General features: G+C 45.2%; 9 protein-coding genes across 13 annotated transcripts; 5 read left to right on the forward strand and 4 right to left on the reverse strand.

Annotated features, from left to right (window-relative positions):
• The first annotated feature begins 16,942 nt into the window (after positions 1-16,942).
• Sephs2 (selenophosphate synthetase 2) lies at positions 16,943-19,216 on the forward strand. The gene has a single exon (XM_047533537.1). It carries the CDS (start codon positions 17,118-17,120, stop codon positions 18,468-18,470), a length of 1,353 nt encoding a protein of 450 aa, XP_047389493.1. The 5' UTR covers positions 16,943-17,117; the 3' UTR covers positions 18,471-19,216.
• A 10,541-nt stretch (positions 19,217-29,757) lies between these two features.
• Positions 29,758-33,876, forward strand: Dctpp1 (dCTP pyrophosphatase 1). The gene is made up of 3 exons (XM_047533756.1): positions 29,758-29,922; positions 30,573-30,683; positions 32,750-33,876. The coding sequence occupies exons 1-3, from the start codon at positions 29,822-29,824 to the stop codon at positions 33,048-33,050; spliced, it is 513 nt and encodes a 170-aa protein (XP_047389712.1). The 5' UTR covers positions 29,758-29,821; the 3' UTR covers positions 33,051-33,876.
• Positions 33,877-35,054: 1,178 nt separating this feature from the next.
• Znf771 (zinc finger protein 771) lies at positions 35,055-45,071 on the reverse strand. The gene is made up of 3 exons (XM_047533567.1): positions 44,995-45,071; positions 44,485-44,634; positions 35,055-36,143 (listed from the first exon to the last, which is right to left on the reverse strand). The coding sequence occupies exons 2-3, from the start codon at positions 44,623-44,625 to the stop codon at positions 35,325-35,327; spliced, it is 960 nt and encodes a 319-aa protein (XP_047389523.1). The 5' UTR covers positions 44,626-44,634; positions 44,995-45,071; the 3' UTR covers positions 35,055-35,324.
• Positions 45,072-50,055: 4,984 nt separating this feature from the next.
• On the reverse strand, positions 50,056-54,351 carry Znf48 (zinc finger protein 48). Its single transcript, XM_047533534.1, has 3 exons — positions 54,168-54,351; positions 53,868-53,961; positions 50,056-52,663 (listed from the first exon to the last, which is right to left on the reverse strand). The coding sequence occupies exons 2-3, from the start codon at positions 53,944-53,946 to the stop codon at positions 50,877-50,879; spliced, it is 1,866 nt and encodes a 621-aa protein (XP_047389490.1). The 5' UTR covers positions 53,947-53,961; positions 54,168-54,351; the 3' UTR covers positions 50,056-50,876.
• An 8,070-nt stretch (positions 54,352-62,421) lies between these two features.
• Septin1 (septin 1) lies at positions 62,422-72,366 on the forward strand. 4 transcript variants are annotated; one of them, XM_047533958.1, is made up of 11 exons: positions 62,422-62,612; positions 62,777-62,870; positions 62,966-63,052; positions 63,259-63,382; positions 63,778-63,912; positions 64,006-64,123; positions 64,775-64,876; positions 64,982-65,081; positions 65,299-65,464; positions 65,728-65,818; positions 71,908-72,366. In XM_047533958.1, the coding sequence occupies exons 1-11, from the start codon at positions 62,610-62,612 to the stop codon at positions 72,364-72,366; spliced, it is 1,479 nt and encodes a 492-aa protein (XP_047389914.1). In that variant the 5' UTR covers positions 62,422-62,609. The 4 variants fall into 4 exon arrangements, with proteins under 4 accessions (XP_047389914.1, XP_047389915.1, XP_047389916.1 ...); XM_047533959.1 differs by having other exon boundaries at positions 62,780-62,870; XM_047533960.1 differs by having other exon boundaries at positions 62,424-62,612; positions 62,718-62,870.
• Positions 66,444-68,674, reverse strand: Myl11 (myosin light chain 11). Its single transcript, XM_047533964.1, has 7 exons — positions 68,608-68,674; positions 67,776-67,871; positions 67,467-67,542; positions 67,157-67,261; positions 67,003-67,081; positions 66,728-66,776; positions 66,444-66,640 (listed from the first exon to the last, which is right to left on the reverse strand). Exons 1-7 carry the CDS (start codon positions 68,608-68,610, stop codon positions 66,536-66,538), a joined length of 513 nt encoding a protein of 170 aa, XP_047389920.1. The 5' UTR covers positions 68,611-68,674; the 3' UTR covers positions 66,444-66,535.
• A 16-nt stretch (positions 72,367-72,382) lies between the features above and the next one.
• On the forward strand, positions 72,383-83,109 carry Tbc1d10b (TBC1 domain family member 10B). Its single transcript, XM_047533957.1, has 9 exons — positions 72,383-73,296; positions 76,210-76,309; positions 76,616-76,723; positions 76,816-76,922; positions 80,330-80,444; positions 80,565-80,630; positions 80,835-81,024; positions 81,357-81,511; positions 81,600-83,109. The coding sequence occupies exons 1-9, from the start codon at positions 72,383-72,385 to the stop codon at positions 82,287-82,289; spliced, it is 2,445 nt and encodes an 814-aa protein (XP_047389913.1). The 3' UTR covers positions 82,290-83,109.
• LOC124970553 (sesquipedalian-1-like) lies at positions 81,672-84,968 on the reverse strand. 2 transcript variants are annotated; one of them, XM_047533962.1, is made up of 3 exons: positions 84,821-84,968; positions 84,309-84,447; positions 81,672-83,858 (listed from the first exon to the last, which is right to left on the reverse strand). In XM_047533962.1, exon 3 carries the CDS (start codon positions 83,833-83,835, stop codon positions 83,230-83,232), a length of 606 nt encoding a protein of 201 aa, XP_047389918.1. In that variant the 5' UTR covers positions 83,836-83,858; positions 84,309-84,447; positions 84,821-84,968; the 3' UTR covers positions 81,672-83,229. The 2 variants fall into 2 exon arrangements, with proteins under 2 accessions (XP_047389918.1, XP_047389919.1); XM_047533963.1 differs by having other exon boundaries at positions 84,309-84,968.
• Positions 84,969-84,984: 16 nt separating this feature from the next.
• Cd2bp2 (CD2 cytoplasmic tail binding protein 2) lies at positions 84,985-90,062 on the forward strand. The gene is made up of 7 exons (XM_047533965.1): positions 84,985-85,121; positions 85,662-85,765; positions 85,989-86,124; positions 86,246-86,403; positions 86,480-86,933; positions 87,036-87,142; positions 87,229-90,062. The coding sequence occupies exons 2-7, from the start codon at positions 85,688-85,690 to the stop codon at positions 87,337-87,339; spliced, it is 1,044 nt and encodes a 347-aa protein (XP_047389921.1). The 5' UTR covers positions 84,985-85,121; positions 85,662-85,687; the 3' UTR covers positions 87,340-90,062.
• The last annotated feature ends 34,733 nt before the right edge of the window (positions 90,063-124,795 follow it).

Below are 124,795 nucleotides of genomic sequence, written 5' to 3' on the forward strand. Positions count from 1 at the left end.
ATAGTATGGCCAACATCATTCTAAATGGAGAAAAACTGAAAACATTCCCCCTAAAAACTGGAACAAGACAGGGATGCCCTCTTTCACCACTTCTATTCAACATTGTCCTTGAAACCCTAGTGAGAGCAATTAGATAGACAAAAGAAATTAAAGGGATACTAATAGAAAAAGAAGAACTCCAACTATCACTATTTGCTAAGGACATGATTCTATATTTAGAAGATCCAAAAAAATTCTACCAGAAAACTTCTAGAACTCATAAATGAATTCAGCAAAGTAGCAGGATATAAAATCAATGCCCATAAATCAAATGCATAAGCAACGAATCCACTGCAAGAGAAATTAGGAAAACTACCCCATTTGTCATAGCCTCAACAAAAGTAAAATACTTGGGAATCAATCTAACAAAAGAGGTGAAAAACCTCCATAATGAAAACTACAGAGCACTAAAGAAAGAAATTGAAGTAGACCTTAGAAGATGGAAAGATCTCCCATGTTCTCGGATAGGCAGAATTAATATTGTCAAAATGGCCATACTACCAAAAGTGTTATACAGATTCAAGGCAATTCCTATTAAAATCACAATGACATTCTTCATAGAAATTGAAAAAGCAATCATGAAATTTATTTGGAAAAATAACAGACCCAGAATAGCCAGCCAAAACAATCTTTAACAAGAAGACTGAAGCAGGAGGCATCACAATACCAGACCTTAAATTATACTACAGAGCAATAGTAACAAAGTCACCAAAGTAGACGTGTAGACCAATGGTACAAAATAGAAGACACAGAGACAAACCCACAGAAATATCTCAGAAACCCACAGAAATGAGTATGAGTTATCTCATACTCATACTACTTTGTCTCATACTAGACAAAGGTGCCAAAACTATACATTGGAGAAAAGATAGCCTATTCAACAAACGGTCCTGGGAAAACTGAAAATTCATATGTAACAAAATGAAATTAAACCTCTATCTCTCATTCTGCACAAAAGTCAGCTCAAAGTGGATCAAAGACTTAGGCACTAAAACAGAGATCCTGCGCCTAATAGAAGAAAAGTAGGTCCAAATCTTCTTCATGTCAGCCTAGGACCCGACTTCTTTAACAAGACTCCTAAAGTACAAAGAATAAAATTAAGAATCAATAAACGGGATGGGTTCAAACTAAAAAGCTTCTTCTCAGCAAAGGAAACAATAATTAGAAGAGAAAGCCTACAGAATGGGAAAAAATCTTTACCACAGGAACCTGAAATAGAGCACTAATCTCCAAGATATATAAAGAACTCAAAAAACTGAACACCAGAAAATAATAATAATAATAACCCAACCAATAAATGGACTGAGGAACTGAACAGACACTTCACAGAAGAATAAATACAACTGATCAACAAAAATATGAAAAAATGTTAATCATCTCTTGCAATTAGAGAAATGCAAATTGAAACTCCTCTAATGGGCTGGGGAGATAACTCAGTCGGTAGAGTGCTTACCTTGCAAGCATAAGGCCCTGGGTTCGATCCCCAGCACTGCAAAAAAGAAAAAAACCTGCTCTAAGATTTCATCTCACTCCAGCCAGAATGGCAATTATCGAGAATACAAGCAACAATAAGTGTTGACAAGGATGTGGGGAAAAAGGTACATTCATACATTGTTGGTGGGACCGCAGATTGGTGCAACCACTTTAGAAAGCAATATGGAGATTCCTAAGAAAAGTTGGAATGGAACTACCATTTTACCCAGCTATCCCACTTCTCAGTTTATACACAAAGGACTTAAAATCAGCACATTACAGTGATGCAGCCACATCAATGTTTATATCAGCTCAATTCACAATAGCGAAACTATGGAACCAACCTAGATGCCCTTTAACAGATGAATGGATAAAGAAAATGTGGTACATATACACAACAAAAAATTACTCAGAATGAAATTATGGCAATTTCAGGTAAATGGATGGAACTTGGCTTCACGCCAAGTGAAATAAGCCAATCCCCAAAACCCAAAGGCTAAATGTTTTCTCTGATAAGCAAATGCTGATCCATAGTGTTGGGTGGGTAGGGAAGATTGAAGGAAATTTTGATAGTACAGAGGGGAGTGAGGGGAGGGGTAGGTGGGTGGGGATGGGAAGGACAGTAGATTAAAACAGACATTATTACCCTATATACATATATGAAAAGAATTAAAAAATATTTATCACTGTCAAAAAATAATAAATAAAAGTTTAAAAAAAAACCACATAGTATATAGGTTTTGTGCCTGGCCTTATTCACTTGGCAGAATGCTATTGAAATTCATCTACAGTGCTGCATGTTCAGTCTTTCATTGCTGAGTAGTCAATTGACTACCACAATTGCTTTACCTATCCACCAGCTGTTAGGCATTTGGGTTGTTTCCAGTTTTTAGTAAATAAAACTATTATATATATATTTAGGTACATGTTTTGGTTTGGAATATATGTTTATTAGTCTGTTTTTTTGTGGTACTGGAAGTTGAACCCAGAGCCTCACCATGCTAGGCAATATCCCACTACTGAGCAACTCCATAGCTCTGTTTTTACTTCTTTCAAGTAAGTACCTAGGAGTGGGATTGCTAGATCATTTGGAAATGTATGCTTATAAGAAGCTGTCTGTCTGTTTCCCTAAAAACTTTTGCATTTTGTTTTCTCACCAACAATGACTGTCCCAGGAAAGACTCTTGACGTACCCTACCAAAGGAGGAGAATGCCCAAAACATGGTTGAGATTGGATTTCCACCCAACAGGTTCATGGAGGATTCAGAATCAGATTGGATTTAGAAAAATAAAGTAATCCTTAAATGCTCAAGTGTTTTTTATACCTGTTCATATTTGCAGTGAGACTTTGATCATAAAGAACTGGAGAGATAGCCAGGCATGGTGCCACCTGATTGTAATCCCACCTACTTGGGAGGTTGAGGCAGGAGAATCACATTGGAGGCCAGCCTGGACAACTTAATGAGACCCTGTCTCAAAATGAAAGAAATAAAAAGCATGGGGATGTGGCTCATTGGTAAAACACCCCTGTTAGATATTCTTTTCTATCAAGTTCCCAGGTACTGCTGCTGCTGGGCCAAACTTTAAAAATGCCTGACCTAGCCGGGTGCAATGTCACATGCCTATAATCCCAGCTGAAGCAGGGAGGCTGAAGCAGGAGGATGGTGAATTCAAAGCCAGCCCCAGCAATGGAGTGAGGCCTAAGCAATTTAGTGAAACTTTGTCTCAAAATAAAAAATTGAAGAAAAGGGCCGGGGATGTGCGTCCTTGGCTTCAATCCCTGGTGCCAAAAAAAGGAAAAAGAAAAAAGAAAAAAAAAGCCCAATCTAGACAATGAAGTTAATTAGACCTGGGTTTAAATCCTAACCCTGAGTTGGGGCCTGGTGGCACACACCTTTAGTCCCAGTTTACAACCAGCGGCTGGAGCAGGAGGATCCCTTGAGCCCAGGAATTTGAAGCCAGCCTGAGCAACATTGACCCTGTCTCAAAACAAAAACAAATAAAACCCTCAAAACCTCACCTTGCCACTTGGTGGCTGTGTGACAATGGGTGAGTCCAATAAAGAAACCGAGTCTCACTTTATTTATCTGCAAAATGGGAACAATGCCTATCTCAAACTTCAGTTCAAAGTATTAAATGTCATCATGAACTAGAAGTACCTGATGGACAATGTTGCTCAGGGGATATTTGTGAAGAAATATTGTTCACTGACCACCTCTGTACAGTTGTTTGGGATGGCCTTTGAGTCTCAAACAATTCAAAAGTTTAATAAGAAGGTTAGAATGGATACCACTAGGTGAACATCACCCACTCAGAGAAGGGCCCTTCTGGAATTTTCGTTTTGGGGGAAATCTCCTTTGGGCTGAGGTTGTTGCTCAGTAGTACTTTGCTTGCCTAACATGTACAAGGCCCTGGGTTTGATATCCCCATCATTGAAAAAGAAAAACAAAACAGAATAACAGAAGAAAGGTCTCCTTCAGCAGAGATTTCCAGAATTTAGGCCCAGCTACTAGGAACATTGATGATGAGATTCAAGTGTCTTTTAGGGATACTTAAGGGGGGCTTGAGAGCTCATTAAGAGGAGGTGGTTATGGGGGAGCAGTTGGCACCTGGGAAGTGCCTCCTAAACCCATCCCCTCTCCCCAGCCTCACTATCCACCTTGATCCAGGTCTTCATTGATTTTCTCCTACTGTTACAACTCCCCTACTGATTGATGAACCTTCTCTGCTCCAACTCTTTTTTATCTACTGCCAGAGTCCTTTTCCCAAAGCAAGGAAGAATTATGGCAAGGCCATGACTCTGGAGTCTGACTAATTCCACCATTGCAAAGGCATCTCATGGATGACCCTGGGCAGTTCTCCATACCATTTTATTCTTTCCTTCCTTCTCTGTAAAATGGGGATCCGAATGCCTTAACCCCTTAGGTATACATACAGTTGGCACACCATCATAACCATGTCCTTTCTCCTCCATGTAAACACAGAGTAGATCATATAATTTCTCCTACTAAAACCCTTAAATAGCTCCCCACTGCCTAGTTGTCTTAGTCTGTTTTGTGTAGCTATAACAGAATACCACAGACTGGATAAATTACAACCAACAGAGGTTTATTTAGCTCATGATTCCTCACGCTGGAAAGTCCAAGATGGAAGAACTGCACCTGGTGAAGGTCTTTTTGCTGGGTTATAACATGGTGGAAAGGAATCATATAGTGAGAGAAGGTGAAAGGAGTGGGGAGGAAGGGGGCTGAGTTTCTCTTTAACCAGGAGCTCTTGGTAACTGACCTCAATAAGGTCATTAATCCATTCATGAGGGCAGAATGCTAATGGCCTAATCACCTCTTTAAAGTCCCACCTCTAAGCTAACACACACCTGTAATCCTAGCAACTTGGGAGGCCAAGGCAGGAGGATTGCAAGTCCAAGGCCAGCCTTGGCAACTTAATGAGGCCCTAAGCCTCACTTAGCGAGACCCTGTCTCAAATTAAAAAATAAAAAATAAAAAGCACTGGGGATGTGGCTCATTGGTAAAACACCCCCGGGGTTTAAAAAAAAAAAAAACGTGAGAAGAAAACAATGCAGACATGGAAATAGATGTCGAGATGTCATGAGAGCTTAATCAGGAGATCCATAAATGGGACGAGTAATAAATTGTAGAGCCTCCCCCATTCCTAATGGCCTCTCTAGTCCCAGTCTGTATGCTCATACTGAATTTTTCTGTCTTATGGTTCTTGGATGTTGAGCAAGCAAGGGCGTGGCAGAAGGGAGTTTGCTGGTTCTGCTTGGGGACCTTCAGGTCTCTGCCTAGTGTATGGCAGCAAAGATCTGTTCAGAAAAGCATGCTGGAGCCTCTCTTATCCCCCACACCACCAGGTCTGATGGCCAAAGACCAGGGACAAATCAGGGCTAATGATCTCTCCCCAGAGGCACACAGAAGACTTGCTGGGGCAGATACAGCTTGACAACAGCTGCTGTCTCCTGGCCCAGGTTCCCCACCCACCACTTCCTCCTGGGCGTGGTGACACAGACACTTTGGTCAGGATGGATCTCATAGAAGTATGTGGGTCACAACGGAGCTCCTTCCCTTTCTTCCCTCCTGCCAAGAGGTTAGAAGGAGGCTATGCCTCAGGGGAGAGGAAGTCACTAAAGGTCAGAGGACCACACTGTGGTTGGGGCTTGGAGGCCACCACCCTATTCCAAGACCCTTATGATCTCATGGTAGGTGGGCCTGAGCATTCTTAAAATCTAGAAACTCACCCTGGGCTTTCTGAGGGAGGGCTGAGCTGAGCGCACTCCAGGTAGAGATTTTCTAAGGATCGGCATCCCCTGGGCATTGTGTGGGGCCTGTTGTCATTGGGTGATCTCACTCCAGGCCTTCGTATCTAGACTCTGCTGTGAGGCCAGTCTTGTGTGTGGGTTTGGTCTAAGGAGCGGATAGTTCAGGAACCAGCGATGGGCAATACTCTTGCTGTGATGTCTTTCCCATTCTGATAGTTGTTGGCGTCCGCCACGTACAGCACAGACTTCTACAGGGCTCACCAATCTGTGTGCTCAAATAGGATCACATTAACATTTGTGCCCCTTGTTATTGCTTTATTACTCCCATCTGCCAGTACAAGATCTTTAGTTCTTTTTTGGGGGGTGGGGGATACCAGGGATTGAACTCAGGGGCACTCAACCACTGAGTCACATCCCCAACCCTATTTTGTATTTGCTTTAGGAACAGGGTCTCACTGAGTTGCTTAGTGCCTCACTTTTGCTGGGGCTGGCTTTGAACTTGGGATCCTCTTGCCTCAGCCTTCCGAGCTGCTGGGATTACAGGTGTACGGCACCAGCACCATGCGTGGCAAGATCTCTAGTTCATGCAAATCCCATGTGCTCTTGTGGAAAGTCTCCAGTGATATTTCACTTGTGCTCCACGCCCTGGTATGTGAGCTACCCCAGGTGACTGCCATTCTTTTTTTTTTTTCTTTTTCTCTTTCTTTCTTTTCCTTCCTTCCTTCCCCCCCTCTTTCTCTGTCTCTTTCTCTACCCCCTTCCTTCCTTCCTTCCTTTCTTTTTTTTTTTGTACTGGGGATTGAACCCAAGGGCACTTTACCACTGAGCTACATTATATCCCCAGCCCTTTCCATTTTTTATTTTGCAACTGAGTCTCACTAAGTGCTGAATCTATCCTTGAACTTGCCATCCTCCTGCCTCAGCCTTGAGAGTTGCTGGAATTACAGGTGTGTGCCACCTCACCTGGTTGGGGTGCAATTCTAAGCCAAGATTTAGACAGAGCCATACTTCTTGTTGGTGACCCTGAACCGTGGAAGCACCAGATTGCCGGGGGATAATGGCTCTCTCTGCTTTGATTAATTACATCATTGTAAAGTTGTCCCAAAGCTACTGCTTGAGTTTCTGCTATGGCACAGCTCTTTTGGTTTTTATTTCTCTCTCTCTCTCTCTCTCTCTCTCTCTCTCTCCCTCCCTCCCTCCCTCCCTTTCTTGAACCCAGTTTAATATTTACAGGCTGAGCCAGACACATACTTGGTTAATAGCCACCATACCATAAAAAGGATCACCACTCCCCTCTGATGACGAAGACTTTGCTCCTGGGTCAAGCTCATGATAATGTGAGTCCCCTCTTATACCCCTGGAAGTTTCCCTATTCCCTCTTAAAAAGATCTTCTGTAGGGTCACCTCATTCTTTCTTTAAACTTGCTCAGGCATCCGGAACTTTCCAAATAACCCAAATTTAAACTTGGCCTGCTCTGCACATTGGGGTATGGGAAACTCCTGCCTATTTTATCTTGTCACATCAAGCACAGTGAACTCCCCATCATCATTCTCTCTGAATGGGAAAAAAGAAATGCATTCTCCATCTTACAACCAGGTGACTTGAGCCCATCTAGAAAATAAAGGAAACCAGGTGCGGTGGTGCACACCTTTATCCCAACAGCTTGGGAGGCTGAGGCAGGAGGATTGCAAGTTCAAAGCCAACCTCAGCAACTTAGAGCCCTAAGCAATTTAGTGAGATTCGGCCTCTAAATAAAATACAAAAGGGGCTGATGATGTAGCTCAATGGTTAAGCACCTGTGAGTTCAATTCCTGGTACCAAAAAAAAAAAAGCAAAACCTAGTAGATTTGTTACTACGATGCCTTGTCACTGTCATGAGGTGGAGTGTTGTGGGGAGGCACACAGCCTCTTTCCAATAGTCAAATGATTAGGAAGACCTCCTGCGTGGTCTCGCCACCTACTGGACTCTTTCTGCCACACTGCCTCCAGCTGAACATTCCTGAAGCTCTTTTAGGAACTGTGATAGCTCCTTTCAGACTTGTATGACTTTCTATTACTTTAAAGGGTATTGGCCAAAGCTCATATTGTGGCAACTAATAGGAGCCAATTTGCACTGTCTAAAACCAAAAGAATAAATTTGTTTAAAGCATATCATGAAACCCTTAGAGGAACCCAAACACAATCTGGCCTCCCAGGTGACTGGAAGAAGGCACTGCATTTCCTCCATCCTTCTCTGTCTCTCCTCAGGCCTTCTTTCTTCATGTCCCACTTTCCTTCCTCAACATCTCTGATCATTCTATCCCCTTAACCTGCAATATGTATCCCCCCAAAACCACTTGCTAAAAAAATCCCAAAGCCTCTAAAACATCATGACAACTTCACTGTGCAATCTTGTGCAAATCCTTACCTAAGAACTTAACATCAGAGTTGAGCTGAGTGCAGTGGCACACATCTGTAATGACAGTGACTTGGGAGGCTGAGATAGGAGGACAAGCTCAAGATCAGCCTCAGCAATTTAATGAGAACCCTTGGTAACTTAGCAAGATCAAATAAAAAATAAAAAGGATTGAGTATGTAGCTCAGTGATAAATTACCCCTGGGTCCAACTTCCAGTACCAAGAAACAACACAAAACAAAAACAGAGTATAAAGTTGAAAGGACTTCCAAATATCACCTCATTCTACTCTCCTCTACCTCACACAAGTCCTACATTACTTCCAAATACATGTTCAACCAACCCCTGCTTATACACCTTCAGAGACAGGATCTCATCACTTTCCAAGCAGAACGATTGCATTTCCTGCACCTCTGCCCATAGGAAAATGATCTCATGTATTCCATGCACATTTGCCTCCTTGTGATTTCCTGGTTTTCCATTTGGAAGTGGAAATGCCCAGAGCAAGTCTGTTCCATCTATGCCTGGCACCCGCTGCAGAATTCTGGACAAGGCTGATGTCATCCCTTAGTCTTCTCTCTTCCTGGCTGATCATCCTCAGTTAATTTCCTGTAAAACCAATTCTCAAGTCCTCTGGCTACCTCAGGAAGAACAACTGTTTCATCTTCCCTCCTAAAATCTGTAGCCTCAAAATAAACGCAACAAGGAGGCTCAAGGAAATCTTTTAAGTAAAATAAACAAGGAAGAAGAGAAAATAAATTCAATATCTAGCAATAATAAGCCAGTGGGGACTGAGGGCGTAGCTTAGTGGTAGATTGGTTGCCTAACATGTGCAAGGGCCTGGGTTCTATCCCCATCACTGAAAAAAAAAGATAAAATCAATGAAATATGTCCCTTTCTAGAATACTATTCACTCTTTAACAAAATTTGTTAGACTTATATGTACTAGCATAGAAAGATTGTCATGATAATGTAAGCAGGAAAAAGCAAGTTACAAAACAGCCGGTGTTACATTGCTAGGCAGGAAGTCTGTCTCAGCCTCCCACTCCCATATCTGTGCCTCTTAAACTTTAAAACTTTTGTCGTTCTTTCTTTCTTCTTTTATTTTGGCACTGGGGCTTGAACACAGGGGTGCCTTACCACTGAGCTATATCCCAAGGCCTTTTATTTATTTATTTATCTATTCATTTGTTTGTTTGTTTTGAGACAGGGTCTTGCTAAGTTACTTAGGGCTTCACTAAGTTGCTAAAGCTGGCCTTGAACTTGCAATCCTCCTGCCTCAGCCTCCTGAGTTGCTGGGTTTATAGGTATGCACCACTGTGCCTGGCCTTTAGTGTATAAAGGCAGATGTTTACTGAACTCTGATAGTTGTTATTTCTAGATTCTAGAGATGTCTTATCTCTAGAGTATAGAAATGAAGTTTGGGGAATATTTCGTGTGCATATATATATACATATATATAATTATATGTAATTTTAACATTTTATTTAAATTTTTAATTACATATCATTTTTAAATGATATGTAATTTTTTAATAAAGAGCACATATTAATTTTATAATCAGAAAAGAATAATAATTTGCAGTACTTTGATGGGTTCCAAATTGTTGCTTTCTCCTTATTTACATTTTGTCTTTTATTTATTCAATGAACACTAAAATTTTCTTTGCACCAGACCACAGGCCGGGCCTTGAGCTCACCGAGCTCTGGCGAAGTGTGGTTATAGCAATGAGGAGCTCACAGGCTCAGGGGAAGCCTAGCACGGTAAATGCTAAAACAAAGGAAAGCTCGGAACTTTGGAATCCCAGAGGAAAGACTTCCTGGAGCCTTGAAGACCATAGTATTTGCTGGGCACAGAAACAGCCATGGCAAAGGACTTCCAGGTGACAGAGCACCTGGTGCTGCCTTCTGTCCACTTCCTCTACCCACTGCGCAAAATCATCTAGCTGTCCATTGCACCCTGCCCCTCCAGTCTACTCTCACCCAGCAGCCTGAGTGATCTTTCAAAACCACAAATCCAACCAGGTCATGCCCCTGCTAAAAACCCTCCTGTACCTCTCTCTTGCATAAAAAGTTCAAAAGTCCTTCACATGACCCATCAGATCTTACTTCCCATCCATCTGGAAATTCTGTTGGCTCTACCTTCAAAATATATCCAGTCTGATCCCCTCTCACCATCTTCAGGGTGACCACCCTTAGGCAAGCCACCCCCGCTCCCCCTCAACCCCCCGGATGTCTGCAGGAGCCTCCTCATTGTCTCTCTGCTTCCACTCCACCCTGTTGACCCCATCTGCAGCCAGAGGGATCTTGTCACTCCTCTGGTCTAAACCCTCCCCGGCTCCTATCTTATCCAGAGTCAAGGCCAAAGGCATCCCCTGGCCCACAAGGCCCTGCGCCCCTAGCCCTACATGGCCTCTTTGATGCCACCTCCTTTCTTTCTTCCTGTCTTACTCATCACCTGCCACACTTGCCTACTTGTTGGTCCTCCCATAGGTCAAGTCTGCTCCCACTGGGGACTTTACCATGGCCATTTCTCACCCCAAACGCTCCACCCCCAGATCATCACACAGCTCCCTCCTCACCTCCCTCAAAGCCACCCTCTCATTCTCTATGTATGTAGCCTCTATTCCCTGAGTTGTCCATCTGCCATTGCTCTGAGTTTCTTCAATCCCTTTTCTCTCTTTCTTCTGTTCTCATGGCAGAAGATGAAACAAGTACTTCTCACATTAGCCCCAGAAACCAAGCTGAAGTTTTCTGTCACTTAGGTTGGTGAGGGCGCGTGAGGGCTGTGGCCCTGGGTGTCAAGCCTCAAGTCCCCTGAGGCACAGTCTGTTGCTGGAAGTCCCATGGGGCAAACAGGGGGAGGACGGGGTTGGAAACAGAGACTGTGCTGAGCCAGGCCCAGGTCAGGGACAACAATGGGGACACTCATCTGGATGCTGGATCAGATCATGGAGGTTCAGACTGGAGGGAAAGGCACCTTAGAAGTATGTGCCTCAGAGTTTGACTGCAGATTAAAATCTCTAACAAAGGGGACTAGCAATGTAACTCAGTGGTAGAGACCTTGCCTAACATGCATGAGGTCCTGGGTTTGATTCCAGGACCAGGGCAAAAAAATAATCTGTAACAGCCAGGCACAGTGGCACACGCCTGTAATCCCAGTGGTTTGGGAGACAGGAGCAAGAGGATTGCTAGTTCAAAGCCAATTTCAGCAATTTAGTGAGGTCCTATGCAACTTCAGGAGACCCTGTCTTGAAACAAAAAATAAGGACTAAGGATGTGGCTCAGTGATCTAAGTGCCCCTGGGTTCAATCCCTGGTACAAAAGGGAAGGCAAGGGAAGGGGAGGGAAGGAAAGGAAAGAAGGAAGGAAGAAATGGGATGATTCTGTTTTTGCTAAGAAAAAAGAAGTGTGCATACAAACACAGAGCATACAGGGTGGAGGGAGACAGGGCACCCCCTGGAGTTCAATGTGAGGTGGTGCCTATCACCATATATCAAGGGAAATATCTAAAGTACTAGCCACTAAGAATATGTCTCTCTGCCAAGTGGAATTTCAGGTTATTTTAATTTTCCCCTTTTTACTAAGATGTATGTTTCTATAAGAACAACAATTATTTTTAAAAATATTTTTAGTTGTAGATTGACACAATACCTTTATTTTATTTATTTTTATGTGGTGCTCAGGATTGAACCCAGTGCCTCACACATGCTAGGCAAGTGCTCTACCACTCCAGCCCAAAATTATTTTATAATAGGCAAAAAAAAAAAAAAAAAAAAATGTCATTAAAAGTGTACTGGGTAGCCGGGTTTGGTGGTGCACGCCTATAATCCCAGCAGCTGGGGAGGCTAAGGCAGGAGAATGGCAAATTCAAGGTCAGCCTCAGGAACCTAGTGAGGCCCTAAGCAACTTAGCAAGACCCTGTCTTGAAATTTAAAAATAAAAAGGGACTGGGGATGTGACTCAGTGGGTAAGTGCCTCTAAGTTCAATTCCCAGTACTGCCAAAAAAAAAAAGTAGGGGGATAGGGGTAGGGTTGGGAATGTAACTTAGTGATAGAACACTTGCTTAGCATGTGTAAGGCAATGGTTTTGATCCCCAGCAACACACACACACACACACACACACACACACACACACACATTTGGTTTGAGCACGTAGCTCAGTGGTACAGCATATGTTTAGCATTTGCAATGGCTCTGGATTCAATCCCCAGCACAAACAAAAATGAAAACAAAAAAATACACTGAAGTTATGTATATTTTGCCACGGTTAAAAAATTAGTGTACTGAATCTTAAAACCTAAGTGTTATAACTCCAAATTATTATCATAATGAACTATATGCTTTATTAATTATGCCTAATTATGCTCAAATGCTTTCCCCCCACCCAGTACTGGGACACTTTACCACTGAGCTACTTCTACAGTTGTTGTTGTTGTTATTGTTTTAATTTGAGAAAGGGTCTCGCTAAATTGCCAAGGCTGGTTGCAAACTTGTGATCCTCCTTCCTCAGTTTCCTGAGTCGCTGGCATTACAGGCGTGCACCATCGCACCCAGCAGTCCAAGTGCTTTTTTTGTGGGTGAAAAAACAAATGTGGTGCTGGGTCTCGGATCCACTTATTCTTTTGTGTGCATGTGTGTGTGTGTGTGTGTGCGCGCACGTGTGTGTGTACACACATTGTGATGGGCTGACAGATCTGGCTCCATGAGAATGTTATAGTCCAGACAGACTCCATTTTGCTCTGAGACTCCATGTTATGTAGGAAATAAGCTTCTCCCATGGGAACACCCCGCCTCTGTTCCCATCATCAGTTACTTGGTATGGCATGGTTAGCAATACAAAATGACAATTCTTATGTAATAAAAAATTGCTCTCTTTTGATTCCTATTTTGCTCCTAAACAATGTACCATGTGAATGGTGATTGTGTGGATGTTAGTAGCCATTCTTTAGTTTGTATCTAGGTAAGGGTCATTTTGACCCACTTCCCCCTCTGTTGATGATCTCATGATGTTAGTTTGTAATTTCAAATCATAACAACAGACACTTATGATTGATGTGATTTTTGGTTTAAGAACCCCTACAACCCTATGGTCGGGGCTGCTCTCCCAATAGTCATTTTTGGGGGGCATTGTGTGAGACAGTCAGCCGACCAGTTTAATAAAGACTCTCAAATTTGGACTTCTCAGTGGTGATGGGTCTGTTCTTAAGTTGTGCCCCATAATAACATATAGCTATAGATGGACCTTTATTTTATTTATTTATTTCTGTGTGGTGCTGAGGATCACACCCAGTGCCTCTCACAAGCGCTCCACCACTGACCTAGAACCCCAGCCCTCAGATCCTCTTATTCTTGAAAACTCCTTTTTCTTCCATGCCTGCTCTCCCACCCCCACCCTCAGTTAAAGTTAAAACTTTGCAATCTTTGACTCACATGCTTTACCCCAAATGAGAAACATAGTTCAGTGGATCTCTCAGTGCAAAACAAAAACAGGATAAAGTGGATGCTTTCCAGTGCTCATGACGCACAGTCACAAATATCACTCTTGGGACATCCATAGGGATCACTTGCACAAGAGTTCAGAAAAACACGAACTTGTTTTTTGAGTTAAGTGGATTGGTCAGTGGCACGGCAGATTCAATATTTTCTTTGCACTGGTCTAAGTGAACACTGCTCCCAAGTAGCAATGTCCTATCCATAAGGGAACTACTGGATAAACACCTTTTCCGCAGAGACACCTTGCTTGAGGGATAGGGTGGAGGGGGTTGTTAGTATTATCAAGCAGGTCTGTCAGACCTGGGTTTGAATCTCACTATATTCCTTCCCCGCTTTCATATGTGCGTGTGTGTGTATTTTATATATATAATACATATATACATATATATATATATATATATATATATATATCTGCAGATGGACACAATGCCTTTATTTTATTTATTTATTTATTTTTATGTGGAGCCGAGGATCGAACCCAGGGCCTCACTTGTGACAGGCAAGCATTCCATCGCTGAGCTACAACCCCAGCCCATGCTTGCCAGTTTTTAACCCTGCACAAGATTCTTCCCCTTTCTGGGCTCTCAGTTTTCTTATCTGTAAAATGAAAATAATAATGCCAATTTCCTGGGGCTGCTATGAGGATGAAATGAAAAGATCAATCAATGCATAATGCTTACCACCATGGCTTATCGAATGCACTCGGCAAATTGTACAAATAATTACCTAAAATGATTTATTCATTCAACAATTGTTATTACCATATAAAGTGCTAGGGCAGCAAGAGTGGGAGAACAGAGCAGCTCCTGTTCCTGGAGCTTCTGAACTAGTGGAGAAGACATAGTCGTGGCATTGTCACCCCAGTAAATAATTACACATCACAATTGAGAGGGAAAAGTCCAGAGAACCGAGAGCAAACAACCAGCAACACCTCAGTCACTTTTTAACTCCAGAAATTACAGACATAATAAAATGTTTTCCTTTTCCCCTTAGTAATATGAGTAATATTTCATGAATACACTACAATGAACATTTTTGCAAAGGCCTTTTTCACAGCTGAGGTTTTCATAAGGTTCTCATGCCAGGTCCTAAGCAGAGATTATGATCCTCATTTTACAGAAGTAAAAACTAAGGTGCAGAAAAAATCAACTTCCTCAAGGTTAACAGTCCAATTATGTTGATTGAACAATGCAGAGGTTAAAATCCAAGAGTTGAGCTGAGGATATAGCTTGCCTTAACATGCATTGAGGACCTAGGTTCAATCACCAGTACTGAAAAAAAAAAAAAAAGAAAGAAAAATCCAAAGGTCTTTGGCCCTCCACATCTATTTTTTTTTTCACTACATCATTTAAAAAAAAATTCTGAAACAGCACACTTTCTTTATTCAAAATGTTAATTACAAACTGGCATGGTGGTCCATGCCTATAATCCCAAAGAGGATGAGGCAAGAGAATTACAAGTTTGAGGTATCTGGATAATTTAGTTCACTAAATTCAAAAAATTTAGTTCTCCAAATTTAAAAAATAAAATGGGCTGGTGATACAGCTCACTGGTAGAGAAACCCTGAAAAAGAAAAAGAAAAAAAGAAAGGAATAAATGACAAAAAGCATAAGAAAAACATGATTTTCATTTTTAAAAAATTTTTATTAAAAAACATTTTTTCATACATGTATATAGGGTAATAATGTCTGTCTCAATCTACAGTCCTTCCCATCCCCACCCACCTCAATGATTTTCATTGTTTGGCACTGGGGATTGAACCCAGGGTCTCACACATACTAGGCAAGCACTCTATCATTGAGCCACACCGCAGCCCTGTATGATTTAGAGAACACGCATGTACCCACCACCAGCCCAGAAATCAGAATTCAGTGTAGCCCAAAAACTTTCCATGTACCCTTCCCCAGAAATAACCCCTATGCTAAATTTTGTATTCATTCTCTTGCCTCCTTTTTTATAATACTTTTTTAGTTGTTGAAGGACCTTTATTTTAATCATTTATTTATATGCGATGCTGAGAAGGGAACCCAGTGCTTCACACATACTAGGCAAGTATGTGTGACATACTTGAGTCACAACCCCAGCCCTCTCTTGCCTCTTAAAGGTTTTTTTTAACTTACATATGTATCTTTTGTTACTGTTTTGCCTGGTTTTGAACTTTATATAAATGACATCTTATTTTTATGTGTTTTTCTGCAACTTACTTTTTTTTAAATGTTTTTTTTTAGAGTCAATGGATCTTTTATTTATTTATATGTGGTGCTGAGTATCGACCCCTGGGCCTCACACACGCCAGGCAAGCGCACTACCACTGAGCCACAACTCCATTTTTAAGATTATCCATATTGATGTTGTTCATACAAGTAATTAACTTTCATAAATAAATAATATTCATTATGCGGACTACCACAATTTTTTTTCATAATTTATTTAAATCCTAGTTAATAAACATAAACTGTTTCCAGTACGTTGATATTACAAACAGCACAGCAATAAATAAGGTATCCTTTCCCACACTGGTGAGTACAGTTAGATAAAATTCTAGACTTAGAACTGCTGGGTCAAAAGTATTTGGAGGCAGTTGTAATTTTAATAGACTTTGGCAAGTTGCCCTTCATGGATATATCACACATTCTCACAGATACTAACTTAAGAGAGATAGAGGCGTCTTAGAAGGCACAGGTGAGCTGTTCTATTGCAGAGATGAAACAGCTGACACCAAAAGAGATAATGCTGTGACCCTAACAGCATCAGAACCCATGGAGGTGTCTGGACAGTGAGTCCGAAATTTCATTAAAGTCCATATTAACATTTCATTATATTGATATATCAACTTGCTCGCTTACTGGCAGTAACTTAATTTCTAATTTCTCATTTTTTTCCCCCGCTTTTTCCCTTGAGCTATTTTTCTATCCTGGACTGATCTTATGCGCTGTCAAGTGACTCCAGGACTATTCTGACCTTCACGAGGTTTGTCCAGTGATCGATCTTCTTTAGCCTGCAAGAATTCTAGACTTTGGTAAAGTGATTTCAGGGGAGCAGAGTTACGCCAGTCACTTTCAAAAGATTTTTTAAATTACGAGGAACGGAACATACTAAAGCACGTGACGTTCCGTAACCTCCCTGGATCAGTTTGCAAGCGGGTGGTTCATTTGTAATGCATCTTTTGGAGTAAAGGAAGCCCGCCTCTCAGAGGCCGAGTTTTCATTGGATAGGGGGGCTGTCAATCACTAGGCGTATAAATAAGAGAGGCCGGCGGCTCTTCACTTGGAGGCCCGGAAGGCGGCGTGGGCAGTGAGTTTTGCGGCGCGAGACCTGCCGGGAGAAGCTCTTCTGGTAATGTCTGACTGTTACTTCAAATTAACTTGAGTAGAAAATAAAAGGACCATCTCCTCTTTTTCCCGCCCCTCCCCTCCTCTCTCTGCCCGGCCGGCGCGATGGCGGAGGCCGCTGCGGGCGCCTGCGGAGAGGCGATGGCGGCGTCTGTGGCCGCGGAAGGCTCCTCGGGCCCGGCGGGCTTGTCTCTCGGCCGGGGCTTCTCGAGCTACCGGCCCTTCGATCCCCAGACGTTGGGCCTCAGCCCGAGCTGGCGGCTGACCGGCTTCTCTGGCATGAAGGGCTGAGGCTGCAAGGTCCCCCAGGAGACGCTGCTCAAACTCCTGGCGGGACTGACGGGACCTGACGTGCGGCCCCAACCCAGCTCGGGCCTGGTCGGAGGCCAGGAAGAGGCGGCCCAGGAAGCTGGCTTGACCTCCGGGGCAGGCCCCAGCCCAACCTTTCCATTCCTGAGCATTGGAATGGACTCCTGCGTCATCCCCCTGAGGCACGGAGGCCTATCACTGGTGCAGACCACGGACTTCTTTTACCCCTTGGTGGAAGATCCCTACATGATGGGGCGTATAGCTTGTGCTAATGTGCTGAGTGACCTCTACGCCATGGGCATTACTGAATGTGACAACATGTTAATGTTACTCAGTGTTAGCCAGAGTATGAATGAGGAGGAACGAGAAAAGATAACACCACTCATGATCAAAGGTTTTCGGGATGCTGCTGAGGAGGGAGGCACTGCAGTGACTGGTGGACAAACAGTGGTCAACCCTTGGATTATCATCGGTGGAGTTGCCACGGTGGTGTGTCAGCCAAATGAATTCATAATGCCTGACAATGCAGTTGTAGGGGATGTGCTCGTGTTAACCAAACCATTAGGCACTCAAGTTGCCGCTAATGCCCACCAATGGCTGGATAATCCTGAAAGGTGGAATAAGATAAAAATGGTGGTCTCCAGAGAAGAGGTAGAGCTGGCCTATCAGGAAGCTATGTTCAATATGGCTACCCTAAATAGAACTGCTGCTGGATTAATGCATACGTTTAATGCCCATGCAGCCACCGATATCACAGGCTTTGGCATTTTAGGACATTCTCAGAACCTCGCAAAACAGCAAAGAAATGAGGTGTCCTTTGTCATTCATAATCTGCCGATCATTGCCAAGATGGCTGCCATCAGCAAGGCCAGTGGGCGGTTTGGATTACTTCAGGGAACCTCAGCTGAAACCTCTGGGGGATTACTAATTTGTCTGCCAAGAGAACAGGCAGCTCGATTTTGCTCTGAAATCAAATCTTCCAAGTACGGAGAGGGTCACCAAGCATGGATCGTCGGCATTGTGGAAAAGGGAAACCGAACGGCCCGTATCATTGACAAGCCTCGAGTTATTGAGGTTCTACCTCGTGGGGCCACTGCTGCTGCTCTTGCTCCTGATAATTCCAACGCCTCCTCTGAGCCTAGCTCCTGAAATGGAATAGCAGAAGTTGTTGGAAACTTAGAGCTTTTATATAAAATCATGGACGATTCTCAAGAGTCGATTTTAAGAAACTTCCAAAGAAGGCTGCCTGCATAGTGGTTCCAGCTGCCCTTTCTCAGTGACTTGAATCAGCCCATCAATAACTGCCTTTATGTACATTCCAAGGCCAAAAGTAACACTTTGGACTTTGGGAGGACATGTGTTTATCTCTTGGGTGTAGGAGGAGCAGGAAGAACCTTTCCAAAGCAAGATGAGGCTGTTCCAGTTTGAGGGTTTTTTCTTTGCACTGGTTTAATTCATTTCTGCACAGGGAATGAGACTACTAAAATTACATACTCAAAAAGTAAATTGCAAAATTAAAAAAAGAAAAAAAGAAGAAGCAATGAGTTTGGACCAAAATTGTTGATAAATCTAAGTTGTTAAGAGAGATCTTATAATATAATAAATTCTTTATTAGATTTTTATGAGGAACTGGCTCTTTCCTTCTCTGGACAAGAATTGAGCAGCTTGTCCAATGACTGGGAAAGGAGGACCTGCAACCATCTGACTTGGTCTCTGTTTATGATGTCTTTCCCTCTAAAACCCACCAAGGATTGGGAAAGGCAGAGCAAGTCCTAGAGCCCAGGATGTGGTGGTCATTAAAATGTTAAATTTTGTGCTAAAAATTCCTGGTGATTTAATTAATAAGGAGTAATTTCTTATAGTTAAATAAATAAGAGTGACCTTGTTGGAAAACACTTCTGGCTAATGTTTGGTTCTTTGGGATTCTAAATCTTTTACAGTCATAAAATGAACGCATTGCTACATTTAGTATCTGGCAAAGTTAGAGAGCTTTCCCTGATCCTGGACAAAGGAATTTAACACACAAATTTAGTTTTGCATCTTCTCCCTGAGATGAAAGAGGAGGACTCAATGGGCATAAACTCCACAGATTAGAGGGTAAGTGAGAAAATAGCAAAAGAAAGGTCAGCAATTCTTGGAAAGTTGGTAGAGAGACTTAGCAGAATAGAAGAAGCTGCTAGAGTCGGGGAATACCAACAAGAAGCAAGGAGATATGCTCCAGAGATACATAGGACAGTGGGGACAAGAGGCGGGCAAAAAACATACTGTTCGTAAGTTTATACACAAAGCTGTGCACAGTGGTGCAACCCCAACTATTTGGGAGGCCAATATGGAAAAATCACAAGTTTGAGGTCAGCCTGGGCAACTTAGGGTTTAAAGCTGGGTGTGGCAGCCCATCCCTATAATCCCAGCCACTGGGGAGGCTAACAGGAGGATTACAAATTCAAGGCTAGTCTCAGTAATTTAGCAAGACCTTAAGCAACTTAGTGAGACCCTGTCTCAAAAGTAAAAAAAAAAAAAAAAAAAAAAAAAAAGGGTCTGGGGATATAGCTCAGTGATAGAGCACTTGTCTAGCATGCACAAGGTCCTGAGTTTAACCCCCAGTACCATTTTTTAAAAAAACTTTACACACAGGATAATTATATCTTTATACTTCTCAAAATTCTTCCATCCATTTCACATAGTCAGGTGACTTAACCTCTCACTTGTGCAGGGAAAGGGTTGGTCAAGAACATTAGGTACAGCAGAGGACAGGGAGTGTGACTGAAAACAGAAGACTCAAAACTTAAAAATGACACGTCTCAGCCCCTTTTCCAAGCTTACCTGACCAAGGAACTGGTAATATAGCTCTGTGGTAGAACATGTGCTTAACATGGGCAAGGACCTGAGTTCAGCGTCTAGTACCAATAAACAAGCAACCCTGAGCAAGAAGCTTAAACCATCCCTTTCTCCAGGTGAAATACTGGATGATACTCTGGAGAAAACGAACATGCCCAGAAAAACAGATGTATAAACTTTCAGGGTGCTCTCTGAAAATCCCTATATCATGACATTTCCCGGTTGAAAACCTTCACTTGGTACTTTAAACTTTTTTTTTTTTTTTTTTTTTGCGGTGCTGGGGATCGAACCCAGGGCCTTGTGCTTGGCAAGCACTCTACCGACTGAGCTATCTCCCCAGCCCGGTACTTTAAACTTTTTAATGCCTCATTCTTAAATATGAGGAGTCTAAGATCACCAAACATTTGAAGCAAGCTTTCAACTTGAAAAAAGTCAAAGTAAACAGAAAGAAACAGGCAAGTTGGCATACACTTATAACCCCAGCTACTTGGGAGGCTGAGGCAGGAGGAAGGCAAGTTCAAGGACAGCCTGCACAACTTAACAAGTACCTGTCTCAAAATAAAAAAGGCTGGGGACATAGATCAATGGCAGAGTGCATGTCTAGCACTCCGGAGTCTCTAAGTTCAATCGCCAAACCAAAAACAAACAATAGAAAACCCTTAAAGAGAATATATGGGGAGTAGCAAGGGAAAAAGAGACAAAGTACCTACAAAATGATGATTAGTAAGAGAATAAGACACTTAGAATATAGAAAACTAAATTAAAAAAAAAAAAAAAAAACTTCAGCAAGAATTGGAAAAAGTTAAGAAAATGGTGGTGGGGAGATAGGTCGGTTGGTAGAGTACTTGCCTTGCAAGCACAAGCCCGCGGGTTCATTTCCCCAGCACGGCAAAAAAAAAAAAAAAGAAAAAGATAATGTATAAGGAAGCAGGATAAGAAAAAAGATACACAAGAGAAGGGAAAATGTAGAGGTGGGCTAGGAGGTTTAACATTAAAGAGGAGTTTCAGAAAGAGGAAATAAAGAAAATGGAAGAAAGACATCAAAAATAATATGCATTTTCTAAAATTTAAGTTTTAAGTCACATATTTCTTGACTTCCCAGCATAGTGAATTTTTTTTGGGGGGGGTGCTGGGGATCGAACCGAGGGCCTTGTGTTTGCAAGGGAAGTACTCTACCGACTGAGCTATCTCCCCAGCTCCAGCATAGTGAATTTTAAAAGACACAAATTTCATTAAAGTTCAAAATACCCTATTAACAATAATAGCAAATGGTTACGTAGTATATGCTTTGTGCCAGGCACTATGTCTTCAATATATTTTAACTTAGTACAACAACCCCACTGTACAAAATGGGGAAACTGAGATACAGGGAGATTAAGAAATCTGACTTCACAGTCCATGCTTCTAAATCAGCACAATAATACGCAGAAGTTTGGGGATAAGAATAATATCACACTTCTTCAACATCCAATTAAAAGCTAAAAGCAAAGTATCTTCACAATTCTGAGGGTAAATGATTTTCTAATGCAGAATCCTATTCCAAGTTACATTTTTCAAACAAGTAGAATAAAAATATTTTAGTACATGCAAGGATGCAAGGTATCAAAATGGTTGCATCCCATACACTTTCAAGAAACAACTGGAAGGGCTGTGGCTACACCTCAGTGGTAGAGCACCTGCCTAGTATAATGAGGCTCTGGGTTCTATCCCTGAACCTCCAAACAAAACCAACCAACCAACAAAAACAACTGGAAAATGTGCTCCAGAAAAAAAAAAAAAAGAGCAAACTGAAAAAGAGAAAAATGTGGGAGCCAGAGAAGTGATAGCAAAGCTATATTGGTCGGATTAGAGAGCAACCAGTCATTCTGTACCTAAAGACCTCTGGGGAAAGAGAAAAAAGGAACCAGTAGAACATTGGTACATTAAATTGTGTGGAAATTTATTTGGACCGGGTGTGGTGGTGCATACCTGTAATCCCAGCATCTCAGGAGGCTGAGGCAGGAGGATCTGGAGTTCAAAGCCAGGCTCAGCAACTTCGAGAGGCCCTAAGCAACTCAGTGAGACTCTGTCTCTAAATAAAATAAGAAATATGGCTGGGAATGTGGCTCAGTGGTCACGGGCCCCTGAGTTCAATCCCCAGGACCCCCCAAAAAACTTATTTTGGAAGGATAATGGATAATATATAAAGAAGTAGTGCTGGGCATAGTGGTACATGCCTGTAATCCCAGCTACTTGGGAAACTGAGGCAGAAGGACCTAAGTTCCAGGCCAGACTGGGCAACTTAAGGACACCCTATCTCAAAATAAAAACTCAAGGGCTGGGCGGATAGCTCAGTTGGTAGAGTGCTCGCCTTGCATGTGCAAGGCCCTGGGTTCAATCCCCAGCACCACAAAAAAAAAAAAAAAAAATCAAAAGGGCTGGGGTTGTAGCGCTTCCCTGGGTTGTTCGATCCCCAGTACCAAAAAAAAAAAAAAAAAAAAAAAAAAAAGTGACAATCACGCAGAAAACTAGCAAGTGAAGACAAAAAACAACCTTGTAGAACAAATGGAATATACTCATACTATGGTACTCAAGACTGAATATGTAAAGTTAATATAAATACTAGTTAACCTCAATATCAAAAAAAAGTAAATTCAGTTTTTCTCTTGCTCAAAACTCTCAAATAGCTTTCCACAAAATCCTTGCATAGTTCACCCCTGCTATAGATCTCTACCTTTATCCCCCTCACTAAACTCTAGGCCATTAGTTTTTCCACTGGGTTTCAAACAAATCAAGATCCTTTGTACTTGCAGTCCCCTCTGGAATCTCACCTCAGACTTTCTATCCGGCCGGTTCATTTTCAGTTCCATCTCAGTTCAAATAAAACCTCTTTACAGGGTTTAGGGTTGTAGCTCAGTGGCAGAGCAAAGGCCTTGAGTTTCATCTCTGACACCAAAAATCAAAATAACCAAGAAAAACCTCCTCAAAAAGGTCATCAATGACCTCCTAGCCAACACCCAGCTACTCTCCAACTTATCACCCTATTTGCTTCATAGCTCTTATCCTAATCCATAATTATCTTGAGAATGTATTAATTTGCTTTATTAAAATTATCCCTTGCTATGTAAACTCCAAGATGGCAGGGATGTTCAATATCCCCAGCACCTAGAACAGTGCCTGATCCATAGTTAGTGCTCAGAATATATTAAATGAATGAAGAGAATGAATGAATGAGCAAATGAAGTAGACCTTGGGGAACTTAACACCCTCTCTTTTCACATTTTTTTTAGCTCTGGGTGTCTCCTAGTGGTAGAAGATGGTACCATCATCAATCTATTGACAAGCCTGGCTAGGCACAGTGGCACACTAATCCCAGCAACTCAGGAGGCTGAGACTGAGGCGGAGGCAGAAGATTGCAACTTTGAGGACAGCCTCAGTAATTTAATGAGACCCTGTCTCAAAATACAAAAATGAAAAGGGCTGGGATGTAACTCAGTGGTAAAGCATCCCTGGGCTCTACTACCAAGAAAAAAAAAGAAAGAAAGAAAAAGAAAAAAAGAAAAGAAAAAAGACAAGTCTTTGGAGGAGAAATTCGAACTTTGCGCTGGTTGTCTATTTAAATGGCTCTCTGGTTCATTTTCTAGCCTGGGATGGGCAAGTAGAAAAGGGGAGGCAAATGATCAAATGATGGGATGCTTCTCTGGCCCGGGTTCTCTTAATTAATCTAGGAAACATTAGAGTTGAAAGCAGGGTTCACACCCAAACCTTCCAGGGCAGCAAAAGGGAGATAGCAGGTAGTGGAGGTAACAGGGCTTTGTGTAGAAATTAGAATCAAGGACAAGTAGTGGTAGAGAAGGCAATGGAGGAAAAGGCAGAAGAGGGGGAGAAAGGGGAGAGGGTGGTGGAGCTTAGCCTAAGAGAAGGGACAGGACAGGAAAGCAGTGGTAAGTGACCTCAGCACACATTGGCTGCCTCCTGTCCTCCGTGGCTGGGAGAAGGAGGCTTCCTTCATTTGCTGAGTAGCACTGGGGGTGCTGCTGAACTTCAGCCTTTGACTTTTTGGGTGAATTGGGATGAGTCTCCTGGTCTGGGCCTCAGTTTCTTCCTGTGTAAAACAGGTCCAAGACATACCCACCTTTGGCAGGGAAATCATGGAGGAGTCCCATAAGATAAACCCCTACAAATTACTATTTATTAGATCCATCAAGTACAAGACCCTGAAGAGAGTAAGCCTGACACTCCTGTTCTCCAAGAGACTTTGGTCTGGGAAAAGATCTAGGACAGAGACACCAAACATCTCAAAATCATGGTTAAAATTGGTGTCATGAGAACTAGAGTGAATGAAGAGTTAGAAAGCCAAATTATTTCCTTTTTGGAGGAAATTTAGGAGGGATTCCCAGAAGAGGTGGCTTTAAAGCAGGGCTCTGTAGGATAAGTGGAATTTGGGTTTGAATGTGCACAGAAGAAATGGGCATTCCAAACTGGGGGGAACTGCTGAGCAAAGCCAGGAAGGGGAGAAGTGGGGAACATATGACTGGACTTCAGCATGTGTGTAGAGAGATAAAGCTGGAAAAGTAGATTGGGAGAACTTGGAGTTGGGAACTCCCTGGCCTGGATGGGTTAGGTTATAGATTCCTGACAGCCTCCGTCCTGGGTCCTCCTGAAAAATTTAATGAGGACAAATATTCTGGGCTGGGACGGTAGCTCGGTGGTGGAGCACTTTCCTAACACATGTGGGGCACTGGGTTTGATCCTCAGCACCACAAAAAAATAAATAATAAAATAAAGGTATTGTGACCATCTACAACTAAAAATTAAAAAAGAACAAATGTTCTAAATTACAGCAGCACCCTTCCTTCTATTTCCTAATTCATTGCTTCCCCACCTCCTCCGTGCTGGGGATTGAACCCAGGACCTCACATATGCTAAGCAAGCACTGTACCACTAACCCACATCCCCAGCACTCCCATCCCCCAGTTCAAAACCAGCAAGGCCTATGGGTTTACCTCCAATAACAGCAGTACTGTAGGTGCTGGAGAGAGGGCTGTAGATAAAAGACATGTTGTCCCATTCTTCCAAGAACACACATAAAGGACCTTGGAGATCACGTAGTCAGATCCCCATTATACATATAGGGAAACTGAGGCTAGGAGCGGAAAAACAATCTTCTCAAGGGTATTAGTGAGTGGTACCCAGTCACCTTACTCCGACCTTCCTATCACACCTTGATGTCTCTGGGACCTCTGATAGTCAGGTTCCCTGACCCTCACACCACCTGCCCATCCATGAACTTATGCTACTTAGTTCTCCAGCAGCCGCCAACCATCCTGGAGTGGCAGGCTCTTCCACTCCAGGATTAAAGCACCATACTGGGACCACTTTCCACTCCAGGATTAAAGCACCATACTGGGACCACTAGCTTGCACTAGTGGGGAAGGGAACAAAATTCTTTTGAGCAGCAGCAGGGTGTATGCATGCATGGACAAGTTTGCCTGACCCAGTCCATCCAACCTGTCATTAAACATTTATTGGTTTGCAGTGGAGAAACATCTTTGATTTGAAAGGACCAAATTTCTCGGGAAGATAGACTTATAAAGGGCTAATAATAAATGTGAACCAAAAGACAAGACCAAACACATTGAGGCCCTGAGTAAAGGAAGGAGATCTAGTTTGCCAAGAGGTGCCTAAGGAGAATGGAGAAAGCTGGTTGGATATGGGGTGAGGGTGAGGGAAGAGGTTGGGATGAGAAGTCCAGATAATGGGGCCATTTATGTGTTCATGTCTTTCCCTCTGTTCTGAGTTTGGGTGGTCTGCAGAGAATGATGCCATGGAGAAAAGAACTTGGATGTCCCTGAAGGATATGTCACAAGATCCTTACAACTCAGTCAAGGATCTCCTGGGAGGAGGGCAGGGGTAGTTCCTTCCAGTCATCTTCAAGCTTCTTGAGCTCTAGATGTTCTGGTCCTTTGCATTTTCCAAATCTGAGATTCCTGAAAAGGATAATCTCCAAGTGGTGTTTTATATTCCGTATTCTGGTACAAGAATTGGGGTTCTTGTCTGCAGAAACTCAATAAATGCTAGTGAAGGTTCTGGGGACACCTGAAATATCTAATTCCCAGATCCATCTGTCATATCCACTATTTGTGTTGCCTAATTCAGTGGCTAATTTGGCACTCTCATTTTGCTTATCAGTTTAGCAGCACATAAATCAAATATCCACTTATTTTGGGACAATTTCTGCATATGTGTGTGTGTGTGTGTGTGTGTGTGAGAGAGAGAGAGAGAGAGAGAGAGAGAGAGAGAGAACACATATGGAGGGGAAAGAAATTAAGTAGGTTAACCAACAGCACTTTCACCTCTTTCCCGGACCACACGATTTGCAGATATCCCTAATCACTCTTCATAAGTGATATTCTTTTTTTTTTTTTTGCGGTGCTGGGGATCGAACTCAAGGCCTTGTGCTTGCAAGGCAAGCACTCTACCAGCTGAGCTATCTCCCCAGCCTCATAAGTGATATTCTTTTGGGGGGGAGGGGACAATGCTAAAGATCAAACCCAAGGTCTCATGCATGCTGTCACGTCCCCTCCACAATGTTTTGTGTATTGAGGGGGAAGGTAATAGGGATTTAACCCAGGAGTACTCTACTTCTGAACTATATCCCTAATTTTGTTTTGTTTTATTTTGGGACAGGATCTCATTAAATTGCCAAGGATGGTCTCAAACTTGCACTTGTGTTGCCTCCACCTCCTGAGTCTTGGAGTTAGAGGCTTGCACCACTGCTACCAGCTTGCTTTATCTTTATCTAAAAATATTTTTAAAACCTATTCGTGGTACTGGGGATTAAACCCAGGATTTCATTCACGCTAAACAAGTGCTCTAAATCCCCAGCCCTTTTATTTTGAGACAGGGTTTCACTAAATTGCCCAGGTTGACCTTAAATTTTTGATTCTCCTGCCTCAGCCTTCAGATTACAGGGATTACACCACTGTCCCCCGCTTCACAATGTTTTAACTATAGAAACATTTAACTTTTCCCTTAGTATTCATCACAATTTCAAGTATACCATAGGTGCTAATAAAACCTGTGTCTACTGGTGGAATTGTCATACCTTTGGAACTTATTTTTATTTTTGTTTATTTATTTTTTGGAGTTGCTAAGCATGCACTCTACTGCTGAACTACATCCTCAGTTTCTCTGCCCCTTTGGGATCTTAATTTCTAAAATCTGTTATTTCTTCCTCTTTCTTACTCTCACTTCCAATAGAATGGTAAGCCTCTTTAAACTTCTGGAAAACAGACATAGTGACCCTAATAGGGGTACAATAATAAATAATTTTCTATAAAACTTGGGTTCCACAAAACTCAAATTCCTGGGTTTCACAAAGATCTCTTTTCATTGGGTGCAGTGGTACATGCCTGAAATTCCAGCAACTGGGCAGATTGAGGCAGGAAGTTTGCAAATTTGAGGCCTACCTCCAATTTGCTAGTTTAGTGAAAGCCAGTCTCAGAATAAATGAAAAGGGCTAGGAATGTAGCTCAGAAGTAGAGTGTCAGTGGATTCTGTTAGCACAAAAAGACCAGACAGGACTCAGACCTCAGGAGTCATCTCAGTTGTTTATTCAGGAACAAAGTTTCACACTGGAACAGGGGATGCAGGAATGAAATGGCGTTACCACGGTTTACCAGTGAGTTTTGCTTCCTCAGGTGTCGAAATATAACATCAAAGAAGCACGCCAAGGCAAGCATATTAAGCAGGTTTTATTTAAAGGTAATAATACAGACAGACTTCTCCCAGGAGAAGGGGCCATGGTTGATGTTCTAGAGTCCCAAGAAGTGAGCTCGCCCTACATCTTTTATAGGTTAGGGTCTCTTTTGTTCTCCTGTTTTCCCTCTTTATCTCTCCTTCCTGCCTACATGATTAGGACCAGGAGTTGCCAGTGACATAGCAAAAAAGGTGAGCAGCAGATGGCAGGGGGAAGAGCCAAATGGAGATTCAGGTAGGGGTCCTGGGGACATTACTTACCAATTCCCTGCCTGCACCATTTTGGAAGGAGCAGTTAAGCAGGTAACCTTGGTGATCAAAAGGGCTCTGGAGACACTGACATTTCAATCTCCCAGGGGCGATTTGACCAGATTTCTTATTCTACACTAACTGCCTGTCCTCGATTCTGGCTTCAATGGCGCCAGTGGACCCACTTTCCTGGTGGAAAGTGAGCTATAGAACAAAGAATGGGACTGGGTTTGTAATAGGTTATTTTGAGGGGTGATCTAGTGAACATATCAGTTTCCTTGGGCACTCAGGGATTTGAGCTTTAGGGGGACGGGAGTCTGTGGGCAGTGTCAGGAGAGAATTTACTTTGAAGAAGATAAGCCTCCTAGAGACTGTTACTTTAGAAGTGATAAAAACACCTCCTCCCTGTCTGCAGCCGGCACCTGGAAAACATTTGTCTTAGAAGATGAAGGCTGTCAGTGCATGGCCTTCTTTTTCACTTCCTTTTCCCAGGCCACATTATCTTTGGGATTTTTTCATTTTCCATAACTATTAGGTTCAATCCCCAGTGCCAAGACGGGGGTGGAGGGGACCGGACACTTCCCATGGTCAATGGTTCTCAGATTTGAAAGTAACAATTTCAGGATTCATCACCTCATAAATTCTCTGGTGTAGGCAAGCCCGGTGGTTTCGGGTGTGGTATGGCTGTGATAGAGACACATGGGTCTGGAGAGGTGGCAGAGGTCAGACCGTAATGGGTCACATATTTCAATGTCATGTAATCTACATTGTGGGTAGAGATGAGACAGAGCTGGGTTGAAATGCACCCAGAAAATCACTAGGGACGGGGGATTAGGGTTAGAGTGTCTGCACTTAAGGGAGAGGGGGAGGCAGAAAGGGAGGGGGAGAGGGAAGAGGGAGAGGGAGGAGAGAGCAAATGGCAGAGGAACTATTCTTAAGCAGTGGAAGTTCTCGGGCTAATCGGACCAATGACAGACGAGGAAATTAACAATCTAGATTGTAAAATGGTGTGGGGGGTGGGCAGAATCAGGGGAGAAATGACTGCAGACTTGTTCCCTTCAGGGGTTAATTCCTTTTAACCACAGCAATCAACCTGGGCTGGGAGCTGAAGTGGGACACAAGACCTGGGTCGTGGTCCTGTCCGACTCTGTTCCGTTCTTTCCCTTCGATCTCATCCAAATAGTGTGGAGGCTGGTCTAAATGGTCTTCAGAGTTCCTAAACTCTAAAGAATTAATGTAGGAGTAGGGAACGTTCATTTACGGAATTTCCCGCCGAAGGTACCCTCCGCCTCCCAACCTGCCATTTCGCGTTGGCGCCACCTGGCGCCCACAAAGCAGTGATGCGCGTGCGCCGCGTCCACCGGCTCCGCCTGCCCTTCCAGGTCCTCCAGGTCCGCTGCTCCGCCGTATCCGCCGGATCAAATTGGTACTGCTGCCTTCCTAGGCGGAAGAATCCGCGGGCTGAAGCGAAGGAGTGCAGGTTTGAAGCTCCCTCAGATTGGTCCAGCCCTGGTAAGGGGCGGGCTGCAGCAAACTCCACATAGGTGATTGGTTTTTCCTCCGGCACGCCTCCGTGAAGCAATCGAGCTCGCCCGTGATTGGTCAGGGGCCCAGGCGGGCTCCAAGCGTGGCGCGGAGTTCCGTGCGGTGCCGGCTGTAGCGGGTTACGCAGCATGTCTAGTTCCGGAGGTGATATGCAGGGGGACGCTAGGGGAAAGGGTGCTGCTGCCGTCAGCACGTTCAGCTTCAGCCCGGAACCCACGCTGGAGGACATGTAAGCAATCCTTGACCATCCTGGGGTGGAGAGAGCGACCCCTTCCTCTGGGGCGGGTTTCCCCACGTGGTGGGGAATAAAAGACTAGCAGCAGTGCTGGCTGACCCCTGGTGAGCCGCTAAACCTCTCAAGCAAAATGGGTGATGCCCGGTGAGTAATGTGAGTATCCTCCTTCAGCCCAGCCCGGGAAGTCTGATACTGCCTCCGCCCTTCCGGAGTGGGTGATACAACAGGGGGAGATGAAGTGCTGAGAGGTAGGCAACATTAATTCTTGCTGAAGGAAATCAAGAAAGGTTTATTAGGGAAAGTGGTGTAGAACAGTATTCTGTAAAATAAGCAGGACTTAGATGTGTAGATATAGGGACATTTCCAAGGGGAGGAAATTTCAAAATTAGCAGGAGATGGAATAATAAAGTATTGTTATGTTCGGCTAGAGGTTAAAGTCCATGCAGGGGCGCGCCGAATTCTAGATGAGGAAACCATCTAATAAAGAGGAAATTACTTATTCAAGACCATCCACGGATTTAGTTTTAGAATCCCTGGTTCCAATCCCCCTTTACGTATCACTGAGGTACCTGCCTGGGCCCTGCATCTCCTCCCCCAAACACTAACCCTGGGACTTGGGCTTCTACTCCTTTATCTTATTCCAGCCGGCGTCTCCATGCAGAGTTTGCTGCAGAGCGGGACTGGGACCAGTTCCACCAGCCTCGGAACCTCCTCCTGGCCTTGGTCGGGGAAGTTGGAGAGCTGGCAGAACTCTTGTGAGTAGATGGGAAGCTTTGGAAGAATCTGTGCTGTGGGGGAGGGGAGCAATTATTTGATCCTCAAACATTCATGGATTCCGTTTCCCTCCTCACTGCTGGTCTCTGTGTCTGGTGCTGGGGTGACTCCCGAGTAACAACCCTCTGGGAGCACCCAGTCTCCTGGGAAATAAAGTGTGAAAACAGCAAGACAGACCCAAATCTAAGAAGGAGTGGTGGCAACAACCCTTTACATTTGTCTCTGGGGCTGAAAACAAGGTTTTTTCTAGAATACCTGATTGTAGTATCTCCAAGACAGGAGTTTGCAAAGAAAGGGCAAGTTAAATTCAAAGAGAATCTCATCCGCCTTCAGTATCATTTTCCCAGGAAAGATGAGGGATTTTGTATCTATTTTGTTCTCTGGTGTGTCCCATTTGCCTGGCACACAGCCATTTGGTAGTTATCCAGAGGGTGAGTGATAGAGCTGTGGGAAAGAAGGATGGGAGATGAACCCAGAAAGATAGGATTGGGGCTTGAGAGTGATGGAGTTTGGACAGAAGACCTGACCACCCTTTTTTTTTTTTTTAATTTTTTTTTTTAGTTGTTGATGGACCTTTATTTTATTCACTTATTTATATGCGGTGCTGAGACTCAAACCCAGTGCCTCACACATGCTAGGCACCTGCTCTACCACTGAGCCACAACCCCGTCCCCTGACCACATTTGAATGGTAGAAAGATCACTGTACCTGCAGGATGGATTGAATCACTGAGAGAATGGGACAGGAAGACTAGTGAGGAGGCTGAAAACCAAGCAACAGGTGGTGATGCCTAGAAGAAATGAGGGCAAGGAGTGAGGGCAGGCCATTCATTCATTACAGATTAATTAGTATCAGCCAATTTAGAATCAAGACATGAGCCAGGCACCGTGATGCACACGTGTAATCCCAGCACCTTGGGAGGCTGAGGCAGGAGAATCACAAGTTCAAAGCTATCTTCAGCAATTTAGCAAGACCCTGTCTCAAAGAATGAATAAAGACTGGGAATTTGGCTCAGTGATTAAGCACTCCTAAAAAAAAGGAATCAAGACATATGGCTTTGAACAAGGCAGACACACTTCACAATGGAAGAAGACTGACAATAAGTAAGTAAACTAATTTTAAAAGATCTGGAATTGTGATTTTTGTTTTCATTTTGGGAATTGAACCCAGAGGCACTTTACCACTGAGCCACATCCCCAGCCCTTTTTATTTTTTATTTTGAGACAGGGTCTCACTAAGTTGCTTAGAGCCTCGCTAGTTGCCGAGGCTGGTATTGAACTTGGGATCCCCCTGCCTTAGCCTCTCAAGTTGCTGGGATTACAGGAGTGTGCCACTGCACCCAGATGGAATTGTGATAAGTTTTATGAGGAATAACAAGGTGATGAGAGAGAAAGTAACAGGGAATGCTCTTTGAAGTGGTGACATTTGAACTGAGTCCTGAATAACAGGAAGGAGCCAGCGGTGGGAAAAACCTAGAGAGAACAGGTAGCAAAGCAGTCAAGGCAGAGGGAGCAATAAGTGCAAAGAAGCTATGACAGTTTGGTCTGTTTGCAAGACAGAAAATGTCACAGTGACTTTGGGTGGGGAATGGGTGCAGTGGATGAAAAATAGATGAGTTTGCAGAGAGGTGAATAAGACTTCTTTGGTGATCCATGACTAAGGTTTGGCCTGGAGTGACAGTGGCTAGGCCTGGAGGAAAGTAGAATTGGACCCAGAGCTTTGGATCACAAGTAAAGTGTTCTCTTGATCACTTCTTGGCTCAGACAGAGACAGGTCTGCCTGTTATCTATTGGGATCTCTCCCCATCTTGACTCTGAGTTATCCTTGGAGGAACTTTCTGGGAGATGTGTGTTCATTGTGGCAGGGATTGAAGGTACTTCTAGGGGCTGGGGATATAGCTCAGTTGGTAGAGTGCTTGCCTCGCAAGCACAAGGCCATGAGTTCAAATCCCCAGCACCACAAAAAAAAAAGAAGGTACTTCTAAGGGAGGTAGAGCCCGTTGTCTTAGCTCGCAGCTATGTATGATTATTTTGTGTTTTGCTTCCAGTCAGTGGAAGTCTGACGCAGAACCTGGCCCCAAAGCCTGGCCCCTGAGGGAACGGGCAGCCCTTCAAGAGGAGCTTAGTGATGTCCTCATCTATCTGGTGGCATTAGCAGCCCGCTGCCATGTGGATCTGCCCCAAGCAGTGCTCTTGAAAATGGATACCAACCGACGACGTTACCCAGTTCATCTGTCACGTGGCTCAGCCCGCAAGTATACAGACTTGCCCCATGGGGCCATCTCTGAAGACCAGACCGTGGGGCCTGCAGACCTCACCCATGAGTCCACAAGCCAGACCTCAACATAGAAATGTGGGATCAGAACCTGCAACTCAGCTTGACTTCTGAAAAGCAGAGGGTGACCTGGCTACAGAACTTATTCTGGTTCTTTCCTAATAGTCATGGGCCTGAGGGACCCATTGCCCAGTTTTCGAGGCCCAAGAGCCTCCAGAAGATAGCCTTTTGGTGTTTTCTCTCCCAATAAAACAGTTTGAGCAACAACTTCTAGATTTTTCTGAAGTGGCCAGGGAGGCTATCAGCAGCACTGCAGAGGGGCACCAGGAGTGCCTGTGAGCCCAATCCCCACAGTTCTCTACCTCCTATCTGCAGGGCAGAGGTCCAGCTCCCAGCAAATTCCCAGTGAATTTCATGCAAGTCTCTTCCCGCTTCTGGACCTGTAGAGGAGACGAGGCTGTACAGTGTTGGTTAACAGTTCATGTTCAGAGACTTATAGGCCAGATGATATTCATCATTTTACTTCATCTTTTACTTTCATCTTCTGTAAAATGAAAAATAATAGCCTGGCACATAGTTTAAATAACTGTTAATGTGTAGTTCTCTTTTGCCTTTTCAACTCAAAGCTTTCAGGGATTCTGAGCATGAAATCAGAGACACAAGAGGGCCAAGTCTCTGATGTAGAACAGGAGGGAGCTTCCTCTTCTTTCAGTCTCCTTCTTAAAATTGAAGACCAGGTATCAATTAGGTCAATTTCTTGTTGTTCTTTTCCAAGTAAATGACATTGTTAAGTATGTATGATTTATCCATTGTGTAACCTTGGGCACATCACTTTCCTTTGTGCTTCCTATGGCCTACTTCCCTCACAGAGCAGGGTAATACAAAGAAAAGGACCTTTAACTACCTTTTGTGACTGGTGTTATACTTACGTGTTACAGTGCTTGCCTGGCATGTGCAAGGCCCTGGGTTCAACCCCCAGTACTGCCACAACAAAACTTTGAGGATTAACAGTGGTTACCGACTTGCTATCCCTCTCATCCTGTTGCTACATCAGTAAACTGAGGCATTCCACTCTAAGGCCTCACTCTCCCATCCTCTTATCTAGTGACTCCTTCCCAGGCAAAACAATCCATCAGATTGGACCTGCTTCAGCTTTATGTCCCCGAGCTCACCCTTCCACATTAACTTCATACTCAACATGTCCAGATTAGGGTGTAAGGACTGTCCCCACTCCAGCTTCTACCCTGCCTTTCATCCCAAGGTCCCCTGTCAGGAACACTGCCATGTAGTCACCCAAGCTAATAGTCTCATCTCATTTCCCTCAATCCTAGGATCACTCTGTCCTATGAGTTCTAGCTCTTTGGGGGTTTGTTTTGTGCTGGGGATCAAACCCAGGGCTTCATGCATGCTAGACCAGTGTTCCACCACTGAGCCATGCACCTAGCCCTGAATTTACGACTCTTCAGGAATGTCGATTTCATCCTTTTCTGACCCCTCCAGGCCTCTTTGCTGCCTTAGATCCTTTAATCTGATTTCCAAGGTCCCTCGTGATCCCTCCCTCTCCTGCCAACCCTCTTACTTTTTGTCCCCACATTCCAACCCAGGGGATGTTTGCAAGCTATAATGAACCTGGCATGCAGTTTTAGGGGCTCTCCCCATGTTCCCCAATCCTGATTTTTTCCTGATCTTCAAGACCCAGCTTAAACATTACTTCTGACCAAGAACTTCTCCTAACTTCATCATACTTCCAGTTGACACTGAACCACAACCGCCTGTTGACTTGTCCATGCTCTGCCATTGTCAAAGTGAACTAACACACATCATGAAACACTAAAAATTGTAACAGTGCTGTACTTTTTCTCCCACCCCATATGTCAGGGTCTTTCCTTGTTTACCAAAGCTCTGCAGAACCCAATACTATCTGGAACTTGCTCCATGTGTCCTTTAAGATCTGAGTTTATGAGAACATGACAACAAAAGACCAAGTGTAGGATGATGGCCACCCCAGCCCAATTCCGGTAAGCATCTTTAGCCTTACAGTCCCATTAACCCCATGACAACCAAGACTGGAGAACACTCCAACCCCACTCACAGGCACGGGTGGAGTGAAGATATAATACTTTATTCACTAACACGGGCCAAGGGAATGTAGTGAGGGGGAGGTGGGCACCATTTTCAGGGACCCTGGTAGGGCACTTTCCCCTGTCTCCCAGACCCAGAATGGCCAGGGCTGCCAACCCACCCTTTCCCAGACCCAGGTGCTGGGGAGGAGCCATTCTGGTTAATGCAGCCAGATTTAAATCCCAAAGTGCTCCTCCCCAGTCTGAAGCTTTCAATTCCACGCTGGCTCAGCTGCCCTCGCACTCTGGGCAGCGCTCGGTGGCATTGGCGGCGGTGGCGCCTGCGGGTAGCTTGAAGTCCCGGCCACAGCCGGCGCAGATATACAGGCGGCGCCGCATGTGCGCCCGACGGTGGCGGATGAAATGCGAGCTGAGGCGGAAGCGGCGACCGCACTCTGTGCACGGATAGGGCCGCTCGCCTGTGTGCGTGCGCGCATGCTCTGCCAGGTTGGAGCGATGGCCGAAGCGCCGTCCGCACACTGCACAGCGGTGCGGCTTCTCGCCAGTGTGCACGCGCCGGTGCTTGGCCAGTGCCGAACTCTGCGCAAAGCGCGTGCCGCAGTCGGCGCATGCGTAAGGCCGCTCGCCCGTGTGCGTGCGTCGGTGGCGTGCCAGGCACGAACTTCCGCCAAAGGCTCGTCCGCAGTCCGGGCACGCGTACGGCTTCTCGCCCGTGTGCACGCGCAGATGCTGTGCGTAGTTGGAACTCTGCGCGAAACGACGGCCGCAGTGTGCGCATGCGTACGGCTTCTCGCCAGTATGACGCCGTCGGTGCTGCCGCAGGTTCGAGGCAGCAGAGAAACGCTTGTCGCACTCCGGGCACTCGTAAGGCCGCTCGCCTGTGTGAGTGCGGCCATGTTTGGTCAGCGCTGACTTTTGCGAGAAGCGCCGGCCGCACTCGGTGCACGCAAAGGGCCGCTCGCCCGTGTGCGTGCGTGCGTGCTTGGCCAGCGTGGAGCGGCGCGCAAAGGCGCGGCCGCAATCTGGGCACGCGTGGGGGCGCGCCGGATCGGCCGACGGCGCTGGCACTGGCACCTCGCTGGGAACCTGCAGGGAGAGGGAATACGTATCAGCCCTGACGAGTAGACCTCTGAGCCAGAGACCTGGTCTCCACACATTACAACCTCTCTCTCAGCCTCAGTTCCCCATCTGTGTCATAGAAAATGCAACAGTGCTTGCCTCAGACTATGGTTGTGTGCCTTAAACGAGATAGTACATATAACTCACATTTTACAATGCCCAGTGGTATTCTAGTTATTTTTTATTAACTTAGCAAATATTCATTGGGTACATGCAATGTACTAGACTCTGTTCTAAACACTGGGCATTCAGAATTAAATAAAAATAAAGCATTAAAAAAAATCCCCTCTCAGGAAGAATAAGGATTGGAAGGATGTTGCAAATTTAAATAGATGTCGACACCTTATGGAGTGACTTGGGAGGTAGAGGTTGGATGTTTGCAAGTTCAAGGCCTGTCCATGACAATTCAGCCACAAAAATGGGCAGGGATGTAGTTCAGTGGTAGAGTGCCCCGAAATCAATTGGGGGGGGGGGGGGGCTGGTAAGGGGACCTCTTAGCTTAGGGCCCTAGGCCTAGTTAGGACTTTGGTTTTTAATATTTAATATAAATGAGTGGGAAACCACTAGAGCAGATGCGCCAAGGGAAGTGGCCTGATCACACATTTTAAAAGGTTCCTTCATAGGCTGGGGTTGTAGCTCAGTGGTAGAGCGTTCACCTTGTACGTATTAATGTAAAGGAAGAGGAATCAAAACGACTTAAAGGTTTGGGGGCCTACACACTGCAAAGATGGAGTGGCCATTTACAGAGGTGAAGATGGTGGAAACAGCAAATTGGGAGGTAAAATCTGTTTTGGGCTGTATGGAGAATTCTTAACACATCCGGAGCTCAGGAGCAAGGCCTGGGCTGAAGATGTTAATTGAAAAGCTGTCCACCTACAGATGGTTTTTAAAGCATTAAGACTGAAGGGAGATCACCCAGAGAATGGGCAGAGACAAAAAGATGGAGGAGCAACCAGAAGCTGAGAAGGAGGCAAGCCAGGAGAGTGACATCTTGGCAGCTGGGCCAGGACCAGGTCCACGCTCTGTAACAAACTTTTAAGAGCAAACACCTATTTTTTTTTTTTTTTAAAGCTGTGATGAAAAAGTTAAAAAAAAAAATGCTATTTTGAGTCCTAAGTGGAAAAAAAATAGAAAATGAGCCAGTTTCATGAAGTCTGAGCCTCTAAAGATAAAATCAAAGCAGAAAGAATGCTTTGTAAAAGGCAGGTGAAGGGAAAACATTTTGTACTAACAGAGTAGAAAATAAGATTGAGGGCACATTGCTCCCTTCTTAGAAAAGAAAAGGCTCAGGGCTGGGGAGATAGCTCAGTTGGTAGAGTGCTTGCCTTGCAAACCGAGGCCCTGAGTTCGATCCCAGCACCGCCAAAAAAAAAAAAAAAAAAAAGGCTCACCCCAGGAAAACTGATGTTGAATATACTGTAGGCCAAACAGTAAAGAATAGGAATTGGGGGCTGGGGAGATAGCTCAGTCAGTAGAGTGCTTGCCTTGTAAGCACAAGGCCCTGGGTTCAATCCCCAGCACCAAAAAAAACAACAACAGGAATTGACCAGGTGTGGTGGTACATACCTGTAATCCCAGCTATTCTGGAGGCTGAGGCAGGAGGGCTGCAAAATCAAGGCCAGGCTGGCAACATAGCAAGACCCCATCACAAAATAAAAAATATAAAGGGTTGGGGATGTAACTAAGTAGAACACTACTGGGTTCAATCCTCATCACCACTTGATCAAAGTGGATACCTAGTTAGCTTCTCCTGTGATCGATCAATCACTATTCCCATTTTAAAGATAAAGATACAGACTAGGAGAGGCTAAGTGATAGCAAGAGAATAGTGGGGACTTCTCTCTCTAAAGCTGCAAAAGGGCAACTTCAAGGCCTTCAAAATCCTTTGTCAAAAGAGAACAGCTTTGCCAGGCAGTGGCACTTGCCTGTAATTCCAGTAACTTGGGAGGCTGAGGCAGGATTGCAAGACTTAGTAAGACCCTGTCTCAAATTTTTAAAAAATCAAAACAAAAACAGGTCTGGGGATGTAGCTCAGTGGTAAAGTACCCCCAAGTTCAATCCCCAATACCCCGACTCCCCCCCAAAAAAGAGCTGCTTTGAAATCAACTGGAAAAAAAGACAGCCAAGGGTACTCTGGGCAATATAGTGTTATAATTCTATTTTATTATTGTTGTTAATCTCTTATGGTACTTAAACTTCATGTATGTATCAGAAAAAACACAGGATGTTCAGTACTGCCCCTGGTTTCAGTCATCCTTGGTGGGGTTGAGGGGTGTCTTGTAATATATTCCCCAAAGTAAGAGAGGACTACTGTCATCAACATCATAATGTTAAGTTTGACAACAGTCCTTTATATACATTATTGTATTAAATTTTCCTGTCACCCCCTTAAGTCAAGTGTGACTTATAGAGAACACTGAGGCTCAGGGAAACTAAAATCACACGCCAAGGGTAGTCCACAAAGTGCTTACTCTCCACCAGGAGGCTACACTCTGCCCTGAATTCACACAGCCAAGACCTGACAGAGACTGGACTCCAAGTCCATGGCTTTCCCCAAGAGAAATTCAAGGTTAAAATACAACTTGATACTTTAGATCAGGAAACTCCCTACAGCAGGTCTGGCACAGTCTGAATACAAGGTCACACATTCCAATTTTGCTTTGGTTTTTATGTCTGTTTGGTTTATTTCAACGCGTCAGCCATGGTGGAAGCACTTTTTCTCATTGTAGATATCTACATTTTTTCTGGCCCTCTTTTCCTTGGCACCTTCCCCCCCGCTTTTTTTTTTTTTTTTTTTAATTTTTGTACTGGAGATCGAACCCAGGACCTTGAGCATGACAGACAAGTGCTCTGTCACCAAGCTACATTCCCAGCCCTTGGCACCCTTCTTTAAGGTGACTCTGGCCAGCCTGAGAACTTTCTTATACTGGCTTCACTGTATTCTTCATTCAAGCATCCTGGTTGTCTTAGTTCAGGAGGGGAGGCCTTGGGCATCTGAAGAATTTTTTTTTTTGGTGGGGGGGTACTGGGGAATGAATCCAGGGGCGCTTAACCACTGAGCCACATCCCAAGCCCTTTTTTGCATTTTATTTAGAGACAGGGTCTCACTGAGTTACTTAGGGACTCACTAAATTGTTGAGGTTGAGTTTGAACTTGTGATTCTCCTCCCTCAGCCTCCTGAGCCACTGGGATTATAAGCTTGTGCCACCATGCCTGGCTTGAAGAAGAATCTTGGTAAGGGATTGAGTCTAGCTTATTAAGAACCTGGGTAAGTCACTCTCTTCCCCTGCCTTAGTGTCCCAAGAAAGCTAGGTAGGCTGGGTGAGATCAAAACTTCCCAACTTGGGCTGGGGATATAGCTCAGTTGGTAGAGTGCTTACCTCGCAAACACAAGACCCTGGGTTCAAATCCCCAGCACCACAAAAAACAAAACAAAACAACAAAAAAAACAACTTCCCAACTTAAGGCACACACTACACAAGATGCAAGAGCATTCTAAGTGGTATATGGGCAAATTTTTTTTTTTTTTTGGGTGCTGGGGATCGAACCCAGGGCCTTATGTTTGCAAGGCAAGCACTCTACCGACTGAGCTATCTCCCCAGCCCCAAATTTTTATCTTACTATAATCATTTTATGTGTTTTCTGTATAAACATTAGAAAATAATAGAGCACATGAAACTCAAGTTCATAAATATTATTGTTTAGATGAAGGTAGAGGCTGGGGATATAGCTCAGTTGGTAGAGTGCTTGCCTCACATGTACAAGGCCCTGGGTTCAATCCCCAGCACCAAAAAAAAAAAAAAAAAAAAAGATGAAGGTAAATTTATTTCACGAAATATTGTGAATCTGTTTTTAAAAAGCATTACTAAATAATGTGAGTACAACATATATGTGATATGGATGTGACTGGAACTTGGCAAATACCAGACTAGGCAATCATTAAAGGTCTTTACATGTCTCAAATTCTACAACTATTGTATTTAAAATTAAAATAAATAATATTTGCCCTGTAATAAGCAGAATCATGGAGATACAATATAGTATAATGTAATAATCCAGACATTTGAAATTAATGATTGTCTTCAGTGCTTAAAAAAAAATTTTTTTTTCAGTGCTTGGGATAGAACCCAGAGCCTCCCTCACACCTGTCAGTACTCTACCACTGAGCCACATTCCTGCCCCTAAAATATTTTTTAACCAGGGCAAACATCCCAGTTTCCTCCTTAGTCACTACTTTTCTGATTATTAATAATATTAATAATTAATATTAACAACTTACCATTTATTGAACACTCACTATGTGCCAGGAAATTATATAAGTGCTTCTTACCCATGTTCTCATTTTTTTTTTTAAAGCACTTATGTACGATATGCTTTTTTTGGGGTTGGGGGCGCAGGGTGGACCGGGGATTGAACTCAGAGGCACTGAGTCACATACCCAGCCCTATTTTGTATTTTACTTAGAGACAGGGTCTCACTGAGTTGCTTAGCATTGCCTCGCCTTTTCCGAGGCTGGCTTTGAACTCACAATCCTGTCTCAGTCTCCTAAGCTGCTGGGTTTACAGGCACCACCAAACCCAGCTTTTTTTTTTTTTTTAAACAGTGGTAGGAATGGAACACAAGGCCTTATGCCTACTAGGCAAACCATCTACCACCGAGCTACACCCCAAGTACTCCATATTCTCATTTTAAATTCTCACAACTCTTTGGGTTAGGTATCTTAGCCCTCTTGCATAATTAAGGAAATAAGACTCAGAAGGTAACTGACCACTCAAGGCCACAGAGTTATTAAATAGAAGAACCAGGATCTGAGCTAGAAGTCTGTCATGGTCCAAAACACCTATTCTCTAAACCATGATGTAATTCTAATCTTACTAACGTTTGAGGTCACCTACACAGCTTGTCTCCCTCTCCTGGACCCTTTTAGTAGTCAGAATCTTCCTTCTTTTGGAACAAAGTATAAAATGATCCCTATCTTCTAGTCCCTTGTTTTAGGAAATATGGCCCACAGACCAGCTACATCAGCATCACTGGGAACTTGTTAGAAATGCTCAAGCCCCAACCCAGATTTACTGAATCAAAATCTTTATTTTAGGCTGGGATTGTAGCTCTGTGCTAGAGCACCTGCCTAGTATGCAAAACGTCCCCAGCACTACAAAAAAAAAAAAAAAAAAAAAATCATTTTAACAAGATCCCCCAGGTGAATTTGTGTGCATGTTAAAAATTAAGCAACCTGGGCTGGGGAGATAGTTCAGTTGGTAGAGTGCTTGTCTTGCAAACACAAGGCCCTGGGTTCAATCTCCAGTACTGCAAAAAAAAAAAAAAAAAAAAAATCTGTCAGGTACACACCTGTAATCCCAGCTATTGGAAGGCTGAGACAGGAGGATCATAAGTGTGAGCAAGGCCAGAAGGCCAGCCTGGGCAACAGAGTGTGTGACCCCATCTCAAAAAAAAAAAGGAAAAATAAATTAAGCAATTTGATCTGGAAAAGAAAAGAGCTACTTGTAGAGAAAGCAGGTAGAAAGATGAAGAGGGTTTTACAGGCTGAGATACAGGTAAAATCTCATAGGAGAGAAAGGGTTATGTCTGTTTAAAGCTGCACATGGGATGAGTGTTGAAGTTAGTGAAGAAGCCAGAATGACATGGTATCACATGGTGAAGAGCTTTGAATGCCAGCCTTAGAAAGGGAGACTTCATCCTAGGGAAACAGAAAACCACTCCAGAGTTCAGGCCAGGGCAAGACAGGTGTGGATGTGTGAAGAGCCCTGAGAAAATCTTTTCTACTTAAAGACAGATTGCATTTAGATAGGCAGAAAGAATACTCTAGTTCTTTCTAAGGCTGCAGCATAATTAAGGTCCTAATCCCTGAGTGCAGCATAATTAAGGTCTGTTCTCGTCAGAGATTGGTCATGGGTCTGAGTGATAGCTAAGAGTCATAGACGTCAGCACTGGAAAGCCTTTTTTTTTTTTTTTTTGGTACCAGGGATTGAACCCAGAAGCACTTAACCACAGAGTTACACTCCTAGTCCCTTTTTTATTTATTTTGAAACAGACTCTAAATTGCTGAAGTTGGCCTTGAACTTGCAATCCTCCTGCCTCAGCCTCCTAAATCACTGGGATTACAGGTATGTGCGCCACCACCAAGCCCAGCCTGGAAGGCAATTTTGAAATCACTGGTTTTTAGAGAAATGAGGTTCAGGGAGGTCACACAGCAAACAACTGAGCTATCTTATGAGCAGAGTGCTAAATGTTCATGGGATATGTGTAATCCTTGAATCCACCCTCCTCCTCCAAATCCAGTTACCCACATGAGACTTCTGAGACTGGCATTCAAAGATCTTAGGTAATTATGCCATTTTACAGATGAGAAGCTGAGGCAAAGTTGGTAAAAGGTAGAACTAGGATTGGACTGCTATATGATACCACTTACAATCTGGCCCAACATACCTTTCATGACTTTCACACCAAACCCTCCCTATACCCTCAGCTCCGGTCAAACTAGTTGGGGTTCCCAAATATCCCCTTCTCCCTTCACCACCATTCCTACTTTAGAGCAAGTCACCAGCCTTACCTGGCCTGGTGTTCCCAGAGCAGCTGATTCTTCTGAATAGAAAAATCCAATCATGTACCTTCCCTGATTTAAGGTTTCTAATGGCATCGCTTAACCTAACACATTACCTCCAGGTAACTACCCTGGTTTATTTCAAGGCCTTTATGCTCTAGTCCCACCTACCTTTTCAGTCTCATCTCCTCTGAGGCTTTGCTTTTGAAGTTTCCTCTTCCTGGAATGCCCTTCCTCCTTCTCCGTTTGTTAAACTCCTCACTAAGCCTTTAAGGCCCCCATCAAACATTATCTCTGCAAAGTCTTCCCTACTGCCTGGGGTTGTCTGTCCATCTAGGCCTCCATGTTAGTTTCTCTGTTCATTCCCAGTCCTCAGGGTTCAGCCAGAAAGTCCTTTGATAAAAATGAATTGGAAAATCTCCTAAAGGATAACTGAGCCCAACATGCTGAACTTCAGGGAGGGGACCAATTAATAATAGTAAGTATATACATAATGTTTATTATGTGCCAGACAGTTTTAATTCTATACAATGAATGAATTCTATTCATTCATTCAATCCTCATAACGCCAAGAAGTAGATGCTATTATGACTTTTCTTTTACAAGTAAGGAAACAGATTTTAAAAAGTTAAGAAACTTGTCCAAGGTCACATGACCTGGTAAGCGATGGAGTTGGAAATCCACCCTAGGTTCAGGAGTCTGTACTTAACTTACAGGTCAAAGGAGGAGATCAGGGTCCACAGGGCAAGAGGAGGCAAGCTGAGCTAGGATGATGGGCCTGAAAGGCCGAAGAAAACAGAACTAGATAGTAATTTAAACTGGAGAAGGCCTACGGAGCTAGTACCCCTCCCTTTAGGATCCACCATGCCCACTAGGGGGCAGCAGAATTTCTTTTCCCTGAGAACTGGGCCTTGAAAGTAGCAGTACATAAGTCCTCCAGCCAGATTCAGGGTACTCGGGGTAGGGGCAGCCAGAGTACTGTGCACCTCTGGGAAGTGGAAACATCTGATGGCAGTTAGGGTCTTAAATGGGAAACTCTGTTCACTCTGTTGTTCTTAAAATCTTCATATATCCTCCTGAGGATAAAACTAAGACTCCCTTTGTGGCCTAACAACCAACCTACTCTTATGCCTTTGACTGAATTAACTGCCCTCGTTGCTCAGAGTCCCACTCACTCCTCTGAGCCCCTAGTAGGGGGCTCAGCCTCATACTTGTCTCAGATAAACCATCCTTTTTCTAACTTTGAGACTTTGGCAAGTTGCCAAACTGTTCTAGGCCTCACCTGTAAAATGGAATAAATGCTACCTACATCATCAAACGGAGGTGCTTGGAATTGTGTCTGGCACACAGTACATTCAAGAGTTAGCTACTGTTACTATTGCCTAACCTGACTTCCCCCCCAACCCCAAGTCTGAATTAAGTTCCCACCTTTGGGCTTCACCATCCCCTCATGCCTGCACCCATCACAGGATTGTGACTGCATGGTTACTTGTCAGTCTAACCTTGCTAGACACCAAGCTCCAGGGGAAGTCTACAGTAGAGTTCACTCTCCAGCACCCAGCATAGAGCCTGGCACACACAAGGGGCTAGATGGATATCTGTATGATATCAGACAGATGGACAACCCTGAGATTCTGAGTCTAAGATTCAAGAGAGAGTAGGGCAAGATCCCTGATTTCTGCCTGGGGAGGTTGAGCCTGGACTAGGTTTGGGGGCAGTGGGCCCCAGGGTGTGTATGACACGTACCTCCTTGTTGTCCATGGGGATCTTGAGTTTCACCACCTCATACTTCTCCTCACCCTCCTCCTCCTCACCCTTCACCAGCAGCACCATCTCCTCCTGCATCTCTTCCTCCTCCTCCTCCTCTGCCTGCTGTTCGCCAGGCATCTTGGTGTCCTGAGGCAGGGAGCTGGATCAGAGGCTCAGGACCCGCCCCCCCAACATGGCCCTGGCCCAGGCAAGGCGGTGCAGCCGTGGCTTCTCCCGCCCTGCCCTGGTCTCCGAGTATGGCCCTCTCCCATTCACCCCTGCCCGGCCCACGATCCAGCACTGTCCAGGGACCAGCCCCGGAGACACCCGTTCACCCCTCTCATCCCGGCATTCAAGGCCCAGAGCAGTTCGAATCTCCAGCCCCCGCGAGTCGCCACCCTCCCCGCGCTGAGTCACTCCCCAGAGCCTGGGTCGGCGACCTGGAGCGCTAGGGCAAGGGCTGGAGGCGGGATGGGGCGGAGACCCTGGGGAGAGGTGCGCACTCACCAGCGGGAGGTTCGGCGCTCGCGCTGCCCCAGGCCTAGGCGCGGGGCGGTTGGGCACTCTGCGAGGCCGCGGCTCCGGGGGCGGGGCGGGGGCGGGGCCCCAGGAACAGCGGTTTATTGGTCCGAACTCAGGGCCCCGCCCCCAGGGGCGGAGCCCAGAGAACCAAGGCATCCGGCCCAAACCGCCAGGGGAGGGAAGCGAGCCCCGACCCCGATCCGTCCGTGGCCTCCTAGCTATTAAGGACCTGGAGCCACCCAAGCCCAGCGTTCAGGGTCTTCGCAACCTACCCTCAAGGCTGGTCTCCCGTGGCTGGCTCGTTAGTCTCCGCTACGCCAAATGCATCTGCACTGCCCGAAATAGGCCACGTGCGCTCCCGCCCGGGCCTGGGCCTCTCGCTGGCGCCCCGCCTGGAGGGCGGACCCTGTTGCCTCCTCACCTCTTCCCTCTTTTTTTCCTTTGCCCGTTTTTCCTTTCTCCGCATCTCCTTCCCTGTCTTCTGGCCTATGGAGATCTTACTCCTTGAATACATACTACCCGCATCAACAACCATGCAAGTTACCATTGCCGTTTATTGAGTGATGGGCCTACTATGCTCCGTTACGCTGAGCGTTTTTGGTTTCCTTCGATCAGCACAAGGATCATGGCCCACTTTACAGCTGAGCTAAATGAAGTTTTGGGAGGTAAATTGATTTGCCTATGTTATACAGTGGGGGTGTAATAGCATTCCTGACAATTGGTAGCTCAGGTGGAAAATTAAAAGCTCTCAGGATATTTTTACTTTTTTGGGTGGGCGGGGACTGGGGATTGAACCCAGGGGGTCAATTTACCACTGAGCTACATCCCAACACTTTTTATTTTTTATTTTGAGACAAGGTCTCAGTAAGTTGTTTAGGGCCTCCCTGATTTGCTGAGGCTGGTCTTGAACTTGGGATCCTCCTGTTTCAACCTTCCAAACCACTAGGATTATAGGCCTATACCATAGCGCCCAGTGACTTCTAAGAATTAGTTTTGTGAGCATGGTGGCACATCCTATAATCCCAGCAACTCGGAATCTGAGGCAGGAGGATCTCAAGTTCAAGGCCAGCTTGGGTAACTTAGTGTGACACTGTCTTAAAAGATTAAAAGGGGTGGGGATGTAGCTCAGTGGTAGAAGATCCCTGGGTCCAATCCCCAGTATCACAACAACAAAACAATTAGTTTCAAATCAGAAGAGAGATCTTTTACAAATTTTAATTTACAATATTAAGAAGTTGGGATATGGGGACATAGCTCAGTGTTAGAGCATTTGCCTAGCATGACTGAAGCCCTAGGTTCAAAAAGAAAAGAAAATGTTGGAATTTTATATATAGAAATTTCCCACTTCTCTTAAACAACCTAGTACCTAACTCTCCTGATTTATGAATGGGGCAACTAAGATTCAGAATGGAAGAAAAGAAGAAATAGCATGCAGTAAGCATTTACAATGTTGTCTCTTTACAATAGTCCTGTAGGGATCAATATCTCCATTTGACAAATGATAAGACTCAACCTTAAGTAGTTTGCTCAAAGTCTTACATCTGGTAAGCAGCAAAGTCCAACCTTGTTATTCTGTTGCATGGGAACGAAGTTACACCAAGGAAATTCATGGCAGAGCCAGGACTCAAACCTGATCATCCATCTGCAGAGCCCAGGGCATAATCTGGATGTTGGAATTACATCTACTCAAATTTCAGTTCTTCCTGGGAGCTGAGAGAAGGGGGCAAATGTCCAAATATCACATGCAAGATTCCCCCCAAACTACTTTGTGTTCATTTTCCTTTTTTCTTTTTGATACTGGGGATTGAACCCAGATGCACTTTACCACTGAGCCACATCCCCAGCCCATTTATTTATTTATTTATTTTCAGACAGTGTCTCAATAAGTTGCTTAGGGCCTTGCTAAATTACTGAAACTGGTCTTGAACTTACCATTCTGCCTCAGCCTCCCAAGTCGCTGCATTTACAGGCCTGCATCACAATGTGCAGTGGTGTGCTCACTTTCTATTCAAGTATTTAATGAGTTCTATTATGTGCCTGGTACCAGTCTGGGAGTAGTGAATAAAACAAACATACTGGTGCCTATGGCACTTAAAAAGGTGTAAAAATTGTAAACATGTGACAGTGGGGGGTGGGGGTGTAGCTTGGTGATAGATCACTCACCTAGTATGTGTAAGGCCCTGGATTCCAACCCTAGCACCATGAGAAAAAATAAATAAATAAATAAAAGTCAACAAGTAAGTAAGCAAATATGATAATTTATGAAAAAATAAGGGCAAGATGATCCAATAGGGAGTGGCTGTGGTTGAAGGGTTTCTTTAATGTGGCATCTCTGAACAAATAATTTTGAGATAAACCTGGAATGATTAGAAAGGATTAACCACTTGAAAATCTGGAAGAAGAATGTTTGAGACAGAACTGCAGAGGCTTTAAAGCATAAATTTGGCATGTTTATGAGTTATGCATCTATAGTCCCAGTCAGGAGGCTGAGGCAGGGGGATCACTTGAACCAAGGAGTTCAAGGCCAACCTGGGCAACATAGCAAGACCTGTCTCAAAAAAGAAAAGTCTGATGTGGTGGCACATGCCTGCAATTCCAGTGACTTGGGAGATTGAGGCAGGAAGCTCACAATTTCAAAACCAACCTCAGCAACTTAAGCCCTGAGAAACTCAGTATGACCCTGTCTCTAAATAAAAATATTTTCAAAAGGGCTGGGGATGTAGCCCAGTGGTTAAGTACCCCTGGTACAAAACAGAAAAAAAAAAAAAAAAAAAAAAAAAGAAAAGAAAAAGAAACAAATGAACTCTACATGCCTCAGAAACAGAAGGCTTGTGTGACTGGATCTGAGTGCACTAGCAAGGGGAAATGTAATAGAGAAGATGCAGTGAGTAGGGGTCAAATTATGGCTGCAGCTCATCTCCAACAAAGGCAAAGATTGCTTGTCCTACTTAGAATCATGAGACTCAGCTAGTGACCTGCCTCTGAGAGTAGTGAAAGTTCCTACTGAAAAGGAGGCACCTACTGTTACTAACAGAACAAAAAGGGCTCCTTCCAATTGTTCTACAAACCTGTACAGGAATCTGTTTGCATTCACATGTAGTTCTTGTTCTTGAGAGTCTCATGGTCTATTAAGAAGATTGCAATGGGTTTGGGGATGTAGCTCAGTGTCAGAGTTCTTGCCTGGTGAGGCCCTGGGTTCAATCCCCAGTAATTCTCTCTCTCTCTCTTACACACACACACACACACACACAGTGATAAAAATGCTTAGCAAGGCCCTGAGTTTTATCCCCAGCACTGTAAATATATATATATATAATATATAAATATAATAAATCATTTATGAACATACAAAAAGGACAATAGGTCTTCTGACAGAAGAGTAGTGGAATAAGTGAACAACTTTAAGCGGAATGGGCATTGGTTGCAGGCCTCCCTGAGATTACATGCCAAGGAGATAAATGTGAAGAGCCTTCAAAAAGGGAGTTTGCCAGTTGGCAAGGAGTTTATGGGATTGTAAACTCATGAAGAGCTGATCATGTTTCAGGAATACCCTTCACAAAAGCATTTAGTGAGGCCTACAGATGCCCGACCCTTCTTAGGCCTGGGAGTAGAAAACTGAATTTGGAACTTGACTTCCATTCTTGAATCCTGAGGATTTGGTGCGTAATTTTTATTATGCCTAAAACAAAACATCTCCCATATTTTTTCTTTTTCTTTTTCTTTGAGAGATGGGTTTTGCTATGATGCATAGGCTGGCCTCAAACGCCTAGGTTCAAGAGAACATCCTGTCTACAGGCCCCACCACCCCACCTAGTCTACCACTGAACCACATCCCCAAAAAAGGAAACAAAATTTAAAAAGCACAGAGTTGAGCCCACACAAGTGGAAGGCCATGAATGCCAATAATGAGTTACGCTTTGCAGAGAGGTAATGGGGAGATATGACAGGGCTTTCGATGGCGTGGGGTAGCGGGTTTGACTTGGTCAGATGCAATTTTACTAAGTTCGCTGGTATCAGCTTGGAAGCCGAACTGACAGGGTAAAAAAAAGGGAAAACAGCAAGTAGGATCGTCCAAAAGCCTCGAAGGGCTCCATTAGGCCAACGGATGCCTGTGCACATTAAGCCAGAAGCTGCCTAGGACCCCTGCCCTGATCGCAAAGTTCTGGGTTTTCAGGGTGTGCACTGCTTGGCAGGGGTGGGAGGATCGGGAGGAAGCTCCTTACGGTAAACTTTCATTGGTTTCTAGGGAAGCCTGTCGGATGGCTAAGATCTCGCGTGAACTTCTATCCAGGACTATTCCCGCACAACCATTAGTTGAGACTCGGGACTGGAGAATTTGCAAAGCAATCAAGTACTTTATTGCTTAAAAGGGTGAAGAGGCGTAATGTTTTAAGTTCCCAGCCAATCAGGGGAGTTCCTCTTTTTCCTTCTTCCCTATTGGCGCTCTCCTCGGAACAAGCCACGAATGGGATCCCTGCTCCCGAGGATGCACGGGGTGCTGGCAAATACGGTTGCTGTTTGCCAGGGATGAGAAGGCAACCTGTTTACCCTCCCTTTGGACTGTGCAACCAGATGATGGGTCTTGATACATAAAAGGACCCCTGGGAAGCGGAGTTTTCCAGTGTCCCCGTAGGCCGTGCATCTGCGTTGGGACCTTCAGCGCTGGGCGGGTCTGCAACATTTTGCCAGGGCCAACAGCCACTTCCCACCCATTCCCTGTAGCTTGCCCTCCCTCCGCAACGTCGCACATTTTTCCTTTTAAGGATCATGTTCCAAGCTGGTGCCTGTGGGCAGTTAGACCTTAGGCCTCCGGCATCAGTTGATAAATCTGGTGGCCCTTTTAAAACCAACCGTCAGAGGTAGAAAGTGGCTGACCGTGCCAGGATAACCTCTTTATTTAATGGACGCATAGAGCACAAGCAACCTGCACAAGTTTACAAACTGTTTGAGGGTTTTGCCTGTGGTGTCACCTCTACACTCATTCATTCCTTGTCCTGCACGTACATACACGTGTATACACAACCACACACACCTACAGAGTCCAAGCCTCAGACAAGAAACAGTTTATTAGTAAGGAGACACATGGAAATGTGACTGTCAGCCTTGAAGCTTCCCTGGTCTCTGTGGCTTCTCCTCCCTCTAGTTCTGCCCTTGCCCAGCCAGCTGGTCTGTGCTGATGTCCACCAGAACGTGGGTGTGGCATTCAGGCTGGATGCCATATGAGTGCTCCTCCTGTTGGTTCTGGCCTATTTCACTAGTGACCAGATGTCAGAGTGGGTCCAGGTCCTCAAGGGCACAATCTGGGCCCTATCCAAGAGTGCCCTTCCTGGCTAAGACCATGTGCAGTGGCCCACGATTAGGAGTGGGGTCTGCCTACCACACTGCAATACCTTTCCCATCAGGATGATTAAGATGCCCTGCCTCATTTGACACCTTAAATTCCAGATGTCTCATTGCTGCACCTCATAGGGTCAAACAAATGGGCTCAGGGTGTTGGTATCCCATGGCAAGTTTGGCAGTAGTTCTTATCAGACAAGAGGCAGCAGGAATTTAGGGTTCTTTGAGTTCTCAGGCTAAAGCCAGTTTCTAAATTTCAAATAAGTATTTATTGAGTGCCTACTGTGTGCTAGGCAGTGTTCTAGAGTTTGGGGGTACAGCCCATACTGGCAAGGTCCTAACACCAAGCCAGGACAGTTTCCTGAGCATCATTGTTATGGTCTCCAATTTCTAGTTCTATCTATTCACTCCTTTCTCCCATTTTTTCCCCTTCTTTTCCCTCCCACCACCTCCCAGGCCCTGTCTGCTCTGCTTCAGCAACAAATAACCCTCCCTTTGGTTTACTGGGCCTCCACCTTCCCTGGACCCTATCATTCCAGTCCCACTGGTGGCTCCTCTTTGAGGGGCCTTGCCCGACCATCCCCTATCCCAAAGGGCCTCAGAACCAGGTGCCCACGCTGGTGCTTGATACGGGCAGAACTGTCACCAAAACCCTTGCCACACTCTGCACACTTGTATGGCTTCTCCCCGGTATGTGTGCGCCTATGTTTGACCAGATCTGAGCTCCGGGGGAATTCCTTCCCACAGAAGCCACACACATGGGGCTGGCTGGGTCCAGAGGGCTGGGCCCGGACTCGAGGTCGAGGAGAGGTGGGTGCTGGGCCAGGTGGGTTATGTGGCCGTAGAAGAGTAGATGGTGGTGGCCGGGCACGTTCACCACGGTGGGTTCGGAGGTGCTTGACTCTGGCCGAACTGTCAGCAAAACCCTTGCCGCATTCAGGACAGAGGTAGGGTTTCTCCCCCGTGTGTACTCGATGATGTTTCACCAGGTCAGAGCTTCGGCGGAAGCCCTTGCCACACTCGGGACACTTGTGGGGTTTGTCACCAGCCAGTGGTGGGGGTGGCTCCCCAGCCTGTGGGCCTCCAGGCTCAGGCTCCAAGCCAGGCAGGCCAAAAGGCCCATCACCAGGGTGTGAAGGGCTTCGAGGCGTTAGTGGGGGGCTGGTGCCAAGAGGAGGTGGAGGTGGGCTGGGGATCAAAGGGGCTACAGGGTAACCTGGAAAGCTGAAGTCCTGGGGTTCCATGTGAGTGAGGCGGTGGCGAAGAAGTGTAGAACTGAGGCTGAAGGTGCGGTCACATTCTGGGCAGGCATGAGGCCTCTCTCCACTGTGAGTGCGGAGGTGCTTAACCCGGGCAGAGCTGTCAGCAAAGCCCTTGCCACACTCAGGGCACAGGTAGGGCTTCTCTCCTGTGTGCACCCGCAGGTGCTTCACTAGGTCGGAGCCTCGGGCAAACTCCTTTCCGCATACATCACAGCCAAAAGGCTTGGGCCCCAGGTGACTCCGCTGGTGGCTCAGGAGGCTACAGCTTAACACAAACCGTTTGCCACAATCAGTGCAAATATACGGCTTGTCCTGGGCCTTGGGTCCCTGTGCAGCTGTTGTGGCTGCCCGAGATGGCTGCCGGCGGGGCACCACTGGTCGGGGGGCTTGCTCCCCGCGGTGTGTCCGCTGGTGCTTTATGCGGGCAGAACTGTCACCGAAGCCCTTGCCACAGATGCCACACTTATAGGGCTTCTCACCAGTGTGTGTTCGCTGGTGTTTCACCAGGTCAGAACTCTGCCGGAAGCTCTTGCCACATTCACCGCAGATAGTGGGGCGCTCACCAGCAGGTATCCGAGGACGAGGAATCTTTGGGGGACCCTGGGCTGGTGGCCGGGCCCTATAGGGTTTCTCACCACTGTGAGTTCGCTGGTGTTTGATGCGGGCTGAGCTATCCCCAAAGCCCTTGCCACAGACCCCGCACTTGTAGGGTTTCTCTCCTGTGTGAGTCCGCTGGTGTTTTACCAGATCTGACATCTGCCGAAAGCTCTTGCCACACTCACCACACACTGCAGTCCGATCACTACTAGCTTGGCCCCAGCGTGGTTCTCCTAGGACCCGGGGGCCTCGGTTTCGAGGCTGAGGCTTTCCTAGTCCCTCTCTCTGAACCCATAAGTCATCCCAGGTCTGGATACCTTCTGGTTTGAGAGAGTCATTTCCTACTTCGTGAGCTGGAGCCAAATCTTCTTCTTCCTTGAACCCCAAGTCATCCTCTTCTGGTGGGGTGTGTTCAAACACATCTGGCTGAGAAATCACGACATTCTCACTCCCTAGACCTAGGAAAAGAAAAAGAAATCGCAGCCCTCAACCTTTGATTCAGCCTCTTTGGTGTGTGTGTGGGAGGCAGTGATGGGAATGGCCTCCAGCAAGCCTTTTATAGCCCTGAACCACACACCCCACCCCCTGTGACAGTAACCTCTCCAGGAAGACTTCCTTGACACTGTGCGGTCTCAAGGATCTCTCTCCTCTGAACTTCTGAAGCACTTATTGTCTGTGCCTTTCAATAACAATGGTAATAACTTCTTTCACTATGTCCTTAATATATGCCAATCCCTAAACTAAGCAATATTGTATCCTGAACAATCCTAGGAGGTAATACTATTATATTACTATCCCCATTTTACAATCATGGAAATGCAGAGAATTTAAGTTACCTGCTCAAGGTTCTAAGTTAGAAAGTGGCCAAGCCAGCTTTCTAACTCAGGTCTGTCTGAACCCAACCACATTTTATGGCCTTTATTTAGAAAACTTGGTATTTGTTCTTTCTGTTGTATTTTGTTATTTTAGCCTATTCGGTAATTTATTATTTCGATCATCCTATGTGTACTCACATCCATCTCTCAAGATGCTTAGGGGTGGTAGGAGAGATAAAGTATCACTAATAATAATTGTGGGTTCAGAACAATCATACTTGTGTGTTGTCACAGGAGAGGAGATAAGGAGACAGGGAATGGCATTCACAGCAGAGCAAAGAGAAAATCATGAAGAGGAATGGAAGATAAAGCTGGAAACGGTTGTTGGGACTAGTCTGAGCATGCAAGGTTTGGATTGAACACTAGGCTAAGTAAGGCTTTAATTACTAGCCAGAGGGGAGCTAGGAGGTTTTTGAGAAGACAGGATTAGATCTGGAATTGGATCAATTTGGCTGCACAGTGCATCACTGGAGAGAAAAGGGCAGAGGGGAGTTTACTGCAATTGCTGGGATGAGACTAAATGAGGCCTGAAGTAGGGCAGAGGCAGTTGAGGATGGTGAAGATTGTGGGGGAGGGGGAGAGTCCTTGAGAAGATGCCCCTAACAGCCTGGCACACAGTAGGTACTCAGAAACGTTGGCTCCTTCCCTTGGTTTTTCTCTCCTCCCCCTCTCTCCCTGGAGGCACAGTTTACGTTCGATTCTTCTGGGTCTCGGTGGGGCAGAGCCCGGCACCAGAGTCTCCACCCAGGTATTACCTGTCTGTGAGGCGCATGGCCGCGGCTCTCACCTGTGCGAGCGCTTCTCAACCGCTCCCTCTCCTCCGGGCCATGGAGATCCGAGCCCCAGGGTTCTACCGCGCGCTCCATCCCCAGCACGCCGCCCTGGGCAAGGGGACAGACACATAATCCTGTGGTCACACAGCCATGTGCGGCCCGCGGACCCTGCCGCTGCCCTCTGTCGGCCGGCGCGGGCACCCGGCCCCTTCGGGTCCCAGGCGCCGGGCGCGGCTCCCGGTAACCCCCGCCGGCGCCACTGTCCACCCCTGCACCTGCTGCTCCTCCTCCCGGCACGCAGCCGCCCCTCTCACCTCGTCCGCCGCCTCCGGCTCAGCCACCCGGCGCCCTCCCGAGCTCCTCTGCGAGGTGCGGGTACCCAAGCCACCGGCGGCTCCGGGATGCGGGCTCCGCGCCAACCCGGGTGGGGGCTCGGTCCCAGGCGTCCCGGGGGCGGCCGCCGGGGGCGGGGACGGGAAGCGGAAGCGCTGGGGCGCACGGAGCCGCTCTAGGACCTGGGAGGAGCTGCACGCCTGTGGGGGACGCCCGTGTTGGCGGGAGCTCGGTGGCCCGCGGGTGGCTGCGTGCAGCCGGGAGGGCTACTCTAAGCCGAGGACAGTGGCCCGAACTCGGTGGTATTAACCGTGTGCCTCCTGGGCTGCAGCTGGGTGATGAGGGCTGAAGACTCTTCCTAAATGTCGCTGTGTCTCGGGCCACCCGCGCAGACCTCTGGGGCTGGCCGGGAGCGCCAGCCACCCTAGCCGGGGAGAGACAAAGAAAGAGGGATCCAGAGACGGACCCAGGGAAAGGGGTGGGGGAGAGACCAGGCAGACAAAGGGCGGCGGAGACCCCAGACGGGGCGGGGCGGGGCGCCGAGACACGGGAAACAAAGCCCGGCTGGTCCGAGAGGCCGAGGACCGAGGTGGGGGCTGGGCTGGGGGAGACCGAGGCAGGAGCAGAGACTAGAGGGGAACGTCAGGTAAATGGTGCTAGGGAGAGGCAGGCAGATGCCGTCAGACTGCGGCCCCCAAATAGACCCTGAACCAGACTCACACAGCCCTCATGTAAAAGCCCTGAGTCAGAAAGGACGCCCAGGCAGAAAGAGACGATGGACAGCGGCTGACCCAAAATACAGGGGCAAAAGATTTGTCACCAGAAACAGATGTAGAAACAGTTAAGAAATAGTTATAAAGTCATCGAAGTGGCCTTAGGAGCAATGAGAAAAGGAAGCAAGGAACCTGGAGGGAATCAGGCCCAGAGCCAGAGAAACAAAAGACAGCAGTCAGTGGAACAGGCAGAGACAAAGAGACAGAGACACAAAGAAAGAAGCTGCTAGAAAGACTGGGAACAGGTTGACAACCGTACAAAGGCCAAGCCCAGGAAGAGGCTGAAGAAATAAACACTTTTTCCATTCTGGTGGGGCCTTGGCTGGGGCTGTTTCTAGCTAGGGGACCCAGGACCCTGGAAACATGATTCCAGGACCTACTTTTGTGGGAGGGGTGACTGGGATGTGTCTTCAGCCCCTTTGCCAGTGGTGAGGAGAGGTAATCACCATTTTTTATGTGAATTCACATATGTTAGCGCCTTAGTGCTAAACCAGCTGATTGGCATAAAGAGTTGAGAAATTCCAGATCTGTCCTTGGAGTACTACCAGATTAAATCAGCAAGCACACAACTCTTTCAAAATCAAAAGTGTTTGCTTAGCATGCTCAAGGCTCTGGATTGGATCCCAAGGACTGGGGACTGGAGTGGGAGAGTGGTGTTGGGGAAGGCAGGCAGAAATAGAATTGTAAGGGTGAGAAAGTTATATGGACCTGTTCAAAATAGTGTAGGAGAGTTGGAAAAGTTCTCATGCATGGGAAAGAGTGCATGGGTCTTTGTCTGGTAAGCGTGGAGGTTCCATATTGATCATAATCCCAAAAGACATCTACTACCCACATAATCATCTTGATTGTTGAAATCCCAAAAGATCAAAATTTCTAAATTCTAAAATTCTGAAAATCAGGGTTGGGGATGTCGCCTAGTGGTAGACTGCTTGCCTGGCAACCCTGAGGCCCTGGGTTCCATCCACAAAATGGCAAATATAAATAAATAAACAAAAATAAAAATCTGAAAATCACAATCTTTAGGATCCAAGATATTGAAATTATGAAAGTGAAAATCCTGAAAACTGCGATTCCAGTTGAAAAGAAAAGCCAGAGCTTTTGGCGAACACTTGTAATCCCAGCAGACTGAAGCAGCAGGATCACAAAAGTTCAAGAGCCTGGCAACATTATGAGACCCTGTTTCAAAACACACACAAACACAAAAAGCAGGATAAAGTGCCTATGGGTTCAATCCCTAGGACCACGTTAAAGAAAAGAAGAAGAAGAAGAAAAAAAAGGCATAAAAAGCTGAATTCTGGGAAGTTAGTGTGTTGTTTTTTCCCTAAGAGATCAACTTTCAGTGTGTTATTCAGATTGACCCCAAACTTGGCTTCTGCCTCATTCTACTGGGTAGGTAGAACTATAGGTATGTAGCACTGCACCCAGTTTTAGGTTATAAGCAGGATAGCTGCATAATGTTAGAAGGAACACCTAGAAACCTAATAAAGCATTATTCTGGAGTTGTCTGTGAGGGTGTTCCCAGAGATTGACATGTGAACCCAAGTAAACTAAGTGAGGAAGATCTGCCCTCAAATATGGGCAGGCCTCATCCCATACATAGGCTGGGAGCCTAGAGAAACAAATACAGAAGGCAAGTGGTCTCTGTCAGTGCTGGGACAGAGTTTTTTTCAGCTATTTGGACATTAGAAGTCCAGACTGGCTGACATTTGTACTCTAGAACTTATACCAGCCCTTCAGATATTCAGCCTCAGATGAGTTCAGGTGTTCAATCTCACATTGGGAATTATACCATCAGTGTCCCTGGTTCCAAGGTGAAACCTCTGGACTCAGACTAAGCCATGCCAGTGGCATCCTAGGGTCTCCAGACAGCCTGTGGTGGGATTCTCAGCCACCACAATCATGTGAACTGATTCAATTGAAATCCCAAACCATAATAACAGACTTGGAATTAGGTAGGATCAAGCTTTCTAAAAGTTAATTTCAAGATGTTACCAATAAAGTTCATTTTTTTCCATTCAGACCAATGCAGAAAAATCAGATGAGTAGATTGATTGGCTGCATAATATGACAAGGAAGGAAAATTTGGTTTAAAAATGTTATCATTTGAGCTGGGCATGGTAGCACACGCCTGCAATCCCAGTGGCTCAGGAGGTTGAGGTAGGAGAATAGCGAATTCAAAGTCAGCCTCAGCAATGGCAAGGCACTAAGCAACTCAGTGAGACCCTGTCTCTAAATAAAATACAAAATAGGACTGGGGGGGGGCTGGGGAGATAGCTCAGTTGGTAGAGTGCTACAAGGTCCTGAGTTCGATCCCCAGCACCGCAAAAAAAAAAAAAAAAAAAAAAAAAAATAGAACTGGGGATTGTGGCTCAGTGGTTGAGTCCTCCTGAGTTCAATCCCTGGTACTCCCCAAAAATAATGTTATCATTTGTCTGTACTGGTATTCCTTCCAGCTGATGAAATTCCAGGAGCACTTTTTTTTTTGGTACCAGGGATTGAACCAGGGGCCCCAGCCCTTCTTTTTGGTAGTGGGAGGCCACTGGGGATTAAACTCAGGGTCTTACTGAGTTGTTTAGCACCTCCCTTTTGCTGAGACTGGCTTTGAACTCACTATCTTTCTGTCTTAGCCTCCGGAGCCATTGGGATTACAGGCATGCACCACCAGGACCAGCTCCAGGAATTCTTAATGAATTAAAGTTGTATTTGCTTGAAGAAGCCAGACAAGTTTCAAGCTGACTGGTAATTATAAGAGCTGGGAGTACAGCTCAATGGTAGAATACTTGCCTACCATGCATGAAGCTTAGGTTTGATCCCTAACACCACAAAAGACAAACAAAAAATTATGTTTAAAGTAGGATAAAAAGACACTTAAGTGTTGGGTGTTGTTCACTCACCAGTATTGTTTCTGCCAAATTTGGGGTCTTCTATGAATGCATTCAGAATGGATTTCTACACACCCCCAAAACACAGAAGCATAACACAGAACATGGGAAAAATTAGCAGAGAAAGCACAATAGAGTAAATTCAAAAAGAACAGTGCTACACTACATAGAAAATGAGTGTGAAGTTGCTAGGCATGGGGGTGGCTTGGAACGCTGAGGCAGGAGAATAACAAGTCCAAAACCAGCCTCAGGAACTTAGCAAGTCCCTAAACAACTTAGCCAGATCCCATCTCAAAATAAAAAATAAAAAGAGCTGGAGATGTGGCTCAGTGGTTAAACAACCCTGGGTTCAATCCCTGGTATTCCCCAGCCCCCCCACAAAAAAGTACAGAATAAACATACAAAGTGGCAAAAACAGGTCTTCTATTTTTTTTTTTTTTTTTTTTTTTTCTGGGTACTGAAGATTGAACCCAGGGACACTTTTTATTTTGACACAATTCTTTTTATTTTGACACAGGGTCTTGCCAAGTTGCTGAAGCTGGCCTCAAACTTGCGATCCTCCTGCCTCAGCCTCCCGAGTATAACAGGTATGTGCCACCATGTCTGGCTTGCATGCTATCTAAAGAACTCTGGGAAGATCAGAGTCCGAACCCAGGGCAGGGGTGGAGTGTATGGAGAAAAGGAGATCAATTTTTTTCTGATGGATAAGCAGGATCTGGAAACCAACTGGATATACTTGTGGAGGGTGAGGGTGAGAGGAATTCAGAATGATGTGGGTTTTTTTTGTTTTGCTTTGTTTTGTGGTGCTGGGGATGGAACTCAGGGCCTCCCAGATGCTAGGCAAATGCTCTACCACTGAGTATATTCCTAGCCTCTCAGAGTTTTAATTGAGACAGTGGGGCTGCTCAGCCTGATGAGAAATGGAGGAGGAGGGGCTGTGGTGGAGTGGGAAAGATATAATCATCTGTTCCCTTTATATCTAAGTGCTGTTTCTCCCCTGGCACTTTTAGCATGAATGCTGTGAGTCATGTTTACTTGTGGCTCTCTCTCCCCAGAGATCCGAAATGCTGACTTAATTCACCCTGTCTGGATCCTCGGCAACTAATCCAGAAGAGCAGTCACTGGATATTAACTGGCAGCACCACCATATTGCTCAGCTCATGTAATAATAATAACTAGCATTTTGCATGAGCTCATCTCATTCGCTAAAGCACTATTCTAAGAGTTTTGTGTGTTAACTCATGTGCTGCAGTCTTTCTTCTCTTTTTTTTACAGTACTTGGGATTGAACTTAGGGCACTCTATCCCTGAGCTACATTCCCAGTCCCTTTGGTTTTTTATTTTGAGATAGAGTCTTGCTAAGTTTCCAAGACTTAGTTCTTGAACTTGGGATCCTCCTGCCTCAGTCTCCCAAGTCATTGGCATTATAGAACTGCACCACCCACACCCAGATTGCTGTGATCTTGGTCAAGTCCTATGAGGGAAAATTATTTATTTATTTATTTATTTAGGTACTGGGAATTGAACCCAGTACTTTATCACTGAGATATATCCCCAGACTTTTTTTTGGGGGGGGTGAAGGGGTACAGAGGATTAAACTCAGGGGCACTTAACCACTGAAGCACATCCCCAGTCCTTTTTTGTATTTTATTTAGAGACAGGATCTCACTGAGTTTCTTAGGGCCTCACTAAGTTGCTGAGACTGGTTATGAACTTGTGATCCTCCTGCATTAGCCTCCCAAGCCACTGGGATTATAGACATGTGACACTGAGCCTGACTTGAGGGAGAATTATTAATCTGTTTTACAGATGAAGAAACTGAGTCACCAAGAAATTAAAGTGAGATACCCAAGGTCATGTAGCTAGTAAGGTCACACAGTTCTAAATAACTGCAGGTCTTTATAGTCAAATATACCTCACAAAACCTATGAGGAAGTTCCTGTGAGAGAAAGAGAAAGACTCAGAGAGGCAACTTTTTCTTTTTCTTGTTTTTCTTTTTGGTGGTGTAAGGGATTGAAACTAGGTCCTAGCAATTCTAGGCAAGTGTTCTACCACTGAGTACACCCTGAGAGTGAGAGGCAACTTTTCTAAGGTTACATAATGGAAATAGTGTTAGAAATTAACTTTAAGTAAGGATAAGATATACTCATAGCAGTGCTTGCCTAGCATGTGGAAGGCTCTGAGTTTGAGCTCCAGGACCATTTTAAAAAAGGGGGTATATACATGACAGTCTGGGTGAATCTTAATAAATAATGCTGAATAAAAGCATTTGACTAATTGATATACATGTATGTGTATATATACATATATATATCCATTTATATAAACATTTACTGAATAGAATGTACTTCCAGTACACTACACATTTTTCAAAATGCATATAAACCAAAAATATACATTAATGACATTAGCATAGTTGCCTTTGGATGGGGCAGAGAAAGTGAGCAATGGGACTATATTAAGTCTGTCGGGGGCTGGCATGACAGAATATCACAGACTGGGTGGCTTAAGCAACAGACATTTATTTTCTCGAAGTTCTGGAGGCCCACATGGTTGGTCTCTAGCCAGGCCCCTCTCCTTCATTTGCAGGTGGCTTCCTTCTTGATGTGTTCTCAGTTGGTCTTTTCTCTATGCTTATACTCAGGGAGAAAGAGAGATGGTGTCTCTTCTTCTCATAAGGACACTGATCCTATTAGATTAGGGTCCCAAACTTATTTTACCTTAATTACCTCTATAAATACCCTGTCTCCAAATACATTTGGAGTTAGGGCTTCAACATATGAATTTGGGGTAAGAGACAGGATTCAGTTCATAGTAGGGGCTAAGAAGAAAATAAATAAAATCCAAAGGAGTGGAGAAAGAAAATGGAGTTGGAGAAGTAGGCAGTATCCAGATCAAGCAAGCTTTCATAGACTATGGTAAAGAGTGTTTTTAAAGCTCAGAGAAGTTCATTTACATGCTCAAGGTCAACCAGCCCATAAGTACTAAAGCCAGAATTTGCATGTATAGCTGTTGACTCCAGAGCCCATGTCATTCAAACCCACAGGAATTCTGAGAGCAAAGCTTAAATATGTGTATTTCATTTTACATGAGGAAACTGGAGTTCAGAGAGATCAAGTAATTTGTCCAAGGTTGTACAGCAAGTAAGTGTTAGGTGCTGGGGTTTGGGGAGTTCTGACTTCCAAATGAGGTACCTTTTACATGTTCTGCAATCTCCTAGCCTTTGACTCTGACTACTTTCATTTACTCATTCTTTCAAGCATCCATGCATCTGGTATGTCATTCAGTGTTTTTTTTAAAAACACTGGGGATATAGAAATTGGGAAGACATGGTCCCTGGCCTTAGAGAGCTCAGCTGGGAGCAGACAGAAAGCACATGTGGGTATTAAGGGGCCTGTGAAAGGTACTGGGAGGCTAAGGGAGGGGAAGGACTCTGCCTGGAGTAGCTGGGGGAGATTTCCTAGAGGAGACAGAGCCCCTCAAATCAAATGCTTGAAAGACAAACAGGTGTTTTCCTGGTACAGAAACGGTAGGGCCAGTGAAATGGGGCGATCAAGAGCAGCGGGGGAAACTGCTGCCAGGCCAGAACTCTGATTTGATTCTGAGGTCATTGGGGAGTTCCTGAAGGGTTTGAGCAGGGGGGTTCTTTGGCCAGAATTCTAAAATGTGTTCTTTCTGACAGTGGTGGCCAAAGACCTAGAGTCTTTTTAAGAATCTATTAGGGAAGCTGGAATCTTAGCTCAGTGGTAGAGCACTTGCCTAGCATGTGTGAGGCACTGGGTTTGATTCTCAGCACCACATATAAATAAAAGGTCCATCAACAACTAGAAGAATCTATTAGGGGAATGGGGTGTAGCTCAGGATTTAGCACTGAGTTTGATCCACGGCACCAAAAACAACAAAAAGTCCATGGCAGGCTGGGGGTCTAGCTCAGTGGTGGCGTACTTGCTTAGTATGTGAACACTGGTTACATGAGCCAAAAAATTGATGATCCCTTACTTTCACTTTTGTTTTATGGTTCTGGGGCCCCTTTGTATTTTTTTTTTCCCCTTTTGGTATTGGGTATTAAACACAGGGGTGCTTTACCACTGAGCTATATCCCCAGAAATTTTTATTAAAAATATTCATATATATACATATGTATATTTATTTATTTTGGTGGTCTTGGGTATCAAACCCAGGGCTTCAAGCATGCTAGGTAAGTGCTCTACCCCTGAGCCACATCCCCAGCCCTTATTTTTTATTTTTGAGACAAGGTCTCACTAAATTGCTGAGGGTCTTGCTAAATTGCAGAGGCTGGCCTTGAACTTGCTACCCTTCTGCTTCAGCCCTTGAGTCGCTGTCGCTGGGATTACAGCTGTACACCATTGCACCTGGCCTGATGGCCCCCTCTATCTCTAAACCCATTATGGATTTTGGTCCACTCAGACCCTTGGAATATTTTTGCCATCTTATTCAAGACTTTGTCACACCTGCTAAAGAGAGCAGCCTGCTTCCTTCCTCTCTGCCCATACCTCACCTCTCTTCCTGGTGACAAAAGGGCTTGGAATAAAGGCATGTAGAGAATGAAGGGGTTGAAGCTGCCTTTGAAGGTGACATGCAGAAGGGTCCAGGTATTCTTGGACTTGGCTTTCCCCACCTCTCTGGTCTGGGTGGTTTGAGCATCTCAGCTTCCTACACTGCCCGCCCCCTTGTTTGCTGCATTCAACTTCCTGCCCCACCAGAGGAAGTGGGGAGCGATAGCAGGTGCAGAGACAGCCAGCGGAGCCATGGTGAGTCCTTGTGCCCAGGAAGCCACGCATCCCAGCCTAACCCCTACCCCCAGGGTCTCCAGACCCCGGTTGACCCATAGTAGGCTGACTTCTCCAAGTCTTCAGGTTCAGGTTGAGGTCCTGCCTGCCACTCTCAGAAGTCTCATATCACCCCCCACCCCCAGCAGGACAAAGAGTATGTGGGTTTTGCTGCGCTCCCCAACCAGCTGCACCGCAAGTCCGTCAAGAAGGGGTTTGACTTCACACTCATGGTGGCAGGTCTGGAGGTTCTAGAGAGAGACTTGTGGGTGGAGGTGTCTTCAGAAGACCCTGGCTGTCCCCTCATCTCACCAGTTGGTCTGTCCTGTCCACAGGGGAGTCAGGTCTGGGGAAATCCACCCTCATCAACAGCCTGTTCCTCACCAACCTCTATGAGGATCGGCAAGTGCCAGAGGCCAGCGGTAAGATCCTACTGCCATCTGCAGGCAGTGCCCTCGGTCCCCTTCCCTAGGTCGCATTCTCCCTTCAAGTTCACTTGAGTGCCCACTTGCTTTTCTGAGACTGTTTCCTCCCTTGAAAAAGGGATGGGACAACTGTGACAATGGAAAAGGAAATTAGTCTTGCCTCGAGTCCTATTCTGTCCTCTGACCTCTCCTTGTCCCCACAGCTCGCTTGACACAAACACTGACCATCGAGCGTCGGGGTGTCGAGATTGAAGAGGGGGGCATCAAAGTGAAGCTGACCTTGGTGGACACGCCTGGCTTTGGGGATTCTGTGGACTGCTCAGACTGGTGAGGAGGGAAAGGGATAGGGGCTGAGCCTCTCAAAGCAACTACTTTGTGGAGGCCCATGGGATAGTTACAGGGCTGATCTGTCCTGGTTTCCAGACTCAAAAGGAGATACCTGTTTCTGGAAGCCCAAAGTATGCTTCTTTTTTTTTTCTTAGTTTTTTTGCAGTACTGGGGATCGAACTCAGGGCCTTGTGCTTGCAAGGCAAGCACTCTACCAGCTGAGCTATCTCCCCAGCCCCAAAGTATGCTTCTTGACTTCACACCAACACTCCCAACAAGTTTCCCTTGACATATATGGTTGGAGTCAAAGGAACTATTTCTCATCCCCATAGCCCTGGTGAGTCTTGTCTCCTTGCTTCTGATCTCTGACCATATGTCCTCTCCCCACATCCCAGCTGGCTACCTGTGGTTCGCTTCATTGAGGAGCAATTTGAGCAGTACCTCAGGGATGAGAGTGGCTTGAACCGGAAGAACATCCAGGATTCTCGAGTCCACTGCTGTCTCTACTTCATCTCACCCTTTGGCCGGGGGTCTGAAGGGGGATCCTAAGGGTTGGGGTATTGGGGAGGAGATGAGGGAGACTTGCCCCCTGGGACTAGGTTCTGACCAATTTCTGGGTGCAGGCTCCGGCCCCTAGATGTTGCCTTCCTCCGGGCGGTGCACGAGAAAGTCAACATCATTCCAGTCATTGGCAAAGCAGATGCCCTGATGCCTATGGAAACCCAGGCCCTCAAGCAGAAGGTGTGGGTGATGACCTCTCATCTTTGTCCCCAAGTGAAGCCAAAATTCATGACCAAAGCTGATCTCAGTTTTGACTTCTTTGTTCTTGGGGTGTTCTTTTTGGAACACTGGGGGAGAGCTTTTGGGAAAGGTGGGCAGCAAACCGCCAGAAGTAGCCATGTCTTTAGAGGTTTAAAACAGGTTGAAACCAGGCGTGGTGTCACACTAGAGGCTGAGGCAAAAGGATCTCAAGTTCAAAGTCAGCCTCAGCAACTTAGCGAGTCCCTAAGAAACTGTCTCTAAATAATATATATGCAGCCCCAGGGCTAGATACTCAGCTAAGGCCTAAGGGCAAGGGCATGGACATGATGACCCCTGACATCCTTCTGACCCCAAGATGCTGACGTTCTCCTACCCCAAGATCTTCAGAGTCTTATCCTACTGTTTCTTTCAGGTCTTTCCTGGTCTCTTGATGTTCTGCCCCATCTTAGAATCCTCTCAGTTTATCACCATCTGTGTCTTGATTTTGTTTTTTCGTCATCCTGTATGTCCATCTTCACCACCTCTGTCATTCCCATCTTTCTCTCTGACTACCAGCTATCTCTGTCTCTGGCCATGCAATGTCTGTCATTCATGGCCTGTGGTTCTCACTCTGTATCTTTCTCCTCTGAGATACGGGACCAATTGAAGGAGGAGGAGATCAATATCTATCAGTTCCCAGAATGTGACTCTGATGAGGATGAAGACTTCAAGAGGCAGGATGCAGAGATGAAGGTATGAGAGGAAGAAAAGGAAGGGGCAGAGAAACAGAGGTAGATGTGGAGGCTGAGGTTTTTACCCACAAGCAGTAAACGGTGACCCCCGACCCCTGTCCTCCAGGGAAGCATCCCTTTTGCAGTCGTTGGTTCATGCGAGGTGGTTAGGGATGGTGGGACCCGACCAGTGAGGGGACGCCGCTACGCCTGGGGTACTGTGGAGGGTAAGGTCAAGCACAAATTCTGAGGTCAGCAGTAAGCCGAGGCTGCACCCAATATGTAAAGTTGGGGTGGGTTCTAAGTCCTGGGAATTCCTAAAAGTCAAAAGAGGGGACCGTGGGCTGCAAACTGAGAATCCTTGGCTAGATCAGCAGGACTTCCCGCCGACTGAGGGTGGGTTTGGACCGGAAACTGCCTGACGCTCACTGATCCGCCCCCAAGTGGAGAACCCACATCACTGCGATTTCCTGAACCTAAGACGGATGTTGGTGCAGACACACCTGCAGGACTTGAAAGAGGTGACACACGATCTGCTCTACGAAGGCTACCGGGCCCGTTGCCTACAGAGCCTAGCCCGGCCTGGGGCTCGTGATCGAGCCAGCCGCAGGTGAGAGCCGGGACCAAAGATTTTGTTGCTTCCTTGGGGCAGCGTTCAAGATTGCACAGTTCCCACCCTTGATCCCGCCTCCCTATCCATGGCCCCGCCTCCACCACCCAGATCTCTCCACACGCTTTGCCTCCGAACCTAACCTCCCAGACAAGGTCCCACCTCCTAGACCCAAATTCACCCCAGAGGGTTCTTCCTCCGGCCATAACCTACAATTTCAGATCCCGTCCCTGATTCCTCTGCCCCTTGCCTCTACCCGCTAGTAAGCTTTCCCGCCAGAGCGCCACGGAGATCCCGCTGCCCATGCTGCCTCTGGCCGAAACGGAGAAGTTGATCCGCGAGAAGGACGAAGAGGTGAGCAAGCACCTCGCTTCCCTTCCACCCAAAGCCCCAGATCCTCTCCATGGTCCCTCTCTGGCGTCGCCGGGTTTCGCTGCCAATAATCTTGCTCCACACAGCTGCGCCGCATGCAAGAGATGCTGGAAAAGATGCAGGCCCAGATGCAGCAGAGCCAGGCGCAGGGCGAGCAGTCGGATGCTCTCTGAAGCCCCCGCCCGGCCCTGTCTTACTTCGGCTCCGCCTTCAGTCCGTTTCTTGTCCAATCCCGCGACCCTAGACTGTCCCGGGTTTAATTCCGGCGACTCAGCGGGTGGGCGCGCCTTTGCTCTTGCTTTGTGTTGGTTCTCCGGGCTAAACGTTCAGCCTGTCCTGGAGTTTGTAGCCCCGCCCCCAGTTCGCCCCCAGCCCAGCCCGTGCCGGTCTCCCCTCTTCAGACTGTTTTCAATAAAAGACGTAGCTTCCCTGGCTTCACGCGAGTCTTCTTGCTGGCTGGAACCGGCCTAGTGGGTGGAGTCATCCCTTGCTGGTCTCCAGCCCGCTATTCATTCATTTTTTGGACACCCACTTCCTGCTGGGTAGTGTCTCAGCCCAGCCTCCTACCTGAGTCCCTCTCACACAAACTTATTGAAGGCGCCGCCCATAAGAAACAAAGACCAGTTGAATTTTATTGGGGATCGGGGTGTGGGTCGGACTGGCTGGAAGCGTAGGCCGCCAGAGGTCTAAGAACGACCTCTACTCCTGGTCCTTAGCGTCACCGTGCGTGATGACGTAGCAGATGTTCTTGTAGTCTACATTGCCGCCCACGTCTGGGGGGAAGGCTGCCCACATATTCTTGATCTGCGGGAAGATGCAGGGGCATCTCGAACCTGTCCTTGCGTTCCTCCTCCCTCTTCCCGTGCCCTCTCCAACCCCTCCCCCACTCACCTCCTCCGGAGTGAAGCGGTCACACTGGGTGGTAAGCAGCTCCTCCAGGCTGAAAGGTGACAGGAGGAGTTAAGATTGGGTTTCAGATTCCTCTTCACTCCCTCTCACTTTATCCCCATTTTCACTGGTTTCCAGAACACTCTGGCCTTCCGGATTGCTTTTGTCCTTCCGCACTATTTGCTGTGAAATGTAATCCTATTGCCCAGTCCTATTTCTCCCTTACTCTGCCAGCTCCTAGCCTTCTGTATGGGAGCAGCTGGAGGGGGGCTACTTACAACTGCTTCTTGATGGTGCCCTTCCCCTCAGGGTCCAGGACCTTGAAGGCTCCAGTGATCACATCCTCGGGATCAGCACCTGAGGGGGTCAGGGGGAACATGAGTCTGGAGGGTCCCTGGAGGTCTGGACTTGTACCCAGAACACTTCACTGACCTTTGAGCTTCTCCCCGAACATGGTCAGGAAGACAGTGAAGTTGATGGGCCCACTGGCTTCCTTCATCATGGCATCTAACTCCTCATTCTTCACATTAAGGCGGCCTGGAGGAGGTTGGGGGAAGCAAGGGGGAATTTGGGTCCTGGGGCAAGGATCATGCATTCCTATAAATTTAGACCATCCCACCCGTTTTTCACAATGCAGACTGAGGCCCAAGATGGAGCTGACAGGGTTGGAACCAAGGTCACTGAAAATTACCCCTCCCCCTGCCCACCACCTTGAGTATTTGTGGTTGGGACTGGGACTCACCCATGGCTGCAAAAGTGTCCCTAAGATCCTCTTTGTCAATAATGCCATCTCGGTTCTGGTCAATTACAGTGAAGGCCTGTGGAGGGCAGGGGTGGGGAGAGATGAGGTCCCCATGGCTTGGCTTCAGCATCCCCACCCCAGGCATATCAGATTCTGGCCCCCAGCCAACTGTTCTCTCCCACCCCAAGCAGGGAGGGGAGGAAGGAATTCTAAACCTTTTCCCTCCCCCTAACAGGTGCACATTCCAGGGAGAGGGTTGTGGGTGATGGCAGGGGTGCCTTTACTCAGCTTTCAGCTCCCCCTACTCACCTCCTTGAACTCCTGGATCTGAGTCTGATCAAACATGGAGAAGACATTGGAGCTTCCGCCCTCTGCTACTGCCCTTCTCTTGGCCTTCTTAGGTGCCTGGGGAGTGAAGGTTGGACAAAGGGGTCCACTGGTCAGTCCCTAGACCTCTCTCACAGTTACTGTTTTGTTTGTTTTTTTGAGATGGGGTCTCCTGTGTTACTCAGGCTGATTTCAAACTCCTGGGCTCAAGGAATCTTGCCTGAGCCTCCCAAGTAGCTGGGATTAAAGGTTTATGTCATCATGGCCAGCTAGACTCAGAGCTCCTTGAGTCCCTTTTTCTAAAGTAACTCTTCTTTCCCTTGGGACCTCTTGGCTGAGGGGCTCCTTTTAGTTGTATCTCCTGAATTCCCATTTGCAGCTCCTGGGTCCCCATACTTCCATCCTTCTCAACAGGTAAAAGCTTTCCCCCTTCTGAGTACCCTCAGCCTGCCTCCTTCAGTCCCTGGTATGCTGTGTGACCCCGATCCACTCATTTTCTTTGTCTGAACCTCTACTTTCTCATTTATAAAATGGGAGTCCATCTGGTCCCAGAGGACTTTAGGAAGATGGAGTACAGGAAATGATGGAGCAGGCTTTGAAAAGGCCAGGAACCCTGAGAGTGGAATGTCTGGGCAAATTAGCACTGGTTGGGTCCTTTAGGCCATCACTTTGACTGTTCCTCAGTAGTGATACCAAGGAAGTGAGGAGTCATCTTTTTATCTTTAGTTGGATTGGAAAGTTGCTACTTTTTTCCAAAGGGTCAGAATGCCCTAAGTCTAATGGATCTGGCCAGGGGCTGGGGATTCTCACTCACCATGTCTTAGGTCTCCTGGGGGCAAGGCAGTGGCTCCAGCTGGAAAGAAGCAGAGAGTCAGCCTGGCGCAGTCCCGCTGGGGTTATATAGTCCTGCCCCAGGGAGCCCTTAACATACCAGGGTAACCTTAGCCCTGCGGGTGCCCACCCCAGATACCAAAATAGCCCAGCTCAGGGCCTTTCCTTTCTTGGAGGGCCAGCAGCAGCTGGAGCACAAAGAGGGAGGAGGGAGTGGGTCTTGGGATGCAGGTCTCATTAGGACCTAGACAGGAAGGGATGTTCTTTCTCCCAAAAGGGGGCCAGAATGTGCCAGAGTTCAGAAGGGGCCCAAGCCAAAGGCTCAGTTCTGGGAGAGAAATGAAACAGACCCCTGTACCCCCGAGTGGAATAGACTCAAATCTAAAACCAGTAAGCATGTATTGAGTATCTGCAATATGCCAAGCAGTGCACTGGCTTTGGGGGATGCTTTGGTGAACACTATGGCTTCACCTCCACATTGTGGGGTTCAGAGTCAAGTGTGTATGTGTGCGTGATGGCAGAGCTTAAAAATGGGAGAGAGCCATCTGTGGAAACTGGAGTATCCTGAAGGTCTCTTATAGCCTTTTAAGAAGAGGGGAGGCTGGGCATGCTGCACCCACTTGTGAGCATCCCAACTCTCAGGAGGCTGAGGTAGGCAGATCAATAGTTTGAGGCTAGCCTGGACATCTTAGCAAGACCCTGTCTTAAAAGAATGAATAAAGAGGGCTAGGGATTATAACTCAGTGACAGAGAACCCCTGGGCCTCATCCTTAGAGCAAAATAAATAAATAAATAAATAAATAAATAAATAAGATTTTGTGCAAGATTCTCTATGGTCTCAGGCTTTGTGTGTTGATCACCTGGCCTTGGCTTCTTCTCTATAAAATGGAAGGAAACATAATTCCCATCCCACAGAATTGTATTAAAATTAACAACTAGGCCCTGCCTTGGTGGAATTTGTAGTCTAGCTGTAGAGACAGGAATAAATGCAAAGAATGACATATCATCTGGTAGGGAGCCCAGAAGTAGAGGGCATGGCACCCTGTCTGAGAATATTGAAATGGCTTACTGAAGACCAGTGGAAGCAAGTCAGGTGAAAGTGGAGGAGTAGGCAGGCTAAGCAGGCTAGGCAGAAGACGTGGCATAGGCAAAGGTCTGGACAGTGAAAGATAAGGTGTTAAGGTTGCCACAACTGTTATGATGCTACAGCAGAGGATGCAAGGAATTGGTGATCAGGAACTGGAAGGACCTTCAATGCCAGGTGAGGGTGGAGACCTGGAGAACTTGGGAAGGTTTGAAGCAGAAGGAAATGATCAGTATAACTCTAGATTATTTTTCTGGGTACCCGTGTAGAGCCTGGGCCTCAGAGGGGAGCCAAAGAAACCAAGAGTGAAGCTGCCTGACACCTCCTCCTAGGCAACTGAGATGGCTGGTGGCTTCTTTCTTCATTCTGGGCAAGAACCACCTTGGCTGACTGACTAGGGCCCAGTGCCCAATTTCCTCCATGTAGTGGATGTCTGGAAAAATAGTGGTAGAGGAAGTCCCAGGTTTGCAATTATAACCATCTTTCTCTTCCTCCTTCCTCTAAGACCTGATGTCCTGAGGAAGGTGCCTCTGCCCTTCCCCCTCCTCTAGCCCCATGCCAATGCCTCTAAGACATTTTCTTTTCTGGGCATTGGGGCCCAGCCACCTGTTGTCTCTAAGAAGGGAGAAGGAGCCACCCTAAACTTAGCAGCTGCCCTTGGCTTCCTGCACTGTTCCCTCTCCTGCCTCAGATGGCAGCTGACACACCTTATATGGTTACCACGGGGGTCCCGGCCAGGGAGGAGCCCATTTATTAGTGAATTCTAAGAGGTGAGGAGGAATTAAAAAAAGGGAATGGAGGGGTCCTCAGGAAGCTTGAGTCAAGCTTGGGAGGTTAAGAAGGAGATCAGACACTGAAAGGGCGTTCACAGGATCTGGGTCTGAGTTGGGAGTAAGGAGCCTCAGAAACCGAGGACTGGGAAGTTGGGAGCTAGGTAGGTCTGACTGCAATTCAGGATATTAGATGCCGTAGATATTGAGGCCCTTTTACTCTGGGGCTCAGGAGAATGGTGGTCAGAGAGAGGTGGGTATTTAGAAGCTGGAAAGTTGTAGAACATAAGATCGGGTCTTCATGTTTGTGGTCTAAGGGCAACCTGGAGAAGCTTATGAGGTTAGGGTCTAGGTTCTTAAAAAATGAAGAACACAGATGAGACGATGAGGGGAGAGGAATTGGATAGGACTGGAGTCCTGGATTCCTCAAAGAAGGAGAACACATAAGGGAGAAATCATGATCCTGGGAATTCATAGATTTGGGGGAGCACCCAGAGGGATGAAGTCTGAGGAACTGGGGCCTGGGTTTGGGGGAGGAGCTCAGATAGACTGGAGCTGAAAAGAGGGAGTTAGGGGCTGGGATTTCTGCAGGAAATGGGAAGGTCCAGAGAGATGGGTCGCTTGAAAATTTCGGGGCTCTGAATAGAGTCGAATTAGAGATAGTGAAGCCAAGAGTACTGGATCAGGGCATTGGATCCGTGGTGGGGCTCAGTGTCCCACAGATCACCAGGAAGAACTCAAAAGCTCAATGAAGACTGGGGGCCCAGAAAGGACACAAGAAGGGCAGCGTGGCACTCTTATTTGTTAAGAGCCACACTAATGCCCCCGGCCCCTTCTCCGCGCTGTCACCAACTGTTACTCGCCTCTGGCGCTTGTCTCCGGTTGTCACCGACTGTCACTGGGCTGGCACCGCCTGCTGGCAAACATCCCTGCCCCTTCAATGCTACCATTGGCTGAAGTAGTTATCTATCTTTCTACACTGTTGCCAAAGTGGAGGAAAACAATTATTGGCTGACGAGGCGAATAAATCACAAACTTGGCCCGCCTTTTCCCAGCTGTCATTCCTTCCTGGCCATTTTGGGAGACCTAAAGAATTTCTCAGCGCTTCCTATTGACGGTGGATGCTGTCTGTCACCGCTCAAATAGATGTCACTGTCTTGTCAATTTGATCGCTTACTCCCCTTCTCATTGGATCCCTTTTTACCATTCTTATTAGCCAGAACGCTGTCAGGCCCCGCCTCTTGCCCCACAGCACCTACCTCCTTCCCCGCCCTTCCGTGGTCGTTCACTCTTCAGCCATGTTTATTGGCCAGGAGGGTCAGGTCCCCGCTTTTCTATTGGTTACTTTCTTGGTCCCCCCCTCCGCCTTCCCTTACTCACCCTCTGATTGGTCTTATAGCCCTCCGTATTCTTCGTTTCCTCGTTCCAGATTACCCACCCCCTTCCCGCCTCCAACTCCACCCATCCCTCCATCGATTGGCAAGAGCCCAGATCCTTCTCTCCTATTATTCGTCCAAGTCTTCTGACGAGGCGGGAGAAAAAAGGGGCGCGATGGGAAGATCCGCGCGCAGGCGTGGAACGCCGAGACGCTAGCTGCTCCGCCGGCTCTGCATCTTGTGCGCAAGCGCGACGTCGGCAGCTGCCCCAAGCGAGAGGGAGGGGGCGACGGCGAGAGCGCGCGAGGGGGGTGAGAGGGCACGAGCAAGACCCCGGCGCTGGGCGCCCCCAGACCCCTGCCCCGCCTCTTCTCTCCCTGCTGCCTCCCGCGCGCCGCCCCGCCTCCGGCGCGCGCCCAGCCGCGCCCTTCGCCCTCTCCCCTTTCCCTACGGGCGGCTCCGGCGGCCTGAGGGGCGGCGCCTTCTGCGGCCTCCCCGGCGGGGGGATGTGAGGGGCGGCCCGCGGCTATGGAGACGGGCCCGGCGCCCCTGGTGGCCCCGCCGCGCCGTCATGGCGCCCCCGCGGCCCCATCGCCACCGCCCCGGGGTTCCCGGGCCGGGCCCGTCGTGGTGGTGGCTCCGGGACCACCAGTGACTACGGCCACTTCGGCTCCTGTCACCTTGGTGGCCCCCGGGGAGGCGCGGCCCGCCTGGGTCCCCGGGCCGGCCCCGGAGGTCACGGGCAGCACGGTGGTGGTGCTTACTTTGGAGGCCTCACCCGAAGCCCCGAAGACGCAGGTACCCCCCGACCCAGAGCTCCCCGAACCGGCGGCAGTGGCAGTAACCGAGACGTCGGTGGCTTTGGGCTCAGGCGCAGACTCTCGGAAGACGGAGGAGGCTCGAACCTCACCAGCTCCAGGACCAGGAACTCCCACTGGGACCCCCACCAGGACCCCTTCTAGAACGGCACCTGGGGTCCTGACCGCCAAACCCCCGCTTGCCCCCAAGCCAGGAACCACAGTGGCCTCAGGAGTGACTGCACGGGGTGCAGCAGGACAGGTGACAAGTGGACATGGAGGTGCAACAGCAACATCAGCATCAGCAGGACAGGCTCCTGACGACCCCTCAGAGCCTGGCACAGGCCCTCCGGGGACGTGTGAGGCTCCGGTAGCGGTCGTGACGGTGACCCCAGCCCCGGAGCCTGCTGAAAACTCTCAAGACCTGGGCTCCACGTCCAGCCTGGGACCTGGCATCTCTGGGCCTCGAGGGCAGGCCCCGGACACCCTGAGCTACTTGGACTCTGTGAGCCTCATGTCTGGAACCTTGGAGTCCTTGGCAGATGATGTGAGCTCCATGGGCTCAGACTCAGAGATAAATGGGCTGGCCCTGCGCAAGACGGACAAGTATGGCTTCCTTGGGGGCAGCCAGTACTCGGGCAGCCTGTGAGTACCCCGTGGGCACCCTGCGGGACTACCTGGGGAAACAGGTTGGGGGAGGGGAAATGATACACTTTGGCCTGGCTCTGGCCGCGCGGCCTCCTCTGAGGATCCAGGCGGTGGTTAAGGGGAGCTGTGGTACCTGGAGCATTCTGGGATTTCTGGCATATTAGAGTTTTGGACCCAGGGGTCAGGACAGCTGAGTTTAAGCCTAGACCTTGGTGCATTGTGTGTCCTTGAGCTAGTGGTGTCCCTTTTTCTGTGCCTCAGTTTCCTCCTCTGAGAAGGGTTGAATGAAATGATACTTAAGCTCATCCCAGCTCCTTGATATGAAACTCCAGCTACAGGCCAGATATTATGGAAAGTTTATTGGCCAGGGGTTTTGGTATTAACCTTTGGTCACTTAGTGGCAGAGGATGGAGGGATGCAGGCATTTTCACCTTCTGCATAGTGAGGTGGGGAAGTCTGATTGATGGAGAGGAGACCTTGAAGGCCAGGCCCCTCTGGGAAACAGGGTAGTCTCTTTCTTGTATTCACTGAAGGCAAGGGGGGTGGAGAAGGCCTCTTCCCCATTTCCTCATCTCCCCAGTCCGCCTTACTCTTTCCTAGTTCCTTCCAGGGGCCTGAGTCACTTCTGAAATGGGGGTGTGATGGCTTCTGTCTTTTTCCTTCTCTCTGTATCCTGCCCCATTATTCCTGTGTCCCCTTAACCTGCTGGTCAGTCCATTCTACAGCATTGCCTAAGCACAATTGTGCTAGGCCCTGTGCTGCCTATTAAGGATAAAGTAATCCTTTCAAGGAGTTCATCTGGAGGGAGAGATGAAAACTTAAAACAGTTGGTTTCAATATAATACATCAGGTTTAGCCTAGAACTCATCAGATGGTTTTGTGAGCACCTGGGGAAGGTGCCTTTTGCCCACTCTGGGAATTCAGCTGAAAATGGTCAGAATCATGAAGAATGAATGGGATTTAGTCATGGCTGTGGGTTGGGATTAGGGTTGGGGGAAGGCTTGTTGGAGGGTATTACAAACAGGGTTTATAAGCTAACAAAAATCAGAAAACTTTTGATTAAGCACCAACATTCTTTGTCCAATGAAGGGAAGATAACTGAAGTTTTACTCTGGTGCTTTCCAACACATAAGAGTGCAGGGTTGTATTCAGCTTATAGATGAAGAAACTAAGCAGTGGAGTAAATTTCTTCCCTCAAATAATCTAGATCTGTGTGACCAATGGCTCTTTTTTCAGGCTGTCCTAAGGAATTTGGGTTGAATTAAGTTTTAGAGAGTTCTTGTGTGCTAGACACAGTGCTAGTTGCTATTTGTCTGTTTTGCAATTTTGTCCTTCTAAAATATGTCTTCCATGTCTACCTCTGAGGCAAGGCTAACTGTGGAAAGCTTACCTGGAAAGCTCTTCAAGATTTTCATGGCTCCCCATTGTCTACAGGATAAAGTCCGAGATCTTCAGCCTGCACACAGGCTGGTATTGTCCAGCCATTCTAGCCTTTCTGTTGTGATTTCCCACCACTCCTCAACAGGCACTTTGTGCTGAGGTCCTGCTGAACTTGTTACTCCCCATTTGTATTCAGGCCTATCCTACCTGCTGGAAATTCTCTTCTCCCTCTTCTTTGCCTGCTCATTTCCATTCAATCATGGTTTACGTCAGATGTCCCCTACTGCAGGAAGCCTTCCCTGATATCCACTGTTCCCACTCTAATTACATGCCTCTTCTGTGTGTCTTTCTCATTGCATTTCCATTTCCCATTACTATATTGCAGTTATCTCCCCATAGGCCATGGTGATTTTGAGGGCAGAAAGGTATCCTCGACTTCCCAGCTCTTAGTAGAGTTTGGAATAGATTTATGATAGAGATTAATGAGCAGTGGTGTCTCTGTTTAGGATAGTGTAGAACAAAAGGAACTAATACATAATGAGTCCCTTCTATTTAACAGTATTTTATATAAGTTTTCTCAGTAGTTTCCTTGTAACTTTGTAGCTGGTAGCATCCCTTTTTATAACTGAGGAAGAGACTCAGGTTATTTGCCAAGACTCCCCAGCTTCTAAATTTTGAGCTTAGGTCTGTTTGTTTTCTAAAACTCTAGCTAACTCTTGTACCTTCTGGTAACTGTTTCAAGACAGATGGGGCACCTTGAGTGACTCTGACAATGATGGGCAAACAGGGCAAGGAGGACTTTATTTGGGAACCTGGGGAGATTTCAGGGAGGTGGTGGTAGAAGAAATCCCAGATGGTGCAAGGGATCTCAAATCTGATAGGATGAAAATCAAGCAGTTGTTCCTACGAAGACAAAGAAGTACGTATCTTGTGTATTTTATTTGGTAGATAATAATTGCTATTACTGAGATCTTTGCTGTGTGTTATTTCATATAACCTTTCAACAAACTCCTTTAGGTAGATACTGTTACACTCTCTACCTTACAAATGAGGAAATTGAGGCTTATAAAAATTAAGTGACTTGCCCAAGGTCACACAATGATTAAGTGGTAAAGCTATGCAAAATGTGACTTAAATATTCTGTATTCACTCCTCAAATTTTGATCTGTCAAAAATGGGCGTTGGGGGGCTGGGGGAGATAGCTCAGTCGGTAGAATGCTTGCACTGCAAGCACAAGTCTCTGGGTTCGATCCCCAGCACCGCAAAAAAAAAAAAAAAAAAAAAAAAAGACGGGGGGCGGCGGGGGGTTTGAACATGGCCTCTGTATAGGGTTCCTACAGGGAAGGAAGCCCTTTTGGTGTGACTAGGGCCTTGGATGGCCAGGTAGTCAAACATTCTGATTTTAGTAGCTCACAAAAAGTTCATTTTGTCATTTGAGCCTGGTAAGGTAACTGGTCCAATTCTCCCAGTAACTCAGGTTTTATACTATTGTTACTGACCCCTTCCGTGCTCCCCCACCCCGTCCTGCAGAGAGAGCTCCATTCCTGTGGATGTGGCTCGGCAGAGGGAGCTCAAATGGCTGGAGATGTTCAATAACTGGGATAAATGGCTGTCACGGCGTTTCCAGAAGGTTTGAGAGGGTTGTATGGTGGGCTGGGTAATGCACAAGGGTTGGGGAGGGCATGTGTTCCTTGGAAGCTCAGAAAACTGATAATATCTGCCCTTTGGACCACATTGGGGATGGGAAGTCCTTGGGCCCTGGGATAAGAGGAACTTTAAGTAGATGGTCAGGCCTTAAGTAGAAGGTCAGGCCAGGTCCAGTGGAGTAAAATGTGACATTTGGGAGGAGTGTCTCAGGGAGCCTGAGGACTTCTGGGGAAAGCTTGGAGGCTTGCCAGCCTCTGAAGCTATCCCCCTGGCTGCCATTGTGCCTTAGGTCAAACTGCGCTGCCGGAAAGGGATTCCCTCCTCCCTCAGAGCCAAGGCCTGGCAATACCTGTCTAATAGCAAGGAACTCCTGGAGCAGAACCCGGGCAAATTTGAGGTGCGTGCAGCTCCAGGGTGTGGGGACATGTGGCTGTGCAAGGTGTTTCAGCCCCCCCAAATCCTGAGATAATCTCTGCTGTCCCACTACAGGAGCTGGAACGGGCCCCTGGGGACCCCAAGTGGCTGGATGTGATTGAGAAAGACCTGCACCGCCAGTTTCCTTTCCATGAGATGTTTGCTGCTCGAGGGGGGCATGGGTAAGGTGGCCTGACCATGTGGATCAGCTAGCAAACATTCGTTGAAAGTTCTAGGTAGATATAAGACTAGGTTGAAAGCAATTCTTACCCTCCAAGACTTGTAGAAAAGTCATCCTTAATGGATTGGGTGTCAGGTCATGTTAAAGGAAATGTTCCAGGAGGGCATCTCAAATCTAATGCTGTGTGTATGTGTGTGTGCGCACATCAAGAGCTCACTGAAGAAGCTGTACTGAGCTTGGTTTTGAAGGATAGATGGGAACTGCAGGGTGGGGGTTTCCTACTTGGGGGGTTGTGTAAGCTATGTCTGGGCGGTGGGTAGAACTGAGGCTGAAAAAGAAGTTTAGGGCCAGATCATCAACAGCCAAGTTCTTAATACTATATAGTTGGATTTTTGTTCTGTGGGCTAAGCTTCTTCACGATGATATATGTGTTGCTCCATAGTAGTATGCAAGATGATCTTATGAGGTTCTCAGATGATCCTTTTTTTATCAATAAGTTCATCTTTTTTTTTTTCTTCTTTATTTTGGTATTGAGGTTAGAACCCAGGAGTGCTTTACCATTGAGCTATATCCCCAGTCTTTTTTGAGACAGGGTCTCATTAAATTGCTGAGGCAGGCCTCAAACTTGTGATCCTCCTACTACAACTTCCCAAGTTGCTGGGGTTACAGGCATGTGCCATCACACCTGGCTATAAGTCACCTTTTAACAATACTTGTTGAGTATCTGCTATCTGTTAGACACTATTCTAATCATAAATGATACAGGTGAACAAAAAGACAACTCCTGTCCTCATGGGGTATGGTTTGTTCTAGTGGGAACAGGCACTATATCAGAAAAAGAAGGAAAGTATACTCTATGTGAAATGGTGGTATTAAGGAGGAGGTTAATACAAGAAAGGAGAATAGAAATGTGAGTGGAGATGGGATTACAAAAGTGACCAGATCTGACTTAAATGTTTTAAGATCATTCTGGTTGCTCTGTTGAGAACAGACCATACAGAGACAAGGGCAGAACCAGACCATTTAGGAGACTATTTCTGTTATCCAGGAGGGAAAATGATAGGATGGTAGCAATGAAAGTAAGAGGACAAGTAGTTGGATTCTGGATCTATTTTGATGGTAGAGTCAAAAGGATTTGTTAATGAAGTGTGAGAGAGGAGTTAAGGGTGACTCACTGGGTTTTTGGCCTGAGAGACTCCCAAGAATGGAGCTGCTATTTACTGATATGGATGGGAAAAACTAGGGGAAAATAGGCTTGGGAGGGCTTATCAGGAGCTCAGTTTTGGAATATTAATTTTAAAATGCTCATTGGACATCTAGATGGAGTTATAAGTTGGGTGTATAATCTACACAAGTCTGAATTTCAGGGAAGAAGTTTATTTTTTAGTACTGGGGATTGAACTCAGGGGTGCCTAACCACTGAGCCACATTCCCAGCCCTATTTTATATTTAATTTAGAAACAGGTCTCACTAAGTTGCATAGGGCCTTGCTAAGTTGCTGAGGCTGGCTTTGAACTTGTGATCCTCCTACCTCAGCCTCCCAAGCCCCTGGGGTTACAGGTGTGTGCCACCATGCCTGGCATTAGTGGAAAAGTTTAAACTGGAGATAAATTGGAAATTGAGATCACCTTATGAAGAGGGACTGACTCTCACCCATGGGACTGGATGAGGTCACCAAGGCTGAAAGTGTAGATACAAAAGGAAATGGTCTAAGAATTGAGCTCAGAAGCTCTACTGTTTTTGAAAATGGGAAGATGAGAAAGAAGCAGTAAAGGAGACTGGAACATGAAACTAGAAAGGCAGGAGGAAAACTGGGAAACTATGATTCCTGGAAGCAAAGTGAAGAAGGGTTTCAAGGATCAGCTGTGGGAATGCTGCTGAGGGGTCAAATAAGTCAAGCCTGAAAAACTGACCTGGATTTAACACTGTGCAGGTCATTCATAACTTGATAGAAGCAGTTTTTCATGCAGCAGTGGGAAAAAACCTGCAGAGAAAATTGGGTGTGGGAGGTGGGAATTGAAGATAGTCTGTCCTCTGGAGTTTTGCTGACTAGGTAAGGAAAGAAACTGCTATTTGGAGGGGACAGTGTGGTCAAGGAACAATTTTTAAACAAGAAGAAATAAGAACATGTTGGTATATCAATGGAAATGGTCTAGTAGCAAGAGAAAAATTGATGATGCTGGAGAGATGGCAGGGTTGCTGGATTGATGGCTTGTGTAGGCGAGTGGGGATGGGATCCAGAACCCAACTGGAAAGACTGTGCTTGGCCAGGATCACAGAGTCACAGACAATTTACCCATAGCAACAGGGGAGAAGGCAGGGACACAGAAGCAGGCAGGTGGGTGGATGTCATGTGGGAGCTTGTGGAAGTTATGTGTTTATTTTAATATGTATTAGGTAAAATATCTATGTCAAACTTGTCATTTTATGGGTGCTCTTGCAAAGAAGAGAAGAAATATTAAATAGTAGGAGTGGTATGTAGATAAGACAAATGTTATACATGAATGACTGGATTTGGGGCAAAGATATTATAGGCAGTGTTAGGTCTATGTGTGAGACTGGAGGCAGTGAGAGGATCTGGGAGGTTGTTACGTTTTTCTGGGCAAGAGATGGAGGCCTAGGCTGGAAGTGGTTGTGGAGGTGGAGAGAGAAAGAGAAAGAACAGATATGAATGGAATTCAGGGTGTAGCATTGCTTGAACTTGGTGACTTAGCTACAGGGAATGAGGAATGAGGGGATGGAAGTCCCAGGTACAAGGGGACATCTGCAAGGAAGTGGAGCAGGTCTAGGATAGAGATTTTTTTTTTCTTTGCGGTGCTGGGGATTGAACCCAGGGCCTTGTTCTTGCGAGGCGAGCACTCTACCAACTGAGCTATCTCCCCAGCCCACGAGATTTTATTTTTTGATGCAGAGACGAGAGAAAGTTAGCTTCCAAGCCTGCACCAAGAACCTGGACCCACTGGGCATGCAGGGGAGAATTGATGAAATTCAGTGTGATGGATAAGGCAGGCCCTGCCTCAAGAGAGCTGCTGTTCTGGGGTGATAAAAACATTCAGATAGTGCTAGAGGAAGGCTGATGCTGTGGATATTGAAAGCTTCCTGAAGAAAATGACCTTGAACATCGGTGGCAGATGGAGAGAACACAGCCTGTGCTGGGGAATCAGTAGGGAACATGTAGGGTGTGCAGCTGAGGGTGGAAGGCTGGTGCCTGGAATGTTGATTGTGGGCTGAACTTTTGGTTTAAGCTTGTTAGGCAGGGCCTAGAAGGTGGATAGAGGAATGTAGTGGTAAAGCTCTGAGGTTAATCTGGAACTGGATGTCGGAGAGGTTTGGGCTGGGATTGTTGGGAGCAGGTTTGGTTTTGGGCAGAGAGCTTCCTGCAGCTGCCATCCTCTGCAATCCCCACAGGCAACAGGACCTGTACCGAATTCTGAAGGCCTACACCATCTACCGGCCTGATGAGGGCTACTGCCAGGCCCAGGCCCCAGTGGCTGCAGTGCTGCTCATGCATATGCCTGCTGAGGTCAGCATAGTGGTCCTGGTTGGGGGGTGGGAGGATCTTGGTCTACAGTGGCGATGGGGGAGCTGCCTACTCCATGCTTCTCAGGTCCCACCCCTCCTTCCTTATTTTTGCCCTTCTCAGCAAGCGTTTTGGTGCCTGGTGCAGATCTGTGACAAGTATCTTCCCGGTTACTACAGTGCAGGGCTGGTGAGTGTCTGGAGGCTGGGTGCATCAGGGCTGTAACTTTTCCTCAAGGCTGCAGGGAGGTCCTTGCCATTCCCCACCCTCGTCCTTATATCCCTTTCCTCTGGGTCTCTTACCACTGAGGTAAGGATCCCCTGTCAGGGCTGATTCTACTCCAAGAAAGCCACAGCAGGCTGCACTCCTTCTCATGGCTCTTCCCACCTTTAGGAGGCCATTCAGCTGGATGGAGAAATCTTTTTTGCACTCTTGCGCCGGGCTTCCCCACTGGCACATCGACACCTACGGCGGCAGCGCATTGACCCCGTACTCTACATGACAGAATGGTTCATGTGCATCTTTGCCCGCACCCTGCCTTGGGCTTCAGTGCTTCGCGTCTGGGACATGTTTTTCTGCGAAGGTACTCCATGGTCATCCAGGCTATGAGGGAACTGGGGTTTCCATGGTGGTTACCAGAAGGTCCTGTTACATTTCTGGCAGCCCATGGGCAAAACGTAGTTGTTGCCCCCAGCCTGGAAAAGCAGACCTGGTCTTGGTTCAGTCACCAACCTAGAGCCTGCTCTCCCTCCCAGGAACATAATACCCATTGCAACTAATTTCCCTTCTTTGGACCTCAGTTTCCTCATCTGTAAGGTTGACAGTAGACAGGGATAGGGGCTATGCATCCCTCCTGATTGGGACAGGCTGAGATCCCAGGCCTGGACCCCCATGCTCTCCTCTCTGATCCTGCAGGTGTTAAGATCATCTTCCGGGTGGCCCTGGTCTTGCTGCGACATACACTAGGCTCAGTGGAGAAGCTGCGCTCCTGCCAAGGCATGTATGAAACCATGGAGCAACTGCGCAACCTGCCCCAACAGTGCATGCAAGAGGACTTCCTGGTACATGAGGTAGGCCTTGAGCCTCAGCACACCCCTTCCTGCTTCACCCCATTTCCATGATCATTTTCATTCTGGTACCCACTTCCTCTCTGTTTAGGTAACCAACCTCCCAGTGACAGAAGCACTAATTGAGCGGGAGAATGCAGCCCAGCTGAAGAAGTGGAGGGAGACCCGGGGAGAGCTGCAGTATCGGCCTTCACGGAGACTACATGGCTCCCGGGCCATCCATGAAGAGCGAAGGCGGCAACAGCCACCCTTGGGCCCCTCCTCCAGCCTACTCAGTCTCCCAGGCCTCAAGAGCCGAGGCTCTCGGGCAAGTGGAGGGGCCCCCTCCCCACCCCCTCCTGCCCGCAGGGCTAGTGCTGGGCCTGCCCCAGGGCCTGTTGTCACTGCCGAGGGACTGCACCCATCCCTTCCCTCACCTACTGGCAACAGCACCCCTCTGGGTCCTGGCGGCAAGGAAACCCGGCGGCAGGAGAAGGAGCGGCAGAAACAGGAGAAAGAGCGGGAGAAGGAGCGGCAGAGACAGGAGAAAGAGCGGGAGAGGCAGGAGAAGGAACGGCAGAAGTGGGAAAAAGAGCAAGAGAAAGAACAGCAGAAGCAGGAGAAGGAGCGGCAGAAACAGGAGAAGGAGCAACAGAAACAGGAGAAAGAAAGGCAGAAGCAGGAGAAGAAGGGCCAAGGCCGGAAGCTTTCCCTGCGTCGAAAGGCAGATGGACCCCCAGCACCCCAGGATGGTGGGGACAGATCCTCAGCAGCTGAAGCCCGGCAGGACGCTTACTTCTGACCTCTGCCTGGGGCTGGACTGCATGGCCCCTCTCTTTTCCCCTCAGCCAAGAGAAGGCCTGGCCTGGGGTGCTCCCCTAGCCCCTCAGCAGGTGTCCCTCTTGATGAGGAAAGTGGCTTGACTCCCCATCTCCTTGCCAGCTGCTGATCCCTACACAACCAGGACAGCCACAGTGCATGGGGCAGCTGTGACCAAGTCTGGAGACTCTTGTCTCCAGTTAGACCCAGCTGGGGTCTCTGTCACTCCTGCCAGTTCCCTCTGAGGTCCCCTCCCAGGTGCTGTCCTGATTGGCCTCTTGTCACCACAGGGTGACTCTTGGCAATGGCAGTTGGCCATTTGCAGATTCTTACACTCCAGTGGCTCCCCTTACTCCCAAGTGGAGCTGGGTTCCTTTTCCCTTCTTTGGCCCTGCCTGGTCTCCCCAACTTCCTTTCTGGGGGCCAAGGCTTTCTTCATTCTACTCCTGAACATCTCTGTGTTGTAATTATGTACAGAGGACTGGGATGGCCCGGGATGGGGGTGCTCGCTTTGTCTTTTGTCCTTTAGTTCTCCTGCACTCCAATTTATTTAAGGGGACATGCACTGAAATAGGAAATGTCCCCCACTTCCTCACCCACCTTGCTTTGTATTCTCAGGCCTCTGCTTTGTCTCACTAGGACCCCCATCCTTTATCTTATTCCCTTCCAACCCTCAAGCCCTTGAGTAAGGGGTCTCCCCTTGAGCTCCAGGGGGTGGAATCCAATGTTTACATTCTCTTTCTCATCTCCCATCCCGTGCGATGCTTTGAGGAACCGGAAAAAGAACCTGCTGTTGTACCTGGGCCTGTCTGATGCCTTGTTATTTGATGAGGCGGTTTTGGGGATAAGAACTAGGGAGAAAGGAAAGAGCCAGGACCTGAGTCTCTACTGAGCAGTTTGCTGACCTTTGGTCCATCATTCAGTCACTCATTGACAAACACTGGTTGAGCGCCTGCTCCAGATTTGCCTGGGCTCCTGCCTCCTTTGTCACTGGCCTGGAGCATCCGGATCTCCTTCCCAAAGCGCTCATGCAACTCCTGGAAGCTAGAGGGGACACTGAGAATAGCTAGAAAGTCACAGTTCTCTGGGGGTGAGCTGGGTTCTTGGCCAGCTGCCTGGCACAGCTCCCGATACTGGGCTTCCAGCGGGGATAGCAGCACAGCCAGCCGCCTCCAGCTCACCCCAGCCAAGGCACATAGCCAAGTCCCCAACTCTTCCTGGTTTTCTGCTGCTAGCTTGTAGGCCCGCCCACCTACACCCTCCATCCCTGGGGTCAGGATGGTAAAGGCATAGGGTTCTGTGGCCTTAAGGCGTGGTTCCACTTGGCAGTTCTCCAATAGGATGAGGCCCAGTGGTGTGTGGTCTGCCTGGTGTTCCTGGTAGAAAAGGAGGTTTCCCCGGAGGATGAACCAGCGGCGCTGGTAGCTGGTGTTTCGGGCTCCTTTCTTTAGTAAGATGCCCTCCTGGTCTGGTGCCTGTGTTCTGTACCCATGGAAGAAACTGAGCACCGATTTTCGGTGTAGTTTCATGATGATCCAATATGGAGGAAACCCTGGGGAGAGAAGAGTGGTCCACTTGGTTGTCTGGGATCCCCATGCTGCCTTCTAGTTCCAGAAGGCTCTGCCTGGACGTTTTTGGCTTAGGGGGATTGAGGCCCTGTCCTCAAAGGCTACAGGTCTAGTCCGGACAACAAAGGAACAGATCCCTCCCACCTCCCAGCCCCACCTCTGCTTGGGTCCAGATTCCATCACCTGGGCAGAGGTGGCCGGGCCTTTTTCGCTAAGGGGTGGGGTGGGCCTCATCCTGCAGTTGTAATTACTGGGAACTGAACCCAACGCACTCCATCATGGAGTTAAAATCCCATTTCTTTTTTTGTTTTTGCGACAGGGTCCTGCTAACTTGCCCAAGTTGGCCTCCAACTTGCAATCCTCCTGCCTCAACCTCCAGACTCACTGGAATTACAGGCTTGCAGCTGGCAACTGTTGCCCTTTTCTAGGCCTACCTGACAGCAGAGCACGAGGGGTTTCTGGCCACAGACGGGGCACCAGTGCCAATGCCACCTCTCCTATGATGGTCCTCTCACCTCAGAAACCAGGAACTAGCCCAGGGAATAGGGTGGAGCAAATGACTTCTCCTGGGTCCTAAAGAGAGCTAGGTTAATAAAGCACCCCGAGTGTCATTAGGGCCCCGCAGGTGGGCCATCTGGAAAGCACAGCTTCCCCTTGGCTGGGGGTGGGGGGTAGCAAGGTCGCCGGTTTCAGACTAGGAGAGGACTGATAACTGGACATTAGGAGTAGGAGGCCAGAGTTTCTAGTGAAATGGTGAAGGGCGCAGAACCCTTGCCCAGTCCTGGGAGACGGGGACTCGAACTGTGCTTGCAAAGTTAAACTGTAGCAGGAACCCACGGTCCCTGCTCGGACTCTGGCCCTCCATCCTGACCCTAGGCGCTCCTGTGAGTAGAATGCGCTCTACGTTCTCTCCAGAGCCTCTCCCGTTGTATGAGGGAACCAACACCTTTTCCGGCCGTCCCTCGCGCCGGTCACGGTTTAGGAGTTCACACATCCACTTCTCTGGTCTTTACGGCCCCACGCGGATTACATCACTTCTGGCGAGCAAGACAGTGAGGGCGTCTCCCCTCGCTCGCCGCGTATTTCCGCCCGCTTTTGCAGTTAATCCACTGACTGGAGTGAAGCCACTTCCGGTCTCCTCTGGCGCCTTCCGCAGTTCTCTTCCGGGTGATAGAGGCCGATACCCCGGATGTAGCCCAGGCGAAAGCATCTTTCCTTTTTTTTTTCCTTTTTCTCTGGCTCCCCAGGTGAGCGCTAGCGGGTAGGACTGCCGGTATCCCTGTGACTCTGCTGACCCTCTAACTTGTGCTTGCATCATAGGACAATTGGGGGGGGTCACCGCGTGGAACTGGGAGTTCAGCGAGGGGAGAAGCGGGGTGACTGGGGCGCTAGGTCTTGGTTCCGACCGGGCTCTCTGAACGCTGCAGGTGGGAGAACGGGTGTCAGCCAGTCGAGCCCAGTCGCGCTAGACTGATATGGGGGTGATGACGTGGGGAGCCTGGCTCCTTTCACCCAGCATGTGGGACCCCATAGAGTCTACGGCGGGGGGATCCTTGGCGCGTCCACCCTTCTGTTTTTGCTTTACTATCTCTCTCCGAAACCATACCAAGTCTCAAGGGAGCGTCTTGGATGCCAGCTCCTCTTTCAACTCCTGATTCTGTACTCTCTCCTTTCCCAAACGGGACCTGGCACATGCCATTAAAAATGTTTGTTGTGCTGGGGGCCCTCTCGCGGTGAATTCCCTCCTCACCCAGTTCCTTTACTTCACATCCTTTCTTTTGGCTTAGCTTGAGGAAGGACCTTCTGCCCAATCATGCCAAAGAGAAAAGTGACCTTCCAAGGCGTGGGCGATGAGAATGAGGAGGATGAAATCAGAGTTCCCAAGAAGAAGGTGAGGTGGCCAGACTCCTGGGTTCTGGGGAGGTATGAAGGGAAAAGAGGAATCAGAAGCTTGAAGAGAAAGAGCTGGGGAGTGGGAGATGTCAAAAATAGGGTTAGTTTTCTATGTTCTTGAGGAATGGCTTTGGAAAATTTTCAGCTTGGAACCATATCCTGGGGTGTTTTGGGAAGTAGCCAGTAGTCTGCATTTCTAACTTGCTGGTTCTCATTCACAGCTGGTGGACCCTGTGGCTGGGGCAGGGGGTCCAGGGAGCCGCTTCAAAGGCAAACATTCCCTGGACAGTGACGAGGAGGATGATGATGAAGAGGGATCCAGCAAATATGATATCCTGGCCTCCGAGGATGTAGAAGGTGAGCTATATCCAAGAATCGACTCTGTTGGAGGGACAGTATAGGCTTTTGGAGTGTGGAGCAAGGAGGGCTCCTGTCTTTTTTACACACCCGGCATAGGGCGATTGTATCTTTGGTGCAGGTCAGGAAGCAGCCACACTTCCCAGTGAAGGAGGTGTGCGGATCACACCCTTCAATCTGCAGGAAGAGATGGAGGAAGGCCACTTTGATGCTGATGGCAATTACTTCTTGAACCGGGATGCTCAGATCCGTGACAGCTGGCTGGACAACATTGACTGGGTGTGGCCTAGGGGCTGGCATGGCTGAGGCCTGGGGGTGGCAAGTGCTGGGCCTGGGCCCCAGTGGCAGTTTGTAGGTAATAATTTCTGTTACAGGTGAAATCAGGGAGCGGCCACCTGATCAGCGCCAGACCTCAGACTCAGAGGAGGAGGATGGCCTGGGACAAACACCAATGAGTGCCCAAGCCCTCCTGGAGGGACTTTTGGAACTACTCTTGCCAAGAGAGACAGTGGCTGGGGCACTCAGGCGTCTGGGGGCCCGAGGAGGAGGCAAAGGGGGCAGCAAGGGGCCTGGGAGGCCCAGTTCCCCCCAGCGCCTAGACCGGCTCTCTGGGTTGGCTGACCAGATGGTGGCCCGAGGCAACCTTGGTGTGTACCAGGAAACAAGGGAACGATTGGCCATGCGGCTAAAGGGGTTGGGGTGCCGGACCCAGGGACCCCATGACCCCACACCTACACCCTCCCTGGACATGTTTGCTGAGGAAGTGACAGAGGGGGAGCTGGAGACCCCAACCCCTACGCAGAGAGGAGGTGAGCTTGAAGGGAGAGGAGGTGAGCTTGAAGGGAGAGGAGGGGTGTTATGGGCAGGAGGCAGGGCACTTGAGGCCCAAATGGCTTTGCCTGTTATTTTAGAAGCAGAGTCACCAGGAGATGGTCTGGTGGATGTGATGTGGGAATATAAGTGGGAGAACACAGGAGATGCTGAGCTGTATGGTCCCTTTACCAGTGCCCAGATGCAGGTAAGCCCATCCTACTTCCTTCTGTCTTGTCCCTCCCTTCCCTGACTCCTATCATCCTTCTCCAGTTCTGCCCTCTCTTCCTGCAGACCTGGGTGAACGAAGGCTACTTCCCGGATGGTGTTTATTGCCGGAAGCTGGACCCCCCTGGTGGTCAGTTCTATAACTCCAAACGCATTGACTTTGACCTCTACACCTGAGCCTGCTGAGGGCCCAATTTGGTGGTCCCTTCTTTCCTGGACTTGGTGGAGGTGGCCCAGCTGCCTCAGGCAGTGAGGATATTGGAGGCTGCTTTTCAGTTTCCCCTCCCAATAAAAGTGTTGAGTGTGCATTAGGGCCTTGGCTGTGCTAATGGCCAAAGGCCAGGGGCCTTCTCCATAGCCCTTTTGGCCTTGCTTCAGTCCTTGAGTGTTTCCTTCCATGAAGTTCCTCACTGGAAGTTTCTGATGTCTTAGACCACCTCGCCTTTGTTTACCCCCCTTATTGGTAGAAATGGAACCTGTCAGGTGTCCTGTAGGTCCCCTCCTACCCAGACTCTGCTCACCATGTAAAAATCCCTTCACTCACACTCTATTCTCCAGTCTTCTCTGGGGAGTTCTTGTTCTGCTGTTCTTAGGTCTTTGACTTTCAGGACCTTATGTCCCCCATAAGGAATAGAGCCCTAGAACTGGAGATTTTAGGCCTGGAAGGGTGGGAAAATCTGGAAGACTTTGGAACCCTGTTGAGGAAGGGAAGCCTCTAGTACATTGTCTTCCCACTCAAGCTGCTTAGAGGTCAGACAGAAGTGGGATGGGTAGGTCAGGATCATCTAGAGTCCCACAGAGGTAAGCACCAATATCTTTCCTAATCTGGTTCCTCTATTGTAGCAGTTCTCACAACACTTAGGTGAAGTGTGAATTGTTTTGGCACTTACAGGGCCTTTCAGGGCCATCAGGGCCAATCGTGCATTATGAAGATATAGAGAGGGGCAGCAACTTACTGGAGGTCTCATAGTGAATCAAAAAGCTGGCCTAGACCCAGTGGGCTCCTTTCCCAGACCTTTGTTGATGCAAAGCCTTTTTTTGCTTGGCCTTTGAGACTCTACAGCTTATATTTGTGTCTGGCCCAAGAGCTAGTACTTAGAGAAAACAGATAAATGGGCTGGTCCTCTTCCAGGAATTCCAGGTGTGGTGGGAAGAGACAGGTATAATTCTACAACCTGGATATAACACCCTCACCACCCACCAGTGCTGCCTTATGCCTTGCCTCAGTTACACCAAGTTAGATTGGTTTTCTATTTTTCCACCTTGGCTGTCCATTGGAATTTACTGGGGAGTTGTAAAACACTTCTCCTCCAAGATACTGATCAAGATGGCCTGTGGCCTAAGTGATTGGTTTTTTAGAAGCTTCCCAGGTGTTTCCAGGAAGATAACTGACAACCACCAGGCATGACTCCTGTGACTGAGGCACACTTGTAGAGAAGCCAGTTCCTCCACTGTGATGGGGCAGCAGAGGTGAGCATGTATGTGGCTGTTAATTGCAGGAGATCTGAGCACCAAAGCCACAAGATAAAAAGGAGCCCCAGTGTAGCAGGAACCAGGCTAGGAACTAGGAAAGATAGGGGCCAGGCTGGATGGGGATACTTGATTGCCCCTGCCTCCCACGGAGCTGGGGCATTGAACTCAGGGCCTCATTACTAGACAAGTGCTTTGCCACTGAGCCACACCCCCAGCCCACTTGATGTTCTCTCAAGCCAACCAACTTGTAAGGCCCACTCTAGTATCAGCCCAGGTCAGAATTTCCTTAACTCCAAGAAACTATTGGCGGTAGGATACTTTGAGTGTCAATAAGAAAGAAAATAGGGCTGGGGATATAGCTCAGTTGGTTGAGTGCTTGCCTCACAAGCACAAGGCCCTGGGTTCAAATCCCCAGTACCACAAAAAAAAAAAAAAAAAAAGAAAGAAAGAAAGAAAGAAAAGATATCTATTTCCTGCCAGTTACAGTTGGAAATATCATTGATTAAAAGGTACTTGATTTCAAAATTTTTCAGAAGTGAAAAGCAGGTCTCTTAAACTAGTGAAATAGTGTTTGCCTTTATAGGCCGTGACTCTTAAAAGGTGCCTAGTCAGTATTTGATGAATATGTGGAAGCCAAGGACAGTTCTGGATGTCCTATAGGCACCTCACACTCCACCTATCCAAATTTGACTTCATTTTCCCCTCATAACCTCCTGAGTGCATCTCATTGATGTGAATTGGACAGAATAATGGCCAGGATAACTATGTCCTGAATTCCAGAACCTGTGAATGTTACCTTACATGGCAAAGGGATTTGGAGATGTGATAAAGTTAATTTCAAGAAGAGATTACCCTGAATTATTGAGGTGAGCCAGTCTAGTCACAGTGGAATTTATGAGTAAAAGAGGGAAGTCATGAGGGTCAGCAAGAGAGAGGAGAGGACTTCATGCTGCTGGCTGTGAAGATGGAAGAAAGGGCCATTTGCCAAGGGATGCAGGTGGCATGGAAAAGCTGGAAAAGCAGAAAACATTCTTCTCTAGGAACTCCACAAAGAAATGCAGCCCCCTCACATGACATTAGCCCAATGAAAACCACTCTGGACTTCTGACCTCTAGAACTGTAAGAATAAATTGGTGTCGTTTTAAGCCTCTTGAGTTCATAGTCAGTCAATACAGCCCCAGTAGGAAATGAGTGTGCACGTACCCAGCTGCATTCCTGTCCTGGACAACCACCTAATAGTCCCTGAGTTTTCCCTGTGGCCCCATTCAACTCTGTTAGCCTTTAGGATTAGGATAGCTGCTTGCTATGTGGGCCTTGTAACCCATCTGCATATTGAGTGCCCTTTTATTTAAAAAAAAAAAAAACATATATATATATATATACACACACATACATACACACATATTTTGAGATGGGGCCTCTTTGTTGCCCAGGCTAATCTTGAACTCTGTCTCAAGGTATCTTCCTGCCTCAGCCTCCTGAGTAACTGGGACAATAGGCATGTGCCATCATATCATGCCTAGCTTGAGTAAGCTTTTTTTTTTTTCCCTCCCCCCCCCATTTTTTAAATTGGTACATTTAGTTGTACATAATGATGGGATTTGTTGTTACAATTCATACATGCACACTATATAATTAAAATTTTTTTTTAGTTGTAAGTGGATACAATACCTTTACACTTTTTTTTTTTTTTGTGGTGCTGGGGATTGAACCCAGGGCCTTGTGCTTGCGAGGCAAGCACTATACCAACTGAGCTATCTCTCCAGCTCAATACCTTTATTTATTTATTTTTATGTGGTGCTAAGGATTGAACCCAGTGCCTCACATGTGGTAGGCAAGCATACTACCACTGAGCTACAGTTCTAGTCCCCAAACTATAATTTAATCAATATCAATTACCCACTCCCTCTCACCTCTTGGTTCCTTTCTTCTACTGATCTCCCTTTGATTTTCATAAGATGTGCCTCCACCTTTCCTTTTTCCTCTGTAGCTGATGCATATGAGGGGAGACATAATGACCCTTGGCCAGATTTTGACATTTTGTTCAATATAATGGTATCTAGTTCCACCCATTTTTCTGCAAATGTCATAATTTCATTTTTCTTTATGGCTGAAAAAAACCCCATTGTGTATATATGCCACATTTTGTTTATCCATTCATATGTTGATGGTCACCTAGGCAGGTTCCATCATTTGGCTATTGTAATTGTGCTGCTATAAACATGGGTATGCATGTACTACTGTAATATGACAACTTTAATTCACCTACTCTTTTGAGGAACCTCCATACTGTTTTCCATAGTGGTTGTACTAATTTACAACCCACCACATCCTCTCCAGCATTTACTATTTGTATTCTTGATGTTCTGCCATTCTGACTGGTGTGAGATGAAATCTCAGTGTAGTTTTGATTTGCATTTCTGTAATTGCTCATGATGTTGAACATTTTCTCATATATTTGTTACATTTGTATTTCTTCTTTTCAGAAGAAATGTAATAAGGTAATCTAGAAGGAATCCTGGAACAGAAAACAAAAGTAGGGAAAATGTTTAATTCATTTGCCCATTGATTAATTGGATTATTTGATTTTTTTGTGTAAAGTTTTTTGAGTTCTTTATATGTTCTGGATGTTAATTCTCTGTCAGCAGAGTAGTTAGCAAAGATTTTCTCTCATTCTGTGGGTTCTCTCTTCACATTCCTGTTTTCTTTGCTGTGTATCTTTTTAATTTGATGCCCTCCTATTTATTGAGTAAGCTATTTATATTTTAGAATAGTTACCTTGATTTACAGAAAATTTTCAAGAGTAGTCCAAAGTTCACTCAGTTTTCCTTATTGACATCTTATTGTGAGCTGGGTGCATTGACACATACTTGTAATCCTAGTGGTAGAGAGGCTGAGGCAGGAGGATTTCAAGTTCAAAGGCACCTTCAGCAATTTAGCGAGGCCCTAAGCAACTTAGCAAGTACTTGTCTTAAAATAAAATATAAAATGTACTGGGGATGTGGCTCAGTGGTTAAGCACCTCTGGGTTAAGTCCTGGCACAAAAAAAAAAAAAAAAAACATTATCATTGTGGCATATTTGCCACAACTAACAAACCCAACATTATTTTGTGAGAGTTGTTACTGGAGCTCAAGCTCAGGCCCTCCCACGTGCTAGGCAAAGGCTCTATCCCCAGCCCAATGTTACTGTTTTTAAATAACTTTTTTCAGATGTAATCCACTTTTTTTTTTCTTTTTTTTTCCCCCTCCAGTGCTGGGAACTGAATCCAGGACCTTGTGCTTGTTAGGCAAGTACTCTGCCACTGACCTTCATCCCCAGCCCTCTTTATTTTGAGACAGGGTCTCACTAAGTGCCTGGAACTTGCAATCCTTCTGCCTTGGCCTCCCTAGTAGCCAGGATTATAGATGTGCTGTCACACCAGGCTTAGTCTACCCATTTAAAGCGCACATTTGGGTGGCTTTTTGTATATTCACAGAGTTTTGCAACCATCACCACAATCTAAATTTAGAACTATTTTGTACCATAAAAGAAACCTGCCCCATTATTCCCCTCTTTACCCTCTAGCACTAGCAACCACTATCTACTTCCTGTTTGTAGATTGGCTTATTCTGGGCATTTCAGATAAAGGGACTCTATCAGATAAAGGGACTGGTCTTTTGTGTCCAGTTAGCAGTGTTTTAAAGGCTTATCTATGGTGTTGCATGTAACAGTACTCCATCCTTTTTTATTGTTAAATAATTGCCCATTATATGGCAAATTACTGTTAATCACACACTTTATTTCAGTTGTACTAGATTTTCTCTGAAGGATATGGAAATGACAACTCCCAAAACTGACCTGGGAAGAGGGAGGCAAAACTTTGATAACATTGATCTTTTCCCAACATATCCTTTCCCAGTAAAAAGACAATCCCTGGGAAGGAGATATCCCTCAAACCTAAAATGACAGTCCCTAGGAAGAAGTCAAAACATTAATCCTTGCCCAAATAAATCCTTTCCCAGTAACAGTACAATAGACCCTGGAGGGAAAGAGATAAGTACAGAATGCTGACATCCTTACCCAGTAAAAACAAATTTCAAACTGTCACAACCTGTTTCTGAATGCCCAAACTGATGTGTTCTGTTAAAGTCTTCAGTGGTCATCTCCCAGTGTGTAACCTATATAAACCCAGACCTCTCCTGTCATCAGTGCCATTTTCTACCCAGAAAGCGAGCCCTCCAATGCCTAACTCTGCTGTTGAATAAAAGGCATAGCTGATCCATGAAGTCTGCTCTCGTCTGAATTATTTGTATTTTCCTTATGGTGCTGAAATCATTTTGGTTATTTTGGTTACATTCCCCAATGTTTTCTGTTACAAAATTCCTTCTAGATTACCACATTACATTTAATTTTCATATTTGCTCAATCTCCTCTAGAAACATTTTCTCAGACTTGACTTGTTTTTGCTGACCTTGGCAGTTTTGAGGAGGGCAGTTTTCTAGAATATTGCTATAAGTTGGGCTTGTCATATTTTTATCTTGATTAGATCTGGGTTTGGGGGAAGAAGGTCACAGGTGTTTTCCCTTTTCACTTAAAACTTTTAATGACTCCCTGCTGCTCTCAAACTGAGGTGGTAGAGCTCTTGCCTGGCATATGTGAAACCCTGGGTTCAATTTCCAGTACTGAAAAGGAAAAAAGAAAAACAACGCTGGAAACTAACTAGGAAGGTCTTCCAGGACCTGGCCCAAGCCCACCCTCCAGACCCATCTGCCATTGTTTTCCTTCTCCTTCTTCCATCACGTGCCAGCTCCATCTTACTCCTGAACAGGTTGGAAGATTTTACTTCACCACGTCTGGCCAGGAATCCCTTTTTGTCTTTTCTGATTATTATGGAAAGACCAATTGACTACCTGCTGTGACTTAGTTCTAGGTCGCCTTTTCCTCAAGCCTTCCTGGATTCCCACTCCCCACTTCCCAGCTTGTTCATGCATCTTCCACCGTCCCTGTAGTAACAGATGTGTGACCCAACACCTAAAGTGTCTTCTCCCAAGCTGTCTCCATCAGTAGCCTGAGACGAATTAAGTGCTGATGACTGAATGAGGAAATGAGCCAATTCTCCCCTGTTCCAGTCTGTTGGGGCGTTCCCTCTTGAGCCAGACCAAAAAGGAGGCCTCTGGGACTATTTGTTTTGTTGCCAGCATCTTAATGCCTTCAACACATCCACCTCCCCTTCCCAATGGAGTGCCAGTTGCTCTAGCCCAGAACACCCAAATCTATGTGACTCCAAAGTCAGTCAGAATTTTTGGTGGTCAGTTCATATTTTTTTGACCCATTTTTAAATTGGAGGGTTGGGATGTAACTCAGTGGTAGAGTGCTTGTCTAGCATATGTGAAGTCCTGGGTTTGATCCCCAGCAATGGAAAAAAGAAGAGGGGGTGTTTATCTTCTTACTGAATTGTGAGAGACCCTATATTTATTCCATGTATGTGTCCTTCCCTCCCCCCCGACCCCCCAGGGCAGAGAAGCCTTGCCAAGCACTCTGCCACTGAACTAAATACTCACAGTTAGAGCTATTTGTTTTGAAAATATTTTATCTCAGTCATAACTTCTCATTTATTTTTAAAATCAGTCTTTCAAGCCTGGGGCAGAGTGCACACTTAATCGCGGTAATCTCAGTAATCGCAACAACTATGATGACTGAGGCAGGAAGATCACAAATTTGTTTGTTTTTTAGTACCAGGAATTGAACTACTGAGCCACATCCTTAGCCCTTTTTTTATATTTTATTTAGAGACAGGGTCTCCCTGAGTTACTAAGTGCCTTGCTAAGTTGCTGAGGCTGGCTTTGAACTCCTGATTCTCTTGCCTCAGCCTACTGGGTTGCTGTGATTAAAGGCATGTGCCAAGTTTGAGGCCAACCTCAGCAACTTAGTGAGATCCTGCTTCAGAATAAAAATAAAAAGGACTGGTAATGTAGCTCAGTGGGAGAATACTCCTGAGTCCAATTCCCAGTACCATGAATAATAATAATGATAACTTTAAAAGATAATAAATTAATGTCTTGAAAAGCAAATGTTTTTTAAAAGTATTTTTTTAGATGTTGATAGGTCTTTATTTTATTCATTTATTTATATGTGGTGATGAGAATTGAACCCAGTGCCTCACACATGCTAGGCAGCGCTCTACCACTGAACCACAACCCAGTCCCATGTTTTATTTTTTGATAAAGTTAAATTTGCTTTTTTTTCTTTTACGGTTTGTGCTTTTTAAATTTTATTCAAGGAGTCTTTCTCAAATCCAGGGTCACTAACATTTTCTACATTTTCTTCTGTAAGTCTTCTATTTAGCTCTAACATTTAGGTGTGTAATACTGATAGGTAATAATTGTTAGTGGTGGGAATACCAGGCTTAGGGAATAATTCTATAAACTGTACCCATGGTGTTTACCCTAACATGCTTTCTTTTAAAAAGCAATTTACCTGCAATCCTGCATGCCTTAAGTCAATAGGATACATTAAGTTCCTCTGTAAACAGTCTGTTATCTGCAGGAGAAATGCAGGCCTGAACAACTCTTCCCTGCTGATAAGAACAAAAATTACCCTGAAGGAGGAGACTTTTGTGACCTTTATACAGACCAGATTCCAGAATTCGGGGAGATATGATAATTAGGAGCAAAGCCCCCTAACCATAAAATCTGTAAGAACAAGTTCCAATTAGAAAAAGCCAACATGGGCCAAAGTCCCCAGAGTTGCCTTCAATCTTTATTATGCACAGTGGGTTCTTGGAAGTCTGATGCAGTCCTGCTGTCAGTCAAAATTCAGGACGTGACCAGGGCATGGTGACCCACTCCTGTAATCCCAGCAGTTTGGGAGGCTAAGGCAGGAGGATCCTGAGTTCAAGGCCAGCCGTAGCAATTTATCAAGGCCCTAAGCAACTCACCAAGACCCTGTCTCTAACTAAAATATTAAAAGGGGCTGGGGATGTGACTCAGTGGGTAAGTGCCTCTGGGTTGAATTCCTGGTATAAGGAAAAAAAAAAAAAAAAAAGGTGGACCTGGGTAGGACTTCCTAGGACCCCCAGTATAATTGGAGGTCAGGAGAAGTTGACCATCCCTTTCCTTTCTGAGTGGACCCACATCCCTTTTCCCTTTTCCTAACTTTTCCAATAAACTCATACCTGCTACTCTGAGTGACATGTCTAAAATCTTTCTAGTGTGATGGGAAGAACTGGTGACCAAGGACCACTGCTGCTCCCTTGGTTCCACAGCAGGCCATCGCTTTGTGACATTTGATGTTCACAGCCTGATTTATTTTCTTGTTCTGAACGACTTTTAATTTATGCCTTAGTTTCTGGGTGATTGGAGGGCACAGTGGGTACAACAGACAGTTTCTGACCAGGGCACACCTTGGTGGAACTGAAAAGTGTTCTCAGTGGGAATCCAGTTACCCTGGGCCCTTGTGGGGTGAGAAACTGGGGCTCCCATTTTTGGTCTTTTGTTTTTGTTTGTTTTTTGTACTGGGGATTGAACCCAGAGGTGCTTTATCACTGAGCCACTTCCCCTGCCTTTTTATTTTTTGTTTTGAAGCAGGGTTTCACAAAGTTGCTTAGGGCCTCACTAAGTTGTAAATTGCTGAGGCTGGCCTTCTGCCTCCACCTCTCAAGTCACTGGGATTACAGGTGTGGGTCACCGTGCCCAACCCAATTTGTTTCTTTTTATATGTAAGAGCACAACCTTTTGAAAGCCACGATACAGCTGCACACCTTCCAGAGGAAGGAACCTGGGAGGAACCTGGGTACCTGGTATTGTGAGGAAACCAATCTGGTATCTCCTTCTGGGCATCCCTACCAAAAATGGCAGATGCCCATTTTTTATCTTTTCCAAGAGTAGGATTTGCTAACATTTGAGAAGTCTAGCTAAGATACTTCCTAGCATAGCCTGAAGGGTAGCAAATTACAAGTTCCTGAACACGGATTCCTATTTATGTAAATGGATCTCTTTCTCTTACTCTCTCATTTTTATCTCTAAACCAACAGAACGCCATGGGACCTCACTCAAGGCTCAAATGAGTGAGAACTCTAACTCATGTCTGAGATTTGGAGATGCCTTCCATCTCTTTGGTTCAGTATGCCTGCCTTAAGCTTTGCATTGCATACTCAAAATAGCAGGTTTCCTTGCTCCCTAGCATCTGGAAGATAAGCTGCATGAGCAACCACCCAAACCTGTTTTGAGACTAGAAGAGAAAAAAATGTCACTTTTGAGTCTAAGCTGCTGTGGGACATAAATGGTTGTTTTCTTTTTTTGTACACTGGTATTCTACTCAAGTTCTTCCCTAAATACCAGACAGAGAAAGGGGGAGAAAGGAAAAAGTTGATCTGGACAGGCTGGATCTCAGACCTCTTTGAGGATGCTCCAAGAGATCTTCTATTTTGAGGACAACACAGACATTAACCTACACTATAGGAACTCAACTTCATAAGAAAGGAACTGATGTAAGAAGTCTGGGAATGTTAGGGGACACCCAACTCCTACTGAGATTCTCTCTTCCTCAGACATGACAGTGACAAAAGGGAAGAATGAAAAAATCCCGAAAGTACAAGCTTCCTTTTGTTGAAAGCCTTTTCCTGAGATCCACCCCTTCCTCAACTTCATGGGCTCTCAGGTTTTTTGTTTGTTTGTTTGTTTTTTGGTGGGGGGGAAGATTGAACCCAGGGGTGAAGTATACCCCAGTTCTTTTCATTGTTTTATTTTGAGACAGGGGCTGACCTCAAACTTGAGCTCCTCCCTCCTCAGCCTTCTGAGTTGGTGGGATTACAGAAGTGTGCCCCTGTCTTTTTTTTTAAACTCATGGTTTTTCTTGTGAATTCACCTTTGGTCCTGCATACCTAAATTAATATGGTTTTTTTTTTTTTTTTTTTTTTTTTTTTTTTTGGGTGCTGGGGATTGAACCCAGGGCCTTGTGCTTGCAAGGCAAGCACTCTACCAACTGAGCTATCTCCCCAGCCCCAATTAATATGTTTTTGTTATGATTATTTTGTTTTGTCTTTTTTAAGCCCTTTATCTTTTTTTTTTTTTTTTTTTTTTTTTCTGGCCATCTTTATTTAGGGACCAGTTTTTCAAGGTTTAATTCTCAAAATTCACTGGAAACTAAAAGAGAGGATATCTCCTTTGGAAAGTCCTAAGGAGGAAGATGAACAGTAGTGATGGTTGGCATAAATCTGTCTCCATGGAGGACAAGTGGCTACCTGAACCTTTGAGTTTAGTGTTCACTAGGACCAACAGACTCTATTTCTAATCTCCCCAACTGTATGGGCCCTCTTCATGTTCAAGTCACACTACAAAATCTGTAACAGGTTCTGTTTTGATTTCTTTCTTTTTCTTCTTGCACTTTTTTTTTTTTTTTTTTTTTTTTTTTTTTTTTTTTTTTTTTTTTTTTTTTGATGCCCAAGGATTGACCCTAGGGGTGCTTAACCACTAAGCCACATCCCTGGCCATTTAAATTTTTTATTTTGAGACATGGTCTTCCTAAGTTGCTTAGGGCCTTGCTGAATTTGTGAAGTTGGTCTTGAACTTGTGATCCTCCTGTCTTTCAAGTTGCTGAGATTACAGTCATGGGCCGCTGTGCCTGGCCAGTTTTGATTTCCAAAGGATTAAATCCGACAGACACTCTGTCTAATAAACAACTGTAGCTCATTTGTCTCCTACCTTTGGGGATCTAATACCTGTGAAAAGCTATAAAATTAGTGTTTCCTGTTTATATTTGTGCACACTTATGTATTGTATATTGTATCTACATATGTGCTTGTGTTTATATATTGTTTACATGGTACAAAAATTGCCTTAAGGATAAATGAGTACTCATAAATTTAAAAAAAAAAGGATCAAATGCCTTTTAGCTCACATGACTAAATGAATCTTTAACAAAAAGGTCAAATTAAATTGGTTAAAAAGATAAAAATAAAGATTTCTTTAAAATTACTAGCCCATGTTTTCAGGTGAGTTAGTTTTCAAGAGTGTTAATTTCTATAAATGTCAAAAGTATAATGCCCATTGCCTTTAGGGTTTTTCTTTGACAGAAAATGACCTAAAATGTTAACTATCCTTGCCTGATACCTTGGTTTTCATGGGTAAGTTAGGTTTAATATAAATGGGATACATTATTAGTGTGTGTATTAGAGGAGACATCTGATTAAAGTTAAAATATTAAAACATCAACTGCTAAATATAAATTCAAATACTCTTGACTTCTTGAGTTCTGTAAGACAATATATTTATATTTATATTGGCATCTATTAATGAATGTGTTTTTTATAAATTATTGGTAAGTGGAAAGACAAAGATTGCTTTGCTTCTGGGCCTAAACTAAAACCAAGGTTACTAAAAGTTAAAATTCTAACTAACAGAGGTAATTTTGTATGCTCAAACAAACAGGATTTAATCTGTGCTTGGATTAGGAAAACTCTGTTAAAATAAAGTAAAGTATTTCATCTTATTGGAAAAGGAGTGAGTTGTCTAAATTAAAAATTTCAGTGTTGGAGATAAAGCTCAGTGGGCAGAGTACTTGCCTCACATGCACAAGACCCTGGGTTCAATTCCCAGCACCCAAAAAAAATTTTTCTTAAAGATTATTTCAAATTATAAACTGAAGAAAGTCAATAAGAAAAAGGTGATATAATAAAAGAAAGTCAATAACTAAGAAAAAGGAGATATAAAAATTTATAGGCATGGAAATACATTTTGGTAAGGAAAATTAAAAAGAAAAGGAAATGTTTTTGAGGGCAAAAAAGATTTTTGTCCTAAAGTCCAAGATGAAAAAAGAGAGATAAGACCAAACTAAGGATAAAAACAAGTTGTAGAATATTTAAATAAGTTACAAAAGGTTTGTGAAAGATAAATTTTAGAAAGTTTTTATGTGTGAGTAAATTGGAAACAATATAATCAGTTGAAGTTACTGAAGAGTTTTTCTGAGGTTAAAATTTAATGTATGAGGCCAGAATGTAATTCTCTTTGTTTAAAACAACAGGGTTTCTTAAAACGTTGATCTTCTCTTATTTATTAAGATAATTCCTTGTGTCTATTAGGTTTTTATTACTTAGGGAAACTAAATCTTTTTTAAAAATATTTAGGATTTTTTTAGTTGTAGGTGGACACAGTACATTTATTTTGTTTTTATGTGGTGCTAAGGATCGAACCCAGGGCCCCATGCATGCCAGGTGAGCACTCTACCACTGAGCCATAACCCCAGCCCAGCAAACTATATCTTAAAAAATTAAGTACCTGTCTGTTTAAGTCTTTTAAATGATTGCTTCAAAAATGGTTAAATAAAAAGAAAAATTTAGGCTATTATAATATATTTGACACCCTAAATATATATGACTAAAGGTACATATACATCTAAAGGCTAAATTTTTCAGAGCTTTATCTAAGTTTGTAAAAGTTTGTAAAATTAGGGCTGGGGAGATAGCTCAGTTGGTAGAGTGCTTGCCTTGCAAGCATGAAGCCCTGGGTTCAATCCCCAGCACCGCAAAAAAAAAAAAAAAAAAAAAGTTTGTAAAATGAAAGCTATGTAGGTTTAATACAGGCAAGGTAATCAATGTGTGTTCTCATCTGTACAATATTCATTGTATCTGGACTGGAAACACATAACATGGCTACATTATCATTTAAAACCTGGCTTATATCTGTTTGCTTTGACTAAATAAATTATTTAGTCCTATGTACATGACATATACTTGTATATCAGATAATAAGTCTATTTCTGATCATTAACATTGTTTCCTAAAATTTATAAGAGATTTAAAGCTACCCTTTGATTTTTGTCAGTGCTGTTTACCTACATAGACCTATGGTTATGATTATAGTTATCCTACACCATGGATTCTGAATTGAACTTTAAAAGTTAAAACTGAATTACTATAAGGATATCTTATTTTAATGCTAATTATTACTCTGTGTGTGTGTGTGTGTGTGTGTGTGTGTGTGTGTGTGTGTGTTTCAGGTAATGGGGATTGAACACAAGGGTGCTTAACTACTGAGCCACATTCCCAGCCCTTTTTTTTTATATTTTATTTAGAGACTGTGCCTTGCTAAGTTACTGAGGCTGGCTTTAAACTCACTATCCTCCTGCCTCAACCTCCTAAACCATTGAGATTATAGGCATGTGCCACAGTGCCCAGCCCTTTTCGTTTTTTATTTTGAGACAGGGTCTCCGTAAGTTGCTTAGGACCTTGCTAAATTGCTGAGATTGGCCTTGCTAAATTGCTGAGATTGGCCTCAAATGTGCAATCCTCTGGCCTCAGTCTCCAGAGTCCCTGGAATTATAGATGTGCACCTCCACACCGGGCATCACTGGCTTCTTTGTATATTAGATATATCCATGTTCTGCAAGTATACAACAAGCCTTTTAAAATATAAAGCTTAGGAGAACACTTTACCAAGCAGGTGTTCTCCAAACTAAAATTGTTTACAGTAATAGCCTCTTTCAGATTTATATAAAAATAACAAATTTCATTAGGAATCTATGTCATTTTAATGTTTTGTAATTAAATAAAGGTTACCTTGTCAATAATTATATATAAAATTATTTTGTGTTACTCTTTACACTGGAGTGGGAATTTAAATATATTTTTGGAAAGATAATAAAGAGCCTGGTTTGTTTAAAGAATGACAATGTGAAATATAGAAACATTTTACTACATTTTCCACAAAAAAGAGTTAAGGAGCTCTCTTAGCTTTTCTGTTTGATTCATGTTTCAAATGTAGTGAGATATTGTGTCAACTGATATTCAAATAGATTCACAAAACAATATATAAAAATTTGGTTTTCTTATGCTCCTAATTAGCATTATAGCTTAAAAGGGGCAAAGGTCAGCTTCAAAAATAAAACACTTAACTAAGGTTTGTCAAAAGGCCAGCCAGCCTTATCTGAAATAAGGCTCTTTCTCTCACCCTACTGCATGTTAGAATGGCTCCCAAGTAGACTAGAATTAAGCTTATTTAAGGTTATGTTCAAAAGACAATTTTTTTTTGTAAAGATTACTGTGATCTCACAATAGAAAGAAATATAATACAAAACTAAAAGCTTGAGTAAATTATAAAAGGTATTTAGAGGTTGTAAAAATTTTTTAAAACAACAAACACTTGTAGATTTTATGTGATTGAGTTGGCAAATTTATGTTTTTTTTTTTTTTTGTAGAGGGTAAATGGGTATCAAAGATACATTAATGTTATTATAAATACTATGTTTCCTTGTTCGAAGCTATTACACAAACTGTATGTATTTTTGCCCTTGTTAATTTCATTTTGTATTTTCCTTACAAAATTTTATAACTCTTACCTGTTAAGTGTTTTGCAGAAATACTACTTCTAACAGAACGATCAGCTTTAATTTACGATAATAAGTCATCGCCTACAGGACAGATAGGTGATGATGCTGACTCCCAATATTATTTATGACTCTCAGTTAAATGGAAGGGATAACTGTGAAATTATAGACATTAAAATTAAAACCCATTACTCCCACTTCAAGACTGGTGAAACGGGCCAGGTGGATGTTTAAAACCAAACTGTGGTGATCAAAGCCATGATAGTAAAAGGGCTAAAGCAAAGCAGTCAATATCTTGCCCTCTAAGGTCAGCCAGGACTCAGGGAATGATGGAATCCCTCTGAGGGCCCTACAACTTTAGTGAATCACCTAACCTCCTAATTGGGGGAATCATGAGGACCCTAAAGAACAGGAAGCCAACCAGTGTACATTCTGCAGAGGAGGATCATTGGAGAGGGAAATGACCCTGATGTTTCCAAAGGAATCCATGTGTGGTCAGCAAGAACCTGTCCTGTCCTGGTAGATGGCATAACTGGTAGAGGAAAAGTTAAAGGAGCCAAGAGATTTCATGCAAGTTCACAAAAGTAATCCCTGAGAAGTCCCAACTGACTTTAACAGTAGAAAGGAAAAAGGTTAACTTTTGACCAACCTTGGAGTCACCCACTTGATCTTGAATGCATAGCAGGAAAGTATAACCAAAGCATAGTCACACGTGAACATTTTTTGGTACCAGGAGTTGAACTCAGGGGCACACAACCTCTGAGTCACACCCCAACCCTATTTTGTATTTTATTTAGAGACAGAGTCTCACTGAGTTGCTTAGCACCTTGCTGTTGCTGAGACTGACTTTGAACTCTCAATCCTTCTGCCTCAGCCTCCCAAGATACTGGGATTACAGGCGTGTGCCACCATGCCTGGCTACAATGTTCCTTTTAATGTAACTGGAGATGCACAATTGTCTCAGCTCTACCAAGTCAGTTTGAGCCTGATCTCACAGACCTACAAATCTTCTTAGCCTCCTACATAAGTGGACTTGTCTGTAATTTTTTCCTGTTATGATTATCTAACCCCAACATTTATATTGGTCTAAAAGACATAGTGGGCAAGCCAGGTGTGGTGGTGCATGCCTGTAATCCCAGTGGCTTGGGAGGCTGAGGCAGGCATTCAAAGCCAGCCTCAGCAACTTAGTGAGGACTTAAGCAACTCGGCAAGACCCTGTCTCTAATAAAATATTAAAAAGGGCTGGGGATGTGGCTCAGTGGTTAAGTGCCCTGGGTTCAATTCCTGGTACCAAAAAAATTGTCTTTGGCTAGGGTTGTAACTTAGTGGTACAGAACTTGCCCATCATATGCAAAGCTCTTCTGTCAATCTACAGCACTGAAAAAAATTTTTTTTTGTTTTGGGTTATTGTATGATCTTGGCATTTTCATGTAAATTTTAGAATCAACTTGTCAATATCTTGAAAATCTCTATTGAGATTTGATTGGATAATGTTAAATTTAGGTAAAATTGATAATATCTCCTTCCTAAATATTTGGTAGAATTTACCAGTAGAAATATTTGTACATGGAGTTTTTTACATGCTTTTTTGTTCTTGATTTGTTTTTTTCCCCTCTCTGTATCAGGGATTGAACACAGAGGCACACTACAACTGAGCTGTATCCCAAGCCCTTTTTATTTTTTATTTTGAGAAAGGGTCTTACTAAGTTGCTGAGACTGGCCTTGAACTTGTGATCCTTCTGTCTCAGCCTCCTGAGTTGCTGGGATTACAGGCTTGTGATTCTGTGCCCAACTTCATACGAATTCTTCACCCTGACTATTTCCATTTATTTTGTCCAAGTTTAGTAGAACTGAAAGGAATTCAATCAACTTTATCAAGGTCCTTAGCAAAATAATGATGAGAAACCCTGAGAATGAATCCTTTCTTTCTACTTCCAAATATTTGAAAGTGGCTTTATGTGAACAAATTTGGGAAGGTTTTTTGTTATTATATTGTCCAATATTGTTTTTTGGTCTTTTCTATCTTTCCTTCCCTATTGGGACTCCTATTATGCTTGTATCCCACTAATTATTTCTCCTCCTCCTCCTCCTCCTCTTCCTTCTTTCATACTGGGAATTGAATATAGGGGTATTATACTACCGTATTACTGTATTATCCAGACCTTTTTGCTTTTATTTCGAGACAGGAACTTGGTAAATTGTCAAGCCTCGAGTTTGCGTACTTGGAATCCTCCTGCCTCAGCCTCCTGAGTCACTGGGATTACAGCGAGGCATCACCATACCTGGCAACTCTTCATTTTTATTTTCCTTTTCCCTCTTTGTTCTTTAGACTAGATAGTTTTCTACCGATCCATCTTTAAGTTCATTGATTTTTATCTTCTTTCACTTCAAATCTGTTGTTAAGCCCCTCTAGCGAATTTTTCACTTCAGTTATTTATTGTACTTTTTAGCTTTAGAATCCCTCTCTGCCCACCCTCCTCCCATCCTCGCCTTTTTGTTTACCATCTAAACCATCTTTCAGTGTTCATTTATGTGGCATTGAGTACATTCATGATGTCGTGCACCCAGCAACACTATCATTTTCAGAATTTTTTCATCATAACCAGAAACTCGACCTATTAAACAAAACTCCCAATTTTTCCTCCCTTCAGCTCCTCATAATCCCTATTTTTTCTGTGTCTATGAATTTTCCTATTCTAGGTAACTTATATAACTGGATTCAGACAATAATTGTCCTTTTGTTTCTGGCTTATTTCACTTAACATAATATTTTCTTTCTTTCTTTCTTTTTTGGTGTTGGAGATTGAACTCAGGATTGCTTAACTACTGAGCCACATCCCCATATCCCCAGTTCTTATCATTTTAAATTTTGAGACAGGGTCTTGCTATGTTGTTGAGGCTGGTCTTGTGATCCTCCTGCCTCAGCCTACTGAGTCCCTGAGATTACATATGTATGCCACCATGCCTGGCTTAACATAATATATTTTCAAGGTCCACCCATTATAACATGAATCTGAATTTCATTTCTTCTCCTTCCTCTTCCTCCTCCTCCTCCTCCTCCTCCTTTTTCTTCTTCCCCTTCTCCTCCTTCTCCACCTCCTTCTCCTCCTCTTTGAGGGAGGTCTAGGGATTGAACCCAGGACTTCACACATGATAAGTATATCTCATCTACCTCTTAGATATACTCCCAGTCTCTCCTTTGAGCTTTTTCTTTTTCTTCCAATACTGGGGATCTAACTCATTATCTCCCACATGCTAGGCAAGTATTCTCCCACTGAGCTATATTCCCAGCCTTCCTTTGAGTCTTTAAACACAGTTTATTTTAGTTCTGTAAACACATTTTAAATAACTACTTGAAAGTCTTTGGTCAATGTGATATTTCTGATTACCCCCCTCCCTGCCCTTCCAAGTTTGGACTGGAGTCTAAAGACCCCAAATGTGGTTGTTGTTTTGCTTTTTGCTTATTAAATCTGCTTTCCCATTGGTGGCATCTAGTGTCTCTGCCCCTCTTTTTTTTTTTTTTTTTTTTTCAGTACCAGGGATTGAGCTCATGGGTGCTCTACATCCCCAGACCGTTTTTGTTTTTAATTTCACTAAACTGCCAAAGCTGGCCTCAAACTTGCAATTCTCCTTCTTCAGCTCCCCAGGTCACTGGATTACAGGCATTTGCCTCTGTGCCTGGCCTTATTTTTTTAAATCACCTATTTATTTTGAGATGGGGTAGCCAGTTGTGGGTGGTGCTACCTGTAGTAATCCCATTGACATGGGAGGCTGAGGTAGGAGGATCACAAATTCAAGGCCAGCCTTGACAACTTAGGGAGACTCCCAGCAGCTTAGTGAGACTGTCTCAAAATAAAAATACAAAAAGGACTTTTTGTTTTCCTTCACGTTTCCATTCCTAGAAATACCCCTGTGTTGGTGTAGCATAATCGTCATCCAGCTATTGACAGAGTTTGTCACCCTAGAGCCAGTGAGAATTCTGTTCTCTGCCAGCAAAGCTGCATGTGGGCAGAAAAGCACAAAAGTTCAGGCTGGGTTTTTTGTTTTTTGTTTTTTCTTCCAGTGTGTGTGTTTTGTTTGGTACTGGAGATTGAACCCAAGGGCACTTTACCATTGAGCTATATCCCAGTCATTTTTATTTATTTATTTTTTTGAGACAGGACCTCTCTAAGATGCTTGGGGCCTCGTTAAATCGCTGAGGCTGGCCTTGAACCTGCAATCCTCCTGCCTCAACCTCCCAAGTCACTGGGATTACAGGTTTGCACAACACACCTGGTTAGTTTAGGCTATTATCATGTCTGCATGGACTTAATTTCTACTGGGCCCTTGGGGGTCTCTTCTGTGTACACAGCCTCAGGGTCAGTCAGCAGTGTGTGGTAGCTGGACTTTCTCTGCTCTCTGCTGCAAATATACACAGCCTTGCCCAAGAAGGTGTTTGCTTCAACAGCAAATACATCAAGTTGACTGAGCAAACCCACTGGCTCACCTCACTCTCGTCCCCGAGTTCATCATTTCTACTGACAATATCACTGGGCATGGGTGTTGCCCCCACCTCTCCGGATCAAATGAGTCCCCTTCGGCAGTGAAGCTGCTGGTCCTCCAGGTCTGCTCTGCACCTAGTAAGGTGAGAAAAGGGAAAAATGGAGTGAGCCCAGGGGAGGCACCCCAGGCTTTCTCTGCTTTTATTTAGAGTTGAGTGGTGATCAAGCATGTACACGTCTCAGATGGTTTTATGCCTTTGGTCCATTTTCAGAGTAATAAAATTGTTTTATCTATTTTGTCCAGCTTTATTTTTGTGTTTTTTAATTTTTTTGGTACTAGGGATTGAACCCAGGAGCATTTTACTACTAAATTATATCCCCAGCCCTTTTAATTTTTTTATTTCAAGACAGGGTCTCACCCAGTTGCTTAGGGCCTCATTAAGTTGCTGAGGCTGGCCTTGAACTTGCGATCCTCCTGCCTCAGCCTCCTGAGTCACTGGAATTACAGGTGTGCACCACCATACCTGGCAGGTGATATGAATTTTTCAGCTTCATTATACTCTTATGAGACCATTTTTGTATATTCAGTTTATTGTTGACCAAAAACATCATTATGCCCCACATGACTATAGTTGGTTTTGCGGACAGGGTTTGCAGATTTCCTCACTCAACCATAAGTGGAAGTTTCCGCTTTTAAATATTTTTGAGTTTTGTTCTGGGAAGCAGTTAGGTTACTTGGCTGAGGTGTCTGGGGAGTCTTAATGTCTTGGAATCAGTTTGATCCTTCTAGGGCTTGCTTAGCTGATGTCCTGAAGGAGTCTGCTGTTCTTTCTCTCTCTCTTTCTCCCTCTTAATTATTACTCTGTCCTGTGAATTCAGCCTGCCTCTGACTCCTGTTTCCTCCGTTCAGGGAGAATAACGAACTCTGTTTGGTCCCTCTTCCAGTGCTACAGCCTGGGCGTGCCCTCCAGCACTAAGCTGGCAGTCGAGGCTCACTCTATTTGTCCCTCTTCTCTCAGGGCTCACTGCCCTGAGATGCTGGGTATCCAGTGTCGGAAAGGCCTAGACTTGGTATGGCTTTTTCTTGTTTAACTAGGTAGCTATATCTGGCCCCTATAACTACATTCTGAAGTTATAAGAACATAATTTATATTATATTGGAATAATATGATATTGTAATTAATATTAAACTAATATGGGAACATAGTATTGGAATTTTATATTGGAAGCCCTAGTTAGGTTGTTTGTTTGTTTGGTACTAAGGATTGAACCGAGAGGCACTTTACCACTGAGCCACATCCCCAGACTTTTTTCTTTTGTTTTGAGACAGCCTAGCTGAATTGCAAGATTAAAGGTGTGTGCCACCATGCTCAGGTTTTTTGATTACACTATGCTGTGCCCCAACCTAGCCTGACTTAAATGGGGTTTGGAGGGACTCTTGGTTTCTTACAGATGTCCCTGAAGTTCTCCGTGGAGGTCAGCAGGGGGCTCCATTCTCTGTGTTCATTAGTACTTGCGCAGTGTGGGCTGAAGGCAGGTTTGGGGGACCAAGAAAGTAGAGGGAGCCTGGCATTCTACCTGGGATCCTCCTGCCACCAATTAATATGGGATCCCCAATGTGAGGAGGGGCAGTTGGCATCAACCTGGAGCCCACAGGAGCTTAGAATTCTGGGGAATGGGTTTTGATCTGATTGTACCTGAAACTGCCTTGGTGACTATTATGTTTATTAAGCACTAGTAATGTGCATTTAGACACTAAGCTAAGTTTTATATGTTTTTGTCCTCATGATAGGGGGGACAGTACTATTATTCAGTGTCCACCACTTCTAGCTGGAATGTGGGGCCTTCTGGGGATTTCCTGAAGGAGTCACTAAGGTGGGGGGGGGTGGTACCGGAAGTGTTGCTAGGGCCAGCAACTATTTACTAAGAGGTACAGAACTATTTCAACACTTTAACGGCTAGAACCACTGTACTCGTGTGCACCAAGTGAACCTGACTCCTGTGGGGATGTCACCGAGACACTGGACTTTGCGAGTTCTAACATGGGTCTGGCAGGGTGGAGAGCGTGGCAGTTTGCCATCCTTCCCTAACAAGGGCCCACAGGCCTGCATTTCCTTCTCCCACGATGACCCAGCAACCCTGTGCTCCAGTCACACTGAATTCCTTCCAGAAACTTCCTCCTCACAGGCTCTTTGTTTTCTCCAGATCTTTGCTACAGTTCTTCCCTCTTCTTTCTGCCTGGCCAACCTCAACTCTTCATCCTTCAAAAGCCGGTATAGGTATCTTTCCTCCAGGACCCCAGATTTGCACAGGGGCTCCCATTACCTGGCCTCATAGGTCCTTATGCTTCTCCTTTGTGGCCCAGTGAGCTCTATGAGGGCGAGGAGCCCTGTGGAGGATACACAGCCCCAGCACTGAGTACCAAGCTGGGTACATAATAGATACAAGTATTTGTTACAAAGGGCTTAGAAAGGGATCCTGGGGCTTTGAGAGGGTGCCCTGGAACAGAGGCCTGCTTGGAACTGTACAGTCTCAACTGATAGATGACAACCCAAAGAACCATGACAAATTGAGAACTGAAATATAAGAGATCGCAACAAACTTTTCCTTGTTCCAATCTGATTAAAATACTATGACTGCTGAATCCAGCCTGTTTCCCGTTTTTCCTTCCTTATCCCAGGCTCCAGCCCCAACACTACTGGCTCTTCTTCCTTCCATTCTTCCTTCCTTTCTTTTTCTTTTCCTGCTGGGAATAGAACCCAGAGCTTCATACACGCTAGACCAGTGCTATGTCACTGGGCAATACCCTCAGTTCTTTGTATTTTCTTTTGAGACAAGAGCTTGCTAAATTGCTGAGGCTGACCTTAAACTTGAGATCCTCCTGCCTCAGCTTTTGAGTGGCTGGGATGCGTCATCGTACCCAGCTAGAACGGTTGTTTTTTGAACTTGGTTTTAGCAGTAAACACCTTTTTAAAGTCATTTTTATTTTTAATATTTTTATTCAAATAACATGGTGTAATATTTAAAAAGGAACATTTCCAGTTTCCTCCCCAAGGTTCACTTCTGTGTTTTTTGTTTTGTTTTGTTTTTGTTTTGTTATGTAGTGCTGGGAATTGAACCCAGGGCCTCACATTTGCTAGACGAGTGCTAGGCCACCAAGCCACACCCTTAGCCCTCCATACCTCACTTCTGTAGGCAACTTCTCTAAACTTTTTTTTAGCTGTTTTAACTGGCATTTGATTTTTGATTCCATGTTTCTAATAATATACCTTTTTTAAAAATTCATTAGTTTTGGACATGATGTCTTTTTGTGTGTGTGGTACTAGGGATCAAATCCAGGGTCTTGCTGGGTGCGGTGGTGCATGTCTGTAACCCCAGCAGCTCTGGAGGCTGAGTCAGGAGGATCGTGAGTTCAAAGCCAGACTCAGCAACTTAGCAAGGCGCTTAGCAACTCAGTGAGACCCTGTCTCTAAATAAAAAATTAAAAAGGCTGGGGATGTGGCTTAGTGGTTAAGTGCTCCTGGGTTCAATCCCCGGTTCCAAAAACAAAACAAGGCTGAAATAGGAGAAGAGAAAAATTAAACTCTGTGCCAGGTCTTGTCATGAACTGGGTAATTTCACTGACATTTTCTTGTTTAACTTTATAATAGTTCCGGAGAGGGCAGCACCATTACCTTCGACTTAGAGCTGGGACAAGGAAAGCAGTGATACCGATCTTGACATTTTTCCACACTGGAGGAAGGTCTGCAGATGTAATGCCACACACGCCATCAACTGCATAGGAGCGGCGGCGGGTCCAAAATCGTGTCTCTACTGCCTGAGATCAACCTCCCACTTTCATGGATATGCCGTGACAATGACTAGTACTTCTTCTGCATCGAGAATCTTGGTCTGGGGGTGCAACTCGGTGATAGAGCACTTGCCTAGCATGTGTGAGGCCCTGGGTTCCATCCCCAGCACTACAAAAATAATAAATAAATAGAATCTTCGGCTACTTATTCTCCAGCTCTTCTTAAAAACCTTGCCAAGAAACCAACTTGAGTTTCTGGACTGCATGAACACTATTAAGTCTTCCAGATATTCTGAATTATAGCCTATGGGTCACATTAGACCAAAGAAGCCTATGGAGATTACTTAAATGGAATACAAAAAAGATCTGAACTAGGACTTGGTTTTGAATCCTGATTCTACTCCTTACCAGACATGCAGCCTTAGGAAAGATACTTAACTTCTCTGAGCTGCTGTTGCCCTCTCTATAAACAGAAGAGTACCCTTTACTCACGTTGATCCTCTTCTCTTGACTCATTCATTTTCAAAGTGAGCTCACCCAGTCCCAGAATCATGACTTTATAAATACCTCCCAAATGTTTATGTCTCCCAAATTTTGATCTTCACTGTAGACTTCTTTTATCAAATTATTCTAAATTACTGGGAACCTCCCCTTGGGTGTTTAACAGGCATATCAAACTTAATGTATCCCCAGATGAACTCTTTATCTTCTCCTGCAAACCTCTCTTCAGGAAGCTTTCTCATCAGAAAAGAACAATTCTGTTCCTACAGTTGTTGGTCTGGCCAAAAACCTTGGTTGGTGGTATTCTCTGTCCTCCCTTTTGCACCCCCACATCTACCTGTTAAGACACGCTGTGTGTTCTAATTTCAAAAGATATTCATCATCCGACATTTTCCCTCCACATCTCCCATCAGCCTGGTCCAGACCCGATCACCATTCACCTGGATGGTGGCAGTAGCCTCCTTCCTGATCTTCCTACTTTTGCCCTTGACCCCATCATATTCTGTCCTCATGAGAAGGATCCTTTACAAAGTCAAATTGTCTCTGGGTGTGATGGTGCATGCATGTAATCCAGCAACTGGGGAGGCTGAGGCAGGAGGATTGAAAGTTCAAAGCCAGCCTCAGCAACTTGGCCAGATCCTAAGCAACTTAGTGAGAACTCGTTTCAAAATAATAAATTTTTAAAAGGGGGGCTCAGTGGTTAAAAGCCCCTGGGTTCAATCCCTTATACCAAAAAAAAAAAAAAAAGAAGAAGAAGAAGAAGAAGTTCTTTGCTCCCCATTAACTCAGAGTAAAAGTCCTTATGAAGACCTGAAACCACTTGGGATCTGGCCCTATTTCCTCTCTGACTCCCTCCTGCCTTCTCCCTTTCCTGCACTTTGCTCCAGCCATACTGGCCCCCTTGGGGTTTCCCCAAACATGTCAAGTGTCACCCAGTTTTAGGAGCTTTGAATTGGTTTTGTCCTCCTCTGGAATCCTCTTTTTCCTGGTATCTCATGGTTGACTCTGTCCCTTTCCTAAGGTTACCGCCTTAGAGAAGCCTGTCTTGCAGAAAAAAGCGTTTCTTATCTCCCTTCCCTGTTTTCTGTTCCTCTGTAATACCTATTTTGTTCAGAGTCTGTCTCACTCAGGAGAAGGTCATCTTCAGGAGGACAAGTGACAGGTCTTTTTTTGATGCATTATCATATTCCTATGACTGACACATGGTTGGCATTCGGTAAATATTTGTGACCTAAATGAACTCATTAACGTTATGAGGTAGATGCCCTATTCCCTCTTTAAAAACTAGGAAGACCGAAACCCAGGAAAGCACGGGAGAGCACACAGTTAATGAGTGAGGGCGGCCTCCCAGCGAGTCTGTCTGACCGCACTGCGCATGCCCTCACTCACGACTGAGGCGCCTCAGCCATCATAACCATGACATCAGCGGGCATGAGGTATGTCCTCACATGTAAATGAAGTGCCAGAAACACATTTGCCTCCTCTGAGGAACTACTGTTTCTTCTTCTTTTTAACTATGAGAACTCAGAAATTTCCCCTTTTGTGGTTAGTCCCAGGAAGCTCCCAGCTTAATGCGGAGCATGCCATTCTACTGGCCCTTCCTTAGGCTGCCTCCCTCCTCTTTCATTCAGGTTAACTTCATCACCGGCTGCTTCCTGTTCCTTAGATTAAATCATAAATTGCACCTTGGGTTTGGATGTACATGGGTTCATTGGGCAGGCACCGGCTGGGCTTTTCAACCAGAGGATGCTTTTCAGCAGACTGAGGTTGTCTTGCAATGTTTTTGATTATTTTTCCCTTCCCTTTTCCAATTCTCTCTTCCTTGAAATCTTATTGGTTGGCTTTTGGGTCTCTGTGGTGAGAACTCCTCATTGCTCACCAAATTCCAAATAGCTTTTCTCTCCTTGAGGACTTAGCTAAACTACATTTCCCAGCTTCCCCAGGAGGGACCTGTGGTCAGGTGACTAAGTTTTCACCAATAGCAGAAACGATCTATGTGAGTTCCAGGTTTAGGCCTTAAGAGATTGAGCCACCTCTATACTCACTTGTATCCGAACACATGGATGACAGCAGGGCCCTAGTAGATAGATGGCAGAGCAGTGACTACCAAGGGACCAGGGTCCCGAAATGAAGTGAAGAACAGAGCTACCTTGCTAGCCATCACACTCAACTTGGACATGTTCCATTAAAGAGAAATAATAGTCTGGCTCTGTGGCACACACCTGCAATCCCAGCAACTCGTGAGGCTGAGGCAGGAGGATTGCAAGTTCGAGGCTAGCCTCAGCAACTTAGGCAGACCCTGTCTCAAAAAATTTTTAAAGGGTTGGGGATGTAGTTCAGTGGTAAAGTGGCCTTGGGTTTGTTAGAAATAGCGAGGTGCCGCAAGAAAGTAAACGTGCTCGAAAGTGGATGGTAAGAGCAAACCTTTACTTCTGCCAGAAGAGCAAGCTACCTGCACCGGGCTGGCAAGAGTCCTGCGCGGGCTGGCCGCCTGCTTATCTCACTAACCTACCGCAGAACTACCCTTCACTCTGATTGGAGGAATTTGGGGTTACAATGTACACGATTGGCTAATTTTATAATTAGGGCGGGCAAAAGGGGAGGGCTACAATTGAAATGACTACGATTGTATCCAATTAAGGCTGAATGTTATATTTTGAAAATGGATCACCAAACTTTCTACTTCTTGCAGGTTCAATTCCCAGTTCCCAACCCCCGCAACACACAGAATCAAGTAATCTACAGGCCACCACTTCAGCGTATGTTCACCTGAAATAACAGTTTCATATATTTTCTGTTATGTTTTGTCCCCTGCCCCCAAATTGGGGGGCGGGGGGCTCTATTTTCTGGAATAGTTCCTTGATATTTTTGTGCCGACACTTTTGATAATTGAGTATTATCGTTTTAATTTCTAAGAATTCCGTCTGGGGCTCTATTTCTTTGTCATAGAATCCTGTTTTTATTTTAAGGAAGCAACATCTTCTCAAATTTCTCTAGGAAAAAAAAATTTTCTCTAGGAATATCAAATTTTTCTTTATATACATTGTTTCCTCCAAGATTATTTTGTATTTTTTTTTACATAGTTATAAAACTTTTGGCTGCAAAGAGCTAAAAACACAGCTTTTAGGAAGTCCACAGAAGGGGACTGGTGGGATTCAAGGCCCGTTGGTCAGCTTTGTGATGCCTCGACTATTCTGTGCTCTTTGTCCTCTTGCTCAGTCACTCTCAATGTTGTGGTCATCTTGGGGATGGTACCTCTGAGTTGTAGGATGTGACCTTAATCATTATGTCTGCTGGGAAAAGAGGCCACTGTTCCTAGCTCTAACTGTTTTCTTTTCTTTTCTTTTCTTTTTCTTTCTCTCTCTTTCTTCCTTTCTTTCTTTCCCTCTTTCTTTCTTTCTTTTTATTTCTCTTTCTCCCTCCCTTCCTTCCTTTATCCTTCCCTCCCTCCCTTCTTTCTCCTTTCTTTCTTTCCCCTCCCTCTCTCCCTTCTGCCCTCCTTCCTTCCTTCCACTCTTTCTCTTTCTCTTTCTTCTTTTCTTTCTTTCTTCTTTCTTTCTTTCTTTCTTTCTTTCTTTCTTCTTTTCTTTCTTTCTTTCTTTCTTTTGTTCTTTCTTTCTTTCTTTCTTTTCTTCTTGCTTTCTTGCTTTCTCTCTTTCTTTCTTCTACTGGGCATTGAACCCAGGGTACTCTACCACGAGGCTTATTCCTAGCCCTTTCTATTTTTTTATTTTGAGTCCAGGTCAGCATAACCTTGAATTTACTATTCTCCTGCCTTATTCTCCCAAGTTGCTGGGATTTCAAGCATGAGTCATTACCCTGGCTTCGTTCCTGGTTCTCTTTTAAAAGTGGGGAGGAACTTCCAAGAAGCTCCTTTCCTCTTATCTCAGGGGCTGGAATTAGGGAACGGGCCTTTTTCTGATACAATCATGGGTAGGGAGGATGTGGCTTCTTTAGATCAGACTCTTTTGGTGCTGACTTTGCCAAAGGAATCAGTGTCCTTGATGTGATCAGTGTCTTTGATGTGTATGGAGGGTGCACCTGCATAAATTGGAGTTCTGTTAATAAGAATGGGGCACAGTGCATGGCAGGGTTGGTTTGCTTTGGTGCTTTCCTTTCATGTTGCAGGGTTTCTTTGAATGTCTAATGTTTCTTTAAGTCCAGTCATACTTCCCAGTGAGTCAATAAAAGGCTAGTTGGGGACGTGGAGTGTAGCTTAGTTGTGGAACATTTGCTTAGCATGCATGAAGTCCTGGGTTCCATGCCCAGTACCAACCAGTACCAAAAAACAAAATTTTAAAAAGTCTAAATGAAGGCTGAACTTGCACATTTTTCTTTTTGCTTTTGATTTTTTTTAAAAGAAAAACTGATTGATTGACATCAGATTTTCACTAGCAAAATTATGTATCCAGATTCTAGAAGAAAATAAGTCAGTGCCTTCTAGCTTCTAAGGGAAAATGGTTATTTAGCCTAGAATTCCATCTTAAGTGTGAAAATTAAATAAAGACATATTTAGGCATGAGATTACTTAGAAAGTATACCTACTTCTTAGGAAGAACACTTTCTTAGGAAGTGACTTGAGGATGTGCTCCAGCAAAATGAATGGGGTGAGCCCTGAAAGAGGAAGTTGTGGGGTGCAGGAGACAGAAGATACCACCCAGGAGAGACACAACTGCTGATCTCAAGATGAAACTGTAGCAACAGGGAGGGGCAGGGAAGGGGCGGGCCACCCTGGAGCAAGGAATTAGGACAAGCCATCAGGAACTCTAAGAAAAATGAAAGATGTATCCTGAAGGATCAGTAGTCATAGTAAAGTTTTGGCTGTGTACTGAATAGTATTCACATAAGCCTTATAAGGAAAGAAAAAAGGTTTTCTGTTACCAAAACCCCAGTTTAGAGGCTCATTCCATGAACAAACCATGTTAAAGAGAGAACTGTTAGGAGGAAAAAAGACTTTATTCAGTGACCAAAGAATGGAGAAAAGGGAGCTTTGCTTGCAAACAGCTTCTCAACTCCAGAGGGTTGAGGGGTGACATACAGGAAAGGGATAATGAGGGAGGGGGACAGGCTAACAAAGGAGAGAAATATTCATGTCTTTTCTGGGAACAGGCAGACATCTTCCAGGTGCTCAGGTGCCATCTCTTTTCATTCTTTTCATGGCCTGGTGTTTCTGGTCATGGCAGCAGGTAGATGTCTTTGACCTTGAAGGTTGGACAGTGATAGGTAACAGATAAAACGTGGTCAGTGGGAACATGAGGTTAAGAAGATAATTCTGTTAAACTGGGCTCACTGTGCTGACCCCACATGCTTTCTTTTACAAAGCAACTTACCTGCAGCCCTGCCTGACTTAAGCCAATAGGATTTGTTACATTCCTCAGCGACAATCTGTTACGTGCAGGAGAGATGCAGGCCCCAAAGGCTCCTCCTTGCCAGTAAGAACATGAGTTACCAGAAGGGAGGATTTTATGGCTTTTACAGAGAACAGCTTCCAAAATTCAGGGAGATATGATAACTAGGGGCAAGCCCCCAACCATAAAATCTGTAAGAACAAGTTCTAGTAAGAAACAGTCAGCATGGGCCAAAGCGCCCAGAGTGGTCTTGAATCCATAGTGTGTCTCTCCTCCATGGGGTAAGACCACGTGCAGTGGGGACTTGGGAGTCTGATGGCAGTCCGCTGTCAGTCAAAAGTCAGGAGGTGGACCTGGGTGAGACTCTCTGGAAACTTCCCTGAGATCCCCAGTAAAACTGGAAGGCAGGAGGGGTGTACCATCCTACTCTCTGAAAGGACCCCTCTCTCCTTTGAGTGTCCCTTCTAATAAACTCATGCCTGCTACTCTGAGTGATATGGTTGAAATCCTTCTGGTGTGATCACACGAAGCGGTAACCAAGGGCCGCCATGGTGACCTCAGCTCTGAAGTGGGCCTTTGCTCTGTAATAGGAGGACAAGGCAAGTCTAGGTCAAGTTAGCCCTCTAGTATATGTCTGTATGCACAGCTGAGTCTAATCTGACCCAGAGATTAAGGGAACAAGGAGACAGATACAAGAAGAGGACAGAGATGCCAAGCATTTCATCCTGCTCTGTCACCCATAGGACATCTGTAGGCCAAGTGAAGTCAAAATATTCAGCACAAGTGGCCTTGGGTCCTTGAAGAGTAACCTAGCAACCATTATCATAACCCGAGTGTTAGAGGTGCGATTGACAGTAAGTTAGTGGGAGACTGATAGATATTGCCCAGTTGAGTGACTGCCAAAATTAGTGATTTTTAACTCAATTAAGAGCAAGTGAAGTTGAAGGGTTTATTTAGATTTTTGCTTGGTAACATTTCCATTCTTAGACTCAAAACTCTGGACCAGACAGAATCGATCTGGAATATCTGATACAATAGAAATATTTGTCATCAATATAATAGTCACCAGCCAACTGTGGTTTTTGAATGGTTAAAATATGGTCAGTAGTTGCAAATGAGGAACTGAATTCTAAGTCTTAAAAATGTTTGACACAGCCAATGTGGTGGTGCACGCCTGTACTCCCAGCAGCTCGGGAGGCTGAGGCAGGAGGATCACGAGTTCAAAGCCAGCCTCAGCAACTTAGGGAGGCCCTAAGCAACTTAGCAAGACACTGTTTCTAAATAAATATAAAAAAGGGCTCGGGATGTAGCTCAGTGGTTAAGCACCCCTGGATTTAGTTCCCAGTACCAGAAACAAACAAACAAAAAATACATGATACTCTCCAGGTTCTTTCATATTGCTGCAAATGACAGAATTTCATTATTTTTTTGATCCCGAATGCATTCCACTGTGTGTATGTGTATTTATGTGTGTGTGTACATATTAAATTGCCTTTATTTATTCATTCAATGATGAACATTTAGGTTGATTCCAATCTTGCTTATTGTGAATAATGCTGCAATAAATATGGAAATTACAGATATCACTTGGACATGATTTCCCTTCCTTTGGATCTATACCCATTGGCTTGGTTGTCAGATCCAACAGTATTTCTAAGTATGGCTTTTTTAAAAAAAATATTTTTTAGATATTGATAGGCCTTTATTTTATTCATTTATTTATACAAGGTGCCTCACACAAGCTGGGCAAACGCTCTACCACTGAGCCACAACCGCAGCTTTTTGAGGAATCACCATACTGTTTTCCTTCATGGTTGTACTAATGTACATTCCCACCAACAGTGTATGAGAGTTCCCCTTCTCGTCCTCACCAGCATTTGTTATTTTTTTTGTCTTTTTGATAATAGTTATTTCTTTCTCTCTTTTTTTTTTGCGGGGGTGGGTATTGGGGATTGAACTTGGGGGCACGCGACCACTGAGCCACATCCCCAGCTCAATTTTGTATTTTATTAGAGACAGGGTCTCACTGAGTTGCTTAGCGCCTCACGATTGCTGAGGCTGACTTTGAACTCTCAATCCTCCTGCTTCAACCTCCCAAGCCGCTGGGATTACAGGCATACATGGGGTAGTAATAGCCATTTTACTGGAGTGAAGTTTTGAGATCACTGTGGGTTGATTTGCATTTCCCTAATGGACTAGTGGTGTCAGACTTTTTCCATATACCTGTCGGCTATTTGTCTGTCTTCTTTGGGGAAATGTCCATTCACATCATTTGTCCACTTTTTATTATTTTATTTATTTTATTATTTTATTTGTTTTTTGGTACTAAGGATTGAACCCAGGAGTGCTTAATGACTGAGCTACATTCCTAGCACTTTCTTTTCTTTTCTTTTCCTTTGGAGACAGTCTTGCTAAATTGCTCAGGTTGGCTTTGAACTTGTGCACCTCTTGCCACAGTCTCCCAAGTCACTGGGATTACAGGTGTGCACCACTGGGTCCAACCTTGTCCATTTCTTAATTGGAGTGCTTTTTTGCTGTTAAACTGAGTTCCTTATATATCCTGGATATCAATTCATTGTCAGGTGTGCAGTTTGCAAATACTTTCTCCTATTCTGCAAGCTGTCTCTTCATTGTTTATTGTTTCCTTTGCCAGTCAGAAGCTTTTAGATGGATATAATCTCATTTGCCTATTTTTACTTTCATTGCTTGTATTTTTGAAGTCTTATCCCAAATGTTTTTTTAACCAGAGCAATGTCCTGAAGACTTTCCCCTATATTTTCTTTTATTAGTTTTATAGTTTCAGGGCTGGTAAGTCAGTCTTCAATCCATTTTAAGTTAATTTTGTATATGGTGAGGGACAGGTGTTGCCTTTCATTCTTCTGCATAGAATATCCAGTTTCCTGAGCGCCATTTGTTGAAGAGTCTGCCCCGTCCCGGTGTATGTTCTTAGTGCCTTTGTTGAAAATTACCTGGCTGTAAATATGTGGATATCCTTCTGGGTTCTCTACTCTGTTCTCTTTTTCTAAGTGTCTGTTTTCATGCCAGAACCATTCTGTTTTGGTGACTACACCTTTGTATATTTTGAAGCAGGTATTATGGTGCCTCCAACTTTATTCTTTTTGCTCAGGGTTGCCTTGGCTATTTGTGGTCTTTTGTGATTCCACATGAATTTAAGATTGCCTTTTTAAAATTCTTTTTATTTATTTATTTTTTTTGGTGCTGCAGTACTTTGCCACTGAGCTATATCCCCAGCTCTTTTTGTTTATTTATTTTAAAATTTGAGACAGGGTCTCATTCAATTGCCCAGGCTGAACTTGAATTTGTGATTTTCTGGCCTTAGCCTCCCAAGTTGCTGGGATTATGGGTATGTGCCACCACCCCCAGCATCATGTAAATTTTTGGTAATTATTATAATGGCATTGCTTGCTTTCTTCTTCCTTCTTTTGTGGCACTTGGGATTGAACCCAGGCCCTTGTGCATACTAAACAGCATTCTATACCCCACAGCCCCCAGGATTGCTTACTCAATGTTTTATTCAGGTGCTTTGCTATTGGAGCATAGAAATGCTACTAAATTTTTTTCCTCCAGTACTAGAAATTGAACCTAGGGGCATTTACCACTGAGTTACACCCCCGGCCTTTTTTATTTTTTATTTTGAGACAGGGTTTCACTAAGTTGCCCAGACTGGTCTCAAACTTGTGATCCTCCTGCTTCAGCCTCCCAAGTAACTAGAATTATAGGTGTGTGCCACCTTACCTGACAAAAATTCTACTGATTTTTGATGTTGATTTTGTATCTTGCCACTTTATGAATTCATTTATGGATTTCATAATTTTTTGGTTGCGTTTTTAGGTTTTTCTATATATGTCATATCATCTGCAAAACGGACAATTTTACCTCCTCTTTTCCTACTTGGAGACCCTTTATTTCTTTCTCCTGCCTAATTGCTCTGGCTAGGACATCCAGGACTATAAGAGGTGAAAGTGGGCATCCCCTGTTCCAGACCCTAGAGGAGAAGCTTTCAACTTTTCCCACTTAGTATGTTGTCAGTATGTTGTTAAAATGTTTGTCATGTCTGCCCTTTATTGTGTTATGTTCCTTTGATACCTTGTTCATTGAGCTTTTTTAAATCATGAATGATGTTAAATTTTATCAAATGTTTTGTCTGTGTCTATTGAGATGGTCAGATAGTTATTTTCTATAATGTTATTTTTTATACTTTTATTTACTTATTTTTCTTTTTTTCTTTCTTTCTTTTTTTTTTTTTTTTTTTGGTACTGGGGATTGAACTCAGGGGCACTCAACTACTGAGCCCCATCCCCAACCCCTTTTATATTTTACTTAGAGACAGGTTCTTGCTAAGTTGCTTAAAGCCTTGCAAAATTGCTCAGGCTGGCTTTGCACTGCTGGGGAATGAACCCAGGTCGTTGTGTACTCAAGGCAAACACTCTAACAACTGAGCTTTATCCCCAGCCCCCTACTTACTTACTTACTTTTTTTTTTTTTTTTTTTTAATTTGTTAGTTGTTTATTTACCAAGAAAAACTATTCCTTAGCCCACGTATTCATGTTTTATAGTTCAGGAGCTCAAGTAAGTACAAACTTCTGAGGACCTCAATCCAAAGAAATCCTTTATATTTCAAAATCACTTTGCACTCTGAATGATACCAGCCCTCCTCATCTCCTCAAAATCTTTCATGGAATCATAATTTCTGCATATGCCTTCTTTCTTGGTTCAGCCACACCAAACTTATAGAGAGCTGCAACCCCCAGGGTAACCGTGAACGCCCAACTAGGAAACCCCAGGTGCTTGGCCAGAGAAACCGCATCTGAGGTTTAGTCAAAGAGCAGGAAGCCATGGCAGCTCCTGTCCTCCACACCAACGTCCTTCCCAGTAGATGGAGAAATGGATGGTGTCCCCACTTATTTACTTTTAATGTGGTGCTGAGGATGGAACCCAGTGCCTCACACACACCAGGTAAGTGCTCTACCAACTGAGCTACAACCCCAGCCCCGTTGGCTAGGTTTTGTCCTTCATTCTGTTGATGTGAGCTATCCTGTTAATTTGCACATGCTGAAACATTCTTGTATCCCTGGGATCAATCCCACTTGATCATGGTGTATAACCTTTCTCATATGCTGTTGTATTCAGCTTGCTAGTATTTTGTTGGGGAGTTTTTGTATCTGTGTTAATCAGGAATATTGCCCTAGTTTTCTGTTTTTCTTGTGTCTTTGTTTTGGTATCAGGGTAATGATGACTTCCAGAATAAGTTTGGAAGGATCCCCTTTTTCTTTTTCTTTTTTTCTCTACCAGGGATTGAAAGCAGGGGTGCTTAACCACTCAGTCACATTCTCAGGTCCTCGCTTTTTTTTTTTTTTTTTTTTTAATATTGTAGTTAGAGATGAGGTCTCACTAAGTTGCTGAGGCTGACTCTGAACTCTCGATTCTCCTTCCTCAGCCTCCCAAGGCGCTAGCATTACAGGTGTGCACCACGGTGCCTGGCCTCTCTTCAACTATTTGGAATAGTTTGAGAAAAATTGGTATTAGTTCTTTAAAAGTTTGGTGCAATTCAGGGGCTGGGGAGATAGCTCAGCTGGTAGAGTGCTTGCCTCGCAAACAGAAGGCCCTGAGTTCAATCCCCAGTACCGCAAAAAAAAAAAAAAAAAAAAAAAAGTTTGGTGCAATTCAACAGTGAAGCCATCTGATCCTGGACTTTTGTTGGAAGACCTTTTATTACCAATTTAATTTTGTTACCATTATTGGTCTATTCAGATTTTCTATTTCTTCTTGGTTTCTTCATAGGTCATCTGTATCCAAATATTTATCCATTTCTTTTAGATTTTCCAATTTGTTAGCATATAGTTTTTCACAATAGTCTCTCCTTTTTATTTTTGTGGTACCCGTTGTAATGTCTCCCTTTTCTTTTTTTTAATTTAAATTTTTATTTTATAGGCTGCATTTTGATTCATTGTACACAAATGGGGTACAACTTTTCATTTCTGTGGTTGTGCACAATGTAGATTCACAACATTCATGTAATCATGCATGTAGATAGGGTAATGATGTCTGTCTCAGTTTACTATCTTTTCTTCCCCTACCCCCCTACCCCTCCTTTTTCATATCTGGTTTTATTTGGGTCTTTTCTTTTTTTCTTATTCTAGCTAGCTGCTTTTTAAATCTTATTTATCTTTACAAAAAACACCTTTTTTTCGTTTTATTAATCATTTGTAACTTTTTTAGTTTCAATTTTGTTTATTTCTTCTCTTCGTTATTTCTTTCCTTCTAATTGTAGGTTTGGCTTGTTCTTGCTTTCCTAGTTCCTTGAATTCTAAGTCTCATTTAATTTTGATTAATTTAAATTAAAATAGCCTCATTGGCTAGCTGTGCAGCTCTAGAAGATGTGAACAAGAAAATGCCCCTACTCTTTCCATTTAACATTGGAAAGGTAAATGTACAGATAACAGAAATTGGGCAGAAGAGAGATACAGGAAAGCAAGCCATTACGGATATGTCACAAAGTATCTGTCATTCTTTATAGCCAACATGTAAAGGACACATGGGGCGCTGGTTCCGCACACTATGTCCTAACTCATTTGATGTCCCACCAACAGTGCCAGGCAGGGATTGTTATCCCTATTCTTTCTCACAGATGAGCAAAATGAGACACTGAAAAACTCCATTTGTGACCCAATAATAGTCTGGCCCCAGACAATAGTCTGGCCCCAGCAAGTCTGGTCCCAGAGTCTTCTCACTGAACCACTGTGCTCCTCTGGGTCTATTAACGATTCCCAAAATTGACCATAGAGAGGAATTATTTAAAGATACAAAAAAGGACTGGGGTGTGTGGCTCTGTGGTATAGTGCTTGAATAGGAGGTGCAGAGCCCTGGATTTGATCCCCAGCTCTGCAAAAGAATTTGGATAAAGTTATGAAAGTAGCTTTAGTGACAGTAATAAAGGACTTGAAAAGAGGGGCTTTACTGACCTTAGGAGGTGGGTTGAATCAAAATGAGAAAAAGTTAAAAGTATTAAAATGAGCTGGGCAGGGTGGTGCATGCCTGCAATCCCAGCAGCTGGGGAGGCTGAGGCAGGAGGATTGCAAGTTCAAATCCAGCCTCAGCCACTTGGTGAGGCCCTAAGCAATTTAGTGAGACATTTGTCTCAAAATAAAAGATAAAAAGGTCTGGGGATGTGGCTTAGTGGTAGAGTGCCCCTGGGTTCAATTCCCAGTATTAAAAAAAAAAAAAGTATTAAAAAATGTTTCTAGGACCATGGCTTGGGAAGGGGAGGATTATTACATGTATGGAAACCCTTCTGTACTTACAATGTGCCTTACTTTGCTAAAAATTAAGAAATCATGCTTTTCAATGAAGAAATTAGTACACAAACATCTCTTCGTGGCTAGCCCGAAATCCCACAGAGGACAGGGACTGCCTGACTTGTCCCTCCTGTTCCTTGAGAGGATTGTGGGTAGGAAGAAAACAAACCCAAATCCCATGACCCTGGAGGATCGGAATGGGAATTAACAGTGTCCAAAGGAAATAGTCAGACATTAGGTGAAGCTTGGAAACAGATATTCAGTAACTACTGACAGCAGTGGAAAGAACTGAGCTCCATTCTAATTTGTGCACAGGTGATTTGGGGATTTGATGGGGTTTTTTTGGTACCCAGTGTAAGGAAATCCCACGAAACCACGCCAAACATGGGAAATCACATAAGGGAATTTATTAAGCAAATAGAGTGTCTCCCTGCAGGGTAAGAGAGATAATGAGAGGAAAGAGAAAGGAAAGAGAAAGGGCGTGCGCTAGAAAAAGTGGAAAGCCAGGAGGATAGAGAAAAGTGAGTAGGACAGACAGAAGGAAGGGAAAAAAGATGGTGGGGAAGCTACAGTAAAACAGTTGAATTCCGCTGGGCTAACAGGGGACCAATATCGGAAAAGGATACTTGCAAGCTGACCGATGAACCAATAGCTAGCCAGGATGTTCACAGATTGACAAGTGGTTGGGAGGCGGGCAAAATGGCTGTACCTGATGGGCGGGGGAGCAGCTTTATACCTTACACCCAGGATTGAACCCAGGAGCGCTTTACCACTGAGCCACCTCCCCAGCCCTATTTTGTATTTTATTTAGAGACAAGGTCTCACTGATTTAGTTGCTTAGGCCGTCACTCAGTTCTTGAGGCTGGCTTTGAACTTACAATCCTCCTGCCTCAGCCTCCTAAATCACTGGGATTACACCTGGCTGATTTGGGGATTTTAAAGGAAGAGAGAGAGGAAAGAGGGAGAGCTGGTCTCAGTAGAGTCAAGGAAGTGAAAAAGCATATGGGTTGGCCAAAGTCCATGTCATGAGGTCAGCTGTGCCAGTCAGCTGACAGTGACAGAGGCAAGGAGTCTGCCCTCCCACAGTGACTGGGAGACTGAGCATATCCTTCCATGGGTCATGTTTCTGAGGAATGACTCTCAGGATCCCTGCAGATCTCCAAGTCCAAGAATGTTCAAATTCCGTATATAAAATGGTGGAATATTTGCATATAACATACCCACATCTTCTGTTATACTTAAGCCATCTCTGGAAGACTGACAATAATACAAAATAAATGCAATCTACATAGTTGTTAAACTGGGCCTAGCAGCACATGCCTGTAATCCCAGAGACTCAGGAGGCTGAGGCAGGAGGATCTCTAAGTTCAAGACTAGCCTCAGCAATTTAGTGAGACCATGTCTTAAAATTTAAAAAAAGGGCT

The sequence above is a fragment of the Sciurus carolinensis genome, chromosome 18 (assembly GCF_902686445.1).
Source record: "Sciurus carolinensis chromosome 18, mSciCar1.2, whole genome shotgun sequence".
NCBI classification, from domain to species: domain Eukaryota; kingdom Metazoa; phylum Chordata; class Mammalia; order Rodentia; family Sciuridae; genus Sciurus; species Sciurus carolinensis.

Bases quoted from the DNA above. Each gene is read 5' to 3' on its own strand.
- Znf48 (XM_047533534.1), bottom strand. From the start codon at position 53,946: ATGGAGCGCGCGGTAGAACCCTGGGGCTCGGATCTCCATGGCCCGGAG. The intron at 52,664-53,867 runs GTGAGAGCCGCG...TTCTTTTCCTAG, and splicing joins GTTGAGAAGCGCTCGCACAG to GTCTAGGGAGTGAGAATGTC.
- Septin1 (XM_047533958.1), top strand. The intron at 63,383-63,777 runs GTGAGGAGGGAA...CCCACATCCCAG, and splicing joins TCTGTGGACTGCTCAGACTG to CTGGCTACCTGTGGTTCGCT. The intron at 64,124-64,774 runs GTGTGGGTGATG...TTCTCCTCTGAG, and splicing joins CCCAGGCCCTCAAGCAGAAG to ATACGGGACCAATTGAAGGA.
- Dctpp1 (XM_047533756.1), top strand. From the start codon at position 29,822: ATGTCTAGTTCCGGAGGTGATATGCAGGGGGACGCTAGGGGAAAGGGT. The intron at 29,923-30,572 runs GTAAGCAATCCT...ATCTTATTCCAG, and splicing joins GAACCCACGCTGGAGGACAT to CCGGCGTCTCCATGCAGAGT. The intron at 30,684-32,749 runs GTGAGTAGATGG...TTTTGCTTCCAG, and splicing joins GGAGAGCTGGCAGAACTCTT to TCAGTGGAAGTCTGACGCAG.
- Myl11 (XM_047533964.1), bottom strand. The intron at 67,543-67,775 runs GTGAGTAGGGGG...TGCCCTCCACAG, and splicing joins AGATCCAGGAGTTCAAGGAG to GCCTTCACTGTAATTGACCA. The intron at 67,262-67,466 runs GTGAGTCCCAGT...AACCTCCTCCAG, and splicing joins GGACACTTTTGCAGCCATGG to GCCGCCTTAATGTGAAGAAT.
- Znf771 (XM_047533567.1), bottom strand. From the start codon at position 44,625: ATGCCTGGCGAACAGCAGGCAGAGGAGGAGGAGGAGGAAGAGATGCAG. The intron at 36,144-44,484 runs GTACGTGTCATA...CTCTCCCTGCAG, and splicing joins TCCCCATGGACAACAAGGAG to GTTCCCAGCGAGGTGCCAGT.
- Tbc1d10b (XM_047533957.1), top strand. From the start codon at position 72,383: ATGGAGACGGGCCCGGCGCCCCTGGTGGCCCCGCCGCGCCGTCATGGC. The intron at 76,310-76,615 runs GTTTGAGAGGGT...ATTGTGCCTTAG, and splicing joins TGTCACGGCGTTTCCAGAAG to GTCAAACTGCGCTGCCGGAA. The intron at 76,923-80,329 runs GTAAGGTGGCCT...CAATCCCCACAG, and splicing joins GCTGCTCGAGGGGGGCATGG to GCAACAGGACCTGTACCGAA.
- Cd2bp2 (XM_047533965.1), top strand. From the start codon at position 85,688: ATGCCAAAGAGAAAAGTGACCTTCCAAGGCGTGGGCGATGAGAATGAG. The intron at 86,125-86,245 runs GTGAGCTATATC...TCTTTGGTGCAG, and splicing joins GGCCTCCGAGGATGTAGAAG to GTCAGGAAGCAGCCACACTT. The intron at 86,404-86,479 runs GTGTGGCCTAGG...GGCAGTTTGTAG, and splicing joins GGCTGGACAACATTGACTGG to GTAATAATTTCTGTTACAGG.
- LOC124970553 (XM_047533962.1), bottom strand. From the start codon at position 83,835: ATGAAACTACACCGAAAATCGGTGCTCAGTTTCTTCCATGGGTACAGA.